General features: G+C 44.1%; 1 protein-coding gene across 1 annotated transcript; it reads right to left on the reverse strand.

Annotated features, from left to right (window-relative positions):
• Positions 1 to 39,980: 39,980 nt before the first annotated feature.
• Positions 39,981 to 94,085, reverse strand: LOC8053524. The gene is made up of 7 exons (XM_029991985.4): positions 93,751 to 94,085; positions 65,891 to 65,965; positions 49,989 to 50,204; positions 48,269 to 48,559; positions 45,769 to 45,853; positions 41,978 to 42,012; positions 39,981 to 40,150 (listed from the first exon to the last, which is right to left on the reverse strand). The coding sequence occupies exons 1-7, from the start codon at positions 93,971 to 93,973 to the stop codon at positions 40,041 to 40,043; spliced, it is 1,035 nt and encodes a 344-aa protein (XP_029847845.3). The 5' UTR covers positions 93,974 to 94,085; the 3' UTR covers positions 39,981 to 40,040.
• Between the last annotated feature and the right edge of the window lie 50,094 nt (positions 94,086 to 144,179).

The following is a 144,179-nucleotide window of genomic DNA, read 5'->3' on the forward strand; positions in this document are numbered from 1 at the left end:
ATAACATTGAGGGGGAAGGGGGGGGGGGGGGGAGTGGAACAGAAACAGGCTTTACAATATTCAGTTGACCTTGGACGTGCTGGCGACGTTGCCATACCTACAGTCCCGCCATCTCTCGCAGGCGGCCTAAAAGAGCGCGCTGCACCTCGAGCCTCTCAGCGGCAAGGATGCAAAAGAAACATTTTGTGCAGCTTAGCTGAACAAATGACACGACCTTCGTGGGACAATTTTTCGGCGTTCCCCCGTCTCCTTTTGTGTTTTCTGTGAACACTCCCAGAGCGCGGGGGAAAACGACCCGTCAACATAGTTCCGCACAGGGATGAATGGGTCCTTCCTCTCTGTCTATACCCTGACAACCGCTGAAGCCGTGACAGAAGGAGCCGCCTGAACCGATGATGGCGGATCAGTTAGAGGGAATCAGATGAGCAACGCGCTTTCTTCTGTTGTGTCTTGGGAATTGTTCACGGGCTTTTTCTTCCCTTTCCGAATGTTCTTTCGTTGGATTGAGGACATGTGAACAACACTACATTTGAACTAAGTGGTTCCCTCTCGAGAGCGAGAAAAAAGCCACTGTGCAGTCACGGACGAGGACACCAGTATGAAAAAGAATCCTTTAGAGAAATTTGAATTCGTAGTAAACATCAGGCGCGATTTTTGCAACCTAAAGAAAGTTCAAAGAGATCTGTGCCCCGCCCACATCCATGCTGTGTAGGCGGGAATGATTGTGAAGGAGCAAAGGAACTTATTCCTGCCAGAGGATGTCAACAAACTTTTTGCCTCTGCGGAAATCTGCAAGTTTCTTTGAACTATTTTGAACTGCACAACTATGCTGACCCCCACTGAGCCCTTCGTCATTTATTCCATGGTAGAAGCGATGGCCAAGAGATGAAATATATATTTTTTATCTTGTTTGATGTGTTTTGCCTGGAACCGAGTGCAACCCGATTAATCGATGGGATTTTCTTTTAAATCTTGCACACCTTCATTAAAGTTGATAACATTAGATACAGAAAAACTATTGTGATGGAAACGACACGATCGGATGTTGTCAACATGCTCTACAACTTTTATATTGAGCGGCTTGTGCACAAATTAATATATAAAAGTGAGGTAATTAATATTTGTTAATTTGCCAGTTTGGCATATCGCAAAAGAATATTAGAACTTCCTCAATAGGGCTGCGAGCAATACTGTGTTGGCTCACACACTCAGTGCGCGCCTGTTTTTGTGGTACTCTGTATACATTTACTAGCCTGTGATTTTCACAGTGTTGAAAGTATAGCACTCATAGATTTTCTGTACATACCTGGAGTTTCCACGTGAAGGACCTTGTTGCTGTCAACATCCAGCATAGTGTAGGTGCCGTACTTGGCACTGTGACCAGGCGAATCCGCCCTCCCATCACCGGCGATCGTCAGCTGCTTTCCTGCAGCAGCTGTGAACAGGTCCAGCTGATGCTTGTTCCACACCTGGTTTTGAAAGACAGAGCATTCCTAAAATGTAAACGGGGCTTCACTCAAATGTAACTGGGCTCGGGAGGAAGATAAACAGATTCAGGTCCCCTCTTCTGCTATCTACTGTTACGCCTGAATAAATTAGTTTTAATAGTGCAAGGGTCCGGTCTGTCCAGAGCCCAAAGTGCACACAGAGGAAGAGGTCGATCCTCGAGTTTTCTATTACACCTGCGTGAGAAAACCCGACTTTCTACGGCAGATAGTTCCTGGGCCCACTTGTTTCGGGCCAATAAGTTGAAAGAGCACGAGAAGGACAGTGGCAAGGAGCCTTCTGCATGTTGGGCTTTAGCCTCAAAGTACCTTTTCAATTGCAGGATGGAGAAACGCCTTCTGGATCGTGAAGAAGGTCCTGTAGGTGAAGCAGGCTATCCCCATACCAGTCAGCATCCTCAAGGTCTTTTTGATGCAGCAGCCAGTAAACAAAGCTGAAGCATCCATGAGGATGTTGCCAACCGGCTTTCGCCTGATGACCGGCTGGCTACACCAGTTATCCACGTGGCCATTCTTGCAAACGGTGGAAACCTGGAGACAGCAGCCTTGAACACTCTTGTCCATGTGAATGATAGAGGCAGCACAGGTTTGGCACGTGTCGAGCTGCACATCAAGGCAGGATTCAAAGACGATGAATTTCCTCTCTTCCACCAGGGATGGCGCTTGCTTCTCAGGCCTGCGATAGAAAAATAACGATCATCTAAACAACTGAACTATTCATTATGGATGATCCCATAAACCCCCGCTTAACAGAACCTTCACACAAACCTCTCAAAGCTGTCTTCCGATGGAGAATAGTCAGGGTCGGCGTCTTGTCTTTGCTGCTCGCCCGAGGAATCGAGGTCCCATGGATCCGAGGAATGCAAGGGGGAGGAAGCCCACAACAGTGTCCCAGAAACCTCTGTCTGGACAGTCCGGGTCCTTGACGGTGGCTTGATGCATACTTGGATTGCTACCCCCTGTTGGAAAATTTCGATGATGGAAAAATGTCGGAAAAGGCTCATACAAGCGTAACCGTAATATGAGACATCCTATACAAGCGAATCGGCGGATCCAGTATAGTGGATTAGAGCGAAACGATACAGGTAGGCGGAACCATACAAGCGGGTCGTATTATGGGACATCCTATACCAGCGTAGTGGAATAGGGCGGAAACATGTGGAACCATACATGCATAACGTAATATGGGACAACCTATACCAGCCAAAAGGCGATACCAGCACGGTGGAGCAATATGGCTCGAACATGCTGGTTTCGCCTTTTCACTGTTGTACAGGGCGATTTAGTTTTAAGCTTTACATATATGTTTAGAAAGGTCGTGAAAGCTAAATCAATGCGGTTGGTCCAAGCGAGTTATACGGCCAGGCGTACGTAGTGTAGGGACCTAATCGTAACGATCAGTCAGATAATTAAATACAATTTGTTAATTAACTTTTTAATTAGTGAAAATGAAAATATGGTTTCAATTAGAAACTTGCTGAGTCATTGAAAACCACAAAATCAACTCTTTTTAGAAGGATATAATTAGGGTTCGGGGTTTTCGGTTTAAACCGATAAAAACCGATAAAAGTACGCCGAATCCATTTTCGGAAATTCGGTTTTAACCGAAAAAGGTCAGTTTTTAGGTTCGGAATTTTTTATTAAAACCGATAAGAGTATGTCGAGTCAATTTTCTAAAATTCAGTTTTAACCGGAAAAGGTCACTTTGACCTTCCAGTCGTACCGCAGAGCCGTGGCGAAAACGTAGAACGACAGTGTCTATCGAAACGTGTCCGAATGTATGGGATACACGGATGCCATCACGACGTTTTGGTTTAATGTGCGCACCATCGATCGGAACTTGAAGTCTGAAATGCTTCATAACTTTGCCATGTACGAGCATGTTTTCAAACTCGTTTTAAGGAAGACTGATTTTATGCAAGCTCTGCATGCTGTGTTGAGCTTCACAAAGTCGCGCCGTGTCTCTTTTGGTGGTCAAAATTGGTTGATTGGCCGATTTTGGCTCAGGCAGCGCTTCCTCTCCTCAGCCTGCCAGTGTCCAGTATTAGTGTTGAGAGGGCATTCTCGAAGCTCAGGGCCATATAGCAACAGGAAAGAAAGAGTGCGGATCAACCAGGAGAACCTCGGAATGTACATCTGGGTGTACCATTATAAGATACCGCAATCCCGATGTACAGAAGGTGAAGTTCTATGTTTTTCGGGCATAGGCTTCATATCTGACTTCTTCGTGCTTCTCAGGTTTTTCCTTGTTTCTTTTAGAGCTGCACACATTTGCCAAATAAAGTGCTCCTTTCTTTTTCAATGTACCTATGCCATTATTCTTTGAGTGATCACAAGTATCAGAGCTACAAGGATCATCCGATCCGGTGTCCGTTGGTGTTTATTTTATATTCACCGAAAAAAGCCGATAAACTTTTGTGGGCATAAATATACGCCGAAAAACACCGAAAATTGAATTTTAAAATAAACACCGAAAAAAGTACGCCGAATTTTGAAAAAATAGAAACCGAAAACGCAGAACCCTAGATATAATGCAGGGGTAGCCTTTTACGCGTTCTGTAAAAACGCTTTATTTGGACGAGTTTCTAGGTTTCAGTTTCTTATCAGAGCTCATCTCTGCGCCCAAGGTCCTGTTCCCCCCTTAGACATGCAACTCACGTGCACAGACCGCGTAAATGTAGCTTTTACGGCTTTTTTAAAAATATCTGAAAAACATACAAATACACACTCTCTAGAATGTCCCCGAATACGATACGATTGTATGGTTCCTTTCCCGCTTGCATTGTTCAAGAAAGACTTGTGGACATCCAGCGTTTCATTGGAATGCTGGATGTCAGCGAGTCTCTACATCAGTGAGTGGTTTCAAACAAGCATAATGTTTGCACACCAGAAAGCTCTTATCCGAGGCTCACCAGGAGCACTAAGAGCAGAGGCAAAATGTCGTGACGTGGTAAAATTGGTTGCAGGTATTTATCTTTAGAAGACCTGCATGCAGCAAAGCTTAACTTTGCTCAAAAGAAGATAATTAAAAATTCAATACTGAACAATGGTGTCCCTTGAGCTGTAAGGCCAAACTCCCACTCTTGCCACTCAGGAGTTCCTAACTTGTGCGTAGAGGATCAGCACAACCCAGATTTGTGCTGCAAGCGCACCTGCAATATAAAAGTTGAATAAACATGAGATGAAATATGAGACGTTTACAATTCTCTGTAATGTGAAATTAGAGCACAGATCTTGAACAGGAGGATGGGAGGGTATGACCCCCCACCCCCTAACCCTCCTACTCTTCTGCTCCCTCCTATTTAGCGGGAAATTTCCCTGAATATAGCGGGAAAATTTGCCCACTAAATTTAGCGGGTTAAGTTTTCCACTAAATTTGCGCGGAAATTGATGTCACATGACCTCAAGACAAGTGCAGTTTTTCTGCTAAAAGTAGCGGGGAAAATGACGTCGCACGACCGTGTCATGTAATCCATAAAAAATTTAGTTTCTCAGCTAGACTTAGCGGAAATATTAACATCACATGACCGCAACATTAATTCAATTTCCTGCCAAGTTTAGTTGGGCGGTTACGCCGACAGCGACGCCGCAAAGTGCGGAAACGGGTGCTAAGAGCTGCGCTAAAAAAACTAAATGCGTCAGGTGAAATTAAGTGAAAATTAGACATCAGAAAAAGAAAAGAGAATCTAAGATCAGGTTCTCAGATCCTTCCTCTTGTCCGTTCTCAAATGATTTGATTTCAAGAAATGTTTATATCTTTATTCATACCCAAAGAACCCCTCCCAGTTTCAGCATGAATGCAATAAATCAATGCAGACTAGACCTTGTAAACTATAATGCACATGAAAATGAATGTTCGCCACATAGTCATGTATGAGTCAGTGGCTCAGATCTCTAAATACATTTGTATTGAGAAACATTCTTGAATAAAACTTCTGGGCTTTGAATTAGACAGTTTGTACTTCCATAAGGAACACTGTATGGCACTGATTTTTTTTGCGACACATCAGAAACAGCACAGCAGTGTCATCCTTGCCTACCTAACAAGAATTTGTATTTTTTTTTTTTAGCATGGCATGTGCTATTCTAATGCTTATACACCCTCCTTTAACAAAATTTCCTTTGTAGAGCTTTCTATTGGTTCTTATTTAACTCGCACGACAGATTCGGTACCTTGAATTCTCACTCGGCATCAACAGTTTTATATATTAATGTAATAGGGAAAGACAAGATGTATGGTCTTGAGTACGGCTCAACAAGCACAGATGTTGAGAAAAGTACTGAAGAAAACTCAAACGTCAAAATAAAAATAAGCTGGAATGTGGATACATTTAAGGACACGGTCATAAATACAGTAGCAGATTCAATGTGAAGAATACGTGTTAGACGCACACTCAAAGAAACCTGTTGCATCTATATTCATTCAAATTACTTCGCAGAACCCAGCGCTGCAGTCTCGGGTGCGAGTTCGCTGAATGAGTCCACTGAAAATGAGTGCAGACGGAAAAAGCAGTTTGATCTGCGAAAATGAGCATTACATAGGCAAGTGACAGGGCATTATTACTGTTACAGTGCCGAATGTTTCAAACTGCCAGTCGCATCATTCTGCGAGTTCCATCCGTATATTACAGGGTTTGGCTCTCTCGAATGCTTGGCGAGAAAAATTATGAACTGGAAATGTCTAGCTTAGTTCTAGAAAAACTTCTTCCAGAATCCTAACTCAGCATCGTAAAGAATATAAAAAGTTTCTAGAGAGAAGGTTAGTGCAGGAGTTGAATAAACTAAATACTTAGTTTTGCGAAACCATCTTGCCGTAGTAAACATATAAAGTTCCCCTAGGTAGAGCTAGTCATTACGGATGATTGTGCCCATTGCATACCATAAAAATTTAATTTGCGACCTACAATATCTACAGACTCAACCAACTCTGAATAAGTGGAACACTTGGCACTAAAGATTGGTCTCACCATGACTGTCTGCAAACATCCACATAATAATTTCCATAAACCTATGCATTTCAAGAAAATATTTCGAGCGAGCTGTTTAAACTGCCATAACACTTTTTAACACTAATAGAGAGCCTGTAGTGGGCCACAACTTCAGCAGTTTTTACTTCATTGTGAAGGGCAGTAACAAATATGTGAACCTTAAAACTAGGCCTGCACTGAATTGCTTTCTTAAGTTGAACGTGCTATGCTCGGTTCAATATATTATCTTTGCAGAGCTGACAATGTGCAAGTTCCCATTTTTTTATATTTCAAATCTCCCGACTGCTGGGTGGGGTAGGTACATAAGATTGATGACACCAACGTAACACAATGATTATTTTAAGAATTTGTTTGGGTATAGCACTAGTGAAGCCATCTGCGGGAAGTTATTTCTGTGAGTCCGTCGAACCTACATCCGTGGGCTTTAAGTTCACATGTGAATCATGTCTGCAGACGCCTTTTTGTAATTGGAACTCCATCCAAAACGAGATTTGAATGTTTTTTGCATTTTAGGCTTAGCAGCGCTTTTGCTGTTTCACTTCAAGAATAGGTAAGAATGCTTATTTCGAGTAGCATACCTAACACTTCGTGGCATGAGGACTCCCTTGTCGTGATGCTAATCGAAAGTCACAAGCAGGGAGATACTGTGATGCTCTTGTTGCTGGGATTACCTCCCCCATGGTCCTGGCTGGACCACAGAAGAAGATTGAGTCCAAGCTTGTGGCCACTAGGATCCCCAGATCTTGAGGCAACCAAGTAGCTGGAAATAAAAACAAATCACAATCAAGTACTTGGCAGAGCTACATTAGAATGGCTAGCATATTCTTTCGTGATCAGCACATAGATCCTTTTGCTTTTATACTTTGTACTTGTACCTATTAAAAAACTGCTCCTTCACAGCCAGAGTCATAGACACAGCCCAGGACAAGGCCACACAGGCCTTGAAATGATGGGTACTGAATTAAGGCGAATGATCAAATGCATTCATTTAACCCTCTTTCACTCCAACCTGGGAGATTTCTGTCAAATATTCACATTTAACTCTAAAGACTATAAAAAAACTACTATTGCAAAGCAGAGCCGTATAGTGGGAGAGTTTAGCCAGTGGGTGTGGTGACAAAAGTGGCGGAAAGGAGGAAAGGGAGGACAGCGCCGAAGGAGGGAGAGAGAAGGCAGCATAAAGGAGACGACAGCTATTTTGACGCAACGCTGTTGGCGCGGAGCACTGTTGAGGCTATGTGTCGTCTGCTACTGGCTTAATTCATTTTTGCCTTTATAAAACTTTGCGTTTAAACATGGAGAAACTTCTTTCTTTAGGTTTCTAAGCCACCGAGGTATAACACTATATTATTTTATTGCCAGAGCCTGCCAAATAAAAGCAAAGGGCAGGTGTCTGGATAGAAAGAGTTTAGTTGGCGCACCAAGAGGCTAACCAATAAAAATGAGTACCACTCTGCGCAAAATGCCTAAAAAGCGTGCATCTCTACTTGACACTAACAGCGGCATACACTATCTATTTTACTGACTAAAGGGTACTAGATCATTATTTTCAGCTAATTGTCAAACTAGATATTCTTGCCAACTTGCCTTTTAGGAAAATTTTTAAATTTACAAGAACTATTAAGACAACGGCTAAAAAAAAGCAATGGCAAAACCAACAATCGAATTCGCCTGCTCTCCAGTAGCACGACATCTATAGAAGGCAGACCTGCAGAATGAGCAAGCAGTCTAAAAAAGAGTATGTCCCATGTATAATTTGTTTCCATGCTGCAAAGCAAGTGCTGGAAAGAGGTTTCACGACATTAACAAAATTTCTTGCAATCAGTTGAGAACAAGTTAGAGCAGTGAACTTGTCCTTGCCCTTGGCATAACGTCTTAGTGTTGCCCATGGAAACTCAAATAAATTTGTAAATAAAAACAAAAAAGACTAACCTTTATAAAAAAATCTAACTTTCGCAAAGAAAAGTTATCTTGAACAAACTATGCGGGATACAGTTGTACAGCATCCATTTCTGTGCTGAACCAATTTTGAGGCAAATCTGCGACAATGAAAAGAAAACGCCCGAGTACATTAGGGAAAGACAGAAAGGATGCATACCTACAAGAAAAAAATTTAGAACGACCACGGGCAGGAACCTCTGGTGAGGCTCTCGGAGTGACTCCCTGCAATGGGCCTGCGCAGACCAGAGAACAAGATCGGTCAGAGCTTGCAGCCATAAGGTGCTTCATACCATGAAGTTCCAGAAGTAGCTGCAATTGGAAGCAAAGTGCATTTCATTTCTCTGCACAATGGAGAGTTTAATAGCTAGTATGCATTCATAAGGTGATACAGTCACGAATGCAGATTTTTCAATGCAGCACTATATCACCAAATTGTTAACCGTGCCGGGCAACACTAAAAAACGAGAGCATTATTCCAAACTATCTCAGATTAAAGTTAACCACGGCAGAAGCTGCAAGCCATGTGACCTTCAAGTTGGACGCCATGGTACGTCGAGCTTATAATCATGTGTCACACTGTTTTTGCTGCAATGGCTTGTAGTGTCAAAAGTGGTCCAGCTTAAAGAGATGCAAAGTATAGACGTTTGTGAGTGGGGCCCTGACCTAGTCTTGAGCTACATTGCGAGGAAGGACGTTTCAACCGGGATGTTTGCTGCCTGTATCCACACAACCAGCTTGTGGACAGCGATTGCTCGAGCGGAGTACATGTCCTCGACAGTGCCATTATTTGACAAGCAGTTTTATGAATGTTAAACATGACTGACTTACAGAGAGACTGCATCTCAACGACTAATGACTTGGGATACCTAACTGAATACTGATATATTAACTGAATGCAAAACAAATTACCTGGCAGGCATTAAATTTATCAACAAGGTGGGTCGACTCCGCATTAAGTTGGAGTCGATGCGTCAGGCACGTAGCCAGGATTTTGTTTCAGGGGGGGCCCACTCATAACAAAATGCTGTATGAGGGGGAGGGGGGAGAGGAGGACCCATGCAAAATGGAAGATATTGGGGGGGGGGGGGGGGCGGGGGGCCGGGCCTCATAAGCCTCCCCCTGGCTACGTGCCTGCGATGCGTAATAGGACAATACAGACAAAGATATGCCTTACAATTCCTTTTGCACCCCCAAAATGATGTGTTTTTGAAGGTAAGATACCCAATGTTCTTGATTCAGAAAGTGCCTCAGCTGTACAGATGCATATGCAGTAAGGGCACTCGCCAAGCCTATTATCCTCAGCTCTGTGCAGGTTAAGCTAAGTTAGAGTATAGAGGTACACGCTCACTGACAGCATGAGGAAGGCAGGGAGAAGTCTCCGTTGTTCCACCACCAGCCCGTCTGCTACCTTCGATGACGTTTCAGCGCCTCATGAGCCTGGAGCGAGCACATCTGTCCAAAGTGGGGTGAAAAGCACAAGCACGTGCTGGAGGACGCCCAGCCATTCTCTTTTTGTCATCGGCTATTCTACATATTTTAGTATGACATATTTTTAAGTCAGAAAAAGTATTGCAAATATGCAGTCCAACTTTGACCATAATACAGAAGTCTGATGAAGATAACAGTTGCCATTCACCATTTTCCAAATAAGTGGTCCCATGTATTGGAACATCTAGACATGTGGTGCGTGAGTGGGTTCAGGACTGAGATGCTAGAAAACGAAGCGCTCACAAGGCTTGTCTGGCCCTTCCAACCATGCGGGTACATTCATCGCAAATCCCCGATTTTTAGACAAAATGATTTAGAATGAGCAAATCTTGTCTACGCCCGAGGTAGAACATTGAATTGTGATTCCCCCATACTGTGCCAACCATCCTTCAACCTGCGGTACCACCTGCAAATGAACTATGTTGCGCTGCGGCACGCGTCCATGCTGCCTGCTTCAGGGAAAACCACTGCTCGTGTTGAAGACGACATCCCACGGTGTACAGGCAACAATGTTTAACGAACTAAAACAAAATTGATATCATTCAATAGACACAGATAGGCTCACAAAGTGTCGACACCATGATTGTTGTTGTTGGTTTTACTCTTGCATACGAACAAAAGTGACTTCCGCTTTCCTCCGATGTACAGTAAAACCCCCTTATCTTCGTGGCCCCTATTTCTTCTCGAATCGGTCACAGAGCACATAATCGCAGCCACTGAATTCTGCAAAATTAAAGGCCGCGAAAATTAAAGGTTCGCCAACATTAAAGAGTTTACTGTTCTTCCGTGTGTCACATGATGTTAACATTTCAAGGAGGCTGAAGGTATTGGTTTAAGAAAAAATTGACCTATAAAAAAAATGCCCTTCTCCAGGTTAGGCACGCAAAGTTCTTTTGCACTACCTATAAGGTGGCAAGTTTGTTTCGGCAGAGCTTTTGGTTAAACGGAGTAACAAAAGTAGCTATACTTGGAGTCAACTGTTTTGTGCTGCATTATAAAGCTAGAGTAAATTCCACTGTGCTTCTGCACAGCACTGTTTGTTGCGAGAGCATATGTGGTTTAGTGTTGCATCCCATTTGCATGATCTAGAGAAACTAGCGTAGCAGAGTTGGAGCACTAAAAAAAAAAAAAAAAACACAGCCGACTGTGGAAACATTGAGAGATGCACACATGCGAACTGTGTATTTCTTAAAAGTGGATTCGAGCAAAGGTAAAGACAATATGTATACTTACGGCGGCCATACTTGCCTTTCCCAAGCACGACCACTTTTCCCTCAGTAGCACCATCCAGTAAGCAACAGCAACACGCCCATGAGACGCCGCCGACTCATGGATTGAATGACGACCCGCCTGAGGTCTTCGAAGGAGATGCGGAACACTGCTTTAGGCCAGATGTGGTATCTGGAGGGGGCAGGGACTAAAAGTAAAAATTAACAAATTTATCTGAAGCGCTACATTCCTATAGCATAAACTCTAGGATAGCAGTATCTTTTTTTTTTGAGGTCAGTGATGCATTTTAATTAAACACAAATGGTTGGTTTATATGATGAGCCAGCAGCCCCTATTTTCCTTAAGTGTAACGGAGTGTCTAACGTTACGTCCGACGGAACCCGAAATAAAAATTAAAGTTACGCCCAACGTAACTGTCAAGCATTCGACGTAAACCAAAATAAAAATTAAAGTTACCGTATTTACTCGAAAATAGGTCGAACCCTATTTACTGGGTCCATAGAGAATAAAAAAAAATAATTCAAATATAGGTCGACTTTTTTTTTTTTTTTAAGAACAGGGGAAATTTTGGGCAAGAGAAAGAAACAAATCTTCATTTACATCACTCTCGGCTAAATCACGGGGCGATGCCAAAAACTTCATCACCGTCAGAACTTCTGGACATGTCATCGTCGTCCGAAGCTTCTTCAGCTGGGTAGACATCCTCGCATATTCGCAGCAATACTTCACTGACACCGTTGTAAAATGACGACAGGAAACGAAAGAAGGTGCGAAGCGACGGAAGACAAACTACAAAGACGCAAGCAAAGCCGCCGTGTCGCCATGAGCAACACGCGTTCCTCTCCTTCCCCGTTGCCCAGCAAGGGGAACGCTAGAGGCGCGATGTCGAAATCCGACGCCCGAGGAGCGGCACGGGCCACCGCGGGCGGCGAGCCATTTCGGTTACCAGAAGCTTTTTGAAACAAGAAGCGGCGCGGCTCTACGGCAACGCCGGCTCGGTGATTCGATCGATAGCTTCATGCCTCCAGTAGGGTCGCAAAATTTGGTCGCGAATGCAGGTGTCAAAATTCTTTAGTCACAACTTCCGAAAAAAAAAGAAAAAAAAAAAAAAAAAAAGGTCGACTTATATTTGAATAAACACGGCTGCGCGACGATACAGACATTATGAAAGCGATTGGTGCGAGCGACCAAGGCGATGAGCGACGTTTTCTAGAAGCCTAAGAACCGAGCGGCGCAAGCAGCGGGAGTGAGAAATCTTCGTCGCTCGGCGCCGGCACTCGTAGCTTCTCGCCGTCGCTCGTCTCGTTGATCGCGATATTGCTTACATGCCGTTCAGAAAGGCGCTCTAAGTGCTTAACATTGCATTGGGACCAGCCTCGCATCCAACCGTAACCAGTCTTGACTTTCTTTAAAGCCGCACAGGTAGAAGTTAACATCGTACATACATCGTTTTCAAGCATGGCTCCTCGTTCATTGCTCGATTTACTCCTCGTTCATTGCTCGATTTACATTTGCGGTAAATGACAAATCGCAATGAAGCACAATTATTCTAGCTCAAAATTGTCACGAACACTTGGCACGCATGCTTACACTGTAGCGCACCAAACGTAATTTAAAAGTAGAACGAACACGGGACGAGATTCGCTTACCGTTTCACGGAGACAGACGCCTTCGGATCCCAGGCCTAAAGAACTCGGAAGTCGCCGGCGGTCCGGAGATCGGACGAGGCGAGCCGACCGCGCTGACCCAGGCCGACCACACCTGGTTGAACTATGAGAGGCGCCGTCAAGTTTAGAACCAGAGACGCAGTAGAAACGGACCGCAAAACATCTGTGCCGTAACCGTAAACGAGCCAACGAACCACATCGCCCTATCTACGCCATTGTTCGCCATCTCCGCGACGACCGGAAGTGGAAGCCGCGAAGTTAGAAAAGCCGCGGCAGCGGAAGCACCGAAGCCACTGGGCGGAAGCCTTAAGTTTTGGTTTCGGTTTTCTCCAACGCCGGCTACGGTCGCTACGGTTGCGGGCTGGTGAGTTTGTGGCTGGTTGCGAGGACGCGAGGGGCCACGAAAAGACGCCGAGTTTGCCGAGTACGAGCAACGGGCCGTTTGCCGCTGTCGACCGGCGATGCGGTATCCGCGGCTTGGTGTTACGATCGGTTTCTTGCCGTGCACGTTAACTCAAAGCTCGAAGTTCCGCAGTTCCGTTCCGGCACCAGCCGCACCACGTTTTCCGGTGCATCGCACGTGGAGTCCTTTCGACGCATTCAGTGAAAGTAAAGATCGTGTCCGCTATCTTCGGTGCTGTGGAAGAAGTTGCGAGACGGAAGAAGCATCAAAACCAAGGCGTTTAGGACTCCAGGCCGGGCCGCCGGTTCACTCTGAACGAGACGCGACGTGTGTGCGCACGCTTTGAGGAAGCCTCCGCGTTTCGCCGCGCCAGACCTCGCCGATCGCGACCGGACCAACCGGACCCCGAGTCCGAGAGGCTCTTGCGCAGCCAGGAACGGCACCGAAGTAGGAGCTGCTCGTTCTGCGCTACCATGCAGTGCTCTACAGTGCTCGGAGCTCTCGGTGTCATTCGTGCTTGCACTGAAGCCATTGTGACCCCTTCGGACGCGCAAGTCATACTTCGCAAAGGTTTGGACGGGGCCGCCCTCACCGAGCAGCTCCGCTATTTTGCGCTTACTTATGATCGCAACAAAAGCTTGCGTTTGTTCTCGGGAAAAAAAAAATTGCGGGACCGCTCTCCGCGCCGCCGACGAGGTTGGCCGCCGCCATGTTCTCAGCTGTTCACTCGCTCCCGCAGCGAGCGCCTTGCGATTATCCTTCCCGTTCCAAAATGCGATGCGCTTTGCGCATTATGCCGTTTACATGACCATATATTGAATGCGGCAACTGGATTCAATGCGACTAAGTCGCATTCATGTAAACGCGGCTTATGTTCTTTTTCGACATACATGGTGTATGTACGATACCGGTGGTGAACGATGGACGTTTTGGTTGGAAGATGGCGGTCGTCTTTCTGCATGTATGATTTAGTTATAACGGTGGTCCTGTGACGTAAACTTTTTTGTTGGAAAGATGGCGGTCGCCTACGTCATCGGACGCAAAATCATACCAGCCACACGGAATCATATTGGCAAGCAAACTGGCTGCCAGTATAGACAGACCCGGAGCCATAGCGGTGCCGGTATCTCCAGTTATGCAGAACGCCAAACCAAACTAGCTGCATCCATAATACCAAGAAATTATGTTGGTGTCATACCAGAATTGTAAAAGCGGCAGGTTTGTTTCTTGTACGTTTTTCCAATAGGGGAACAGTGTGTGGCTTTAGAAACATGCCATTTTTCAATACAATGAACAAGCATCCACACGTGAAGGCAGAAGGTGGCTTCTCCCTTCCCTTCCTGCAAATGCCACACAAGAATACACCTGTACCCCCAACCCACTTTCTTCTCAATATAAAAGTCTTGGTCTGGCCCTACCTTCACAGCATTGAGCAAAGCGTCCCATCAAAGAACTGTATCTGTAGCCTTTTCCAGTATATAAAAAAAAACCTGGCTCCAAGTTCCATGCACAAGCTGCTATCTTATGACACCAGTTCATTCTCTATATCAGTAGTTCCTAGACTTTTGGACATCACGTGCCGCCTGACCCACTTAGAGGCTACTCGGAGACCACAACTGAGCACAATATGAAATATGGCTATCTCTGCATGAACATGACCATAGTGCATCGGATTGAGAGGAGACAACTGTGCTTGGAAGGAGAATGGAGGGGTGGGCACATAATGTTGGTTGATGCTGGCTCTGATCTGCTATGGTTGCATCCATGTAACCCCAGCATAAGATTATAAAGCTAACACAGAGAAAGGCACATGTATAGGGCATAAAAGAAAATAATATATTAACAGCTGCCCAGATTACGTATTATGTATTTCATATGGATTGAAACTTATTATGATTCTTTTCTTTGAACTAATGCAATAAAGCAGCACAAAAGCCTACAGACCTTGTAAAACATTGATGGACCTTTCTAAATAAGTCTGCCACTGAGTGACTGCATTCTCCCACAGTGGTGGTCAAACTAAAAAGACACTTCACTGAGGCGCAGGGATAGTTGAGGAAATATAAAAGTGTGGTAAACCAGTAATACTTCTCTGGTGAACACCAGGAACCTTATGAATCCAGTTTGGGAAGAGTTGCACTAACAAATGTTCAGAAGTGAAATTCTAATTATATTAATGTATAATTATATATCACCAATATTAAAAAGTGAAATTTGGGCCATGCCAACATATTCATTTCAGTGAAAGACCACACTTGCATTTCTTTGCAAGCCTGCTGTCTGCGTCGTTGCACACTTTTTCTTGCAGCGCCTGGATGCTGCGTGCAGAGTGGGTGTACCTGCACTTGTTACCCTTTGGGTTGCTAAAGAGAGTCCGGAAAAAGCATAGAAGGAAACGATGGAGTCACATGAATTATCTTGAAAATATTTAAGTGATGTCAAAGATGGCAACCAGTTAGGCAATCTGGATATGCGTTTGATAATTAAATCCAAGGTGGGCTACAGTATCCTGCCTTGGATGGCCTGGTTCTCTACTGCCTTGCAGTAGAGCAGTAGTTTGGTGCGTGTGCGTACCTGTGGGCATGCTGGGGCTGCCTGTTTGTACCAAGGTGGTTGGGGATGCAGCAAGAGCGAGGAGCCAGCTGGAGGATGCACCCTGGGTCACTATGGACATGGATAGACGAGCAAATAAAGGAAATAAATGAGTCGTATGGAAGCACCAGGAGCAATGGATGCGATGAGATGCTCTTGGTGGTTCTGTGCAAGGCAGGCCACACCACTTAGCGGAGAACCAGTTTGGTGCATGTGCGTACCTGGGGGGGTGCTGGGGCTGCCCTGGGTGGTTGAGGATGCCGCAGAATCAATCACACCGCTCAGAGACGCGCTTGTCATTGCTATGAAAAAACGGGGAAAAAAAAAAACGAATGAGTCAGATGGAAGCACCAGGAGCAACGGACGCGATGAGATGCTCTTGGTGGTTCTGTACAGGGCAGGCTACACCGCTTTGTAGAGAACCAGTTTGGTGCGTGTGCGTACCTGCGAAGGTCCTGGGGCTGCCCTGGGTGGTTGAGGATGCCGCAGAATCAATCACACCGCTCAGAGATGCGCTTATCATCGCTATGAAAAGATGGAAAATAAAAGAAAACGAATGAGTCACATGGAAGCACCAGGAGCAACGGACGCAATGAGATGCTCTTGGTGGTTCTGTACAAGGCAGGCTACACCGCTTTGTGGAGAACCAGTTCGGTGCGTGGGCGTACCTGTGGGGGTCCTGGGGCTGCCCTGGGTGGTCGTGGATGCCGCAGAATCAACCACACTGCTCAGGGACGTGCTTCGGGTCGCTGAAGACGGCCGAAAGAGGACAGAGAATAAGACTGACTAAATAAGTAATGCTCCTAGTAATGAATCATGTGCCTACTATATTGGAGCAGCTGTTACGACCCACCTATGCTGACGCGAAAGAAATGAGAGTTAGGATTAACATACCTGAGCACACAGATGGTTCTGCCTCTTCGTGTTCAGTCTCCCAACATGTGTCAGTGACTCCAACCGATGGTTGGTGGCATCAAGTAGAGGTGCTTGATTCTAGGAAGGAATAACACAATGTTAGGTCATCTGACAAATGAAAACTGCAAAGACCCGCTGAACTTTATGCTACAGCCCCCTTTACGGCAGGAGCCGCATATGGCCCTTCATTCTGAGTGGTTGGCAGAGTGTAATCATGCGACCGTCTGTCCGTAGCCTTTGACCTTTGACCTCCTTTCTACCTGACCCCCTCCCCCTCGCTGGCCTCTCTTTCATATCAACTCATCCTCGTCCCATCTCCCTTTTGTGCCCCTTTCTCCCTTTGCTTTCCTCTCTTCCTCGAATGATTGCATGTTCGTGGATTTTGACCTTTGGTATCGACCTTGGACCTTTGGCTGCTTCTCATTGTCATCTCCCCCATTCCCCTCTAGTCCTTCCTCTTTCCTCTCCCCTTTATCTTCTCCTTCCTCTCTCCTGCATCTCCTCTTATTCCCCGCCCGTCTCCCCTCCATCTTACTCTTCTTTCACGCTTCCCCAGCCACCTCATCCTCAGTCCCCTCTTCCTTCCGTCCCCCCTTCCCCCTCCTCCTTTCTCCCTTGCGTGATCGTGTGTTCATGGCGTTCGACCTTCATACTGGACCTTTTCCTCCCTCCATCCTCCTCCCCACGCTTCCCTCTCATCCGTCCCCCTATCCACCTCCTCTGCCTGAGATGACGGCTACCGCCGGTCAGCTCACTTGCACTATGTTGCAATGAGCCGTCACTTTTTTTCGTGTGCCGCCTCAGTACGGTATATGCGCGCATTCGTACGTAGTCCATAGGCTCATATTCAATTCCAGTTATGGCATGTTTCATATGTCGCTTGCCACTATTTTGTACAAGATGGTTCGTGTTTGAATTGCAAACACGGAAATCTTTTATGTAGAACATGCTCACTTACCACTTTGCGTCGCTTTTCGAGCGGTTCGCTCAGCGGGTTGGCTTTCCGCTTTTTTGAGAAGATGCTCGGAGCAGCCCCTGATTTCAGTCTTACGCTCCTTGTGGGCAGACCGACGCTCTTCAGCGCCCTGGGCCTTCTTTCGTAGTCGTCATCACAGAAGTGATCGGAGCAGAGGCGATCATTAGGGTTCGGAACCCATGTGGGAAACGAGGGACGCGCGAGGCGGGTCCACACAGCACGGAGTTTCTCGTCGGCCGGAAACTTGCGCATCGGCAGCTCGCGACGTGACAAGCTGTTGCCACAACCCTCTGCCACACAATAGCGCGGCATCGCGGCGTTAAAACCAGGCTAACGACCGGCCGTGCCAGAAGCGTGCTCACGTCGCGTCGTGCAGGGAGCCGCAACGAGAACGAGCTCACTGTGGCCAACTACGCTTGGGCTTTCTCCGCCAAGGCTTTGCAAACGCGTTCAGGCCTAGGCGAATTCTGCCGGCACGCCGTATTGCCGCAGAACGGCGCTGATAATTTGGCACAAGTGATGTCACGAGAACTTCCCCCCATCCACCAGATGAGAATTCGAAATCGTTTAATTATGTTTAAAATTACTTCTCCTCTGTTTTACAGCGCGATATTTATATTTCCGAGATGGTGCCTGTCCCTAGCCCATATTTATGCAACAAGATCGGCGCTAAAATTTCGTTTCACTACCCCTTTAAAAAACATGAACAGGTAAGCTGTATTCAATGTTCTCGTAATCGTAAATTCTACCAAATTTTTCCTTCTTAGTTTAGGTTAATGTTTTGTTATTTTTGATTCATTGTACATAGCGGTTTTGCCAGTTTTCGCGTTTGACACACTTAAATGCGTTATTAACGTTGCTATTACGGAAGTGGTGTTGCTTGAACTTCGCAGACTTTTTCACTCTTAAAGCAGCAGCCTCTTCACGATAATGTCAGTTGTCACCTATTCATTTATTTATTTACGGCCTAATCTACTTCAAACATTGAGTATTCAAAGCCTAAAACAAAACGTCCGTGCACCGAATATTCTGCAGGAAATTACGAAGCAAGCATTCTGCTGAAATAGGGTGATTTTTCTACTTACAGGGGTTTCCAGAAAGTGTCAGATTTAAAATTAAGCGCTCATGACTTTTCCGAAAAGGTAATTTCGCAGAAACCAATGCAGCATTACTTTTTCTTTTTTTTTTTGCGGTGCGTCGTTTTGGTTGGGATTCAATGACAAATAGCCTATAAGTAGAGCAGTCTTCTTGTAGCATCATATCTTATTGTTTTTTCACAGAGCTCATCTTCTCAAGCTTGAGAAATATGAGTCTATGGAAAAGAGGGAGGTGCAAACGTCTCGGTGAGCAAACTTCCTTGGATAAAGAGCTCGAAAGGCTGTCACCCTTGGAGTTCTCCGGAAAGCGACCTATCTCTCAGCAAAAGCGGGACCAACTGGTCACGACGTTTATTGTGGATGGCCAGCACGCATTCATTTTAGAAGAAAGCGCTCTTAAAGATGCTCTTTAATATCTCGGTTCAAGCAGGAAAACACCCGTTCAGCGAATGGTGGCCGATCGCTTTGACGCACGTTTCGAAGACATGAAACAGAAGCTTTCTCTGGAAAGGATCATCGTGGACCATGTGGGCGTTTTTTTAAACCTTTGGTTTGAAGAAACGCTAACATGGTCCACGCTGATCCTTCCCAGAGAAAGCATATGTTTCATGTCTTCGATTTAAAACCTTCGGTCAAGTTTTCCTCGATATGTTTTGTTTCATAGTGTAATATTGGATAGAGAGTGCGCCGTAAATAATATTTTTGAGAATTGATCGATTGTTACAGGAGCCCCATCGGTGTTGTTGCCTTGTGGTGGAAAACATGCAACCGTGAGAGAAAATAAGTTGCGCTTGCATTCCGGTGCGTAATCAGTCGCGCGAAGTACGACAAGCTGGTGGAGGTTCTATCTTCGGTGTTTAGAGTACAACATCCTAAGCAAAGTACCCTCTCTGGTTACGGACATTGGGTCAAACTCCGTAAAGGCAATCAGGTAAATATATTAAAGTTGATCGGCTGATATAAGAGAGGTATGCTATGCCATACTTTGTTTACACTGGTTTTCGTAGTTTGAAATCTTTTTTTCTATTTGAAGGTTTTTGGCGAAAATTATACCAACAAAACACTCGACAAAAGTGAGGTGCGACATTGAGAATTCGCATACATTCTTGACGCATTGTTGTTTATTTGTTTATTTGGACTTTTTGTCAAGACAGGGATTGCCATGGAGCTGGGGCAAAAAGCCGACAATAAAGTCGCCTGACTGGGCCCCTTGTACCAGGCTACACTTACTGCAGTCACAACATAAGCAGCAGGCGAACATGCAGCGAAAAGCAACAAAAACCTCTTGGCAATGTTCTCTTGGCAATTCTAGGACCTTTGAGGTCCTAGAATTGCCAAGAGAAAATTATAGAACAGCAACATAATTACAAATACATCGATATCTATGAGAAGAACAGAAAAATCAGCAAACTACAACAGGTGCAGGAAATACATTTTTGCTTGTTTTCTAAAGAACAACAGTAAGGACCTATTGTCAATGATTTCAACTAAGGCAGGGTAAAGGTTCGGGAGGTTAGGAACTTGCCAAGTTAATAATTGTGTACCGTAATTGGTTCGGTTATAATTATTTTTTTTAACTTTTTTGTCTAAAATTGTAATGTATATCAGTGTCCGTATGTGTAGTCAAAAATATTTCACGGTCACCATTTAGTTTTGAGAAAACAACTTGGGACAGTCATGCATCTACATCAATGTGCAGGGTGCACATTGAACTTTGTGGCGACCGCATATGCCGTTGCTGCTAAGCGTGACGCCCAGTACTCGCGAATTGCAAAATTTGTGTTTAGAAAGACTGCAACGCTATGAAGCAAGCAGGAGCAATCGAACGTCGCAGCTGACTTAATCAAGAGTCATTGCGGTGTGCGTCTTCAATGGCCCAACGCAACAAAATGGAACACCCTCCACGATTTCACTGAACACCCCATCAAGATGCCCGAGGAGAAAAAGCATCTGGATCGGCTGCTCTGCAACCAAAAACTGCAGGTATTTAAATTGTCCAGCAGAGTAGACGTTTTTGAAAAATATTGCAATGTAAATGACGCATCGTCACAAATCACCGATTTGTTGGGAACGAGTGTGATAAGGAAAGCGTATTGCTGGAATTACAATTTGTATTCAATTTGGAGGCTTACTTTGAAACACACAGACTAACCTACACATGTATTTATTTTTGGGCAGCAGCATGTGCTTTCCTGCCTTTGGTACTGTAGCACTGCGTCACTAGCCGATACCAAATCAGCCTTGTCATTGGCACGGCAGCTGCGCAGCTGGGGCATACTGTACCGGACGGTGAGTGCAATAAACGTTGTTGACCTCGCTACTTGCGTACGAGCCACATGCCGAGGAAGCAGGCATATTCAGTATGAACCTTGTGACAAATTCGGTCATGTCGAGAAATATTTGTAATTCCTTACAGTCTCTGGGCTCCGGAACAGCAAGGATGTCCTTCACTCGTGCTGAGTCTTAGCTCAGACCTTCAGTCGTCAAAATGTGGCCTAGGAACCTTCCTTGGTCATCCAGAAAACGAGATTTTTTTAGATTTAACTTGAGATCGTGTTTCTCGCAGCGTTCCAGCAAGTTCTTCAGGTTCGCGTCATGTTCTCGTATTGTGGGTCCCCAGACTAATATGTCGTCCATGACGACTGCTTCGTTCTTTAGTCCCTCTCGGACACCGTGCATTGCGCGCCGGAATACTTCTGGTGCCGTGGGAATTCCGAACGGCATGCCCTGAAATCTGTATCTGCCATAACGGGTGCTCATGCTACATGGTACAGTTGTCAGAACTTGCTTCTGACAACTTTATTTGCCAGAAGCCCGATGGCGCATCTAATGCCGAAAAAAAAAACTTGGAGCCGTGCGGATGCGGTGCTACATATTTTGGAGTCGGCATGGGATAATGTTCACGTAATAGACGTTTGTTAAGATCAGATGGGCCCAAGCGAATTCTGACCTTATCTTTTTTTACGACAACCACCATTGACTCGACCATTTCTTTGGTTCGCTTACCTTCTTGACTACTTGATCCGCTTCCATGCGGTCCAACTCTGTCTTGACTCTATCCTGGAGGGTCACAGGTATTCGTCTTGCTGCCTTGACGGTGCCCTCTGATCCTGGTTGTAACTTCATATCGTAGACCTCACTCTTCAGCTGGCCGATCCCTTTAAAACTGCTTCAAAAGGTCGTGCTGCATCGTACAGCTCTCCCGTGCTCACACCTGTAACGCGAGTAATCAGTCCGAGGCGTTCTGCTACACTGCCACTCAAGGTGAATGGAACCTCTTGGCGTAAAACGAAAAACCCAGCGTGGCATTTCGTCTTGATTACGTAGATCGAGGCAAATTCTTTCTGGTGCCTTTTCTGCATGACCGAAGAACGTGTTCATGGTGACGTTGCACTTTACTGTTGGCTTCGTCGTAACTTGGCCTAGTGTGGCCCTGAAGATGACGCAACAATCGGCTCCGGTATCTCTATTGCACTGAACGGGAATGCCTTCTAGCGTCAACGCAGCCGTTTATAGATCCTCGCGAGATACAGCACCGACAGTTAGTACTTCCAGGAAGTATGTGCCGTCATCGCTAGCCACAACCTCGTGTAGTTGCTGTACGGGGGCCCTTGTTCGCCCTGACTTGCAAACTTTCGCATAGTGATTAAGGCTTCCACACTTGTATTTCTTTCCGGCTGTGGGGCAAACCTTAGTTCTGCGCTTCGTAAAAACACACTTTTGGCACGATGATCAGATTTTTTGCACTAAGTGGATTTCTCTTTCGCGTTCCTTTGCTCCACTTTGTATTGTATTGCGTCGTCCTTCACCGTGTTCCCAGGCTCTGTATCTTTCCACTGCTTTGGTGTATGACGGGTTGTCGGAGATGAGCTTTTGCTGAGGTTTCTTGTCCCGAACGCCCATAATGACTCTACTTCTAAGTAGAGGGTATTCAAGATCCCCAAACTCGCAGTTGCTTGCCAAAATACGAACGTCAGTTAACCATTCGTTGAAAGGTTCCCCAACAGAAACTCGTAGTAGGTTAGGTTTGCAGCCGGCTTGTAGAAACTATCAAACTGCTCAATGATAGTCGCCATGTCTTTCTTGTCTCTCTTTTTGGTTCACAAACGTAAACGTACTGAACGATTTCCTCACATCTTCCCCGACGATCATTAACAGGGTCGCCGCCTGGACTTCTTTCGGTTGATGGCTGAGCAGGGTGGCCGTACAAAACAGTTTAAACTCACATTTCCAAGTGGCCCAGTTTCGCCACAGGTCTCCCAAAATGTTGAGGGCTTTCGGAGGCTGCAGCAGCATTTTACAAGGCAGCAAGATGGCCTGCTGCAAAGACGACGTCGCTCGGGTGGTGTGGCGGTAGCCTACTTTCCGTCGCTCGGTGTCTGCTTCATTTATCCGCGGCGCTCGGGCTTAACGGGTTGCCGCCTCGGCAGCACCATTACGCGAGCTGCTGAAAAAAGATATCTCTTGGGTTTGGACTGAGCGCCAACAAAGCAGTTTTAAAACGCTCAGGCACTCGCTCATCAAGGCGCCGGTACTTGCGTATTTTGAGTAAGAGAAACTAGTCACGTTGTCAGTGGATGCCGACTAAACCGGCGTCGGGGCGGTGATTATTCAGAACGAACATCCCATTGCCTACTCATCACGCTCCCTCGCCGAGACTCAACAAAAATACGCACAGATTGAAAAAGAGGCGCTCGGTATGGTACACGGATGCAGCAAGTTTAAAGATTATATTTTAGGGCGCTCATCGATAACTCTTGAATCAGATCATAAGCTGCTGGAATCAATATTCAGGAAATCCCTTTGTGACTGCCCCCTCCGCCTACAAAGAATGAGGCAAGTGCTTCAACGATACCCCGTTGACGTGCAGTACAAGGCAGAGAAGGAACTTTTTCTAGCGGACGCGTTGTCAAGGTTCCCAACCAAAACTGTGCTAAAAGAACGTGAGAGCACCTGCGCGGGTTGCCGCCTCGGCAGTAGCAACTCATCACCACGGCGGCTGCTGAATTGCTGCCGCGGCAACAACAACTTGTCACCACTGCGGCTGCTAAATCCACTGGCGGCCAGGTCAGGGAAGAAAACTCAACGGGAGCCCTACCATCACAAGACCCTCCAAACCAGGAGCTCAGGAGTATTTGAAGACATCTGCGGAGCCTTGTCAGGTACCCAAGACCAGAACTTTAAGCGCGCTCGTACAAGCGTAATATCTTTTATTGCGCCATTTTTTGTATACCTTTTTTCTTCTAGGTTAATTTTATTTGGTTTGAAAGAGGGAAGGTGTAGCACAGTGTCACTAGCTCATGCCGAATCAGCCTTGTCATGGGCACGGCAGCTGCTTCGTTAGGGCATGCTGTATATAAGGCCTCACGGTGCGTGCAATAAACGTTGTTGACCTCGCTACTTGAGTACGAGCCACAGGTACCACTGAAAGTTGAGGCTGAAAAACTTCACGTATATATAAAGAATTTGTACTTATTGTATCTTTCACGGCATTCCTTTTGATCAAGTGCATTGGGCAGATTAGAAACAAGTACTACGTCAGCGACCGCGTAGGACTTAGTTAAGCAGTAAAAACCTATCAAACTCGAATTTCATTCAAACGCTGAAGCACCGCTCTTGTATGACCCTTGTCGGTCGCGCACCAGATAAAAAAAGACACGGAAACAGCGCTGTGTCTGCGCTTTTCTTTATTTGGTTACTCGTCATTTGCGCTGTTTTAATTTTAAAATATATCATACCAAGTCGCCCAAGATTCAAATTTAGGAAAGTGTATTGTTTAGTTAGTTAGTCTCGCTATATCATAACTCTGCAAATATCAGCATTTTATTAGTATTTTGGATGTTTTCTTTTAGTTAAGAGAACAATGCCTTCCACCACTTTTCATCTCGCAAAAAACTGAAGAAGCCCCTCTCCCATGCACTGAACGTCCTCCGGAGACAGGAGAAAATATACATTGGTAATCTGCTTTCGATCCTCGCCATCCTTGAAGAACGAATCAAGCACAAGGCCATAAAAAGACACATATTGCGGTCCCCTCGCAAATTCTGTTCTTGCCGGCATTGAGAAGAGCTAAGTGATATCAGAATTTGTGTTTTAATATGTTGCCTGTCTTATAAATTGCCCGTAATTACAGGTTCGGACACCTGAAAGAAAAAAGGGAGCTGGTCATCTCCAGCTCCTTAATTCCAAAATTGAAGCTCTTATGGATTAGAGATGGTTCTATGCGTGACCAGGCATCCAACTACCTCAAAACAGAGCTAGCCTCGGTAACCCCAGCAGCCAGGTCACATGTTTCCGTCCCCTCAAAAAAAAAAAAGTCTTGTTATACGGGCAACAAACCATTCAACCCAAATCACAAGACGAACTGTCCCGGTACTTGATGGTGCCAGTCGACCGCCCGCTGTCGCAGGCGAAGAGCTTCGAGGGATTCCACCACCTTTTCCTCAAGCACAACACGGCAGTACCTTGAAGTGCTTCGGTGGAAAGGTTGTTTAGAGTTGCCAACGAAGTACTGACCAAAAACAAATCTGGCATGTCTTGCTGACAGCAACATCGAGAAGAAGATGTTGTTAAGTTCGAACACGGGACTTCGTTATATTAAAACGTGTGAGGCTGCTGTAAAACGCTCGTCGAATGTGGGGTGTACTTCTTCTATACACGAACTCAACTCTGTGACGTCACGGCGCGGTGGTGGCGCGTTGGTCGCACTTCCGGTCTGAGGCTGTGGGCAGAAGTCCCCATGCCAGACGGGTACTCCTGCGTTGTTTTGAAAGGAACCAGAACAAAACCCGCCTTCTCGTCAAAACGCCGCTGCTTGGGCCGTACCAAAAGTGTCGACAAAGGTTTGAAGGTCGGTTTTTACGTGCTCGGTCCGCCTGATAATCTGGATATATGCCGTGAAAAGGAAAAGCAGACGCCGTCGGAAAACTGTTGGACGCTCATGCGTTCTGTTGCCGTCGGACAACTGTTGGACAGCGTTCATGTTGGACGCTGTCTAACATGAAAGCCAAAAAACCGTCAAGTTGTGCGGACCAGCTGCGGACTACGTTCAGCGCGTCTTCAAGCTGAAGTGTTGTTGTCTGCTCTTTCAAACGTTTCTGCTTGTCGTCTGCTCTCTTATGCGACGCCGGCCCGTAGACCAAATGTTGGCCCGGTACTTGCCATAAGAAGTAAGTGCAGGTCTCAAAAGATTTAAATTGGAAGGTTGGTAAGCAGGCTTCATGTAAACAGCAGATACAAGGAGATGTTGATCATTGTTATCAGTGACGAACACCGACTTATTATGCCTAATTCACTTGGTCCGATTCAGCTTGCGATTTTCAGTATCAACGTCGACCATCTCATCTACGGTTCACGCTTTTGCAGCCCGAGCGGCGTCGCGACTGAAAATTGCGAGCGAAATCTCATCATGCGAATCAGGCTGTAGCGTACATACTGCGACGTCCACTCGGAATGAGTCGCCACATGTCAAATTATGCACGCGAAGTTTTGCGGTGTAAGGAGCCTCGGTAATTTCGCTGACGCCGATCAAGATAGTCAGACATTGCCAGGAAGACGTAGAATCAACAATTCGAACGCGAAAAAGGGCAGGGAGACTCACGCCGACGGCGACGACATCGCATTTCAATGGTTTGTTTATGGGCGACGGCGAGCTTCTTGGCTACACCCCCTTGCGCATGCGCGCCGCCTCTGGCGTCCGCTAGGGGCGCTCCGGTTTGTTTGTAAGCATGACTCAATTGGTGTATAAGGAACAATAAATTAACCCCAGTCTTCCTTGCTCGCTCAGAGTCTATATGGCTCGTCTGAATTAACTACCACAGACATGGATATGGTAAAACGCTGAGATTTCTAATGGTGAATATACCAACAAATCGAAGCTTGCTTCTGCTTGTTTCCTTCTAGACGTGTCCATCATGGCGTTCGAATTCGTATGTTACCACTTGGTGGGATAGATACAAAAAAGTGAAAGCCGTTTACAACTCCCTGTAACACCGAATTAGAGCGCAGCTCTTGAGGGGGAGGATGGAAGGGTACTAAGGGGAGGATATACCCCTCCTCCCTTCTCCTCAGCTCCTTATCGTCCTCCTCCCCCCATTCTTGAGCCTAACTAAGCTCCCCCACTAAATTTACCGGGAAGAGAAGGAAGGGAGGAGCCAGGGAGGGGGAAGAAGGGAGAGGTAGGGAATTTGAGCTAGGTGCGAGGGGAGGGAAGGAGTGATGGTGGGCTAGGGGAAGGGAGGCAGTTTGGGAGGAAAGCCTAGAAGAGGAAAGAGGGGAGTGAGACGAGGAGAGTAAATGTGTCCAATACGACATATGTTTCCCCTTTGAATTTAGTTCAGAAACTGAATTTTGGTACGTCTCGTGACGGCGATTTATTCCACCAGATTTCACGGGAAACTGAATTGCAGTGATCACTTGAGAATTTCCCAGTTCTATTTAACGGCGAAATAAACGTATAGGTCACCTGACGTTAGTTTTCCCGCTAAATTTAGAAATGAAACTGAATTGGTGTTTAGGTCAAAAGACGTGAACTTTCCCGCATAATTTAGTGAGTAAACTGAATTGTTCTATGCCTCACTTGACGTCGATCCCCACTTGGTTTACAGGCCACGTGACGTCGCTTTCCCCGCAGAATTTGAGTACGCGGTGGCGACGTTTCAAAAGCATTGCTAAATATACATCTGTTCTTCGTATATGATTGTGACAACCACCGCACGGCATGCCTTAGATCTGATTGCTTTTGTGTTGTGAAGCCGCGGCCGGAAATGTGTTATGCTTTTATGTATTAGTGTACACCCTTAGAAGAAAGGGTATCTTTATTCCTCCCTAAAGGGAGTACCGGTTTTGTAACCCATTTTCCTGCATAAACGGCGAAACGTTCGTTCCTAAGGCAGAGGAGCAAAGTTCCTCCTTCGCCTGCATCTCATCATGACGTCCCCGAATCGAGCAAATCATCTCAATAAAGCTTACCGAGGACACTACGTCTCTCGTACGGAACGAGAGGAGCAGCAAATAAGAGCTTAACACAAGCCTTCAGCGGATTGTGTTTATTTCCGAAACTAGTTTCCCCCCGCAGGCAAAGATTACTCCGTTTCTAACGCAGTTACTAAGTCTTTTCGTTGTCAGCACTGCAGTGCTGCGATGTTAAGCGGAGACAACCGATACCCAGTTACTTCGCGCGCTTTACGTCTTACCTTTGTTTTTCCTCGAGTCACAATTCCTTCGTCACCCGCACATCGCGGAGGAATGATAAACCAATTTCCGAAACCAAAAGCCGCTCTCAAAAGGACAAAGCCGCTGTTGCACGGTAACAAAAAATTCTGGCGTAGCGTGAAAGAAGGTTAAATTGCATGCCACCAGATGGCAGGGTCAAGCAGAGGAATTGCGAATAGCTAGGCTAGGTGGTGCTAAGTAACGCCCAATTCATATTCTACAAAAATGGTTTTATTTGCTTCCGCCACCCTTGTGCTTCGGAAACCTTTGTGATACACACATGTATAGTCACATTACGCATAATACAAGCATCAGCGGAACGTATACATTGAGCGCATACAGATACACGGCACATACAAACATCAATACAAGAGCACGCGAACCCCATCTTTACTTCCCAGCTCTACGTTTCCGTATTTTATGCAGTAGTTTTGAACGTACGGAATTTCTCGGTGACCACCTAAGAAATGAAAAATGTTTCACGCATGTTGATTTTTTTCCAGTAATGACACACCCGTGAGAGGATTTTTGACGGCGAAGGGAATGAATCTCTTAGTTAAAAGTAAACACACATGCCGTAAATATTTGAAAGCCAATAAATCAAACCACCCTAATACGGTTCTACGCCGTGCGTTTGTTTCCTTGCACGGCACGTCGTAGCCAGTATTTCTATTGTAGTGTTTGTTCTTCTAATTTTGTAGTACGTGTGTGACTGCTATTGTGCTATGTCGTCTTGAACTAATATCTGTAGAGAGGATATTCACTCAGCCTTTCTTTTCGTCATATTATCTTACTGTTCCGTCCTTTCCCCAGAGCGCCATCGCTCTCGGGGAGGAGAGAACCGACAGTCACATTGGCCACTGTACGATAGGAGCTACGGTCCAGACCTGCGTTCCGACATGATTATCCACACGTCGAACGATTGCACCTAACCCCTCAAGTGGCCTTAAAACCTTTAATTTAAAGTGGAATGTCAACCTGCGCCACCCCGCCACCCTTTGATCACGCCCCGACCAACGACATCAATGCCCGATAGCTCATCATGTTGTTTCACAACTGATACGCGAACGCACGGTTACATCGGCGATAATTGCAGCATTCTGCTCACAACGCAAAACACGGCCATCGCGATGTTGCTGCCATGCTGCTAACACGCAGATATACTGAACCATCTTGACTGCCGATTGGCACTCGTCGTCGCAAAAAAGAACCGAACTCAGCACAGAGGGTAGCTAGGCACCCGGCAGCCAGGCACCTGACAGCCAGGCACCCGACATCCAGGCACCCGACAGCCAGGCACCCTGCATCCAGGCACTCGACACATCAACAGTGGACACATCGTTCCGCGTGGTCCGCATGGTTTTGTGCAGGTTCCGCAATCGCGAGAGGGCCATCTTAGCCCAGTGTACGTAGCGTTGCTGGCTTTCCTCAGGAACTTCGCTGTTTCTAGCGGCTTCGTTTGCTTGTTTCAAGATATTAGTGGTAAAAACGTCAACGCGGCCGAAACGCTCTGCACCTTTGGACTGGCAGACGGAATTACGGGCGGCCCTCGCTGCCGCTGAAGCTCAATCAACTCAACAACGTTTATTAAACAACGTGGGCGACGAGCTCGAGAAACGAAACCAAAAGAATATGAGTCGGGCAAGCGGAAGCTTTTTCCCGTGTGCCTGGAGTAGGAGAAAAACGTCTCGTTCCTCCCTTCTCGTGGCCGCTTGGAGGCCCATCAGTAGAAGGGAGGAAAATGCACCGTTGGTACCTTTTTCCTCCATTTTTCTTAGAATGTGGTCGTTCTCACTATTCAACTGTCTGGAGACGTAGAACACAACCCTAGTCCCCATACGGGACTAGAAACCACGATGAGAAAGGTGCTTAGCGAACTAAAAACTCAGGGGATCTCTACCACCTGCACGATATTTCCCCGAAAAAGATCATGCAAGTTTTAGGCCTCGGTGAAGTACTGGATTTGGCTTGGGGGAACGAGGCAACACTGACCGGCTGGGCCGAAAGACGTGGTGGTTCTCCATAGTCAGGTGAATAAAAAACAGTTAAAGCTTTGTTTTCTAGAGGACTGCAGCCGGCGTAACCACCCGCTCTTTTACGGTGTTCCTAAAATACCTCTAGAAACTCATTCAAATCATAGTGATAAAGTATTCTACGGCATATCTGAGGCGTTTTTGGCACGACTGCCAACTCTGTGGAGCGCCTTCATCGACTTTATCGTAGTAAACCCATAGGCAGTCGCACAGTTCTCTTGAATGTTTATTTTTCATTTTTGAATTTAACAAATAAATACAAAATACAAAAAAATGCTCCAAGTTAAAAGAAAAATCATGAACCATTCACTCTGTGCAGCTGGACGACCAGCGAAGCTGTTCAGCACGTTACTCAGAGGTGACGCAAAAGTTTGAACAAAGGTACGAACACATTTATTGCCTTGATCGGCGGTTGTCGTAACGAAAGGTATGTCCACACATGTCGAGGACTACCGCCGCCCCGAGGAGCCAGAGTAAACTAGAGAAGCGCAACGGGACCACCACCTGCCGGAAGGAAATGAAACTACGCACGCAAGCGCTTGAAACGACGACAAAGAGACCACAGTGCGCTTTCCTCCTTCTCCTATTTCCCGCTAAATTTAGCGGGAACAATTCCCCGCAAATTAAGCGGGGAAATGTTTCTGCTAAATTTTGTGGAGAAATTTTTCCTCCCAATTTAGTGGAGAGCTTTTTCTGCTAAATTTGGCAGGGAAATTTCCTCCCCACCAAATTTGACGGAAAAATGTTGCAACTAATTTTGGCGGAAAATATTTTTTCCGCTAAATTTAAAGGGGAACTTGTCGCGCTAAATTTAGCGGGAAAATGTTTCCGCTAAACTTAGCGGGAAGTTAGTCCACTAAGTTTGGCGTGAACATTGTTTCTGCTATATTTAGCGGGGCAAATGAAGTTTTTGTTGACGTACACCAAAAATACAGAGAACCCTAGGTACAAACAGCTTCGCTCTAAAAGCCACCCTCATTTATATAACTAATATTGGCCGTGCCACGTCCGAGAAACGGAAGAAACACTAGGACAGCGCGGAAGACCTCAGGCAGGTGGGTTGTCGGTTAAACTAGTGTATGATACTTAACCTAAATATAACGAATGTCTTATACTAGAGTGTCAAAACCTATATTAAAGACGAATGCTGCACCAAGTAGCGACAGCGGCCCCTAAAAAAGTCATATTCTTACGAACTGTGCGGGTTACTCCTAGGCCCCTCCCTCTGGATGACATAAACTGCAGAACTATGGTAAACACGATCAATCAGATAGAGCACATCATTCTTGCCTGTGAGCCAGATTTTCTTGTAATGACAAAAATATGGCTTCAAAAGGCTCTTCTAGCTTCTGAAATAACTCCCCCGAAATATAACATAGTTAGGAAAGGTAAGGGAGCGCGCGGTGGAGGCTTGGCTTGGAGTCTTTAAAATAACAAACTTTTCGCTTCTTGATAACACAATAACCAAAACTGTGCTGATCAAAATATGCTCATCAATTGGTTCTGGTAAACTAAGGGATATTTACCGCCCCCATATCACTGACATCTCATTTCTTAAAGTACTAACACTACCTTATGTAAATCAGTGGTGTCAATGACAAAAGACTGCCTGACCTTTTAGTTGTGGTAGACTTCAAGCTCCTGCACGTCGACTGGGTTAGCATTCGTTCCACAGCAGCTAACTGCATTCACTCTGATCTAATTGCGGACATCGCTTTCTGCAATAACCTTCTACAACTAGTCAAATAACCCACGCTTATTCAAGCAGCCACGAGGATGACCCTCGACGTCGTATTTCAATATTTGTCGCTGCGAACATTAGTCGCCACGATGAGCCGTGTCAAGCGACCACTGGCATGTCTGATCACTTAAATGGTAAGTGTTGAGATAAACGTTCCCCCTCCCCAGCACAGCCAAGCTAAAATAACAACAATATATATATATTTTTAGAGCGACGCTGTTTAAGGGGAGGGTTCCGTATATTTTTCGTGAGCTTCAACAAAATCTTACTTTTCCCCGCTAAAGTTAGAGGAAACATTTCCCCGCAAAAATTAGTGGAAAAACTTTGGCGCTATATTTATCAGAAAAAATTCTCCACTAAGTTTAGCGGAAACATCTTCCCGCTAATTTAGCGGAAACATTTCTACGCTACGTTTAGCATAAAACTTTTCACACTAAATTTGGTGTGAAAACTTCCCCGCAAAACTACCAAAAGCATTTTTCGGCAAAACTTAGCGGGGAAATTCCTCGCCAAATTTAGCAGAAAATTTTCCGCACCATATTTGGTTGGAAAAAAATTTCCCACAAAATTTAGCGGAAAAATTTCCCCGACAAATTAAGCGGGAAATTTAGCGGGAAGGAGGAGGAGGGAAGCGCACCGTCCTCTCAATGTAGTCGTTCCAAGCGCTTGCGTGCCTAGTTTCCTTTCATTCCGGCGGGTGGCGGTCCGCTCGCGCGCGTCCAGTTTCCTCCGACTCTTCGCGGCGGCGATAGCTCTCGACATGTGTGTGTGTCCCTCTCGTCACAATGACCAACGTTCGAATAAATCAATGTGTTCGTACCATTTGTTCACAATACTGTGTCACGTCTGTGTCATGTGCTATACAGCTTTGCTGCTCATCCACCATCACAGAAGGGAATGACTCATGGCGGTTTTTAAAGCGGATTACGGTAGCATACATTATTATCGAGATGAACGTTTAATTTCCTTCGAGACCCTCAACTCGCACTACGCAGGTGATGTTAACATCCTCTTATCCTTTTTTCAAAAACCAATGCACAAATGTTCGGATCGTTTTGTGCCTCGTAGATTAAGCTAAGCACAGGAAAGTAACTTGTGGATCAACGTAGAAATAATGCCCCCCAAAAAAATAATAAATCGAAGCCACAATAAACGAAACTGTAATACGGAGAGGCTGCTGCAGTTACGATCAAAAATAAAGTTCGTCTAAAGGAAGCCAAGCACTAGAACTTCGTTTACAAAATCTGATCCCTCAAAATTTTGGAGGCTCCTTTTTTCGCGCCAACAGAGGGCGACAAGACTGCGCGGAGACGACAACTTGACTGTCAACCCAACAGAGGTTGCTTCCTGTTTCAATCGTTATTTCAGCTCAGTTTTCACCCACGATAGGAGCGCCTCAGCCTATGCATCTATTCTTGTCTCTCTACCACCAATGTGGTAGAGAGACAAGGCTGGCATACTTTCACGCCTACTTCCGCTGGATACTAAAGAACCGTGCTGCCCAGACGGCATTCTGAATGCGCTTTTATTACGGTATGTAGGTTGGCGCTCCAATTTTGCGAGAACCACGTGTTCCCTGCATCCCTATATAGGCCTAGCTCAGGCAGGCCGTGGGTGCCGCCGTTTCGGGGCGTGCAACCTGGAAGCGAGAGGAGGATAGCACGCCCCTGTGGACGGCTCTCCCTTGCCCTTCTCAGGTGCCATGCCACTTGCACACACTACGGGAACATTCCTACTTGGACGTGTCCGCCCCAGAACCTACTTCCGAAAACCCGTGAGCATTCATTACCGCCGGCTATATAGGCCGGGCCTAAAGAACAGCCGGGGGATCTCGACGGGGGAGGCTCTGCTCGACGGAGCCCGGCTTTCTTGTCATGACCCTCTCCTTACCCTGATCCTACCAACAGAAGTAGCGCGGGCTCCGAATGGGGATACTGCCAATATAGGCAGTGACAATACTTCGGACTTTATCGAGGGTCAAGGGTGTTATCACTTCAGCCAATAACACACGTCATTCTACAGATCCACAGATATACCTGTATGTTTACGTGGTATCCCCGAAGGGGGAGCCCAGAGGTTTCTTTTACGTAAATTCTACCGACTTCATAAATGACGACGTTTTTCAAGACGAATGGAAAGTAGCCAAGATTGTGGCTATCTACAAAGCCGGTGACTCGCTGTTCGTATTCAGCATTAGGACTATTTCCTACTACCTTCGAGCAGCAAATTACTTAAGCAGTTTGTATTCAAACACGTTCCCACTTTTTTTGAAAAATCAATCGTTTCTGGCTCCCACCAACGTGGCTTTCGACGTCGACTTACAACTGTCACTCAGCCGACGAAAATATTGCCTGGAATCGCGAAAGTTCTGATTGCCAGCGGCATGACGATGGAGTGTTCATGTACTTATTTTGAAACCTTGGATAGTGTGAAGTGCCCCAATTTTATGAAAAAAATATGGATTATTCTAAATAAGAATTAACAACCTAACCAAGTGGTTAAGAATTATATATTGTAAATCGCTGTCGAAATGTATTCGTTAGAAAGGCTGCCTCCGATAGCGTATCAGTTGTATTGGGTGCTCACCAGGGGTCTGTCCTGGGGTCATTTTTATTCCTTATGTATATGAACGACTTGGGTAGTCTTGTTGAAGAGAAAATACAAATGTTTGCGGGCGATTGCATCTTCTTCTGCCAAAAAAAGAGAACAGAAAAGTTTTACCTCAATAATTCCTTGCAGGATTTCTCGAACTGGTGCTTAAACTAAGCGAGTATGTCAATATGACCTTTTCTAAGAAAAGGAATCGGTTCACTGTTTCCAACACCGTAAAAGACCAATCTCTCGAATGCGAGTCCGACATTAAATACCTTGACGTAAATAGAGAGTTTTAAAGAACCGGAACAAAATACGATCGATAAACAAAAACGATCGATACCTTGGATCGGGCGTGTGGACCGATCGTGTGCCCTGAAACGGCTTTGGGGGAACCGTATTTACAGACGATAGCAGACGATCGGTACAGGTCGCGCCCCCTGGCAACGGAAACCTGCATCCGCTTCATCGAGAAAAGACAAACTTGCGTGTGTTTGTACAAATCGCAGAAACTCGAGTAAATAAAGATTACACCATAAATATATAGAGAACCTAAAATATTGTATACCTACTTATAGTTCGTCTCGTTTTTTTACTGGAATGAATGCGCACCACGGCGTGTCGCCCCTAGCACAGCGAAGTTCTGAAATGTTTGTCTGCTAAAAAAGCAGACGATCTTTCTGACAACAATGGCGCTCGATCTTTTTGACCATGACTTGGAGTTGGCTATATTCAGCGAAAACAATTTAGAAAAAGTGATTTTGTACGACTGCCTGCGCACTAGGTGTGGCGTGATCCTCTTCTGAACTTCCCGCTTTCTATACGCGAGGCACGCACGCGCGTGCCGTGGTGCCCGTGACTTGTGGAGGGGCACGAGGGAATAAGCTTTCGTTTTGGTTTTCTGTGACACGGAGTGAGTCGCATTTCTTTCGGGGGCCACCGAGCACCGATACACTAAGAGAAGGCGCTTGTTGGCGGCAAGGCATAGGACGTTCAACTTGGCGTAGCTTTTGAGTAAACAAAAAAGTTGTGATACCAGGAATGATGTGCGGATACCATGAATGATGTGCCAGCGTATTTTGAGTTTTTTTTTTTTCTTTCAGTTTACCAGATTTATATACTTGGGGAATAAAATAATGCCTCGACCGTACATGGTAGCTTGTTTTCTAATAAATCATGCGTTCTCAGGGGGCAAGCTTTGGTGTATTACAACAAGCAAATATGATGTTTACACCAACCACGTCCTGATATGCAGAAACGTTGCCGAAAGCAAACTCGATTTAGCACAAGAACAGGCTTGCGCGCGCTTATCATCAAGATTTGAAGTCGTCTGCTAGCGATCCTGTCTCTTTCCCTCGAGGCCCAATGCAGGATCGAGTATTAAGAAAGCTATGGAAAAATAAAACTAGAAATATTAAATCTCGAAGAAAATACAAAAATAACCAAAATATACACAGTTTCTCAAGTTGATGCGGTCATTTTTCTTGCACAAAGTTAATTCAATTCCATTTTCAATTCAATTTACAATTTAATTCAATTTTTATTTTCAGATCAAGTCATACAAAATAAAGAGCTGGCCCACAAAAGCAGCATTACGCTCGTATGTGGGGCCAGGCGACCAACTAGAATACATGTTGTTACAAAAAAAAAAGAAAAAAATGAAAGGAACACAAAATTAGAAACACAAATAAATACAAAGAGGAACACTTTAGAGCATGAAATATAGGTGTTTATAGCCAAATCTACTCACGCAACCATGAAATAAAAGTACGAAATATCTTCAATGGTTAGGCTACGATATCTACAGCTCAGATGCCTGACACCAACTCCTTAGTTTTCTTTTTAGTACCCTAGTGGATTCTATATTCATAAGAGACTCTGGGAGTTCGCTAATTAAGGAAGGAATATTTCTGTTTTTCTTTCCATACAGTGTGTATATTTTTGGAATGACGTATCTTTCAGTACGTCTCAAATCTCTATTTTTATTTACGAGGAGGTCAATCCGTTCCTTGGGTCCTCGCAACCAGAAGTTCTTTTTCAACGCTGCGTCATTCTAAAGTTCTGGAGCGAAAAAGGAGTAGCGCCTAGCACCTCCCGAAGTAGAAAGGTGTTGTCTACTGCTGTAAAACGCTTGTGAGGAGGAGGCGGAGGGACGGAGGTAGATGCGTCGCTCATTTTTCTCTTTTACGGTACAGATAGCAGACGATCACGGTCGTACGCCCGCGTACCGATCGTTGTGCCGTGTACGGTATGACCACGAAGAAAATATAAAGGAAAACCTGTAACTTTACTGCTGTGCACTTATTAAAACTATCACGCAATATTCAAAGGGCTCGTTTTATAGGATATATGTGATTAGCATTTGTACAGAAATTTTTTAATTCATGCAACATTTTTAAAATAAAAAGGATCCAGAGCCTTGAGGCAGAAGGCTGTTGCTCACTCTGTTGCCACTACAGATAATCCTAAGTCATAACAGCAGCTGTAAAAAACGGGCGATAAGTGCTCAAAATGCACATCCAATGTTTGCATAAAAAAACAAGCAAAAAAACTTATAATATGAAAAAAAAATTAAAAAAAGCGGTCCGGGCCAGCGGGATTCGAACTCTCCACTACCGGTCCTTTACGAGCTCGAGAAATCGGCGCTCCAATCCACTGAGCTACCGAGCAGACGATTGGGCTGCGCTGAATACCAAATTATTTCTATTGAAAAAGTCCTATTGCGTTTTGTTTTTGATTCTTTTTCTTTTTTGCTGACTCAAACTTTATGGGCTTGCTGTCACAGATGGCTCTCCTGCCAGGCACTGCCACGATTTATTTTATTCATGTTTGCAGCCACGGCACGCTCTCTCCGCCAGCGAAATCGCCGTTTTGCTAACCAAGCGAGGCTGTCCATGTCGGCCATTGGTCGTGCCGGTCGTGCCGGTCGTGCCGGTCGTGCCTTACGGTTCCACCAGCGCATTACGGTAAGATCGCAGAAAACAGGCGCATGCGCAGTTCGTACCGGAGGGCCCATCGTACCGTATCGGATGTGCAAAAACGGTTCCCTAAAACTCTCTAATATTTCAACACACCTACGGTGGAACATTCATGTATATACAATTGTACGCAAAACCGAAGGTGAACTCTGCTTCCTAAAAGGCGACCTTAAGCAATGTACCAGTACAACTAAGCTGATCGCATACAAATTCGTGATTCGCCCATACTTTAGTACGCATTAGCTGTTTGCAACCCTCCTACGCAATCAAATATGAACAAACTTGAAAATTGTTCAAAGGAAAACACTACGTCTCATTATAATAAATATCACATCCTTGATTCTGTGTCCCCTCTCTGTTGGACACATTAAAATGAAGGTCAAGTTGAAAAGAAAGGCCCCACCACAATGGGATGGTTTCCTTCTTTTCGTTATTAAACAATGCTTTAAACATTCACAGAGTTAAATACTTGAAACTGAAATTGTTCCGCGTAGTTAGAGGCGTTTACAGTAGGTGGTTGATTCCCTTCTTAAATATGATACAGAGTATTTTAAGCGATAACTCTACCCGATCTCCATTGATGATTTCACCAAGCTTCCGCAAGAGGCCATGAACTGCGACGACATTGATATGGTTTCAAAATGTTTCCAAAATTTGAGAGCGAGGCTCTTAGGCGCCCGTTTCCGGCTTGAGTGGCGTCGGCGTCGGCGGAACCGCAAAATCACGTGACCCCCCGAGGTCACGTGACACCCAGGCCACGTGACCTCCCCCCGAAGTCACGCGACTCCCAGGCCACGTGACCTCCATCTGAGGTCACGTGGCCCCCCAGGTCACGTGACCCCCTGGTCACGTGAACCCCCCTTCGCGCCTTCCCCCCTCCTGAAGAGCTGCGCTCTAATTCGGCGTTACAGAGAGTTGTCAACGGGTTTCAATTTTTTATTTCGAATAATTATTCTTTCTCACGTACTTTTATGCAACCGCCATTTGTCTCAGGAAACATATAAGTGCTTTGTACTGCAATTCCATCTTTCGAAGTTTGTTTCCAAGTGAATTAAATATTTTTTTTACAAATCTAAATTAAAATATTTTCCCGTGTGCATTGGTCTTATGTACCATCCGCACATGCCATGACTTTTAAACTTGAATGGCTTTCAAATTTGAACCAGCAATATGTCTAAAATATAATACTAATAAAAACCATTTGCCGAAAACCTACGGACGGTCGGAAGGTCAGACGGTTGAACAATATGTTGGGAATGGGGCTTCCATTAAAAATCGGTTTATGCTCTAAAAACACGTCAATTTTGTAACATGCCTACAATGGTTTAATATGCTTAATATATTCGACGATTTTTTTAAATCAGGATTCATTAGATTTGATTGGCACTTATGTGTCTTTCTGACCGCATGTGAAGTTCCTTGTAATAAAATTTATTTTGTAACCAAAGTCACGGTTTCAATTTCTTCATTTGGTTGTATTCAGCCAGTCTGACAAATTCAAGAGAGGAATGGGATTATAATGATGATGCGACAACGATTATGGTGATTATTTAATGATTTTGTCCTGCCACCAGTCAGCGATGATAGGCGATTTATTTTAACGGACTTATAAAGTGCATGGAATTAAGGAATATTTTAAAAGACGTGACACCCTCATTTAGGCGTCTAGCATGATACTATTTGATATGTATATACTTCTAAAAAAACTATATCTCCTTGGTGCCAGTAGAGAAAGTTAACAGTGGTGCTAGCATATAATATCTATATATATTGTGCTACAGAAATGTGAGCGGGGACCATTAGAAACATTGTAATATTAGAACCATCACGTCGTCAATTTAACTCTAAAAAATAAAATAGATACAAACTATTTCCTATTGGAAGACTTAGTGCTTTTAAAAGGCATAATTAATTTCATTGTATTGCTAAAATGATATATTCCAACCTTGTGCGTCGTTTGTGAAGACTTTTGAAAGAGAAAGCTCAGCATATTCGTTGGATAAAATTAGACGAACGCTAATTGGCAGATAAAAAAATTAATACACTTGAATGTTTGATGCTCTCATAAAAAACGCTTTTCAAAATGCAGTGCCATCTGATGGCTGATATAGCCGTTTATTTTGTCGTACTTATGGCGGTAAAGAACTTGTATTTTATAGGCCACCGTCACTTTCGAAAATCCACGGCAGTCGAAGAATGGTTCACTTTGCAGTTCTTTCTCGACCACTTCCAGTTTTGGTGGTGGTAAAGATGCACTCACTCAGAACAAAACTTGAACCAACATTGACGCATCGATAGAAATCTATACATCAAAGAGCTTTAGATTCATTTGTGTGGCGCCCACATGTTGAATCGATCCAAATGAGAAGTGAGCTCTTACGGAGCTCTTGTGTTTGATTCCTGCGTCGCACGATACTTACCCCTCGAATATATAGGCTTCGCATTATCCTCTAAGAAACATCTTCAATGTTTTGCGTCATCAGTCACTAGATGGCCGCCATTAAAATCGCACGAATGCTACCCCTCGCATGAATTTCGGAACAAACTACTTGCTTGATTATTTCTAGAAACATTTCCAGTGTTGTCTTTATTTGAGAAGGTATGACAAATTAACGATGGACTTAAGATATACTTGGACCTTTTATTGACATCCAGGTCTTGTTAAATCCGGAATTATCGTATTACAGATTCTTCCCAATTCGGAAGCTACTGATGTTTCGTTGATAAACCAATGTCTCGGGACTGTGTTTTTTATTTTCTTTTGATAAATTATTCATGTTTTGCACACAACCTGAAAGAAACAAAAATATTGGTTGTAGAAACAGTAAACGTTTGGGGAATTGTCACACAAAAAGGTTCAACAGATCGTAGTTTGAATATTAAAGTGGCACCAACGATGGAATAATGTCAGTTATAAATAAAAAATACGAGATATTTTGGTTGAAAGTCACTAATAGAAGACGCTAAAAGTGCTGACCTCAACTAGAGTAGCATTTAGCTTCTCAATTAGACCAGAAATATTGAATGCATCGCATTTATAGGGGCAGTCCCTAGTAATTTCCAGATCCTCGTCCGTCCATCCAGCGTAGCCTCGGTGAAGCGGAAACGGCGAGGCAAATAGAGAGGAAAGGGGTGAGTTAAATGCCAGATATTTTACTGGATGTACATCGGACTGCGTGAAAATATGATGGGCTTGGCGCTGACAAAATTTGCATAGTTGGAACAACTAGAGACGCGCAAACATGGGGTTTTCCCCTTTGAGTTGAAAGAGGGTGTGCCACCATCCAGTGCGGAAGCTTGTTGGCACAGCGGCAAGAGCCGTCTCTGCTGTGTTGTCAAATCCGGTATGCCGGTGGGCCGTCAGCCATCCTCTTCCTTGGCGCAGCGCGTCAGCGCGAGAGCGTGGACTTTTCGATACGCATGCGTCGGAGCGCTGACACTGCTGAGGGAGGATTTGGTGCTGCAGGCACTAAGTTCGGTGCAGATGAGAGGAGTAAAATATGCATTATTTTGGTTACGCATTTCCAACAACTTTACTAGGGAGATTACATTCCACACCGGTGATTTGCATTAAACATCGGGCCTACAGCTCCAAATCTTCCCCTAGTAGCGTGGGCATTCCACATCCGAGAGAACGCAAGCACATCGCACAGTCCACGCTGTCGCGCTTTCTCGCGACGCTGCGGGAGAGGGCAGCCGCCGGCACCTCGACATAACGGATTTGCCAAAAAAGGAGACACGGCTGTTGTTGCTGTCTCGTCGGGCTTCCATTACAATCGATGGCGGCAGCACCCCCTCCCAATTCAAAATAGAAAACCCTAAGGCTTCGGCGCATCCAGCCTTTCCGACTACGCAAAGCCAGTCCGCGCAAAAGCCATTGGATGTTCGCACCGTGCGACATATTTCCAAGCATTCTATGTGAATGAGCCGCTTTGATGTGAAAAAAAAAAAAAAAAAAACCTCAAGCGAGGAGGCGAAAAAAAGGCGAGGAGGTGAAAAACAAGCGAAAAGCTTATGTACATGCGTCTGCTAGGAATATGTTTCCATATGCCCCTTACAGTTCCACACTTTTCCTAATTAAGGCATCTGACATGATGACTTAAAAATGATGCGCATGAATCTAGAGCCTCTTTGAAACCCTTCACAAAAATCTGTAGTTAAATTCTTTAAAATTTTCGTTGAACATTTTCTGGAATCGTATTGAATTTCTTTTTAAATTTTTTTGGTGTTTTTTAGACTGCGTTTTGACAACTTATTTAACTCCTAGTTAAAATTGGCCACTTAAGTTTTTTTCGAATTCCTTCTTACATGCATTTTTTTAAATTTCTTCTTACATATATTTTTTTTACTTCCTTCTTGCATAAATTTTGTTGAATTCCTTTTGACGGAACCGCGATTAACGTTTAAAAAACACTCAATTTTTTATTATATTTTTTAGTTTTGTTAGGAAATAGTGTCCTTTTTGGTATATGCACTTCCCACAAATAAGCATTGTAAACAAACACAAACATCATGAAGCACTCAACACCAGAATAACAGACCTGTTGACAGCACCAGAGCCTTATATAGCCTACATATTGAAGGTAATCATTTGGCCGGCGACCACCTCAGCACTTACTAAGTTTCCAAGTCTCCGATCTCCTTCTCGAAAGTCTGTCAAAGGGAAGACAGTGTTTCGAAGTTCGTGGACTCTATCTCTTACTAAAACTCGTTGGTACAACTAATACAAATTCCGCGTAGTCGCTAAAACATCCACAAAAACGCCTCATAGAGCAAATCTTATCGCTTCTCTGCATAGCACCACTCAAAACGAAGCCAGTCAAGGCGGTTGCTTCACTTTAAGATAGTTATTTTGCTCCTCTGTACTGGTTGAATAGGGTCAATAATGTCACGATAGTCATTTACAAAGTGAGAACGGCAGGGCTTGCTTTTCGAACGGCTGGCCTCCAGCACGCGCCCCATGCCTTCCGTCGTGCTTTGACTGCGCAGTCGAGCTCGAGGGGCGCGAGACGTCGAAGAGTTGTCAAGGATAGAAGACCCGCGCTGGAGTCAGGAGAACGGAAGCTTCTCCCTACGGTTCTCAACTTGTCAGAGACTATTGAGAAACTTAGTGACTTTTGACATTTAGTCAAGATGTATCATGTTCAGTAAAACGTCAGCAGAAAGTCTGTAGCTTTTTTATAGAGACTGGCCGCAGAAAGTCAACAGAATAATTGAAACAGGAAGTAAATAGAACGTCTGCAGTATTTCTGATAACACTTTCAACAGGAAGTCAACAGAAAAAGAACCAACGTAGAGTTAACAGAAACTCAATAGCTTTTCTTTTTACTCAAACAGAAGAAAATCATAAAAAGGTTTCAACACAACATCAATAAACTTTCTGTTGACGATGTCAACAGGAATTCAGTCAAAAAAAGTAATCAGAGTCAACAAGAAGTCAACACATTTTCAATAAAAAGTAAAAAAAAAACATCCGTCATGCCGGATCCCGCACACGACCGCAGACAAAATAAAACAATAAAAAACATATTTTTATAAAATATTATAAAGAAATAATGTAAATAAGTTTTATTTTTATTTTTTAGAAAATAGCCTGCAAAAAAACGTCGTTACAACTTATTTTTGATTTTTTTATAAATAATTCTACAAAACAAAGTCTATTGTTTTTCCTTTTGAAAATGCTGAGAAAATAACCTACAGAAAAACGTCTTTACAACATCTTTTTATATTTTTTTATAAATAAGTCTACAAAAAAGTTCAATATTTTCTTTTGGAAGCTTTTTGACAATAATCAAAACGAAGTGCGTTTATAAAGGAATTCAGTAGGATCGCGGAAAGTCAATAAGAAGTCTAAAAACAATTTAAAAATAATGTTGAGACCTGTTTTCGTAAGGGACACACCAAAGAAAAAGAGCAGCTTTAGATATATATTTGTTTCATAGATATTTTATGTAACACAATTTCTTTTGCGAACTAATATTTTCTCCGTGTATAGGATTGGGGGTCCAGTAACTCTTGCACAACAAGGCTAACATTTCTGCCAATCATTTTAGGATTTGTATGCTTTTAGTCACTTAACGCTATAAGTAGCAGGCGAAATTCTACAGATTTGGTATGCTGGTCCTCCATTGAGGTGATAGTTATAGAAGGGCGTCGTTTTTCCTCAAATTGGATCAGTACGGAACGACCCGTTTTAGGTGAGAAACAAGGAGTGCCTCAAATCGGTTCACATGGCTCTCATTCCCCGAGTTTTTACGACCGTCTTGGCAGACGTAAGAAGCTTAAGAAAGATCACCGCCTTGTCTCCCAGAGCCTAGGTGGTGCATTTTACTCCACGTAAAAAACAGTGCTTCTGGGAGCACAGCATGGATGTTTCGTGAATTCTAATGAGCGGATACCCATAGACGTGCGTAAGAACGCTGGCCTTGGACAGCTCCAGTGTTCATAGACGTCGTTACTATTACTCCCGTTAAATCGCGTTCATGTACTCTGTTAATACGTTTTACATGAGCCAAGCTTTTATTAAGGTTAAACTGATGGTTTCTGAATGATATTTGTTACGTAACGCTCGAAATAAATTCAATTCACAATTCAAGTACAGCCAAAGTGGTGCATGATGACATGCGCTTGAGTTAAAAATGGGGAGTGTCCTCGTAGCTACTGCAAATCAAATGCAACCTGCACATTCGGATGTGGGTTGCGCAACGAGTACAAAATTAGGACCCATTGACAGCGATCGAATAGAGCGTCCGCGGCAAAATAAATAAAGTTGAGTAGGCTACTCTAGAGGGCCGCAATATCCAGCTCCTTAATTGCATGTTTCTTAATGTTCATAATCTTAATGCTAAACGGCTGTCCAGAAGCATACACGATATTTTCTTATTATAGAAAGTATGCTGTTATTCAAAAACGTGGAGAGTAGCAGTGTATGTGAGCAGTGGTACATTTGAAGGAAAGCACAACTAAAATAGGAATGAGACATTATTGAAGCAAAGTTAGTTTTGCTTCGCCCGCGCCTTTTGGAAGTGTAACAGTTTAAGGTAGGGTTTTTTTAACGCCTATATTTGAAAAAAATATATATATAAAAGTAGAAGCCACCGAGGGTGAAACAAACTTGGAAGGTTTAATTTAACATGTATAAGTTATTATGTATAACTCTTACATGTTGAATTAAACCTTCCAAGTTTGTTTGACCCTCGGTGGCTTCTACTTTTATATATATATATATATATATATTAATGTCCCGACACTGCTAGATTATATACCAATTTTTTTGCGGTAGTGTTGCTTCTATCATAGAGCGCAGCTCTTAGGGGCCCGTTCCCGGCTTGAGCGGCGTCGCCGTCGCCGTCGCCGTCGCCGTCGCCATCGGCGTAACCAAGGTCACCCCAAGGTCACGCGACCCCCAAGGTCATCCCAAGGTCACGCGTCCCCTAAGGTCACCGCAAGGTCACGTGACCCCCAAGGTGTGACCCCCCAAGGTCACGTGACCCCCCTGAAGTCACGTGACACGCCCCCCCCGAGGTCACGTGACCACCCCCAGGGTCACGTGACCTCCCCGATGACGTCATCATCACTGATGACGTCACCGGCATCTGCATCGTCATCGTCATCATCACTGATGACGTCATCAGTGACGTCACTGATTACCTCACCGGCATCCGCATCGTCATCATCATCATCGCTGATGACGTCATCAATGACGTCACTGATGACGTCACCGGGATCCGCATCGTCATCGTCATCATCGCTGATGACGTCATCAGTGACGTCACTGATTACCTCACCGGCATCCGCATCGTCATCGTCATCATCGCTGATGACGTCATCAGTGACGTCACTGATTACCTCACCGTCATCCGCATCGTCATCATCGCTGATGACGTCATCAGTGACGTCACTGATTACCTCACCGGCATCCGCATCGTCATCGTCATCATCGCTGATAACGTCATCAGTGACGTCACTGATGACGTCACCGGTATCCGCATCGTCATCATCATCATCACGAATGACGTCATCAGTGACGTCACTAATGACGTCACCGGCATCCGCATCGTCATCGTCATCGTCGCTGATGACGTCATCGGAGTCCGTATCGTCATCGTCACTGATGATGTCATCAGTGACGTCACTGATGACATCATCGGCATCGTCACGTGACCCCCCCAGGTCACTTCACCCCCCAAGTACCCTTCCCTCCTCCTCCTCCCCAAGAGCTGCGCTCTAATTCGGTGTTACAGGGAGTTGTAAACGGCTTTCACTTTTTTACTCTATATTCTGTGATGCAATTTCGGGACAGCGTTTCTGGGCGGAGATACGTTTGAACGTATTTGCAAGATATGTAATGATAATGAAAACTTTAATTTAAACTATGTGTTTAAATGTAAAACTGCGTTATCTGATTACCGTAATTTGTAGCTGCTGGCCACAATCAGTGCTGTCACAACGATCGAGCATAGGAGGGCCCCAAAGAAAACAACCATAGGAGAAACTGAAATAAAACGTAAAATTCATTAGTTTCTGTAACTGTTAAAAGTCGAGCAGCATAAATATTGATAAATCTGCTCATCAATGACAGGTCCCGCATAAATATAATAGAACACGCGCATTTCAAGTGTATTGGAAATTGTGAAAACGGACGTGCTGTACTATAATTAATTGTGCAAAGCGATAGCGGTCATGACATGATTACAGTGAGACCGAGAAGATATTATAAAGTAAAATTGTGAAATATTGATGCATATTATGTTTTCTTTAATAAAGTGTTAAATTTAATTTAACCTATATGAGAGGTTTCTACATTTCAACTTTTCGTCAAATGTTTGTACGCAGTTCCAAAAATATAATTTCACTGGACTTGAAAGTCCCATCGATCTTTAAAGCGACTTTAATTTATAGCTTCTTGCTACTTTATTTTATCCTCACTCGGAACCCTAAGGTAGTTGCGGGTCGGAAAACGGCAATATTAAAAAAAAAACAAGCAAAAATCCTTTTCATTTTAAATTTAATAGTGTTTTACTAGTCCTAAATGCCATTTTATCGATAAAAGATAGGTGCCGATGATGATAGCGAAATTATTCAAATACGCATTTGAAGAACTCAAGGAGAGACGGAACTGTACACACTTGAGCCATTTTCGTTCGCGGCGTTCTTATCAATGGGCCGTAACCCGCCATCAAATTTAGTTTAAGAAGTAAGCCTTGGCATTTTCTCTCCATTGCAGTTTTCTGTAGCTTAATTTTGTTGCTAAAATATTAACAAAACTTTCTTTTGGGGCACCTTCACAGTTTGCGCACAATCATCTCGTTTTATTCGTACGATTGCCTACCATAACAAAATTTGGCATGCATATGGTTTAAGATATTTAGAATGCAACTATGTATGTTTTACTAGAGTGCATATTTTTTATATATATTCAAAAACGGTGTTTTTGGAATTTTCAATTATGTTCAAATGAAATCTGTCTCGCAGACATTATGTTTGTCCTTCGATGCACTGAGCCGTTAAAAAAAAAGAATATTAACGTATTTTACTAGGCTTTTTAAAGTGTTATTGTTAAACTACAGGTGTCTGCAATACCATGCAATTTTCTGCATGTGTATTCCATCCACAACATAAGAAAGCAACCTAGATCGTAACTAACATCAAATTTATAAAAAAATGAGATCAGGACTTTAAACTTAATTTCATACTCAGTTATCTTAAATAATATAAAAATGCTTTTTTCCTTGCACATTTTCTATTGAGAGGAATTGATTTTTGAATATTGATGGTCAGTAAACAAAATATTAGATGCTGCTGCGTAAACAAACATGAGAACCAAATTGAATTTTACTTTTATCATTGTTTAAAAATCCTGCACTTTTCGGTTCTGCCCTGGAAGCCGAAGAACAGCAAGTGTGCAGACAAGCTGGTCAAGTAGCAGTACTATCATTTATCCATCGGACAAGAAAAACTAAATGACAAGAATTGTCTTGTGTGGTGTTTTTTAATCTTTAAATGTCCCAGTTTAGATTATGAACTCTACACTGGTATGCCACACAGTCTTAGAGACGAATTGAATAAACCTGCAGAAAACGTACTTGAAAGTTTTAAACACAAATATTATTTTGTTTACGATTAGGATGGGCTTTGTCTGGACATACCAGCAAGAGTATCATGACTTAAATTTGTTTGATCACTTTCTTCTCGTTTTTTCTCGAGTTAGTGTCGTTCCATGCCCACTTGGGGAAAATGATATGACACAGTTCGACATTTCTTTTTTTTCAATTTTATGTCGGGTAGTTATTTCTTGCAGGCGTTTTTAATTCCCTTAGCCGTTTAACTTTTATATTGTTATTTCTCATCCATCCGGAAGCTAGAAAGAAAATATGAGGATTAATAGTTCTTGAGTTACGTGATATCTTTGATTGAATGATATATTTTGGTTAGCATTATCAGACGTGCATATAGCGGCAGCCCGGGTCAACACATCTGAAGCTATATTTAAAAGAATCCATTCTACTTATTACTTTCTATTTTACCTGCAACTTTGTGTCCACATCCGATAACCAGGGAACTACGCGTACTGGCTCCTCACTACATTACGTTTTTGCAGCACCAAAGTATGCCTCGTAATTACTGAAAAATTCTCCATCAAGAAGAAAATGACTATCCCCATCTAGAATCCCCGCTACCGGGAGTTAAATATTGGTATAAAAATGCCCCAATACCACTTCCCGCGTTTGTCATTGGTCCTCTGGGTTATATTTAGAACGTGTCGGGAAAAAAATGTTTGGCAAGTACGCATTTTGAGCCATTGTGGAATCAAAACAGTGCACCGTTTGACGCAGTTTTTTTGTGCGCCCTGCGACGCTATATATATATATATAGTTCGTTCAATCAGGAAAGAAAGAAGAGACATTACCCCCTCGTTTATCCGTGATAAGTTCTTCAGCACCTGGCTCGATACTCGTGCCGTTGTGTTCTGCAGGGGTAGTTGTCATTTGATGTATATCCTCCGGGTCGTTCGATAGAGCATTTGTTGGAGAAGTTCCTTTATCCGATTGGTCTACACGACCCGCTGCCTCGCTGGGTGCAGGAGAAATTGTTGTTGATTCGATTGCTGGTTTTCCGCTGGTACTGAACGGCCGACGTGCTTCCTTCCCGGTTGATGATGGTATACTGGAACTTGTTGCTTCTGGATGTTCAGTATCTTCTGGATAAGAAGATGCCGCGGAAGTACTTTAATTAATGTTAACCCCCACTCTAACTTAAAAGCATAAAGCAGTGAACACATCATCGCTAAAAGTGAGCGAAGCGTGGCACTTGTCAGTAGGGGCGCCACGGGCACACCTCGTGGCTTTAAATGTATCAATCAGATACGAGGTACGCGGCACCGCGCGGAAGTGACGTAGGGACGCCAGCACCGGTTGCTATGGATGCTGGCGTATGCTGCCGCGCGGCGGTTGTTTTCATCGCTTATATCTCCCTTGGTTAAGAGCAGACGGGAGGACGAATTCGCCATGAACAAGGTAATGCATTGTCTATACAAAGCCTGCTGAATTTGTTTGCAGAATACAAAGTTTCGTTCTTTCCTGAAACGTTTTGCCAATGTATCCTACTAAATTTTATTTACCCGTACCCTTCATTAATTTTGAAAAGCGTGGAATTTATTGTAAGAAACCTTAGGCTAATTTGTATGCTATAAACATCAATAAAATAATGAGCCAAAGTGACAGTTCCCAGACAATGTGATACACATTTCTCAGAACAGCAATAGAAGAATTTCTTAGCAATAAAATTATCATATAAACAAGAACTACAAAATTTGAGGATGAGAGCTTAACATTGAACGAGCGATGTAAAATAAATTAATTTTGTGCCTTAAGTATAGCAAATTCAAACGCAGTTTATTGAAAGGTTTTGTTGCGCTAATTCCATTTAAGTAATTCATATATTTTATAAACTCAAAGGTGTATGCAAATAAATGTGTATTATGACCAAAATCATTTTTGCGCATATGATTCCTCGACCGAAAATGACTACCATCATCTTGAGCTTCGCCCATCTCTAAACTATAATTAAGATTACATCGGGTAGTAGAAATGAGGCTGCACACTAATAGGGTCACCTCTAGTAGCATATTATACATAAATATACTCGGCAGTCATGATGAGGAATTCAAATTGATATAAAAATAACTTCATTAGAAAAGTTTTGAATATATAAATCAGGACATAAAATCTTGCACAAATATTAAGTCAATGGAATTATATCAAGGTCTTGTCGTGTAAACTCGGTGCTATGATAAGATACCACAATGCTGTCATCTGGCTTTTGTCAGGTAACAGCCTACTGCCATCAGTTGCAGAGCGATAAATATAAGACAATAACATATTTTGCTAATTGATTTGACGCTTTTCGATATACCAGTCTATTTTTGTTACAACCTTTTTACTTTGTAAGAGTGTAACAGTCATACCTTTCTATCAGTTATTTGTCTTAACAGCGTCGCAATGTGTATGGGTTTAATGAAGAATTGGTTCTTACACTTCACTTAATTCGTCGTTAACCCTTCAACACCTGTGTTACATCCTGGTCAGTTGACACAGGTGGAACCGGCGTAGTTTGTTCAATCGGCTTACCTGTCGTGGCACTCCGAGATTCTGTAGTAGTTGGCGACTGCTTCGTTGTTTCTATAGTTGCTAGTGGAGTAGAAGGTGATGGGCCGATGACTGTTATTGGACCACTTGGTTGCGTTTCGCTGAAACTTGCTTGCTGAGATATTTCCGTTGTAGTTGTTGACGGTGTATTCGAACTTCCTGGTTGAGAATCCTCAGTAGTAACTTCATCATCATTGGCTGAAAATTATGCGCGAATATTAGCGCTCGTCATTACTTGGATGCATAATAATAGGAGGAAAGAAACAGTCGTCAATTAAAAATTACGAATACTTATATGAATAAATCGATTCCTGTCGTTTAGGAAAATAGAATTGAGATCTTGCCGCGAACCTTTTTCGATAAATTATATACTATTCAATGTATCCATTTTCTGAACAGCCTTTAAAACAATGATTTGCTTGCTGAATATAAAAACCTAACTTAGGTGGTATGATTTTTACTAATATACAGGGTGTTTCAGTGAAGGCTTTCAAGTTTCCATAGCAATAGGGTGGTTGAGAACGAAAAATAAAACGGTGAACAAACTGGCAGCGATAGCGGACGTCAAAGATTACGAAAAGAAAAAGGAAACGTACGATTTTATTATATAAATAACTAGAATGTACCACTTACCTTTTTAATACATATAAATTTCCAACTATAATTTTTTTTTATCATTATCAAGAGCCTCTGAATCAAGTCGTTTTAGAAGGCCACTGATTAAGACGATCATGTGGAAGTGTAGGTGCTTACAATTGAAAGAATAAAAACACGAAGGACGAGGGCAAAACAACACTTTCATTTAGCAACGAGATCTGATTATGTAAACAAAAATTCGCGCCGTGCCCGACATCATTCTGATAAGGGGGCGTTAGAGTGAGGGAGAAAAATGGCAAGGAAACCGGAAAAAAAAGATGGGTGAACGGACAGGGCTTGGGCGCAGGATTCACGACTGTTCACTTTCTACGGGGATTTAAAGGTCTGGTTGAAACACGCATGTAAAAAAAAAAAATTACGTAAAAAAAAAGAATTAAGCCAGTATTGACGGCGCGAGACGCGATTTAGTCGGCAGTCACCTCCTTTCCACTTGTGTTCTCTTTAGGCATTTCGGCGCCTGGAGAAGAGGTGGATCGACTTCGCCTTCACGACCGAGATGCTCATTCCGGAATGAGCCATGACGTCATGAACTTCGCGCACAGTATTTCAAGTAAATCTCTCGCCGTCAATATTGCTCTAAACATTTTTTCGCGTAATTTTGTTTTACACGTGAGTCCCAAGCAGTTTGTTAAAAAAAAAGAAAAACATTTTTTTTTTTATATTAGTGCAACAGTCGAGTTTGGAGTGTTTGCCTGCGGTGTTGCAGGATTATTTTAAGCGTTTTGAATCGGGGTTTTAAAGTCGTCATTGATATTTGGAGTCGGTGAACCGTTTCTTTCACTCATGCTGCAGGAAATGGCGAACTCTCGCGTTGATTCGTACATATTCCTTTTTTCTCCTTGGGTACATATTTCAGCTGTTTTTTAGTGTGCCGTTTCCAGGTATTTCCGTCGTTCGTGCGAGACTTGTATCTTCGGTTTCCTAGAACTCGGAAGACGACACCTTTCAACCATTTCTTGCCGTTCCTATAGTATCTTGCCCACATCTGGTCGTCCTGATCTAGGTGTCATTCTCTTGATTTACGCTAGGCGTGTTTCTCTGCTTGTTTTGATTACACAACATCGGTTATTTATGATCTAAGGTCGACCCTTGTGCAACATATTTCTGTCATAATTTTTGCTGGTGTTGAGCTAGTTGTCGGATACGGGGTCGCCCAGTATTCCACGAAGTATTATGCCTCTACTATGGCCAGCCCCGACTTCAAGCTTGCGGTCACAGACGTTTTGAGTGTTCCCAAGAAGTTTTCTACTGCACCGTTCCTTGTGGGATGGTTCGGAGATGAGAATGACCGTTGCACTCCGTTTTTTTTTCATGAATTCCCGGGAATTGCTTAATCTGAATCGTGGGCCATTGTCTGTCACAATCATTTTTGGCAGTCCATACCTTGTAAAGAGGGTTAGAAACACTCTTATAATGGCTTCCAAAATCGTCGAGGTTATGGGCGCTACCTTGGTCCATTTCAAGTATGCATCAATGATCAGCAAGGCATTTCTTCTACGAAAGGGTCGTCCGTCGTCTGCGTGCAGGCGTGGCCATCTTTATTTCTGGGTATTCCCACGGGTGCATGGGAACTTTGATTGCCTCGTTGCTCACTTTCTGGCAAGGTCGAGAAATTCGGGCCATCGTTTTGATGTCAAGACTCAAAAGCGGTCATCACACGAAGTGTCGTGCCAGTCCCTTCATCTTTGTCATCCCCGCATGACCTTGATGCAGTTCGCTGAAAACGTGTTTCCGGTACTTCGAAGGTACAAAGACGCGTAGTCCCTCTATTAAGCACTCTATCTCTACGGTTACCCCAGTTCAGGGACGGAAGTTACGCTTGAGGTCACCGGAATTTAATTCTTTCAGCCATTCTTCTATGGCGAGTCTAAAGGCCTTAGCGAGCATAGTGTCTCTTCGTGTCTCGCTGCTGGTCCGCTTTTGTGTCAGTGGGAGTACTTGAAAATTATCTAGATGGAGACATATGATTTCGTCTATCATTGAAATCGAATTTTGTGTCGATTTAAATCTGGAGAGGTTTGTTGCAAATCTCCACAGTTACTGTGAGGGGTTTTCGATAACGTTCGATAACGTGAGTCGATAAAAAAAAACGTTTTTGTCTCTTCTGTTCTGTGTGTGGCAGCATTTGTGAAATTTGATTTATCCTTCCTGCTTGGGTCTTGTTGATCTCGCTTCCAGTTACGGCAGGCCATTTGGAAGTATCCTCTTCATCCGCGCATTTTACAAGTCTTGTTCCTTGCAAAGCAGTTTTCAGCGTGATGATTGCTTCAACATGATTAAATACAGCGAACAACATTAGGAAACTGTTGAAGAAAACAGAAGACGCTGAAACTCAAAACTCAATATATCTTCCAAAGAGAAGAAGAACGAAAGTCACACAGAATATACAGGCACGTGCTAATGACTAGCGAAATTGGGTGCGCGAGGCGAGAGCTTTAGACCTTTAACACTTTAAAAGGATTTATGTTTTTGTGATAAAGCCACTGACGGCTGACTCTCGAAGCGCTCCCCCAAATCCTGTGTAATAAACGCCTCATTAATTTTTTCTGGTAGCTTTTCCTTATATCTACCTATAATATTAGTGTTAACCATAGTTGGACAACATGAACGATTTGGACAGTGTAAAGGCAAGTGACCACCTACGTTCGATCTAAGGGATAGGTAATGTTCACGAAGCCTGTCGTCAATACACTGTCCAGCCACTCCGACATAAGTTCTACCACATGACAACGGGATGATGTACACCACGCACGAGGTACAGGGCATTACGTTGAGACATGTTTTTTTGTTATGCACTTGTGTCGGTATGCGTTTTTTATGCCGAGATGAACCTTCAACAAATATGAGCCATGTTTTTTGGAGGGGGAAGGGGGGGGGGCAGAAAAAACAACCGGTACGCCATACCGTTGAGCTACATGTTTTAGGTTATGCGATACCTTGTGTAAGTACGGTACCACTACCACCCGTTTTTTTTTTCTCAACATCGTGCCAGGGGCTTGCTCCTCCATTTACTTTTTTTAACCAAGATAGGCAGCACTTCACTTAACACCGGCCAGGGAAACCCCGAAGACCGGAGTCTTTGAATTTGGGCCTTACAGCTGGCCTTAATGCAATGAAAACACGACTTTTTTAGAGTAAAGCCAAAACATGAACGTGCAAGAGAACTATCTACTCTGGAAAGAAACATATCCCAGTCCTAAGTGACATCTTTTTTGACAGAGTTGATTGTTCTATTGCACAAGTCCTAAGCCCTGCCGTGACAAAGGTGTGTAGATATGTTGACAACTTCTTGCTTCTACTTGAGAATCGTGTGGAACAAGGTCTAGTTAGTGGTGTTATGGACATTTTTGGCAAGTGCAGCTTTGGTCTCAGGTACACCTATGAAGAGCCTAGGGAAGGCGTCTTGCAATTTCTGGACCTTACCTTACGCTTCTGCACATTCGAAATTGGTAAAGAGGCGTATCGCACTTTCATGTCCTGGCTCTGCTCTAAAAAACTGCTGTTTTTATTGTATTAAGTACAGCTTTATTGTCCAAATTCAAAGACTAAGATTTTCCGGGTTTCCCTGGCCAGGGCAACCCGGAAGACCGGGTGAAAAAGGCAAGCGATGGAAAACAAAACAAAACCGTGTGTTAGTAGAGTGGACCACTATCGTGTGATTGGCAGAGGGGCTCTCCGGCCCCGTCCGACGGCGGGTTAAAGATCAATATATCTAACTTTGGAGCAGGAATGCGGGACCCGTAGAACGTCACCATTGACGTCTCCATCGACATCATTGTTGACGTCACCACTCTTTCCCAGATTTTCCCGGAGAGACGTTTTGTAGGTTGGTTTTGACCGCGCTTAAGTATAAAGCGGGTTGTTAACGATGTGGCGTAGCTCTCAGGTAAACAGTATTATGGCGAGAAAGACGGCGGAGCCACTGACCAGTACGGTGGCGCAAAGCTAGTCCCCTACTCTGAAAGCCACTAAACCTCGGATGCAGAAAAAACAAAGCTGAAGGGGGCAGAAAATGTGGGTGGTAGGGAGCTCTAATGTGTCTAGGTACACAGCGGGAATCGCCAGCAAGTTAACGGGAGGTGGAAGTAAGTAAATGGGAGCCCGGCTAGGCAAAGGGATGAGGGAGGCGATGAACACAGCAGTAGAAATGTTGAATGTTTATAGGAAGGAGGAAGCCTTGCGGTGGTACACGAGGGATGGAATGACGTCGTTGGTAGAAGGGCAAGGGACCTGGCCACAGACATCGAGGAGGGCGTGAAGCAGTTGAGGGTAATAACATTCCGGATGGTGTGCATTGTAACGAGCACCTTGCCGGAGGTCAGGGGCTGAGGACTAGGTACAGGGAATACGTAGTAGATAGAGGAGGCTAACAGGACTAAACAGAGACAGCTCTAAGAACTAATATGAAGGAATAAAGGTGGACAGAGGGGTATATCTGAAAAGTCGGATCCTTCTTCTCCCCCCCCCCCCCCCCTCTCCGCCGACTCGGCGTCCACTATGAGGAACTGACGGGGATGCGGGTGGGGCGGACGATGGGCTCTAGAGCAAGGGCTTTTCTAGAAGCCGGCAGAGCCCTCGGGCGGCTGAGGGTTCAAAGGAAAATAGGCAGGGCGGGAGGAAGCCTCACAGAAGAGGGAAAAAGAAGCAGGTCAATATAGGATGTATAAGCCCGCAGAGAGTCAGGAATATCATAAAATGGGAAACGATTGCGGAACAATTAAATTGTGAACATCTTTTATGGGTAGAGACGCTTCTTAGAAATATGGATGAATCACCCTAGTTTGCAGGATAATTTTTTAGTATGATGCAATCTATGTGAAGAGGAACGGAAATAAGGCGGATTGGGAATGCCAGTGAAATGACAAAGCTGGGAAAGTATAAGGGAACGCTGCAGAGAACACATATGGTTAAAAGGTGATATCAGACTTATACACGCACATAGGCTTTGTTTGTCTAAAAACAGAGATTTATTCAAGAGAGGAAGATGCACACCATTTGACGTGTATTTCAAAAGATGCTGGAGAGTATGGCACGAATCAGAAACTAGTTATCTTAGGAGACATGAATGCACACTTCCAAGACCTAAGACGGATAAACAAATTCAATTGGGAGGATGCTACAGAAAGTTTACGATGCTCTTGATATAGCGCTGTTAACGCCAAAGTAAAATACGACGGAAAATTAACTTTGTAGAGAAACAAATGGCACTGAACAATTGATTACAGTTTTGTGTCTACCAAAATAAATAACAAAACAGGACATATGGAAAAAATAAGGAAGGCACAAAAAGCTTAGCAAGTGATCATAAGCGACATAAAATAAAGTTCGACACAGCAGAACCAGAAACACAACTTCTGTAACGAGATAGCAAATCGACCCTAAATTACGCCGCACTACAGAAAAATATTAGAACGAATTGAGGCCATAATATCCAGACAAATGGAGAAAAGAAAGAAATGTGATGATCTAGTAAGCACTTTTAAAAGAGTGTTAGTAGAGAAGTTAAAAATAATACAGAGAGGAGGGAGGAGAAGGAAACACACACCGAAATTCTGGTGGGACAGCGAAGTTAAGGCGGCCATAGTTGGGCGACGATGGGCGAAGAAAAAGCGGGACGCACCCGATGAGGTAGCATCAAAATGGGATGCATTTCAGAAAAGTAAAAAGAGAGGCATTTGCTCTAATCTAGGCCAGCAATGCTAGAGCTGGAGTGCAATAGATGATGGTGGTAAATAAAAATGATAGGAATGCAGCAAAGGGGTTGGGGGGGGGGGGAGGGGTACATTACTGCACAGGAGAGAAAACAGAAGGGTTTCCTTGTTCATTGACTACATACGATGGGATAAGTGTAGAAGTCAAGGAGGCAAAATAACTTTTTAGCACAACAATCGAGGCAACATTCCCAGAAGTTGAACAGAATGAGATTGAACAGAACACAGGCAACAGCACGGCACAAGAGGTGAGCACTAACGAGAGAACTGAGATTACCACAAGGGAATGGGACAGAGCAAAAAGTAGAGTAGCGGCTGGGGGAACGGCGACAAGCCCAGTTGGCAAACGAATGAGTCTATACTCGGCGACAACTTTTCTTGGCAATGCAGTGGAAGGTACGTCCCGCGTCCCCTCTCCCATTTTGAGTGCACGCAGGCTCTCCTCCTCTCCCCGGAAATGGGGGAGAAAGAAAGCCTGCGTACACTCAAAATGAGAGAGGGGACGTGGGACGTACCTTCCACTGCATTGCCAAGAAAAGTTGTCGCGGAGTATAGTCAAGACGCTAGGAACAAAAAACAAACGAACATAAAGTTGCGGCAAGAAATTGATTAAATAATATTGGGGGAAGAGGTACCCATTGATTGCAAACTGAGCAGAATGAGACTTCTTATAAAGGAATGAAAATGTGGATAGCGCAACATCCTACCGACCAATGATAGCAACTTTGGTCCTGCCGCGGCTATCGATGCAGGTAGTAAAAAAATAAGAGATAGAAAATATTTTAGGGGTTTTAGGTGAGCTACAGAACGGGTTCCAAGGAGATCCAAGATTTTATAACTTATTTATCATCGCTCAATGTATAGATGTGGCACGAATGAGTAAACCACAGTTAGGGATACTATTTCTAGAGGTTAGAAAGGCGTACTACAATGTGAGTCAAGAAAACCTCTGGGTAAAGTACAGCATGGAGAGAATGATTTAGCTGTACATCTTATTAGGCATTCACAAGAGGAGTACTGTAAAACAAGGTTGTTATAGCATGGAAAGGAGAAATAACAAAACCGGTAGAAATAAAAAGGGACTCAGGCAGGGATGTCAACTATCGCCTCTGCTTTTTATATTATACCTGAGGAGAAAGAAAAGAAATTAGAGCAGTGCAACCTAGGTTTTGACGTGTCATATTTGAAGAGAGGGGAAAAAGGAAACCAAGTTTTACCAATAATGTTCTACGTAGACAACATTGAACTATTAGCAGATAAGCGGGATAGGTTACAGGAGCTGATTATGAGCTGTGGAGAGGAAGGAGACTTTCTGGGCCAGAAATTTCTTATTGAGAAGTCGGAAATAAAGGATGAACTGCATTTAAGCGATTTAAAGAGCGACCAGACGAGCGACGGCGACAACGACGAGAATGGGCGACGAGCGATGGAGATATCTGACGTCGCTCGTCGCGTCGCTCGGTTTTTAGATTTCTAGAACACGTCGGCTCGTCGTCTTGGTCCCTTGCTCCCGTCGCTTTCGTGCGGGTGGCCCCGTCGTGCGTCTGACTTAGCGATAGCAAAGCGGGTCGCCGTCGCTTCTGTATTCGATCACCAAATCGCTTACATGCGGTTTATACATAATGATTTATAACGATGAAAATGGAGACCCACTGAAAATTAAAGATGTTTTAACGGAACACGCATCGAAGTATAATTACATGGGTATATGGCTGACTGAGGCCAAATAATACTTAGAAAAAGAGGAAAACAGGAACAAAATACGCTAAAGAAAAGAAAAAGGAATGCAGCAATTATAAAGCACAGGGCACCTTAGAATTGCAATAGATATCAAGTTGTTAGAGGAATATGGAAAGGAGTCATGGTGTCGGGGGTGTATTTTGGCAATGCAGTATTATGTGTGAAGTCACCCGGCAGAGGAGCGTGTGTAGTCTGATACTGGGGGCGCATGGTAATACACCGAATGAAGGGGTGGAGGAGGAATTGAGTGGGCATCTTTAAAGGTGAGATATGGAATAAGTACGTTAAAGTTTGACCAAAAACTAGACACAATCGGGGATGCACGATGGGCAAGAAAGCTATATAAGCAACGATATATGAAAGGTCTGAAGACTAAATAAACAAAATGAACATGAAAACGAAATTCATACACCATCAGTGAAGCGCTGGGACACAGCAGACTACCTCAGTGGAATTGGAAGTAAAAGAAGCAAAGAGAAAATGTGGGAAGAAAAAATGCAAGAAATATTTGCGTTTACTTTGTATAGGGGACGAAAACAGGAAATAAGGAAGGAACTTTGGGATGATAATTCACGGTGTAGCTCGTTGCTATTTGTTGGTAGAAGAGAAGTACTGAGGAGTATGATATCTACGATAAAGTATGAGAAAATGGATAGTTTATGTGCAATATGCCAAGGGGAAGACGAGACAATATAACATGCGGTGTTGAAGTGCAGTGTTTCCACACGCCCTCCCGGAGGGAGCGACGGATTTTGCCAGCGCTGTTGTTTTGCCAACGATGATGGAAGAATGGATGATAAGCGTAATTTATAAGAAAGAGCAGATTAGAAGACTGGTGAAAATTATCTAGAAAGAATTGGGTGTTGTAAAACGAACTAATACACCTGGGAACAGGCGGGACAGAGGAAAATTGGGACATTCTATATAGTGACTCTGCCCAAAGTTTAAACCCTCTCTCCCAGTGGGCCTGGTAATGAAGTAACGACTAGTAGGTTTGACCAGAGAAAGAATTGCGACCATCAAGACGGGGTAAAGAGGCGAGGAGTGATGTTTCTAGCTTTTTGCCCGATCTTTCAAAGGTCATCATGGCGATATCACACATCGCCTGGTGATAGTTAAAAAACTCCAAAGGGGAAGAAACTTGGCTAAGAAGGGCAAAGGGAGAAATGATATTTTTGGTTTTTAATTTACATGCTTGGTGGCGCAAGCTACCGCCCGTTATAAAGAGTACTGCAGTTAGCATTCATCCATCCATCAATCCGGCAATGCCTCCACTTCGCACTCGGCGCACAAAGCTTCGATTGCGGCGGCTGATCTTTTTCAAGAAAAGTCACGGTGGAGTCCTTGGGCATCGGCATTGCACTCACGCACGTGAGGTGCGTTAAACAAATCGTTCGCAACAAAATGGACATGTGGCCATTTGGTTACAAACGCTTTTGTTTCTTTTTTTTTCACAGCGCGTGAAAACGCGTTTCCTGGCATGATTTTTTGGCACGTCGTTATCCGCCATGTTTTCATATTTTTCCAGATGGCGCGCGCAGTCGGCATCGTGCACTACAAAAACTGGGATCACCCTAAATATAAGAATATTGATGCACCTAGACAAAGCAGTGGCGTAGCTCACTGGTAACGTGCCCGTTCCCTACGCAGTGATAGAAAGAGAGAAAGAGAGAGAGAGAAAAAATTTACTTATTAAACAACGCACTTTAAGTCTTAGGAATGTTCATGGCTCAGTATACCATAGACGTTTGATTTCCCATTTGCCCCGACGCTAGCCAGTCTGTCCAGGAAGTGGGATTGGGGTTAGGGAAGAAAGGGGTAGATAGGGTAACCGAGCGACCGAGCGAGAGATACAGTAAAGGAGTGTGGGTGGGTTGGCATTGAGGGCACATGGAAATACACCAAATGAAGGAGCAGAGGGGGATATGGTTTGGGCATCTTTCGAGAGTAGAGAAGCGATCAGTAAAATAAATTTGGAACAATGACCAGCTAACATTGAGGAGACACGGTGGGCAGGGAAAGTGTACAAGTATATATATATATGAAAAGTCTAAACACCAAGTGAACAAACCGAGCCCGCAAGCTGCGTTCTAAGAATATTCAACGATATGGGGCCCATCAGAGCATGTCAGTAGAAAGGGGAGTAGAGGAACTAAAGTTGATGCTTGGGCAATTTAGTATGACATACTTAAAATATTAAGACAGCGCAAAAAGAAAGGACGGACTGTGTGAACGTGAACACAGACAGAGCGCTGACTCGGAACTAAATTTTATTCGATGCAACGTTGCAATATATGCACGCACAGTTGAGAAAAAAAGGAAGAAAATAAGCCTGCGAAAAGCACCAACACGAAGTATTGCCTCAAAAAAAGCACACAGAGGGCACGCGCTAAAACCAAGCTAATTAAGAGGCCAGAAAATTAATGTCTTTTGTTGAAAGGCCACAGAACGACTGCTGACACAGATGATACGCGATCTTTCTATTTCTAAAGCCTCCAGAATTTCGTGTGTCAGCTGCTCCCGGTAACGTTTAACAACCTCACACGATTGAAACTGAGGCTGGCATCTGCAGTCACGGCAATGTATGCCAAGGTGACCAGAAATTGTCGAAGACACGTTGTAAGCATGTTCCCTTACCCTGTCATTGAGACAGCGACCTGTCTGGCCAACATAACGCCTACCGCAACACACAGGGAGGGAATACACAACTCCCACAGAGCAAGTGACGTAACGATTGCGATGCTTCGTAGTGCAGGATGTCGCCTCCCTATCAGAGGGATTAACGGCTCTACACAGTCTTGAAAGCTTGTCAGGAGCGGTGAACAACACGTCCACATCACGCCTGCTCTGCAATAAGTTTGAGGTTATAAGCCACGCCGTGCATATACGGAATGACGGCGAAATTTCTTCTTCCCCGTCCTTTTCCACTGCTGGAAGCGATATCGCTGGTCACAGGCCAAGCTTTTGTTTCTTTGAGCAGTGCCCCAGCAACAGCTGTCAAAACGTGTGAGGGGAGCCCAGCGACAGTGAGGCGTTCAGTTTGCTTATCGAAGCTAGGTTGAACTCCTTGAGAAGTATCTGAGGTCAACCTTTGCAACTTGGGAGGGCAGTCTCTACTTGCAAACGTCAAGGAGTGTGTATTGGATCTTGCATCGCCCCTGTTCTTAGCGACTTGTTCTTATCAAGCCTCGAGCGCATCATTCTAGAACACCTAGAGGGTACCAATGTTGCATGGGTTTTCCGCTATGTAGACCACCTTCAGTCCTGTTGGAAACTGACGCCTTGTCCTTTCATACATCGATGACTCATATTTTAGGCATCTTTTTCTAACCTGTCTTTCGCCACTTCTCTTAACTCATGAAGTACCTGAAGCGGGATGTATAAGATTTTTGGATTTAACTTTACCAGCGTTTCCGGACCATGTACGCTGGGCTTATGAACGTCGGGCCGGCAAGCCTCTTCTGACCTTTGAGACCACGCATTAAAAAATGTAAAACGTGCAATCGCGAGGACTTGCTAAACACATGCTTGCGAAGGTCTTGATTTCAAAAAGTTCAACCTAACTCCGATAAGCAAACTGAACGCCTCACTGTCGCTGGGTTCCCCTCACACGTGCTGTCCGCTGTCACTGAGTTACTGCTCAATGAAACAAAATCTTGGCCTGTGACGAGCGATATCCCTTCCAGCAGTGGAAAAGGAAAGGAAACAAGAAAATTTGCCGAAATTCCGTAAATTCATGGCGTGGCCCATAACCTCAAACGTATTGCAGGCATATGTAATCTGGAGGTGTTGTTCAGCGCTCCTGACAAGCTTTCAAGATTGTGTAGAGCCGTTAATACCTCTGATAGGGGGGCGAGGGCCTGAACTACCAAGCATCGCAATCGTTACGTCACTTGCGCTGAGGGAGGTCCGTAATCCCTTCCTCTGTCTTGCGGCAGGCGTTGTTGGCCAGACAGGTCCCTGTCTCAATGACAGGCTAAGGGAACATGCTTACAACGTCCCTTCAACGATTTCTGGTCACCCTGGCTTACATTGACGCGACTGCAGATGCCAACCTCAGTTTCAACTGTGTGAGGTTGTTAAACGTCACCGGGACCAGCTGACACATGAATTCGGGAGGCTTCAAATAGAAAGATTTGTTGTTATGGTGTGTCAGCAGTCCTTCTGTTGCTTTATCAAGAAAAAAGATTAATTTTCTTTCCTCTTCATCTTGATTTTAGCGCGTGCCCTCTGTGTGTGTTTTTAGAGGCTATACTTGGTGTTTTGTGCTTTTTGTTATTTGTTTTTCAGCTGATTTTCTTCCTTTTTTGTTTTCAACTGTGCGTGTATATATTGCACCGTTGCGTCCAATAAAATTTACTTGCGAGTCACCGCTTTGTCTGTGTCCTCCTTGATGTAGTCCGTGTTTTTTTTGTTTTTTTTTTGCGCTGTTTTAATTTTTTTGAGTAAAGGAAACAAAGACGAAATTGTGGGAAGAGAGAATGCAGGGGAAATCAGCTTTAACAATATACAGGGCACAAAAACAAGAAATAAAGAAGGAACAGTTGTATGATAATTCATTGGGGAGCTCATTACTGTTTGAAGCTAGAACGGGGTTGCTAAGGACGAAAACATATAGGGCTAAATTCCAGAAAAGTGACACTCTTTGCAACATATGCAACCACGAAAGGGAAACTACAGAACACGTAATTTTAAGGTGCACTAGGCTTAGTTCCACCCTCTTGGGGGGGGGGGGGGGGGGTGACTGCAGATTTGGAGGGGGCACAGGGATTTAGAGACATGGATGGACGAATAGATAGGGAAAGTATTGCGGAAACTAAGAGGAGATTGGAAGATTGGTGAAAAAAAATCTATAGAAGGGTAAAAAAATACAGATAAAAATGATCAATGGAATCACTAAAAAGGGAGGTAAGGTGTTCTGTTAGAACAAAATTTACACAAATAAAAAAAAAAGAGATGACGAAATATTAGGCTAGGTGGCGCAAGCTGCCGCCCGTTATAAAGGGTATAGCCATCACCATCCATCCATCCATTTATCTAGCACCGTAGACGGCGATATTCTATATTGGCGTATAAGGAGGGAAAGTTAGGGCAGGACGGATGGGAGCAGCGTGGAAATTGTTAGATCCTGGCGGAAGTTAGAAGGGTATTTGATTGGATCGTTTTAAGTACATGAGTTTGCGTCACATTGAGTTTAGGATGGGGCCGAGGTAAGTGTTGCTGATTTACAGAGCTTTGATTTGAGATTTGATTGGGCGTTTGCTGAGTACAGGTTCATCGCTGGTTTGGAGGGGGGGGGGGTCTAAGCCAAGAAATCACAGGCGCCCGAATATGCAATTTGCGGGCGAGTTTGTAGACCAGCTCATTACCTGCAAGAAATGCATGACCTGGGACCCCAAAAATAGTGACCGAGGATGAATGAACTGTGCGTAGAGCCGCCTTGAGGTCTGCTCAAAGATCTGGGAAGCTTTTCGAGCTGCTGCAAGGCGCGAATGCCAGCATATTAGATATAAATCGTATAATCTAATGTGGGAGCTTGTTGGACAATATCTTGGATAGCATGTATGATAACAACTATTTCTATTGTGATGACATTTGGGGGACTTACATTTGGGCCGCTGGTGTAAACTTGGGGTATTAGGAATTCTGGTGTGTAGATTGCGCATGCCGCAATTCTCTTGGCCCCTGTCTTGGAGATAGATGAGATGGATGGCAACCTTGCGCCCTTATGGAATCATTCTCTGTGTCCAGAGGCGTTCGGTGAGGTACAGGGGCAATGTGCAGGATTGAGGGTAGGGTATGGGAAGGTATAAGTAAGGGAAGACCAATGGGAAATGTCCTGCCTGCTCCTGGTGGAGGTTCCCGACAGGCGGGCTGTTTGTCGATACCGATGTAGGCGAAGAAGAAATGTGGCGGTACAATTAATCCGTGCCGTAGAGTTTCTGGTTGGAGGTGGAAATAGAGAGATTCAGGGAGGCATGTATACGTACGCACAGGCAGTGGACCCAGAAAAAATCTCGCGGGCGGCGGCCGATCTTTTTCAAGGATAAGGCAACATCGACGACGGACACCCCTACGCCCTAATATGCCAACTACATCAAATACAAGGGACGTCATTACCAGTAGTGAGAAGAGCTCATGATAGTTATGGCTGTAATATTCAGTATGTTTGCGAGCACATTAGAATTGTCTTTTTAGCATGCGTAAAACAGTGAACGATTTTATTATAGTGCAGCTACCATATACACTAATGTCTCGTTATAATGGACCTTGTTAATATAGATACCCCGCTATATGAAAACAATTTTCGGGGACAACCCCGAAAAATACATACATTGTGACTCGTTATACACGAACTCCTCTCTGTTACGTCACGGCGCGGCGGTGGCGCGTCGGGCGCACTTCCGGTCTGGCGCTTTGGGCGGAAGCCGCCATGGGGCACGTGCATTCCTGTCTTACTTCGGAAGAAACCGAAACAAAACCTGCCTTGTCGTCAAAACGCCGCGACTGGGGCTTTACTTTAAGAGTCGGAAAAGGTTTGAAGGTCAGTTTTCATACGTTTTCTGCCTGCTGGGTTTGTCCGAGAACGTGAAGAGGGGCTTTTAAAAAGAAAAAAAACAGACGCCATGGGACCACGATTGCTTGGGCGGAAAGCACTTTGAATTGAATTCACGGATACTTGTGGTCGTCTAATTTATATTTTTTTGATCCAACATGAGCGCGGGAAAACAGTCAAGTTGTACGGACCACCTGCGGACTACGTTCAGTGTGCCATCAAGTTCAAACGGCCGCCTCGTCGTTCCAGCTGTTGTCTGCTGGCTCAAACGTTTCTGCTTGTCGTCTGCTCGTTCAAACGACAGCGGGCAGTAGACCAAACGTTGACCCGGTAATTGCGATAAGAAGTGCAGACCTCAAAAGTCGTTTAAGTTTGAAGGTTGCTTCGGGTAAGTAGGCTCGGTATAAACAGTAGGTATAAGGAGATGTTGATAATTGTTACCAGTGGCCATCACCGACTTGTTATGCCTGATTCACTCGGTCGGACTCTGCTTACTATTTTCAGTATCGACGTCGACATCTCAGCTACGGTTCAGGCTTTTGCAGCCCGAGCGACGTCAATACTTAAACTAGCTAGCAGAACCTCACCATGTGAATCAAGCTTTAACGTCATTTATGCGGCGTCCACACGGAATGATTCGCCGCATGTTGCATTTTTCACGCCAAGTTCTGCGGTGTAACGAGCATCGTTAATTTCGCTGTAGTCAGACATTGCCAGGAAGACGTAGAATCAACAATTCGAACACAAAAAAGGGCAGAGGGACTCACACCGACGCCGACAACGTCCCATTCCAATGGTTTGTTTATGGGCGACGGCGAGATTCTTGCCCACACCCCAATCGCGCAACCGCGGCGTCGGGGGCGTCCTCTAGGGGCGCTAAGGTTTGTTTGTAAACATGAGTTGGCGTATAAAGACAGCTCACAATATGGATGATTTTTTGGGAACGGAGGTGTCCATATTAACGGGACATCACTGTACTTTTGCTAAATAGTTGTGTGTGCAAGCGAAAATAAAGGCGGGCCGGGACTTTTGTACTTAATCAACATCACTACGAAAATAAAATCCGATATAGATAATGCAGTTGATTAGAATTGCTACATTTTTTGTTAAGAACCAAATCTGTGCTATTAGGTCCGTAGCGAAACATGATGAAGGCACATCATCTTATTTTTTTTACAAAAAAAAAAAAAAAAGAAACATTACACGGGCAGTTTTCTTACTCATGCATCTTCCCAAGTTGGCGTCGTAGTATTGGTTACCAGGGCAGCCTAGGACCCTTCTTGGTGTCCGTTTCTCTGTAAAAAATATAAAATAATGGGAGATAACGCTAATATCAACCATGATCATAGTATTTAACAGCGTAAAAGTTTTAGAAATGTACGCTTTACCGTAAAACAAATTACAAAAACAGCAGGAAAAGTGCATGTTAAAAGTGTGTACTTATAATATTAAAAAAAAGATTCCGTTTTTTTTTCTGTAGAACCAAATACAATAATGTTGGAAAATGTGAATGCCGCTAGCGGCGTAATTATTGTAATCAGCAAAATAAAAATCTAGCTCTCTTTAATGAACGAAAAAAAAGCTTAGTAATGCCCTTATCGAATGACATTGGCTTGCAGTTCCTTTGTTATTTTATAATAACTCATCTGATTAGGGAAATAGTAGCGATCTGATCACAGAGGGCAATTATAATTTAGCAATTCAATAATATGTAGCCGTGTTCAGTTGTGCTACCTGGTCCAGAACGTTGTTTAGGGTGACAGCTTGAACGTATTCACGAATACACGCAAGATTGTGCCCAGAGGTATTTAGAGCCACTTTTCTCTCGTGTGTATATGTTCGAGCTGGCCCCAAGAAGAATTAAATAAAGCGTCCGATGACTCACAGATTAAAGAGAAAAATTCAAAAAAGAAAAGAGTATTCGCACATACAAAAAGGCTTGCAAAGGTTGTATAATGAATAGACTGCTATTGGAAACATTTCTAGCGTTGACTGTGGCAATCAAGGGACCACTTTAGCAAGCACGAATTACGGTAGAATATTGTAAAATATTATGAAGAGGCACGCTCACTCTATCTATATATTTTTTTTCTTTTGTGATTACATTCTTTCAGGATACGTTGTTGTGCTAGTTGGTTCAGAAGAGTGAAGCATCCAATATAGCGCAAAATGAGAAAAGGACGAGAAGTAAACGTGACAAGGGCTTGTACTGTTTACATCTTGTCCCTGTCTTTTTTCAGCTATTTTGTTTAACATTCCTTTACGCCCAACTAAAATAGACACATACTACACTTGTTACAGAATATTGTTCAACTTGAGCACTTCTGTGGTCCGACTGATGTTGTAAGTCCAAATATCTGCGAGACAAGTTTGTATTTTTAACGTCTGCAAACATATTAAGGGTTATAATGAGTCTGCATTCCCCTTAATTTGTCAAAGCGAAACATTGATGGTGGGCATTTGCTTCATCGAAACACGTCTTTCTGTTGAATCAATACATATTGCAGGTAGCGTGTTGTTAATGCGAAATTGTTTCGTTATAATCATCCATTCCTATATAACTCTAGAGAACGGAAGAATTTCTCAAAATGTTGTACATGAAGAATGTCATACGTTGACAATATAATTAAAGAGTATCTAATATTTTTAATGTTCCGGGTATGGATGACGCATATCTATAATATTCATCATAATATTTTTTTAATTCCACAACCGCGGGCTATAAATTCTGTTCTGTTTACCAAATTCAGTCACGTGACGGAAAAAAAATCCAGGGCTGTGCAGGAAAGTCGGATCTACGGCAATCCGCGGAGGATGAACGCGCAACTTTGCTACAGTAGGTATGTACAGGAACTCTAATCGAGACTGCTCGCGACGACCCTGGTCTATTAAATCAACGTAATATTTTTTCACTCTACTTTTGGTTTAAAAATGAACGCGAGCAATAAAAAGAAAAGTTCATGTAAAAAACAAAAACAAAACGGGGTTGCATATCGACGGCGTTTTTGCTGCTGGCGGATTTGGTCTGCTTGTGGTCTGTATTCTTTCGCTAGTCGGATAAACCTTCGGAAGCTGCTCCCGACTCCATCTATCAATACGCGCAAGTTTTTTTTTGCCATTTTTTTACAGAACGGAAGCTTCGCTTTGTAATTCTACATAAAAGCGACCTGTGAAAATACACCCTGAACGAAAAGTTTAGATCGCTACGCGTAGGCGCCAATTTAAACGGCCTATATTAGATCAAGCCTGGTTATTTCATACACCCTATATATACGTATACTATAAAATAAGCACAGGTCACAGACATCAGGTCGTGTGACGACAAATTTCCCGTTAAGCTCAGGCCACGTGACGTCAGGTTACGAATATCAATTCCCACTCCAAATTTAGCGGGGAAATAAATTGATGTATAGGTCTTTTGATGTTATGCCAGGTGACGTCATTTTCCCGCTGATTCTAGAGAAGAAACAGAATTGATATATAGGTTTCGTAAGGTTAGGTCACGCGACATCAATGTTCGAATTAAATTTACAGGAAATACCGAATTGCTGTTTAGGCCGTGTGCCATCAATTTCCAAACTAAATGTAATAGGCTATGTACAAACGAAGGGAACGAAAGAGGAAAAAAGTAGGAATTACGGGGGTTCTGCTAAAAAATGAAAAAGTTTGCAAACCTCTGTAACGCGATATTAGAGCGCAGCTCCTGAGGACAAGGGGCTATGCCCCTCCTCCTCCTCCGTACCTTCCCCTCCTCTCCTCTTCCTCTGCAACTCGTCCTCCCCTCTTCTTATCTTTCTCCCCTACTTTCCTCTTTCTCCTTCCCTCCTCCTCTGCTCCTCGTTCCAGTCTCCCTCTCTCCCCTTCTACTCCTCCTCTCTCCTCCTCCTCCTCCGTACCGTACCTTCCGCTCCTCTTCCGCACGTGACGTCAATTTTCTCGCCAAATCTAGTGGAGTTACTGAATTCGTTCATATGTGGCGTGACGCCAAGTCATCTGAAGTCATTTTTTTTCGCTAAATTTAGCGGAAAATTGAATTGTTGTTGAGGTTACGTGACGTAAATCTTCCCGCTAGCGCGGTTAGGTCAAAACCGACCGCGACGCCAACCGCGACGCCGACCGCGACGCCGACTGGAACGCCGCGAAACCCGGAAACGCACGTCTAGGATATGCGCACTAAAGGCATATCGTGTTAGAAAAAACAGCGAAATTTGTGAGCTGAGGAGCCGCCAGAATAAGGCTTGTCGTTTGTACGACCGCTTAAATCTTAGGTAACGGGACGCTGTCAGATAGGCTTGTCATTACGCGGTATCCGCGCCCACTCCGGAAGCTGACGTGCTAACGTTGACTCCGAATGAAACGTATGTCGCTCTTTTGGATGTTAGTTTCGATGTATGTCTCCTCATGGCTTAAATTTGCCACAGAGTAGAGCTGGTCCGAATTTAGTTGTCTGAATTCCAGGAACAACTGTAGCCTATTGCGGAGATGGTCAACGGATCTCCAATACATATATTTCAGCCAAGGCGGTTAGATTGAAAAGTTGATGATTAGATTTTGGGCAAACTCTTCACTAAGATATTATATTAAAATTAAAACCAGACGTGCACCACGGTAAATTACAGTTTTCAAAAGGAATAACCTGTTTTTTGATGACTCAACTTAGGGGTTTCCACTCTTTTTGGCTAAACGGCCTGGTTAGGTTAAAAATGGGAGGGCATGAAAATTTCGGTTTAGTTGTACAGTGAAACATACTAATGAGACTGATACAACTAATAATGCCACAATGTACATAAGAACGCAACAAAATTTTAACATATTTACACACACATGAAGCTGGGAATTAAGACTGGTATAACTGGTGATGCCAATATTCAGTTATGGCGAGAGAAGCCCGCTGCGCTACAGTGTATTTCGTTCTTTCTGGTATCGCCTGTTGAGTATTAAAGGGCGTCGCGGTGCCGCTTTTATAGGCGAACATATTTTTGCGCCGGCAGTAGCGGGTCTGAATACTTCTGGCCGAATATGGGCCGCGGACCAGGGTTTCGAGACCCCTGACTTAATTTAAAACTGTGTACTCTTTAGTCAAATATACAAGTTTGTACTAAGAATGAGACAGCATAGGCCGTTTGTAGTTGAATCACGATGTATTAGAACTACTTTTATTTTCACTGTATTATTAATGCAATTCCCATGAATCGAGGTACCAAAAGTCACATTCCGCCGCACAAAACTTGAAACCTTTCGTGTCCTCATTGTGTGTCGTGATTGCTGTAAAAATTACGTCAGCACTAAATATTTACAGAATTGACTCACTAGCAATGCAATGAAACACACTCCATATAGAAAAATATTCATTTTCTTTCTAAGTTGCACCATCACATATTGACTAATATTGCTACAAGTATTACTCAACAGTTCCAAATAATTTCGATATTATCAAATTTAACTAGCAGTTTGTGCGTGTGTCCTTTGTTGACAATATTGGGAACTAACCTACTGCAGTGAAATATGTACGGAACGTTTCTCAGATGGTTAGGATTGAAAATATTACGAACTCTTTCTTGGCCTCGCCATTCTGTCATCCCAGCAGGCAATTATGGCCCCCATTTTCGATAACCATACATAATTCTGAAAGATATTGTTTAACGTGATTTAACAAATAGTTTGAAAGAGTACGAACGCGATACCAAAAGACGATAAGAAGCCGTGATCACAATAACTCTCCCTCATACACTCCTTGGCGATTCTGTTACTTGCTACTTTTATTGGTAGTTTTTAACTGAAACTAGATACATTATTTAAGTAAGTGTAACGATAACTTCAATACCCTTTTTGAAAAGTAACTAAAAAGTATCGCAAAGATACAAAATATGTTTAAAAAAAAGACTTTTTTGAACACTACAGCGAGTTTGACCGCGTGCGGAGTTTGGGCTCCACATTCGACGCTACAAAATACAAGAACTAAAAAAAAAAAAATTGTCGGAGAAAGGTGCCCAGCAGAGGGCAGACGTGTTTCTAGTTCTGTTTTCATTTTTCATTGCGCAGAGGAGCACATCTAGCATTTGCTTTATTTCAACATTTTTGTGCGTGGCTCTCTCGCCCCGTCTTCACCCTCTCGGACCACATCGAACGCCCCCGCCTCTTTAGCCAAGCGACAGAGCCACCTCGTAGAAATGCGCGACGCGTTCACAGGCCCAACCACATGGGACGTTTCTTTTACGTGCCTAGCCTGTGCCGAGGTCGGCGCGCGTCGCTCAAGATCACCCACAACAATGCGACACGCCTGTCGACGCCGAAATCTCGATGGGTCAGATATCAGCACAAAGCGCCAGGCCTGTCGCGCGGTGACGCTTACGCGGACGGAGCGCCCGACGGTGAACTGTTTAACCCCGAACGAGAGCCTCTTTCGTCAGTTTCGCATGCAGTCGTGGCGATATCTTCCTTTGCGGACGCAAGTCGCCGCCAGTAGACACTCTCTGACCGGGGCCACAGATGATGTTTCTACTATTCGACTTGCCCTTTTGGAAGGGCCGTGAACCCGTGATTCACTGTCGAGTCTTTTGTTCTACGTTACATCGAAGAAAATAAAAAGAAAAGTACAAAGCATTCCGAGATGACTTTGGGCTGCTTTGTTTACTCCTTTTTTTTACCTTGTTTCATTCTACGGACTTTTCTACTTCTTTCAGTTTCAAATGGTTTAACCTTCTGCACACCTCCCTATTATTGTAATGGGCGCGTCTGTTCATCGGTATCTCCCTCTTCAGTCATATAAGAAAGGAGAATACAATAGCTTTTAGGAGGAGGAGCAAGGGAGATAGAACATCGCAAAAATTAAGGAAAATAGTCGGATGGTAAGTAACCTTTATCGCTCAAACGAAGTGCTTTTATGGGTGACGAACGGCAGGTGTTACCGTGTCCCAGCTATGAACTGCACTTTGACCTTGTCGAATGTAGAGGCGATAACTCCACCCCTGGCTGCACAAACTGCAAATATACATATGGGTGTTTTCAGCTCAAATCGTGCAGGCCAAAAAGGGTCGAACTTTTAATTTCCCTGAAAGAAAAAAACTGTTATGGCGTCGTCTCTAAAAACGCAATAGCCCCAAACCGCAAGTTCGTCGGATTTCTTGTTCTCGACTTACGAATTTTCAGAGGCCGCGGCGAAAAGCAGTGTTTTTCACATCCGTCGTGGGTCGGATGTTTCGCTCGATCTCTCGCCGTGGATTTTCAGTCCACATTATATTATCTTTTTTTAAGCACTCTGCGAACACATTTAAAACGTCCTAATATCATGAAATACTTTTAGGCGTTATGCTTTTTTTCTGTAAAAAGGTCAAAACGCCCCCTCGGTTAATTATTTAAAAAAATTGACAATTAAATACTGGTGATCTACTTGGGTTACATCAATAATTTTTGTGTCTACGGAGAGCCCAAAACGCGCACCTTATATATATTATAAAATGAATGAGCTGTATAAAATATCTTTTGCGGGACGTTTACGTTAATGTTATGCGAAAACCAAAAAGTACTAAATTTGAAATCGATTTTCTCAAAAAATTTATTTTTTATCATTTTTATTTCTTTCTTAAAATGTAGATAAAATAGTTGTCTACGCGAAAATCAAGTCGAGAAAGTGTGTATTTTGTTTGTATGTTCTATATTTAAGCCTCAATATCGGAAAAATACGTCTTCGTTTTGCAAGACTTAAGTCAGACATAGCGACCCGTGCGTTTCTATGAATTGTGAAAAAGTTTTCTTGAATTTCTGCCCGCGTTTTGTAATCAATTATAAACGTATTTTGTGGTATTGAATAGTTATTTATGTTTTGATAAGAGCGGGAAACCACGAGAACCATGTCTAACCAAATCAGCAGCCCAAGTAGACCTTCAATATCCGAGAGGCACAGACGTTATATTGTTTTGATTTATAAACCTTTCACTGTAAACTAGCATGATTAGCTATTAGCTGTCATATTACTAAGACATAAAAAGTCACCACAAAATTGATATATTATATACAATTTTTTTCGAAACCATACGCTAGGGTTTGCTCACCGCACATCGCACAGATCACCAGGGAATATCCTTTCACTTTCGTAATACGCAAATGTGATGACACAGAAACGGTGCGAAACACACGGAGAGAGTATCACGAAGAGGGGTAGGAAATAAAAATAAATAGATAAGAATAAAATTGCTAAACTCCGATCTTAAGAAAAATTGCGTAAAACAAATAAAACATTTAGGTTCGAGCGGTGGCAAGGCGATAGGTCCACGCCTGGTGGAGAGTCAGACAAAGAAGTCAACGACACGTAAAAGTAAAGACAAAAATAATAAACACGGAAAAACTCAGTCGCACATGGCAAGAACAAAAACCAACTCCTCGGGGCATTCCCTAAACGGGACACAACCGAATGCGTGCGAACACGCTCTCTACAACACCGTCAGGCTGCTACGCCATGACGAAATAAACCAAACAACGAATCAATGCTGACAAACAGGTAGTTATAAAACATTAAAAAAAAAAGTGGGGGAAATTGCACTTCAGAAACAAATTTCAGCGCTGTGAAGAAACACTCACGAAATAAAAAAAAAAAGTCTTAACCGACCGACGCCGAGTTCAGTCGCACGACACTGAAGCCTGGCAGGATGACGCTGTCCAGATGATGCTCGAATCTGTTCTTCACTCTATTACGCACATCCGCGGCGGCTGTGCGGAACAAAGTGAAGAATATATTCTAGCAGCGATGCGCGAGAAGGTAACCGAGACGTAACATGCCTCGAGCTTCATATCGGAAGAGGAGCTTTCAAGGTAGTTACTGCAGTTACTCAAACTTTCTTTTTCCCCTTCCCTTTTTCAAAAGAGCACGTCAGCCGGCGCTAGCTTTTCATCTTGGGAGAAGGCCACTCTTCACAAACGGTTATAGTTGACAAGGAGGCTGACTTCGACCCAACTAGCCTCCGGGCGGAATAAACACATGTATATTTAGCAACACGTTCGTTTTTAATGTCAGGCTCCGGGCTTTGCTCTTTCCAAAAGAGATGAGTGGGCATGGCGGCACGACAGCAGTGCGCAACAACTCAATGATCACCATGTATTTTCAGCTCCTGCTTTCCTGCGTGCTGACTTCGGCCCGTGGAACGAGTTCTTGTTTTTTCGTGGGCCATACACCGCAGAAGAACACGTCATCATCGATACCAGGCACGTTCCTCGACACCGGTATGATGACACCGAGACACGCCGACGCCATGGATCAGCCCCTTTTCATCGATGCCTATCACTCGTCACCGTCATCGACTCTGGCTCACCCTGGTGGCCAGATGGCCTGTATTTATACGCCGCTACACAACTTTTTCGCCAGTGGGCATGGCGGCACGACAGCAGTGCGCAACAACTCAACGATCACCATGTATTTTCAGCTCCTGCTTTCCTGCGTGCTGACTTCGGCCCGTGGAACGAGTTCTTGTTTTTTTTTCGTGGGCCATACACCGCAGAAGAACACGTCATCATCGATACCAGGCACGTTCCTCGACACCGGTATGATGACACCGAGACACGCCGACGCCATGGATCAGCCCCTTTTCATCGATGCCTATCACTCGTCACCGTCATCGACTCTGGCTCACCCTGGTGGCCAGATGGCCTGTATTTATACGCCGCTACACAACTTTTTCGCCAGTGGGCATGGCGGCACGACAGCAGTGCGCAACAACTCAATGATCACCATGTATTTTCAGCTCCTGCTTTCCTGCGTGCTGACTTCGGCCCGTGGAACGAGTTCTTGTTTTTTTTTCGTGGGCCATACACCGCAGAAGAACACGTCATCATCGATACCAGGCACGTTCCTCGACACCGGTATGATGACACCGAGACACGCCGACGCCATGGATCAGCCCCTTTTCATCGATGCCTATCACTCGTCACCGTCATCGACTCTGGCTCACCCTGGTGGCCAGATGGCCTGTATTTATACGCCGCTACACAACTTTTTCGCCAGTGGGCATGGCGGCACGACAGCAGTGCGCAACAACTCAATGGTCACCATGTATTTTCAGCTCCTGCTTTCCTGCGTGCTGACTTCGGCCCGTGGAACGAGTTCTTGTTTTTTTTTCGTGGGCCATACACCGCAGAAGAACACGTCATCATCGATACCAGGCACGTTCCTCGACACCGGTATGATGACACCGAGACACGCCGACGCCATGGATCAGCCCCTTTTCATCGATGCCTATCACTCGTCACCGTCATCGACTCTGGCTCACCCTGGTGGCCAGATGGCCTGTATTTATACGCCGCTACACAACTTTTTCGCCAGTGGGCATGGCGGCACGACAGCAGTGCGCAACAACTCAACGATCACCATGTATTTTCAGCTCCTGCTTTCCTGCGTGCTGACTTCGGCCCGTGGAACGAGTTCTTGTTTTTTTTTCGTGGGCCATACGCCGCAGAAGAACACGTCATCATCGATACCAGGCACGTTCCTCGACACCGGTATGATGACACCGAGACACGCCGACGCCATGGATCAGCCCCTTTTCATCGATGCCTATCACTCGTCACCGTCATCGACTCTGGCTCACCCTGGTGGCCAGATGGCCTGTATTTATACGCCGCTACACAACTTTTTCGCCAGTGGGCATGGCGGCACGACAGCAGTGCGCAACAACTCAACGATCACCATGTATTTTCAGCGCCTGCTTTCCAGCGTGCTGACTTCGGCCCGTGGACCGAGTTCTTGTTTTTTTTTCGTGGGCCATACACCGCAGAAGAACACGTCATCATCGATACCAGGCACGTTCCTCGACACCGGTATGATGACACCGAGACACGCCGACGCCATGGATCAGCCCCTTTTCATCGATGCCTATCACTCGTCACCGTCATCGACTCTGGCTCACCCTGGTGGCCAGATGGCCTGTATTTATACGCCGCTACAACTTTTTCGCCAGTGGGCATGGCGGCACGACAGCAGTGCGCAACAACTCAACGATCACCATGTATTTTCAGCTCCTGCTTTCCTGCGTGCTGACTTCGGCCCGTGGAACGAGTTCTTGTTTTTTTTTTCGTGGGCCATACACCGCAGAAGAACACGTCATCATCGATACCAGGCACGTTCCTCGACACCGGTATGATGACACCGAGACACGCCGACGCCATGGATCAGCCCCTTTTCATCGATGCCTATCACTCGTCACCGTCATCGACTCTGGCTCACCCTGGTGGCCAGATGGCCTGTATTTATACGCCGCTACACAACTTTTTCGCCAGTGGGCATGGCGGCATGACAGCAGTGCGCAACAACTCAATGATCACCATGTATTTTCAGCTCCTGCTTTCCTGCGTGCTGACTTCGGCCCGTGGAACGAGTTCTTGTTTTTTTTCATGGGCCATACACCGCAGAAGAACACGTCATCATCGATACCAGGCACGTTCCTCGACACCGGTACGATGACACCGAGACACGCCGACGCCATGGATCAGCCCCTTTTCATCGATGCCTATCACTCGTCACCGTCATCGACTCTGGCTAACCCTGGTGGCCAGATGGCCTGTATTTAAACGCCGCTACACAACTTTTTCGCCAGTGGGCATGGCGGCACGACAGCAGTGCGCAACAACTCAATGATCACCATGTATTTTCAGCTCCTGCTTTCCTGCGTGCTGACTTCGGCCCGTGGAACGAGTTCTTGTTTTTTTTCGTGGGCCATACACCGCAGAAGAACACGTCATCATCGATACCAGGCACGTTCCTCGACACCGGTATGATGACACCGAGACACGCCGACGCCATGGATCAGCCCCTTTTCATCGATGCCTATCACTCGTCACCGTCATCGACTCTGGCTCACCCTGGTGGCCAGATGGCCTGTATTTATACGCCGCTACTCAACTTTTTCGCCAGTGGGCATGGTGGCACGACAGCAGTGCGCAACAACTCAATGATCACCATGTATTTTCAGGTGAGTAACAACGTGTCGTATTTCTGCAAACGAAGCGACGACATTTTTTTGTTCGTGCTGCCATGCCCCTGTGCCTGTTTGTCTATTGCGTACGAGTGTTTTTGCGTTTCGTTCCGCCTCCTTCTTTCGGGAGACGTTGAGTTAAACCCTGGTCCGGATGACCTAACTTTGCAAACTGTTCTTGATAAACTTAATGCAATGAACACATCCCTTCTTTCTGAAATCAGAAGTGTCCGCGCAGATCAGGAAACGGCGACCAAGTCCTTAGCTGAATTAAACTCGCGGGTCTCGGCAATTGAAGGCAATCTAAGCGATGTTAAAGCACTAAGGGACGACATCGCTTGTGTTAAAGAGACCGTGTCTAAAGCAACAACTAGCGTCGACCAGGTGCAGCTCCGCCTGGATGACGTAGAAGACCGCTTACGCCGAGAAAACCTTGTATTTCACGGCATTAGCGACGCACCAGAGGAGACCTGGTCTCAATCGGAAGAAAAGGTTATTTCTTTGTGCAGCGAAAAACTCGGAATTAACCTTGAACCTTTACATATTACCCGGGCTCACCGCATTGGCCGTTACAACCCCAACAAACAACGCCCTATAATTGTTATGTTTGCATTAGGTAAAGTACGGCAGCAGCTTTTCTCCTCCCGGCTTTCGTTGCGAGGAACGAACGTCTCGATAGCAGAAGACTTCTCGCAAAATACCCGAACGGCCCGCAGCAAATTAATCGAATATAGAAAGACACAGGCAGGTCCCTTTAGGATTTCCTTCAACAGGCTTCTATTGAATGGACGATGTTATATGTACGACCGGTCTAACGATACTGTTTTTGAATGCCCGCGATAGCAACAACCTAGTAAAAGCTTAACACAACCAGCTACTGGAATTACAGCACCATCAACATGTACCAATGCGAACGATGCCAATACATTGTCTTTTCTGTACACCAATATTAGAAGCCTAATACCGAAGCGTGACGACATAAATGAATTAATCGATGTTATGAACGTTGGTGTTATCGCACTAAGTGAGACCTGGCTCACGTCAGAAATAACTGATAATGAAATTTTCTTGAACTCAAGTCACCAATCTTCTTTTGTTATATTTCGCAGTGATCGGGTTTCAGGGAGAGGCGGTGGTGTCCTCCTCGCTGTAAAAAACAATCTTCATCCACGAAAAGTGAACGTTGTGTCTGATCTAGAGATTGTATTTGCTTCCATCAACTGTTCAAACAACATTGCCATTGTTGGGGTTTGTTATCGCCCACCTTCTTGCAACGCTTCTTTTGTTGAAAGGCTGCATGACGCACTGTGCGACGTGAGAACGCAGCACCCCTTATCGAAACTGGTTCTGGTGAGAGACTTCAACTACCCAGACATAGACTGGGGCGAAGATCTGCCGTCGGCAACGGCATCTCGAAATTAATCGAAACTTTTCTTAGATATGTGCCTAACGTTTAATCTAGAGCAACTCGTAACGCAGCCAACAAGGGTAACTGAATCATCATCTTCGATTCTAGACTTAGTCCTCACGTCGCACAGCGAAATAATAAACGATGTAAACATCATTAATGGCCTCAGCGATCACAAGTGCATACACTGCTCTTTGAACATTAAAAACAACGCAGCTGTTGAATCCTATCGAAAAATTAGAATATATGGAAAAGCAAACACTGACTTGATCAACCTCGGCCTGAAGTCTTTTATGGAGTCATGTATGCCCAACTTTTTTGATCGTTCTGTACAAGATGATTGGATGCTTTTTAAAGAAACGTTACTTTGTTTAATTGACCATCATATACAACTAATACAGTTTCGAGAGAACGAGTCAGCCCCTTGGTACACCCGAGAGCTTAAAACGCTCTGTAACCGGAAAAAGAGATTGTACCGACGTGCCCGACGTCTAGACGCAGATCAGGCTTGGTCTTGTTTCTCAGATGCTTTCGCACTGTACAAGTCGACTGTCGCGAAAGCTAAAACACAATTTTATCAGAGCGATCTTGCCGCTATTCTCAAAAGTAACCCTCAGAAATTTTGGAAGATAATAAACCCCCAGTATCGTAAACCGGTTTCATTGGTAAATGACAACGGAACTAATCCCTCTGATGATGATGCTGTTGAAAAGTTTTGCGATGCATTCTCCGCTGTGTTTAACAGTAGCGTCATCACATCTTTGCCAGATAATGTAACCATGTCGTTTCCACGAATGCATCCAATTACTTTCACGAAAAACGGCATTAGCAAGTTGATAGATGCACTTAAGATCTCATCGTCACCAGGGGCTGACGGCATAAACAGTAAAATGCTAAAGATTACTAAACCACTGTCAACTGTTTTTCTAACCTTTCTTTTTCAACAGTCCATAGATACTGGTGCTATTCCTGACGACTGGAGGGAAGGTAAGGTCGTTCCGGTCCACAAAGGCGGCGATGCGCACTCCCCTCTAAATTATCGACCCATATCATTAACTTCTGTTTGTTGTAAACTCATGGAACATGTCATTCATTCCCAAGTTATACATTTTCTAGAACAAAACAATTTCTTTTTTCCTAATCAACATGGCTTTAGAAAACATCGTTCTTGTGAAACACAGCTTGCCGCTTTCAGCCATGACATTCATATTTCCCTAGAAACCTCTCCTCAGGTTGATGCTATCTTTCTCGATTTTTCCAAAGCTTTTGATCGTGTTTCCCATAAACTCCTGCTAACAAAACTGTCCGCACTTTCCCTTGATTCTTCCGTTCTAGCATGGATTGAAAATTTTCTCTCTTACCGAACCCGGCATGTGCACATCAACAACTGCCGTTCCCGAAGCGCTCCTGTAACTCTGGCATACCGCAAGGATCTGTTCTTGGACCCCTGCTTTTTCTTGTATATATTAATGATCTCCCCCTTTCGTTGTCCTCTACGGTCCGCCTGTTTGCCGATGACTGCGTAATCTACAGGCCCATAGCTAACACAAATGATTCACTTAATCTGCAGACTGATCTTGACCGAATTAATGAATGGTGTTCAAAGTGGCAAATGCTCTTAAATGCTTCCAAATCTAAATCCCTCTCTTTTTTTCGAACCCGTCAACACCTTCAAGCTTTTTACTCTATTGGTAACCTCAATGTTGATGCCGTCTCAACTTACAAATATCTTGGCGTTCACTTCACTCACGACCTCTCCTGGAAGACTCATATTAACAACATCACTTCCGATTCAAACCGCACTCTTGGTTTTTTACGCCGCAATCTTCGTCTCGCGTCCTCATCTGTCAAACGCCTCGCATACGTCACATTAGTACGCCCAAAGTTAGAATATGCATCATCAGCCTGGGACCCTCATCTTAAATTCCTTACATCGGACATAGAATCACTTCAGAACCGTGCAGCTCGCTTTATAACGTCTCAGTACTCCAGGTTTGTCAGCGTAACTGAACTTAAACAAAACTTTTCTTTGGCTCCTTTAAGTTCACGCAGGCGTATTGCTAAACGTTGTCTTTTTCACAGGTTTTACTACGATGACCAGCTACATAGCTCATTCATCTTGCCACCTCATCGCATATCTCCTCGTGTTGATCACCCTGCAAAAGTTGGCCTTCTCTTTACCCGAAACACAGCATTCTTTAAATCTTTTTTCCCGGCGACATCTGTGGACTGGAACGGCCTGCCTGAAATCATCGTCTCCACCCAAGACATCGGCTCATTCCGCGAATTGTTATCATCACATCTCCTATAACCCCACTCCTTTATGTAATACCCTAACTCCAGGGTTCTTAAGGTATTTAAATAAATAAATAAATAACCCTTCGGTGCTATCGCATTTCCGCGGAGAGAGATAGAGCACGGCCGTTTCAAGGGATAGGGCGCTCGAAGCTTGGGCAAAAACGCGGTATCGTTTCACGCGTCCACGGATGGCCCCTCAGGTTTCGAAATTTCCCCACATCCCAACGAAAGCGGCCCATCTTCTTGTGTGCGTCTGCGGGATTTTTGCCCCCCGCCGCCGGTTTTAGCGCGCACGCGGCGTTGTTTTGGCCGGCAGGACTGTTGTTGACCGTCGATATTGTAAGGGCGTGATGTCATCGTCCTTTCAGGCAACAATTCCTTTGCTTTCCCTTGTGCAATACTCTGACTGACTGACTCCTCCAGGATGGCCATCACTGTTCGCCGCGTCAACGACACATTCGTGCTATTTCACTCCTCGTGACAGAGGGTGCGCTGCTCGCTTTACTGTCAAGGACCCTCCTATCTAATACCCTTGTTACACGGGCACGTTTAACTGCAGTTACGCTAAGCCACAGATAGCGCACAATACTTGCGGACAACATTCTGCGGCTATGCAGTCAAAGCTATGGGCGCACGTGCGCTTGAGCATCTTGAGCATCTATCGAAGCAGTGCGTGCGCGCTCTTCACTTCTTATGAAATAGCTGTCAGAGAGTATAGTGCGGTATCTGTGGTGCCGCGCAACAGCAGTTAAGCTGAGTTAACCGTGGTTAAGTGTGCCCGTGTAACAGGGGTATAAGACAACGAGTGCGAAAGGTCATGGTCATCTGCTGGTTTCGAAAGGGCGGGACGTTCATATAGGCCAATGAAGGCCCCGAATCCATACGAGGGCTGCCGATTTCTACACATTAAAAAATTACGGCGCCTGCTGGTCTGTTAAGAAGAGTTGCTTTCTCTTTTGAACTCCTCCAATGTAGCTAGCCGCCTACAATGAAATTTAAGTAATCAATAAATATAACAGGGTGGAACTACTGTATTTCATTTTTATGTGGGAACGTTGAAAAAAGGCAAAAATATTTCCAAGTTTGTGAAGGCGGCCGATTCGCAAGTCCATTTCTAGCCATAAAAACACGTTTTTTTACGATATTGATGCTTAAATATAGAACATACTAACAAAATACACACTTTCTCGACTTGCTTTTTGTGTAGTCAGCTATCACATCTACATTTTAATAAAAAAAAATAAAAAATGAAAAAAAAGCGTTTTTTGGAAAATCAATTTAAAAAATGGCACTTCTTGGTTTTCGCATAATAGTAACGTGAACGTCTGGCAAAGGACATTTTATACAGCCAAGTCATTTTATAATATATATAAATAGCGTGTTTGGGCTTTCCATGGTCATAAAAATATTAATGTAACCTAAGTAGATCGCAAGTATTTAATTGCCAAAAGTTCGTGAATAATTAACAGAGGGGGGCGTCGTTGACATTTTACAGAAAAAAAGCAAAACGGCTAAAAATATTTTATGGCATTAGAGCCTTTTAAATGTGTTCACAGAGTGCTTGAAAAAATATAATATAATGTGGACTAAAGTCCACGGCGGGAGATCGAGCGAAACATCCGACCCACGACGGATGTGAAAAACACTGCTTTCCGCCCCGGCCTCTTTTAAAATTCATAAGTCGAGAACAAAAAGTCCGACGAACTTGCGAATTGTGGCTACTGCGTTTTTAGAGACGACACTAGAACATATATTTTTTTCAGCGAAATTAAAATTCGACCTTTTTTGCCTGCACGATTTGATCGTGCAGGCAATCACCCATATATATATATATATATATATATATATATATATATATATATATATGCACACGGAGCCGGCTGCTCCAATTTTTCCCACCCGCACCTTCCTCGGGGTGGGTTTCGTCTTTAATTACTCGACACTACCGCTAGGCATGGAGACGGAACGAAAAGGGCTGAAACTTCGACAGCGCTCTCCAGCCTGAACCGCTATGCCAGCATTAGGAATATATATATTTTTCTATGCTTGAATATTTCACTGCTGTCCAGCCTACCCGTTGATTACCTCTTTGGCGTGGAAAGGGATGCGCATCAAAATGGGAAAAGTAAGTGATGATAACTTTAAAAAGAAGTTGCAGCTGCGTTACATTAATTAAAATTTTGATTACTCAGTCCATCCTGCATCGACGCAGCAAACGCTTTGATTCTACAAAGTCAAGCAACGGAAATAATAAATGTCTTAAAATGTGAAATGAGAGTCTTTTGAGAATTGGAAACAAATATAAATCGTAGTCATTGTGTATATCAATGTCTTCATAAGTACATAAAAAAATAAAAGAAAAGTATCTTGAAAGTGTTGTGTTCGAGCCGACAACAGCTACACCACCGAATAATAACTGGGTTTTATTCGGTGACGGCCATCAGCGACCGCTTGTAACTTACACATTTTTGGCAAACTATATATCACAGTAACTTATTACTCTTTAAAACTAACTTACCTAAGCTGGCCGGTATGGTTGTGGTATAGGCGTGTATTTAAAATGTATCCAGATCATCATACATTTCATATTCCAAAAGTTAACTACTGAAAGGCAATAGATGAATTGCTGCTCTACAAAAGGTATAAAAAGGCGATTCAAGGTATAATGACTCTCTCATCACTGAGCTCATAAGCGACAAGCTTCAGATCTGCGTCTAAATCTTAGAGAGAGCTATGCTCTGGCGATACATGTAAAAAACGCAATTCAATGACGTAAATTTTCAACACTTCAAACAATTCAGTCCACAGGTTAATAGGCAATCGATAGAACATCGGTTACTTGGGAATCTTTGAGAAACTACTTAAAGTAAAATTTATGCTGTGTCATCTTAAACTATGGCAAACGATTCGAAATTTTCAAATTTCTGTTCCCCAGTCCACAAAACTGAGAGGTGATAACTTTTAACTATCTATTTTAAACAAATATCGTCCCGCTAACCGTTTTTTTTTTTTTCATAATATATTTGTCTAAAATTTTTGTACAGCATTTTTGATAAATATTATGTCCTGCAAGTCGTCAGCGTATGAGACAGTCAGGCTTGACATAATTTTATCAATTTGTGTGCAACAACGCGCTGGATTATGCCTGCATTTTGGCATAGCTGGCTTTAATGTAAAACTAAGAATTCATAACAAAAAAGAAACGCAAGGACGAAACGTGAGGTTACATAGGACAAGTCGCACTCTCAACAAACATGTTGATAGACAACACTGAACCATTGTAAACAGCGCACTCGCAAGGAAAAATCATCCAGATGAAAAACACAAAGTTCAAATTAGACAACACTATTCATGACTAAGGCTTTCCTGATATATACTTGAAATTCATTACGTTTTTTTGGGGGGGATAAAAACAGAAGATAGCGACGTTTCTATAAGCGCTCCATCGGTGGCCCTTTATGATAAGGAGCACGCATATATCAGCAACGCCCTAGGCATACATTAATTTGCCTTGCTTTTTACTTTTTTTTTGTCTGGATGACGTTTTCTTGCGCATGAGCACTTTGCAATGTGTCGTCTAAAAGAATTTTAGTTAAAAGTACGGCTTTTTCTAGGCAGCATCTACACCTTGTGTCCTTCTATTTTCTTATGTAAAAACTTACTAAATAATAATCTTACCTAAAAATATTGAGGACGCTCGACTTATAAACAAAATCGTGTAAAGAAAAGCCTTGTTTATAAATGTTGGAAAGCTTTCATAGAATAATTTGACGATGCATGGAACTGGGGAATAGGAAAAAAAGTCATGGCTCAGTCGCTGATATGAGCCGAAAGTATCTACGATAAAGGCAAGCTTATCCAAAATTTGTATGTAATAATTTATACGTAATTTATATGTAATATTATATGTAATAATTAAGGAACTCGCACGAACTGAGCTCGCGTGTCTTAACCAATGTTTATTGCGATGCAACGATAACAGACTGCTGACCAGTTTCCTCTGTATTTTTTTAGGTACGGAGACGTACACTACCGGACACAAAACAAACATAAATAACACTTTAGCGTTTTTACTTGATCAACCCAACTTCACAATTTGAAAAAAAATTGTAGCTTTCTTAATGAGATTTATTCTCTTAATAAAAAATAAATGATTGAAATTAGTGCTTGTGGTAAGCGGCAAGTCTTGTGCAAAGTTACGTATTCTTGGTGACAACCCGTACATAAGCGTGCTTTGAAAGAAAGCACATTTAAATGCGTTGAGGTGCGGCCGATTGAGCTGATGTTACACTCGACTTTGCTGTTGACGGCAAGGAGATTTATAACAAATTTGTAAAAGAACAAGTGTTTTATTTTAGTTTTTTAATACAGCTCCCTTCAAGAAACTCACGTGTTTCGTACTCTAAGAAAATATGCCATTGAAAGGCTCTTGGACGCCCCAAGAACTCTTACAGGTCGTGAAGCACGGTTCCGCCTCAAGCACTATCGCCCCCCGGCGAACTAGAAATAGAACTGGGAGATGAAGAACTATTTCGCACCAAAAAACGAGGTTGAAATAATCACGTATAAGCTTTTTTACAAAGAAACCTTTTACGGGGTGCTCAAAATAACTTTTTAGGGTGAAAAATATGAACAGGCTGAAGAATCTCTAAGAGTCATTTCATGACCAGATTTTTTAGTGTGCAAAATTAGCAGCCTCGAGGCATTCTTCGTTCAAGAATGTATCTAAACATATTCTTATCTAAGCAGAAACGCACAAGTGTATTTGCATCCCTGAAAGGACAGTGAGCGTTCAGGCGAGACGGGTCTACTTAGTGATGATGTTTAAAACCCAAGCGTATTGAGGAAAAGATAGGAAACTTCCAAGTCGAGGAAAAAGACACAGAAGAGGACGTCTCAAACGCACTTAAATCGTTACTTTTTATCTCGCACTTTATATTACACCCATAGACACCCACAACTCCTCTCCTGGATATGCACTTAGCCCTATTGAAAATTCCATCAAGATACGTAATTTGGGACAATGACTGCCAGTCAGCAGCCTTGGTGGAACGTGATGGGCCATCAGACGACGTCTGACTGCCACTGCCAAGGGAATTTCATCAACAAGGGCAGCATTTATATAAGAGTAAAGCTATACGCACTCATAAATATCGCCAAATGCCTCGATAAAACAAAATGTTCGAGAGAAAAAAGAAAAAAAAAGGGCGACCACCGAGGATCGAACTCGCGACCACTTGCGTACAAATCGGACACCTTAAGCCCTATGCTATGCCATCTTTTTTTTTTCTTTAAACAGTTTATTTTTAGTTTGCAGAAATTTTTTAAAATGTTCAAGTACAAAAAGCATTCACCACACTATTTACAACATCCTAACATGAATGGTGAAGTATGAACACACGTGAGGTATGATACATGGTAGACATACAGGCAGTTCTCACTCATTCCAATCAGTACATAAAGAATGCACATCAGCGTCGTTGGCTTGTAAAGTTCAGCACGAACAAGTCACTGACACTTACAAAAAGTCATTTCAAAAGAGTCCCAAACAGTGATCTTTAACAACTATAGCACATATGTGAGCGATGGAAGAATTACTTTTAGGAAGGTTTCATTACAATGTTATTACAGCTGCTTCATTTGAATGAGAGTGTCTAGTAAAGGTGCCCACTCGGGGGTCCCTTCGGCGGGGGCATAAATACTCTTAATCTGCATGACAAGTTCAATGCAATATACATCCACGGTGTGGGCGTTTATGTCCGCGTGTCTAACAGCCATGCGGGATTTCCAAATACTGAAAAGCCCCAGAAGCACAAATAAGTCGTAAGGGACCAACTCATGTTTGTCAACTGGAAGAAAACGAATGTAATAGGGTGTGATACTCAGATCTTTTTTCAATGTCCTCTTTAAGATGTCCCAAAATAGTACGGCGTCCCAACAATCAATTAATGCATGCTCAACGCTTTCTGGTTGTTTACACAATAAAAAGTCAACCGACCATGGAACAAACATTCCTCTTTGTTTCATCCATACTTTCACAGGTATTGTTCCGGTGTGTAGTTTAAAAAAGAAAGTCTTTACTACAGGAGGGATATACATCTTTTTGACTCGACATAGTACATCCTGACCTGGGCCATCTGCGAACAATGCGCGATAGATAGGTACTGGAAAAAGTATGTCCAAGAGTGCCCGTGTAAGTTTTTTTCTGTTGACACTGGAAAGGTACTCCCGTGAAAATCGTGCAGATACAAAATTAAAAGAGTCGACGATGTCTTTCAGAAAACCTACGGCAACCATAGGTTTTAAATTCTCGGATGAAACCAAAAAGGATGGGAAGTGACAAGCCAATTTTGTCTGAATCATTGTACGAAGAAATGGCTGTTCCTAATCTCGGAGGAAGAAAAACCTCGACACAAGTTGTCGAACATACAAATGTGGTAAGCCAATCCCACCATCGGAAATACGCCGGAAGAGGTTGTCTCGCCTCATCAGTTCAGATGCGGACTTCCAAACAAATAAAGCACAAATCCTATGAATTTTTTGCAGGTTCTTCCTGGCACAATGCAGAACTTGCAACACATACATAATCTTAGCAATAAGAAAAATATTGCATGCAGTCGCTCTTGCAAAAATGGACAAATCTCGATTCGGCCATTTTGACACTCTCCGTTTCAAATCATTAGTGACTTCGCACCAGTACGATGTGCTATTACGATATTGGTGGAGTGGTACACCGAGATATTTACAAGGCGTATCACTCCACCGGACGCCTTCGTATTCGGTTGGCCGCGTTGCCCATGAGCCATGCCAAAACCCAGAGCATTTCTCCCAGTTCACTGCTGCACCAGTTTCATTGCAAAACACCTTGGTTAGAGGAAGCGCCTCGGTAATACTTTTTTGTCAGCGCAAAAAATGGCAATATCATCAGCGTAAGCTAAGACTTTTACCTCAACCTCCTTTAGGCTATAACCGCGAACGTTCTCGCTTTTAGCGATGCTCAAGCAGAAGGGTTCTAGCTATAAGGCAAACAATAGTGGTGATAGGGGGCACCCTTGTCGGACCGAAGACAGAACTGGGATGCTTGTCGTAAGATTATGGTTTATAATGAGTTTCGTTGTGCATCCCTTATAAGCCATTTTTACTCCATCAAAGATAACTTTACCTATTTTGACATGTGTCAGCACCTGCGAAAGAACTTCATGGCTGACGCGGTCAAATGCTTTTTGCCAGTCTATTTGGAGCATCGCAACCTGTTTTGTTTCGTCTGAGCAACATTCCAACACGCTTCTTGCGATATGAATATTTGCTTGTATACTTCTTCCTTTATGCCGCAGGTTTGGTGGCTACCAACTAGTTGGCTAATAACACTTTGAAGCCGACGTGTCAGTATTTTTGCGAATATCTTATAGTCAGTATTGCACAACGTGATCGGTCGATAGTTAGTAAAGTTCCGCAGTTTCACGGGGTCATCCGATTTGGGAATTAAAATGGTGTGAGTCTTCAGGAAGGATGGCGGCAGCAGTCCCACGGCGTACGCTTCTCGTAGCACACCCAGGAGCACTGTGCAACTACGACTTTTTAAACTTTTTGTAGAATTCCGATGAAATTCCATCTGGCCCTGGCGCTTTGTGATTGGGCAGCTCTTCTGCCGCTTTCTCAATTTCGCCGAGCGTGATTGGTCCTTCAAGCCATTCCGTTATGTCATCTTGCAACTGAGGAACATTCGCTATCAAACCGCATAGGCCTGTTGAGTTAGGTCGTAATACTTTACTCCCAAAGATTTCGGTGTAGTAAAGAACGAAGGCTTTTTGAATACTGCTAATGTCAGTTGTAATCTGATTATTAAACTTGATTTCGTAGATATCTTTTGCTAGTGCGTATTGTTTCTCAGAAGCCAACGCTCGTTTTGTAGGCTGCTCTCCGAAAAGAAATTTGTTCGTTGGAGAACGCACAACTGCACCTTCGTAACGCTCCCGATGTAAGAGCTCAATCTCTGACTTCAGGAATTGTATGTCCTTTAACCCAGTGCCAGGATTTTCACATTCTGCCTTGTGAAGCACGTGCAAGTCCCTATTCAATTGCCGTTCTTTAGCTCTCGCTTTTGACTTTATAGTAGTTGACCGTTCAATTGCGACTTGCTTGAGGTCCTCTTTAAAGTGCTCCCACCTTTCCAGTAGGCACTGTCTATTTGTTTCTGCATACTTTTCTAATAAGTCGTTTACGTGAGTAACAAAAAGTTCATCTTTGAGAAGATTCGCATTTAGCTTCCAGAGTTCCCATTTGAACTTGTTCGTCGACCGTGCTCTCTTTCCAAATGTCGCCGTTACTAAGCAGTGATCGGTAAAAAAGAAGGACTTCACGTTATACTCTTGAAAATTACTTATCAGGTCGCATGACACGTAGATCCTATCTAGCCGAGCATGCATGGATGCTTGGAAATGCGTGAACTGAAGCTGTCCCTTCCGTCCACTCATTTCCGTTACGTCGACCATGTTGCATTCATCGATCATATTGCTTAAAATGTTCGCGCTGTTGTCATTGGTATCTCTACGCACCGACCTATCTGTAACGTTGTATACACAATTTAAATCTCCAAGAAATACAACAATGCGGTCACATTCCAAGTACTGACGGAGATAGTTAAAGCAAACCTCTCTTTCTCTTGTCCTATTTGGAGCATAAATACAGATAACTCGCCAGGACAGATCTGACATAGTGAAATCACATACAATGAAACGACCTTGGTCATGAGAAATTACCGACAAATTAGTAAGCTTTAAGGATTTTTTTAGGAAGAGGAAGCATCCTGCTGACGTACCTACGGCATGACTGACACACACTTCGTTTCTCAAAAGAAATGGTTGTAAGGCTCGTTCAACTTGCTCATCTTCAGACATTATGGTTTCTTGAATTGCTAAAATATCTAGTTGTTCTTGAGCTAGCAACCGTTGCAACTGCTACTGTTTACGGCTAGAATTCAGTCCCCTAACATTTAGAGATGCAAAACAACAAGGTTCTTGCATTTCGCACATGCCTTAAAGTTATGGATACTATGTATGCGAGCTACCCGTAGAGGTTATTTTCCTTTCGTTTCCGAATTACTTGCCTTATGACCATGCTTTTGTAAGTTCGAATTGTCTGTCGTCGGGTTTCCTTCGTAGGCGTACCAGGCTTCCGTCACTGTTAGCTACTGTGAATTCTGTTGGTTGCGGTGCTTTGCATTGTAGCGTCCTTTCTTGGTGGTAACAAAATTCCACTTGGCCTCCTCTTCAAGATCTTTGTCTTCGGTCTCCAGGCTTTTTACGTTTTCAAGGGGTCTCTTGTTTGCCTGACTTGCGTCAGGCCTTTCTTCAACGATTTCTGGTGATTCTTCTTTTGTTTGTTGGTCTTCAAGGTCGCATTTTTCCTCAGTTTCAGATGCCCTTGGATCTGGAATACTCTTCACTTCAGCTGCCAGAGGCAGATTCTGTAGAGCAACGGTTTTCTCTTGACCAGCCACCACTTCTTTTTCTTTGGCGGGACATGCATTCCCACCTGTACATGGAGTGATGAGAGCTACAGGGGCAGTACTGGCTGCCGTACTCTCTGCCTCGTCAGCATCCATTAAGAGTTCATGCACCGGGTCGATTTCTTGGCGTCCAACGGCAGTGGCGTATGTCTTCATACAATCGTCTGACTCATGACCGAAGCGGTGACACTCCGAGCACAGCGGTACACGACAGTCACGACGTATATGTCCCGTGTGCTTGCATCGCGAGCACAAAGGCGCGCGCCCGGGAACCACAATCAAGGAGTTCGCTCCAAACAGCCGTAACTGGTGTGGTATACCGTCAATAGTCGTTCCCTCTTTGAGGTTGATCCGCATAAGTCTTGTCGCTGACTCAATGCCTTCAAAACCTTCCGCTTTCCAGGTTTCTCGTGCGACTTCTGTGACTTTGCCGTAATGTTCCATAGCCTTGCGTACCGCATCATTCGAGACGTGGAAAGGGATCCAGTGTATCTTGAGTCTGACCTCTGCGTTGCTCGGGTCAATGACAAGACAACGTCTGCCCTTGACCGTGAGCTCTTTGGCCGAGACTAACCTGTACGTGGCCGCTGATGACCGAGGGGTGACGATCCAGACGTGGTTCATCTGGTACGCTCCTATCGAAGCCACTTCCTTCAGGACGTTCAGGCGTTCCAGCTCTTGCTTGAAATCTTCAATACTGTACGGGCGGTTCTTGCTATCGCAGTGAAGAATGACGGTGTTCAGAGCAAGCGCTCCGCGCGGCAGTGATGGCAATACAACCTGGTACTCATCAGTGGGTGCAGAAACAGAAAATCCATGGCCTGCAAGGGCCGTTGTAGACACTCCTTCGGAGCTCATATTTGGTACGTCTTGCGTGACCAACTTCTTCTTCTCCTCCCCTATGCTATGCCATCGGTTAGGAAACTCGATTTGACCATTCGTTTTATACGAGATGCTTCGGCTGCAAATGCAGTTAAGCATTCAGCATGTTATGCAAAGCAGTCGCACATCACTCGCCGTACTTCAGTTCTACTCACCTGCCATGTAGAGTACTTTCGCGCCGTAGAACGATCCTTTTGTTCGCGCGTCTCCGGCCGAGTAGACCTGGTACATCTTGTCGTCTTCAACTACGCCGCTAAAATCCCTTACATCGTCGGAACTCGCAACAGGCTGGGTCTTGTTGAGTAGAAATTCTACTAAAACATAAGACATCGTAGAGCCCGGGCAGGATCGACAGGTTGGAGTAAACAGGCAGACAAAACGAGTTGAGAGCGATCGTTCATGAAAGCTCGGCGAAGCCTCTATGGGCGAAGCGAAGTCAGCGAATTGGCGTGTTCGGCGGGCTTCTGATCAAGGTTGTCGGTCGGCTGCGTGTCATATCTCTAACATCAGCGGTTTTATGGGCTCACGTCCCGAAATCGTTTTCTTGTGCATAGATTATTTTTCGTATCTATAGATTTGACAAAATAGTGGCATCCGAACGAACTTTACGTCCTTTCACCGTACGTCTGTCTGCACGTCGAAGCTTTCTGACGTACAGTCAGAGCCAATCGATGCACAATCAGAATCGCCATCAAGACATCTTGATGGCATTTCGCGGTGGCCGACTGCCACCAGGAAACCATCAGAAAGCCAACAAGTGGAGTCTTACTGGAGGTTGACTCTCGGTCAGAGTAACTTGTTGGCCAATCAGACATGCTTGCCGTACAGTCAGGCACAGTCAGCGGTCCAGTAGAAAACATTGACTGCGAAACAGGGTTACATTAATGGATTTTTCCTTCAGGAGTTCACGATGCACCAATTGAATTTATGGATACAAATGGAACAGCCACCGAGTGAGCTCTTTAGGCCCCGTCACACTAAGGCAACACGACGGCAAAAGCAACACAACATGTTGTCCAACACTCAAAACACTTGTGGCTCGCTCCACGTGTTTTCCGACAACCCTGCCACATCACGGCAACAACAGCACAGCATGAACGACAACGAAAATGTTGCCTCGTTATGACAACTTTCTTCAACAAAAACAGCAGCGACTTCTGTTGGACAGCGTGGATTGCTCTGATCGCTGTCTGAGCGAATTTCGTGCCGGCAACACGGCAACACAAATAGCTTCGATGGTAGAACTAGTATAAAGAGTTATTTTTTAAGAGCTTACTCAAATAAAAGCTTGGAAAACGTTATTTAAGAATACTTAAGGCTGGCGTGCAGTTAAAATAACTTGATGAATGCATTTACTGCGTAATTATAGAAAGCGATTGTTGAAATGGTCATAAGTACGATCGTGAACGTTGAGACTGCCTTAGAAATTAGAACTACCCTTAAACTACCTCACATTACTGCTAGTGAAACAAAAGAGCATGCCTACTCACCCGCTGATAAAGTATAGTAAACATAATCCAGAAAACCAACGATTTTTTTTTTAAACGAAGCATTTAAACAACCCCTCTGATCACGATTGTTGATACTTGAAACTTGGAAACAGCCACTACCCCGGACTTGAATTGATTAAAAAATTCCTACGACGTTTTGGGGAATGAAGCGATCGCATAGCAGGCGGTAGGCCAATGGACAGTGTTGAAAAATATTTATTCCAGCGATTGTTATGAAGCCCGATCGTGTTGGTGTCGCAATTTTTAAGCACCATCAATTCTGCTCAACGGAATGCTAAAAAAAGACGCTTTGGGGTATTGCCGGTGCTAACTGAAATCTACAGTTGAAATAAAAAGTGCATGAAAGAAACAACCGGACAGAAACAGTTAATACGGTGGCACAAATCCCGAACAAATATCAGCGATCTCACATTCCTCGGTTATGGCTGACTGCTTTGTCAAAAAATGAAGAATATTTTAATAAAATAACGGGTGGAAAATAATCTTCATGTCATGTTTTCTAATCACAGCCACCGTTTCATGTAGACCCGTTGTAATTTCTGGCCCTTCGAACGCAATAGCACTTTGTTGAGTCCTATTTCCGACGACGACGCGCCGCACACGAACGAAGGTAAAAAATTCAAAATGGCGGAGTGTTGCCCGTGTTCGCCCCGCAATCAGCGTGGGGTGACAGGATGGTCGGGTAACAAACCGGCCAACACGGTTTCCTGTGGACAACAACATGTTTCGCGACAATTGTTGTTGCCGCGATGTGACAGGGTCGTCGGAAACACGTTTTCCCTGTGTTGACGGACAGAGTTGTCCAACTGTTGCCTCAGTGTGGCAGGGCCTTTAGAGATGTCCGCAGTCATTGTCCAAACAATCATCACCAACTTTCCACCCAGACACATTCTTTGTGAAAAGGCTGCGACTGACTTTCCATCACATTGCGCAATGTGAAGAAAAGTGAGTCTCTCCGTAAAAGAGTCCCTGTCACATTTTGTTTTTTCACGATTGATCTTTCCAAAATTTTCGCCCCGGTCTTGGTTAATTCATCAAGATAGTCCAATCGGTGCATTGTGAATGAAGAGTATGCTCGGGAGAGAAGTTGTTGGTGTCCATCGGCGGTGCATAAGGAGCGAGAAAAAAACGATCTGGCTGCGTTCGAGACGTCTTATACTGTGCCTTTTTCTTCGACTTCAAACTTTCCTATTTTTCCCTCACCACGGACTCGCGTCTTAAACATCACGATTGTATTCCTGTAGCTTCTAGGGTACAAAAATATAGCTTGAATGACCTAAGAAGACTATATAAATATTTACCGCGTGGTTCGTGCGTCTATAAGTGCGAGGTATGCCCAGCTTTTAGTTAATGTCATAAGAGAAAATATAAATACAAACAACAATTCAAACTCTGTCTCGGCGTAGCTCAGTTCGCAGATACTAGAATTTAACGAGAGTGACCGATTTAATGACTCAGGAGATTGCTAGCATGTCAAAAATATTAAATAAAATCTACCAATTGAATTGCTTACCTCTTATGATGCGCTGGTTCTCTACTTGAGCTGGCTCATGTTTCATTGATCCCGAAGTTGAATAAAAAAAACTTTCTTCTTGCTGCGGTAAACTTTCTTGATGCACTTTACGCTCATTTCCTTTTCGAAATAATTGCCGTGCTGCATCATCACTGTTGAGCGCTGCTGATGTTATACACACTTGAGCGCAGAAACAGAATATGACTGGGACAACAAAGTGCATCTTTGGTTGCCTCTGAAGTGCCCCGTTCCCCGCTCCTTCAGACGTGGTTCGTGTATGTCAGAGAACTAGAAATGGCGCGTCCCATCTCTTTCCCGAGTGCTCGAGAATTATCGTTCGCTTCCAAAAGGTGCAACATTATCTTCTTCGATTGATAGTTCGATACGGGAGTTGCCACTACCTGGAACCTCTCATATCAGGAGAAACACGTGAAGCCTTGATATTGTGTCGACGTGCTTTACTGATTATTTTACCGTATTCTCACGCAGAAAGCGGAACTATTATGCCACCTGAGGCAATCTGTCCCAACACCGTATGGTATTAAGATTATAAAGTCCAGATTTGAATTCGTTTAAACTGGCACCTCAGATTCACGGGACGTAACCTATTGATTGCATGAAAAAGCAGCAACTTTTTCGCAACTGTCTGTTGAATTTTGTTAGAAACTACATAAGTTTTCCTCGGCCTTCGATTGTAAAAAACGCACGTACAATGCAAAAACTAACAGCAAAAACAGCTGAAGGCACTCTGAAAAAATATAATTTAAGACTTTTAACATATAAATTGAATATGGCGAAATTTTATATCCGAATTGGCTCTTTTTTAGAAGAAAAATTTAAAAACAAAAATCAAATGCACTTATTCGGAACAAAACTGACATCCCACAGCTCTATAACTTTAAGTGTCGAATAAAACGGCATTCTTTATTCCCCTAATTTACGTAAAATATATCCTCTTTCAAGTTATACATGATATGAGGATATCGAAAACGTCGTAAAATAAGGTTCCCTATTACGAGTCATCTTGCCACATTAAAATATAACTTTGCAGAGCTTATGTGAACTCCAATATAAATCAGAACGATAATTCATGAAACGGTTGAAATTCCAAAAAACTGCTACAAAAGGGGCCAATGAAAAAACGGTTAAAGTGCAGGCGAGCTGGTGTAAGTTATATATGATGATTGAAAACCTGAAACTTTGTTTTGAAAAACAGAAAATCGTGAAGTAGAAAGAAAAAGAGACAGACATTGTCTTGAGACGTTGTCTGTCGCTTTTTCTTTCTATTTCACAATTTTCTGTTTTTCAAAGCAGTCTCAGGGTTTCAATCATCATGTATAACAAAAACGGCGTTGGTAGATCTTCATAGTTCGGCAGGGTTCAACATTCTACTATAAAGTTTTATAGGCATATTCTACGACATCATTTTGAAAATATGTTAATTTGGTACAGTATAGGCTTAATTTGTAGGCATCATATTTAGCGAACAAAACAGTCCTGGGTAATTGCATGATAATACAGGTCATTTAACATTAGTTTAATATACATTTTATGCTAGACATTAGAGTTATGCTAGACAGATTTATTACGAATAAAATGCTCTAACATTCTAAAACTTTCTATTTGTTAAAAACTTAAAGTTAAAAGGAACATGCTAAAATATATCGAACTCTTAAAAGTCCTTTAAATTTTAAATTGAAGACTGATTTATTTGTTACTACCAAAGTAATTTATAAAATAATTGTAATTCCTAGTAATAATATATATTTTGATTCTCAAATACTTTGAGTGGTCTCAGTATGCTTTAAATAGCTGGAGGCTTTTCTTTTTAGATGTGTAGAATTGTTCATTTATGAAATAAACATGTTTATCTTAATTATCACATCACGCCTTAAATGACGCACGTGCTTTTAATTATAATTATTTTCTACTGGCAAGTGCACTCATGACACCTTGGAAATGAAGTGCTCAAAAATGTATCGTGTATAACTGCTGTGCCTAATAATTATTTTGATAGATTGTAAGGGTGTGCCTTCTGCAATACCATATTAGCAATGATACTTTCCGGTTAGTGATCTCAAGCAAGCATTACCGCTCTATCTACCAGACGAAAGCTCAGCCATTATTAATGTTAAAACGGCTGCTCATTTTCTTGTGGGGTCCTTCCCGCTTGATCAGCTGTCGCTGAGTTGATGCTGGTTTCGCCGAATACGGAGGCGTCCGGGGACAAAAAAAGCAAAAAAAAAAATCAATCTTCGTTGAATTCACTACGTCTGCAAGCTGAGCGATGAGTTTTCCAAACAAAAAAGCGCCGAAAAAATGCAGGGACACAGACGAAGGGAAACAGGACAAGGCGCATTGGCCTGTTTCCCTTCGTCTGTGCCCCTGTTTTTTTTCGGCGCTTTTTTGCTTGCAATGAACCAACTGGCCCATATCTCCACTTTACTGGAGTTTTCCAAAGTTTGAGGATAAGTACGCGAGGTAAATGAAGGTAAACGGTTTTTATTTTATTTAAGTTAATACTATTATTATAGTTTTGACTCGCCAGCAATGGTCTGCCGTCCAAGTTTGGAGAACAAACAAAAATAGACGAACTGCTTAAATTGCACTCTCTACACAATGTCCTCAATGATAGGAGTAACTCAGCTTTTTACCATTACACAGAACTCGAGGTGTTCGAAGCGACGTGCTCATCTGAGCTTTTTTGTATTGTTCACTATACTGTACAATGGTCTAATAAAGCAGATATTTAGGTGTCATAAAACCTCTCTTTCATTGACGCGTTGCTAGTGTATTAGCTTGGGTTGTTAAACACTCTGTTTTGTTGTTTACAAATTAACAAAAATGATTGCAAGTGGGCCGAAGCTGGATGGAATTTGTACTAAACATAGACTTCCATAAATTTATTTTTTATTTTCTACAGTGCAGAAAATTCAGCAACGTGGTGTTGTCTGCACGGGAGTGCTATGTCCTCGTAATAAGAATCAAGTGCTGAATTCTCGCTTCCCTTTAGCAATCACAGGTACCAGCAAGGGTCTAGATAGTATCTGCGGTTGAGTCTGCAGTTTTGATATGAAAATTCGAGTAGTTCAAATTTTAGTGAGCCGAAATGCAGTGACTTAATTTAATTCAGGAAAGTTGAACTGTAGACAGCTCACCAAACATCGCATTTAAGAAAAGAGCCGGAAGTTCGCATTAAACGAGGGTCTAACGCAAAATGAAAGGTAATATTTTACCTTCAGGTTTCTGGAACAGTGCCGACGTTTTTGAGGTCATATATCAGCTTATCTTTGAGCAGGTGAGGCGGCGGCATTCCGGATAAGAAAGCTGGGAATGGCTGTCGCTGTGATAAGGACGTCGGTGCTTGACTGAAATTCGGGGCATCGATATCAAGGTCTGTTTCGCAGAGAAATACCTTGTTGCAGAGGGAATCTTAGGGATAAATTTCTCGCGAGGGTTGTCGGTTGTTTCAAAGTCCCGCGCAATGTCATGTAACTGTAACGGCATGACCCTCTTAACCAATCAGGATTTTCGCGGCACGCCACCGACGCCGGCTTTTCTCGTCACGCCACCAACGTCGAATTTTCTGCAACACGAGCTTCTTAACGCTATCGCGTTAAAATAGGGCAGGCCGTTAAAAGCTTAAACAATGCTACCCCCCCCCCCCCTCCAAAAAAAAATGTTTCAAATATTGGAGCCAAATACCGCGTGCTCTGTAACCATGACTATAAAGCTCTGCCCCTTATGTTCACACATAAAACGCAGTGCTAATACATTTCTCCTTCAACCCCACAAAAGAGCAATAATCTCAATATTGATGCAGAACTTGGTATTAGAGAGGTGATGTAGCAGAGTTGAGATGTGTCAAATCCGTCGTCCGATATTACGTACCTAAGATGTCGCAAGTATGTTTCACAATGCTCCCGATTTCGGTGACTTAATCTCGTTGGAGATAAACATGCCCGATAGTGTGCGCAAATAACGTTGTCCAGGCGACTAGAATGCTTCGTACCACAAATCCGGTCTTTCATACGAGTAAGTTATTTCACTGGGGCAACAGACAGAATTCCACTCGGTGCAAGGCCGCTTCTATTAGCTGCTTGGAATTTTATGAAATCAGCGGAGCTGCGGCGATCTGCATTGCGGTAATAAACATTCTGAGGAGGATTATTCATACATTCAGCACTAAATACATTGTAAAATCCCAGATAAATACTGCGCTACGTTTAATTTAATGCTGCGCTGCGCTGTGCGTGTGACCTGTCTTGATGTTAAAAAAGCCAGAATGTTGCATTAAAAAACTGATCTAAAGTTACGGTACGGGTATTGAAGAGGCTAGTAGCCTTCAGTATAGTTTGGCTGTTACAAACACCAAAGTAAACGTCAGTAATTCATTCTAGACCAGTTAAGTGTTAAACTGACGCTCAGATCGAAATAAAATGTGAAATATAGGTTTCAACGAATATTAGTTTGATAAAGTGAACGTATTTAGGATACGTTCATTAAAAACAAACAAATATAGTATATATCAGTTCACAAGAATGAAAGAAATACAACATCTTAGTGATATTGATCACTGTGTTTTTACTAGCTTCCAGTGTTTGTGCCATCGTTTTTATATCTTATTTTATATTATAATTTGTCCCCAATTGAATATTTGTGCGCAAGAAAGTGATATTTTGGAGACACACAGTACCAAATATATGCCGTAGATATAATGTGTAAGGTTAGCGTGTTCTGCACCTTTTTTTAACAAGTTGCGATCGACACTTAGCATCACACCGGTGTACGGGCCTGTGTCACTATTGCGGAGCGCATGTTAAAGACCCCAGGCTAGCAGTTGTACTGATAAATTTCTCATCTACAGCTAAAACACCAGACACGGCCATTAAGGCTGTTTAAAGTTCAACAGTATATTCATACATAAAACACAATCGAACAACAACACAATCATACATACAACAGAACATAACACAATAGGTATTAAGATAGCAGACTGCGCGATTTTTTGTGTCCCCAAAAAAATCTTTTGTTTTGAAGTGTTTACAAGCAGTTTAACTTCACCCCTACCTCAATGCATACACCCTCGTCATTCTCTACCACGAGCAACAAAGTTGAATGTGGTTACGAGCTCAAACTTGACTTCGATGGCTTTCTTCCGTCTAGCTGTGTCAACCCTAACGCCGGATCTTCGAAACCGAGAATTACGAGGCCTAGGGGCCGACGCATGAATTATTTCGCGCACAATTGCCAAGCTGTTTTCCCGTCTTCTCACTTCCACGCTGGAGCCTCACAGGACAGCTGACTTGATACTAACGAGCGAACTGCGAAATGGTGTCACCTCGATAATATCGCTGACGTATGGACCCTGGAGCCTAACGCCGTATTCGATGGCGATGACCCCGCGGAGCTGCGAGTTCAGTATCACCAGGGCAGCTAACTGCCGGCCCCGGCATTCGGACGACGTCAAGGGAGACAGTCACAGATGTACCAATACCACCCTTAAGGCAGCTGGCGCATCGTCCCGTGTACTTGTTGCATCGGCAGCTGGATGATGGGGCTCGACCAAACACGTCGCTGCTAACGGTGATCAACGGAGACCTCGGTTAGGCTTCGTCAAGGGTAGGGCGTTTTGGGAACCTACCGACGGCGCAGGTGGATACCACTCAAGCAAAAAGGAGCCAGCTCAAGAGCCGCACCAGGTACACTCCTCAGGGCCAATCGGCGCAGTGGCTGTCCTGAGTGACGTGCGACGCGGCCGGCCCCTCCGCATATCACGACCTGCGGTGGCCTCTTCGCCTCGGGACACGCGCTGCGCAGCGAGTGTCGCGCAGTGAGCGCGTGGATTATCTTGTGGCGCCGGTGCCCATAACCACTGCCTGTTCCACACAGGCGTGAAGCCAGCTAGTCGACTGCGTCTTTGTTTTTAGATGCCATTTTTTTTTTTTTTTTATTTATTGGTTAGTGTCTTTTACGGCCCTATAACCAGCTGTCCGACCTCGTTTTGTTTGACTTTAGATTTAAAGAAATTATAAAACGATTTTGAAATCGAATTTTATCCACAGCACGTCCTAAAATCTGTGAAAACAAAAACCAAAACACATATATAGAGAACCACAAAATTTTTCGCTTTAGAACATTAAAACAAAAAGCGGACTCCTTTATACCGCCTTTACATCGAAAGATCTCTGCCCTCTCACTACGGTACAACCGCGCTGACAAGCCACGTAAGCCAAATCCACGTCGCCTGTTAGATAAGAGCCTACCTCACGACCACCGCTATCAGAAACAATAAATAGCCGGCGAATGTTTCTTAAGCGTTTTGTTAAGCAATGTTCTGATCTACATTTGTTGAATAATTAGCGATGTGACAGAAATTGCCAAATGTTATAATGCTCGGGGCGATGCGCGCTCTGTCATGTGGTAAACGAAGCAAAAGAAAGATAAGACTACGCCTGCGCTGTTCCACAGTTCCCGCTCTCTGCTAAAGAATACATGGTGTCGGTGGTGATGGGGTGATCGTTGACATGGTCGGCATAACAGAAGCTCATCGTTCCGCGTAGAGCGGTATTGTTGACTAAATTCTCGTCGCGTTTCACGATGATAACCCTACACGTCCCATAGTTTGGGTCAGCTTTCTGTGACAATCTGCAGAGAGGAGGAAAGCGCGTGTACAGCGGTTGGTGCACCCTCTCCCCTAGCATTGACTTCTTTGCCACAGAAAACTGACCGTCAGTATTGGCGACGTGCGCGATTGAAAGCGTCGCTATGGTTGGCCATCCACGATTGGCCGAATGCTAACTATGACGTCAGGAAAGGAATTCTCATCGACGGAAATAAGAGGAATGTAAGAACTGCAATCTGACGGTGTTGGCAGTGTTGGCATCAGAGCGCTATGATTTCAGTCTTCCACCAGGCTCATTAAAAACACCATTGAACTTGTTGTTCGCAAGGTAATGACGCCACGAGAGGGAACCCTATGAGGGCGCACCAGAACATCTCGCCGCTAATAGAAGGGAATATTAATCTGCTCGTGCGGCGATGTTGTGGCGCAACCCTCAAGACAGCAGAAACTCTCGCGCCGTCGTCTTTGTTTACTTCAACTACAGAGGTGCTTTGTTAGCATTTGTGTCCTCGAGCATCGCCCGGATTTCTTATTCTGCGCATTTCAAGCGTGTGTTTTAGTTCAAGATATTACTGGTGCGTAGTGTATTTAAAAGCGTGGGTATGGAGGATGCGAATTTGGACGCGTTTTCCACACCCGGGAAAAGTGATTAGTGTTGGCATTCCTGAATGACCGCAATGTTTTATGTGATCGCGAAATTATATTTATACGCTGCGATATCTCTGCTATAATTACCTTGTTTTTTGTAATCGTAGAAAACGCGTGCGGCGAGATTAGTACTATCGGTAGAGTCGTGATTCAAAGTCGTTATCGTCAAAGACGGCGTACTGCATTTTTTCTTTTCTTTTTTCCTTCACTCTGCCCTGCGAGTCCATCCTGCCAAATAAAAGTCATTAAAGCTTGGCTGGCGGCGGTAGAGAAGCGGCTATCGTGCAGACAACCGGCTGCACTTCGTACAGGTGTATGGGACCAGCCCCATGCTGTTGCTCTAGCGCAAGATAACTAATTGCATTTTACTGAGCTGCGGTGTTTCCATGGCTATCGCGGTGATGAGAGTCGCCGATTCGGAAAATATGTCAGTGTCATAGGCGCCATAAGCGCAGTAAAAACATGTGATAAAAACTACGGGCATACCGCCAGCTCGCCGCTAAGGCTCCCATTCTGCTACGGCCGACATAACTTCCGGTTCCGGTGCCAGGCACGTCACGACCGTCACAACTACGCCACGGCTTGTTTCGCGGTGAGTTAGAGAGAAAGAAAAACTTGATATTTCAATAATTGTCGGCGTAGAAGTTAATAAAGTGAAACGAAAACGGATGCCTGTTTGGCGTTCAGTGAACACTGAAGGTTCAATCTAAAAAAATTATTTGGCAAAGGTAATGTCTTTTTGTGGTTCCTCGAATGAATGTTTAATGCGTTAGCATTAGTAGCCTGGTACATGCGCTGACCATGGACTGGTAGGAGAACACGTGTTCAAAGTTCATAACACCGCCACGGGATGGCGCTGTAGCCCCACGTAACACCTAGCAACCGAAGATCGCCTTGACGTCCCTTTTCGCCAATTTCGGCGCCGCGCAGTGGGAAATGACGGGTGTATCACTGGGGTGTGTGTCGACCCACCACGCCATCCCCGTTCACGCCGCTTCGCGATGACAGTCTGCGGACGGCTCATTAAAAAATATAAATCGACCCTGTCTCAATACTTTGTAATGGGCCCGCCCCTCCGGCGGCCCAAGTACGTCCTTGACCCGCTGTCGCTCATTGCACCTCGGTTGCTAGGTGTAAAGCAGAGTTGCGGCCGTTGCTTGAAAATGCAATGGCCTGAAATGTAATGGACCAGCGTTACAAATTGCTTCAATGAAAAGTAATGAATTACTGTACTCGTTCCGTTACAATTTACTTTCACGTTACTTTTCCCGTACACCGTATCAAGAAAAACAGAAACAAACAGTTTTTGATGTTCTCAAAAAAGTTCCACAACCTTATTTTCATTTCGTAGTCCTTGTAGAGATAAAATATTCTAAATAAGAGAAAGAATCTTGCTGCACTCCTTTAAACTGTAAGCTGACAAGGCAGCAAAAGCTGCAACTTCACCCGCCATCCCGCTAGCTTACGGCGGCCGTAAATAGGGAGTTTTCGTAGACCGTGTTTCTTCCTCCGCTAAGCCCTCCGCAACGAAGCAGCCGCTACTGCGCCGGCGCGGCGATGGCCTTGACTGTAGAGTTCCGGCTAGCGTAGCTGGTTGCGGAGAGCGTTGCGGGACAGCGGAAACGATCTACGAAAACTCCCTAATAATATCCGGAATTACGCAAACAAAGTTAGCGGATTTCATGCCCTGTAGCAGCGTCTGCCTCCAGTAGGAGATTCAGAGGTAAGGAACCGATCTACGAAAGCGTCGGCGTTTTTCAACCGTGCCTCAAGAGTATACTAGAATAAAGTAGCGCACATCAAAGACAAAGAGAAGTAACATCTACCTCTTCGTGCGAGGCTAACTCGTTCGTTACGCAAGCTGTGAACTCGGGAATCGAGGAGACACAGACCCGTGTTCGATGTCTTGGAGGTGGCTTTAAGTATATATAGACCTTTTCTGCTTACTTTCGCCCTCGACCGCCAAGTAGGCATATCCGGTATGGGCGACGAAAAAATATTAAAAGGTTTCAACTTGCAAATAGTAAAAAAATAGAGGGGAGAGAAAACGAGAATGGATGACGTTTACGCTTTTCTCCTAAATGCATTCTATTTTCGTGGCGATGGCAAAATAATGTTTTCGCCCATACTGGAAGTGACGACAATTCAAAATGGCCGCGCCCTTGAAGAAAGGGTCTATAGCGATCGTACCGTTAGGCTCCTCGTTCCGGGTACGTGCGACGTACCTTTCGACTTCTCGTTCTGGAAACGTTTAACGTACCTTTAGACTCCGCTTACCGGATACTTTCGACGTACCTTTAGACACAACGTTTGTAATTTCGGAGCATTTCCCGAATGTAAACACCCGCACCCCCCCCCCCCCCCCCCCCCTCTCCTTGAACATTGCAGGTGTGAAAAAAAGGAACGCTTAGAATGAACTCATTACGGTAGCAATGAGAAATAAAGATGGAATGAAAATTGTCAGTGATGTCTCAGTAAAGCACGCTATGACCCGCTGTGATGCCGCCACGGGCATCGGCAAGCGACCGCGTGCGTGGCCGAGTGTATCCTGCGCTCGACTGTCGCGCGGAAGTTGTAGGTTGGATTCCAGTCAGCGGACTGTCCTTTTAATTGTTCTTTCAACTTGGCGTTCTCGTAGGTTCAAGGACATTCTCGTCTGATCAAGTTCCGATTGTTCTACGCACCGAAAGTTCTACGCCGAATGTTCCAGAAACACACGATGGTACAAAAGGGACTCCTCATGGCGAGCGGAGTCAGTTTCGCCCCACAAGTTCGCCTCACAAGTTCGCCTCGTTAAACGTTCAGTTTCTCCCGTTATTCACCGCCTTATCATTTGTCATTCGTGACAATACGACCCTTCCCCATCGCGGCTACATCAGACGCATAGTTGCTTTGATACTTGGCATAGTTATTTTCATGAGGCCACTGTAGATTACGTTCAGTCGCACAAACCTTGGGTGGCTTTGACGAACCTGACTTCTGGCATGGATATGCTAGACATTTGAAATAAAACTGTTATTATTATTATTATTATTATTATAAATCTTATTATTATTATTATTATTATTATTATTATTATTAAAGCACCACCGGAAAAAAAAAAAGTTTTTATCCAGAGTATGTGCAGCTGCTTTACAGTTAAGAAAACACCTAATTGAAAATCCCGGCTACAGTTCGCAGCTATGGTAGCGAACCTAATAGATGTATGTGTGAAGCACCACGCAGCTATAAATAAAACATTGGCAAACTTTATTACAAAACGCTTCTGGGCTCGAGCTGGTGTGCAGTTTTTTCTTTACGCAATTTTTCTCAGTGAGGAAGAGGCGGGGCTTTTGTACTTTATATTGAAGAGTGTTGTGCCACAGAAAAATAGTGGAGGAATATGTATTAGTTGAATTAGACGATGAATATTACAATTGAAAACTGGTCTTTAGTGGTGTACCATGTTTGAATTACCAGGCTGAGTAAATTTAAATTACTTTGGAGGTATAATTTCAAGTAACAATTAACATGTCAACTGGTATTCTTAGACATTTATTTCCACGAACAGTCTTTCGCTGAGTACCAAACCCAGCAAAAATTATGTCGCATATTATAATTCGATTAGACTCTCGTGCTTTATTCGAAATGATTATCAAACGACCAAACGGCCTCGGGCAAACTGGAAGATATTTTTTTTTCTGCACCGCATAGAGCAATAAAGAACGGCAACAACAGGTATTCCTGAAGCGTTACTAGTGAAAAAAAGGCCCGAGGGTCGGCGACTAAAGAGGTCAAAGATAGGGAACGTTACAAATGAAAAAAAGCTTTGAAAACTTTAGTGGAAGAGATAATAAACATCTACTTTGCCTTTATAAAGCATTCTTGCTTCCACAAACTTAGAGCTCTTTTTTTTTGGTTTACTTCAGTGTTGTGCTTCATATGTATGCAGGTTGACTTCTGATAAAAATAGATGCAGGGTGTCCACTTTTAATCGGACCAGATTTATTAAGAGAAGTCGCAAAACGTATACTAATGCGGCCTAGGCGGTTGAGCTATGCGGCTGTCACGAATGATGTGGATATTATGAGAAGAGGAAGAGATGACAGAGTAGCGCACGGGAATGAGCGCGCGAGGAGGACGGCCACAACGGTCAGGCCAGCGACCGGCCACCACGACTGGGCGCTTGGGACACGCTCAAACCCAGGACTGGAAAGATAGGTCACAAGCTGCGAGGACGCCGTCTTATCTATCCTCCAAGTCGACCGATTCCTGGAATCGAGTCGTCGGCGCGCTGCGGAACTTGTGTTTGGTCAAGGATCGAGAGGAAACCAGGAACGTCGCCACTCCGATACTCCCCTACGGCGCACCTTACGCTTACATCATCACTTCACCAGGACGAAACCTCACAATCCTCAGACTGACTATGACGCACAATGGCCTCAAATCCTTGGACTGACCTTGAATCAACAAAACCTGAATACTCTTTGAAAAGTTGTTAGTATGTCTAGTTTATTGCATTATTATAGATATATATAATTAGTAATTTTCTTTTATTTTAGTAAAATGTTCGGCCTTCAAGCTCTAGTTTTTTTTTCTTAAGGCTATTCTTTATCGTTTTGAACCATTCCGTAACAACGGCCAGGGGTACATAATATAGAGCGCATGTTGTTACGGAAAGTTGGACACAAAACGAATATTTGTGAATTCACTTTTAATTAGTAAAGATACATATGATTTGGATTCAAAACTTGTTCGTCATCGAGGGTCATTAAATATGGTATTAGTAGACAAGAGTTTGATCGTGCTTCGTGCTTCTGGGTCCAAAAATGCACTCAAACTAGGCATGCTCGTGCCGCTATTCAGCTTCGCATACTCCTCGTATTTTCACCGCCAGCCTTGCACATGCCGCACCTGGCAACTCCACCGCACCCCACCGCTGCGCACGAGCCCCAAGGCATTCCAAAATTGACTGACTTAAGTATTTTAGATTACGTTCAGCAAGTTTCTAGATTAAACCACATGCCAATTTTTCTCAATTAAAGAGGTAATTAAGAATTTGTTTCTAATTAATCGATTCATCTTGACGACTAGCCACTATATTATGTCCCAGTGGGAGTATGTCTCACCTGCATGGACTGCATAAATGTGCCTTTTACGGCTTTAGAAAAAAATTAAACTGTTCGCTTCAAAATCGAACACCTTTTTCATATATAAGGGGAAAATTGTTCTCACCAACGAAGAGGCCTCTATCTTGAAGAACATAATAGACGCCTATGAGTGGCCCGGTGAGGTTGATTTTGGCAGGAACCTCTGCTCTCATCCTGCGCTCAGTTCTCACTGTTAAAGAATCATCTTCGTATGAAAAGTAGGTCCCACTGACTAGTTAAATATTGAAGAAGAAAATTGTTTCGTTTTATTATTCGATAAATTGTCGAAAAATAGGACGTTAAAGAATTAATATGTGAAGTGAACTGTAGTAAAAAGCTCGACATTTTTGCCTTAAATATAAACAAGCTAAATCTACTCGATATTTTTTGCGCACGACAGTGTAGTACATTGTGCGCCCAATGAAGTGATCATCTGGCTCATTTCTTACTAACCATAGAAAAATGACATTTGTTAAATTACTTAAACGTCAGGTTTCATGTATCTCGTCGTGAAAAGCGTAGCTCTTCTTTAAATAACGGCAACTAATTCTGCGAGCACATTATTGGAAAGTTGATTTAGCAGACGTTTAACGAGTAGTAAATCTTGGAAGGCGAATATAATACAATAAAAAAGCATGAAAAACATTTTTAATGTACACGTTTCCTTATGGTTATTGTGTTCACTAGATAATCTTTTCTTTTAAATACACTATAGAAATATCGTCAGTATTTACATCACGATTACTTATGAGGGAGCCTAAAAGGTGATCCTGAGTATATCTCAGGTAGTCAATTATTTCTAAAATAGAAAAATAAAAGTTTTTTTTTGCCTTGCGTAAGTCTCTCAAAGCGCTGTTTCGTCATCTGCGAAGCATCGTCTTCCTTGACCATAACAGACTTGTCGTTCTGAGTTTCTTGATAAACTTGGTATAGCGTCTTAAGTCTATTTGAATTCGATATACACAATCTCTGGGCAGTGATAGATTTATCGTTTGTGCATACGGGAGTGGTAAAACTCGGTGCACATAAGCACGTAAGAAGATATACGACCTGGATTGGTGCTCTTCCGTTAAGCCTGAGCCACATGACAGCTGGCTGACAGAATTCGTTTCCTTCCCTGGTTCAGGACGACGGCGCTTTATATAAGCGGTGGTACTTTGGAAAGGGCGGCTTTTGCCGTGCGGAGGGTGATAGATTGTGCGAAAAGGGCAAACGATGATTATACTGCGCTTTTAGCGCTCCTGATAAAACTTCAAAGAAATTGTTTCACCCAGGTTCACACAAGCATTCCTGCCGACTCTGACCGATTTTATTAAAGGGGGGTCAGCATGAACATTATACAAACACAAAGAGAGGAAACGAACATACCAATCAATAGAATAAAAAAGTTAGTTAACGGATATGAATAAAGCCTAATAAAATAACATTTGATTGTCGTTGGTGTGTGTTTGTTCACTCTCGTAGTGTTTGTCTAATGTTCAAGTTAATTTCTCTGTACCAAATACATCTAACAAATAGCCCTATATAAACGACCAATTTGTTTTATAAAGTAGGTCAATGAACAAACGATAGAAAGTTAACTTCTCAATCTAAAATATGTCTTAAAGAAAGATTGATATTGTTTGTGTCTCTCACTTCCCAGTCTTTTGATCTCTAGCCATCGCTGTAAATGGTGGCGCCGAAGGAGAATAATCAGAAACTAAAATAAGACAAAGGCATGAGGGTTTGTGAATAATGAGGCTAGCGAATTAATTTATAAAGTCGCTATCTGTTTTATGGTGCAGTTCTAAAGTAACGGTTATTGTTTCAGCGTACCTCTGAAAAACAGTTTATCTCTGCTAGAGTGAAACGCGAAAATCAGTACTCAGAAAGTGAATATATTAACAACCTAAATTGATTCTGAGAGAAAAAAAAAAGCTACGACTGCAGTTTGCTTTCCAATATTTTTACTCAAAGGTTGAGTGGTTTTGGGCTTGGTCGAATACTGCATTTGAAACTGTGAACCAGACACTCCAATATGAATGCCCCGAAGAAAGGACGCATTAAACTTCTTCAAACATATACCGCGGTCTCTCATGGTGCACTACTGTAATTTTGGATGAATGTAGCTAATGCAATAATTTTCAATACTGCTGAAAATACAACAAAAATAAAAAAAATATAAAAAATAATAGATAAGCGGTGAGTGAAGACATTTATCTTATTCTAGTCCTTTCTTATGTTGCCAAGAAATGCATCAATGAAACGAAGCCAGCTTTTTTTAAAATAAAAATGACTGCCTAAAATTTTTGTTTCTAGCATTTCTTGATCAAACCAATATTGTTTTAATATAATTTAAATGTAATTGAAAAACAGTCATTGGCTGCCCCTTTAGTAGTGCCAACTAATCATTCAAAAATAATTAGTGTTTATTCACTTGAAAGTCCACAGTTCTTACCAAAGCGGGGTACCGCGCCAAATACCGTGCACACACCCCAAAGTGTAAAATGAGTCTAATTACATTCGTTCGCTATTTACATAGCATTGCATTTGAATCTTTGAATCTCATTTTTAGGTAAAACAATTCGTCATGCCACACCTTTCAAGAAAATTATAGCTTTGTTACTTGTGTGACCTTTGTTCTGTACTCATGTCGAATGAATAAAATGCAACGTTCTGAAATAAAATCTGGCATTTCCACTTGTGTATACAAGTGGAAATGCCAGATTTTTTTATAGGTTTCTTGTTATAATTTACGCAGTAGGTTCAATGAAACGTCGTAACACTCCCACTCCTTGTGCGTGTGAAGAATATACCGACTAAAGTCATACTGGACATCTACAAGCGATGCATGGGGAGGGTGAAATACTTCTCCCCTCCGCCCCATCAGTTGCCTTAGTGCGCTTTCGGACTCATTGGTTTTACAGGCTATATTTGTGAAAAAGCTAACGGTGATGTACATTGTAAAAGACCTAATCGTGATGTACCTAATGGTACATCACGATTAGCCGAAGAAACGTGCAGATAAAGGGAACGATTTTAAAATGTTTCATTATATTTGCGACGTTCCAGTGCCTTCATTTTCATTTATGTCGTCAAGATATACTGTTTTATTACTTTTCAGCACACTTGTATGCGAGTCCACGTTTTGTTAATATACGTTTTTTGCTAAAAAGTGAGGAGACTGCTGACATTTGTTATAGTGTGTGTTCAGAGAAGGACGGTCATGGCGGTGTCATGCCTATTTTTTGTTTTCAATTTAATTTTTATATGAGGTAGCGAAGCCTGTTCATAAAACGGGACGGACCATACTTTTGCAAGATACTTCATAGCATTCGTGAGAAAAATCGCATTGTAGTGGATGTTGAGAAAACGATTTTCCCAACTGCCCGATGACTCGACTTTGAAGACCGGAGGAATAAAGAATGCAGCTTTCTACACAATCAAACGTTTTTACCTTTAATTCAGACATACTTTTCTGCCGTAATTATTTAGAGTTAACTTATATGAGCATATATTTCAAGCAAAATAAAATGTCTATCTTGGCTTCTGGAGCAAATCTTACATAATGAGGCATCTTTCGGCAAACATTTTAGTCGCTTTAAATTTATTTGATAAAGTTGCCACTTTTTGTGTCGATTTTTTCATGCCTTGGTAACTTTTAATAAATTAGTTAGCGTTCAACTGCTGAAAAGTTTTTCTGCATTGCGCCCCGAAATTTCATCAAAATCGAAAAAGTCAAACTTTTGCGAGTTTTCTGCGGCAATTAAAAAAAAACAACAAAAAACATTCTCAATTTTCCTTAAATTTGACCCGATGGGCCCTTGATGATTGGTAATTAAAAACATGCAAAGACATGTTCCATTATTTTGGTTTAAAACAAAAAAAAAAATCTGTAATCAGTTTGTGGTCACAACAATTACCGCTGGGGCTTTTCTCTTTAAAGGACTAGTGGTACACGAGCGACGCATGCCGCAGTATCCGTACTTGGTGATATTATTGTCCAGGCGTCATGAAGCACTATAAAAATAGTACGTGAACTTGGTATCATCGCTGATGTGGCTGATATTGCCAAGAAAAACTGAACGTTGCGACGCGTACGATCCTTATTAGAGTGTTATACTTGGCTGGTTAGATGTTCATTGTGCTATCATTTAAAGTTAATACTTTAATATTACTACCTGGCTGACAAAAAATTTTGATTCGTATTTCTAGGCACCGTTCAAAAACTTGCTGACAAAATAGTTTGATTCGTTTCTTTAGGCATCGCTTAAACAAGCGACATTGCGGAAACTTCTGCCTCGACCGATGGAGCGCGTGACTAGGGCGGAACGAAAACAATGTATTTTTCGAAAAACAATGACGAATGAGTCGAATGAGTTGAAATCAAGCTTGATTTAGAGGACATTTAGGAAGCGTAAGCGGTTCACTTTCGGAAGCAAAAGCTAAGTGTGTGCTCTGGCGCTCCTCAAGTCGCTCCAACAGGATCTCCTGCGACGCCTCATCCGCTATCAGAAAAGTCATGATCTCCCAGGTAGCAAGCCAGAGGAATCCCCAACTTAGGCAAAGGCCTGGGAAACATAAGGGCCTAACTTTGGCGCAGTTAGGTTTTTGCACCATGGCACTCATCAGTGCCAAAGTACTGTGCCTAACTATAGCCTTAGTTGGGCGATCCTAGGGCATGCCAAAGTTTGGCTCTTTTCTGGTACGCCAGAGGAGTGCCAAAGTTGGTGCCACACTTGAGCCATAACTGCCATAGTAAATCCTAATCTGGGAATTCGGGTCATGCCAAGGTTTGGCGTTTCTCTGGTCCACCAAAGGAGCGCCAACGTTGGTGCCATACTTCAGCCATAACTGCCAGAGCAACGCCTAATTTCGGTATTTGGGACGTGCCAAAGTTTGGCTTTTCTCTGGTCCGCCAGAGGAGCGCCAAAGTTGGTGCCATACTTCAGCCATAACTGCCATAGTAAATCCTAATCTGGGAATTCGGGGCATGCCAAGGTTTGGCGTTTCTCTGGTCCGCCAGAGGAGCGCCAAAGTTGGTGCCATACATGAGCCATAAGTGCCATAGTAAATCATAATCTGGGAATTCGGGGCATGCCAAAATTTGGCTTTTCTCTGGCCCACCAGAGGAGCGCCAAAGTTGGTGCCATACTTCAGCCATAACTGCCAGAGCAACGCCTAATTTGGGTATTTTTGACATGCCAAAGTTTGGCTTTTCTCTGGTCCGCCACGTGAGTGCCAAAGTAGTGCCATACTTGAGCCATAACTGCCGAAGTAAATCTTAATTTGGCGATTCAGGGCATACCGAAGTGTGGCTCTTCTCTGGCTACTCACTGACCCACTGGAGTGCCAAAAGGGGCAAATAAAGCCAAGTGGCCTGCCCAAGTTTGGAATATCTCTGGTCTGTCACAGACGTGCTCTTTCACGCGCCCCAGAAGAGAATTAAATTCAATAAGCGTTGGAAACATGATGGTCAGATGTCATCACCTCCGTTCCCTAGCAGCACGGCAATACTTTGCAGTATCGTGAGCGTATAGGCCAAAATTCGGTTCTAATATCACTCAAACGTCCAGTTTTGCACCACCGTTTGATTTCCGGCAAGCATTGCCTTACAGGCGTTTTGCCCCGGCCTAGCGTTCGCGCAAAATTCTCCGAATACTCTACGATGTGTCTGCTCCGTATTGGCCGAATGTTGTGCAAGTATGTGTACGTTGCTTAACATTTGTTGCACATTCAGTCACATATACGGACAAACAAAATTTTTTCGATCGCTCCCAGAAGTTTATTCAACCACTATCATTACACACAGTGTATTCTCGACATATTTACGACGGCCACACTTCTCTGTAAAACAAAAAGCAAATTAAAAAAAAAACAGAACTAACACTGTCCTGATGCCAAGCAAAACTCATCACACAAAAAACCGCGGAGATTGAGAGGAAAGCAGGACTACTATCAGAAGCATGCTTTCAGTGTACTTACTAATAAAAGAGCGATATCATGTAGTCCTTGATAGATGCATAATCCAACTCAGGCACCCCACAAACACACTTGAGAAAGGAGGTTGCGCACATTCAACTGGCGTCTCGTCGTCGGCGAGGAGCAGTTTTTGTCAAAGCGTGTCCAACAAACACATCATAAAAATTCCACGAACTCCGGTGAAAAAAGTGCCTGTTACCAAAAAATTGGCATGGACGTATTCCAGCCGTTTACGACGAAAAAACACGGCCACGTTTGCAACGCACGAAAGCAACATAACACTGAAGAGCGCATTTCGAAAACCGGACCTACGTGGCCCGCCTTTTTGTTTAACTAGGCAAACGGCGAAAACAACAGTCCCAGAGATCCCATCAGCGTGACAGAGATAATCACGCGACAAATTTTCCTCCAAACGTTTTTGTCCTACGCGTCCTACATAGAGAGGTCACGCGTTTCGCTCCACCGTTTTGATTTGCTTCAAGTGGGTGTCGCGGTCGCTGACAGCCACACGAAGACAAAACAGCAGGGGCCCTAAACTCGTCAAACACAAAGTTTGGGCCGAAGTTGACGGAGTGCACCGATTGGACATTCACGACGATGACTTCGCATTTCTGTCGCCGACGTCCAATCGGCGCGCCCCGCGAACTTCCGGCTCCAACTTTGTGGTTGACGAGTTTAGGGCCCCAGGTGGGGAGGATTTGCAAAAGGCGAGGTCGAAGGGGCATCAGCAACGCAGCTAAGCTCTCTCTGCATTTTCGACGCTTTAGAGTAAACAAAAAAAAGAAACGAAAACAACTTATAAAAAGAAAAAAAACAGAAACTCTGCTGTACAGCCAAAGCTACAGGGAGAGAGTGTACCCCGACCTTTTCAACAGTAGGGAAATAAGGGACGGGGGAATCCCAGCCCTTCTCTGGAATGAAATGGTACGGAATGAAAGGAAAGGCCGCTTCTGCCGGTGACCTTGTCGCCTTGCGTAGTCTGTCAGCGTTCGGCTTTCATTGTGGACCTCAGAAAGATCATGTTTTGCGGGCTTGTCGCCATCCGATAGGCCTCAATTATTTCTCTCCCGACTCGCTCGCAGTGGCGTCCCATGGCTTTTGTGCCGGTGAAATTAGGAGCGCAGCCGAGACATTTTCTCCAGTGAATGACGATCGGGTGCTGAGAAGCAGCTATTTCGGCGTCCATTTAATGTTTTCGGAGTCGGTCGCCGAGGCATCGCCCCGTTTGCCCGATGTGCCTGGCCCCGCAGGACAGGGGGATCGCGTACACTTCCTCCGCTTCCCCTCCTTCCCCCAAGATGTTTCTTTCCCATACTCCCACGGAGCGGGCGGGCTTTGAGCATGAAGCCGAAAATAAATGTTAATGAAGTTGAAAGATTGTCCTGTCTGTATCGTCCCTTTTGTGTCTCCACTTTCTAAATGTTTAAAAAGTACCAAGACGCTAAAATAGTACAAGTTCCGGGACTTCATTTTAATTTCCCAAGTGTGATGCGGGAGCGGCGCCACGGAGCCCCGGTCGTTTCCGCTCCTTGTTATCGCTAGGATTTGACAGTGCTCAATCACAATGCAAGACACGCACAGAGCCACGCTCGCTTTCGCAATGCGCCACCTAATAATAATATATGTTGAGGAGAAGTGCGCACATCAGTCTCGCGCAGCGCTAGCTCGATGGCAGCACTTTCTGTAAAGGCGCATTCACAGCGGGGATGTAAGCAGTCGCGCGGTGCGACTAAATCGCATCACAAAAAAATAATAATAATAATAATTAGATGGTTACTCTGGCGTGCGCGATGAGCGACTCCAACGTCTTCGTTGGCAAGTCGCTTGTCAAAAACTTTCGCTCCGAACACCGTTGATTGGCTCAGCCTCTACGCGACTAGATCGCGTCGCAAAAAGTCGGTCGGGTCAACTAAATTAGATCAAGTGGCCAGCTAAATAAATCTTGATTCCTATTTAATTAAGATGAAGACCACCCGCGTACATCAAATACCTCATCAGCCGAACTCCAAGGCAGTATGCCTAGTTCTGGCACTTGTTAGCCAACTTTGGCCCGTAGGTGCCAGAGGACAGCCGAACTATTGGGAAGCGAAGCCTAACTTTGGCACTTGTTTGGCGACTTGGGCTCAAAGATGCCAGATGTCAACCGAACTACAAGGTAGTAAGCCTAAGTCTGGCACATCTGTGGTGATTTTGGCCTGAAGGTGCCAGATGACAGCCGAACTATCAAGAAGTGAAGCCTGACTTTGGCATTAGTTTGGCGATTTTGGCCCAAAAATGCCAAATATCTATCGAACTACCGGGCAGTAAGCCTAACTCTGGCATTTGTTTGGTGATTTAGGCCCGAAGATGCCAGATGACAGCCGAACTACCAGGCAGTGAAGCCTATGTTTGGCATTTTTTTGGCGAATTAGGGCCAAAATACCCAGACTGTTGCCAAGGGAGGTGAGGTTTATCTCTACTTTGGCTTCTTCGGGCTTTTCAATGCCCCAAACTTCCAGACAAAAGCCAAGTTTTGGCCCAGAACTCGGTGTTACCTTGGCTGTGACTGGGTCGAGGGGGGCAAGAGAGTTATCGATTTGGGGAGATATTTTCAAAAAAATAATTTGAGAGGGTCATAGTGTAGAAAACATTGCAGATGTTTAGTTGCAATTAGAACGCTCTTGGTGAGAATCAGCGAGCGCCGCCACTGAGTGCCATAAGCCGTCACACGCGCACAGGTTCGTGGTTCGCTATAAACAGAAGAGGAAGAAAGATCTGCTGACCAAACAACCGGCCTCCACCGCGGTGAGGTCTTGCCAATAAAAAGGACGTGACACAAGTTTTTAAACAATGTGAGTTTAATTAAAACGATGTTTAATTAGAAAGAAATAATATAATCTGGTTCACAAGTATCGAAACGTAGCAATAAATAGTCGTAGCACTTTACCCAGCAGGTCCGCGGGCGGCAAAATGCAAAATATTTCTAGCAAAGACAGAAAAAAATAACACTGGACAATTGAAAGTTGAACTCCTAAAATTCTGAATTACTACCAACCAAATTGCAATGCTAAGGAGATAGCGGGTGGAGAGAGTGTCTAATCCGTGACTGTCCGCGACTTACGGCCCCTTCCCTTGCATTGTTCGAAGGGGGTGGTACCGGTGGATTCCACGGTGGGCTAGTGGGCAGCACATCAGCCCCCCCCCACACGCACGCACGCACGCACGCACGCACGCACGCGCGCAAGCACGCACGCACACACAAACGCACGCGCGCGCACTCAAGCACACAGGCACGCACGTACGCACGCACGTACGCACGTACGTACGCACGCACGCACGCAAGCACACATGCACGCACTCACACACGCACGCACACACGCACGCACGCACACACGCCCACACGCACACACACACAAACGCACGCGCGCGCACGCAAGCACACAGGCACGTACGTACGCACGCACGTACGCACGCACGTACACGCACACACACTTCCTGCGAAGGCTTCCCCATCAGAGAGCTGGCCCGCCACCGTCGCTTTTCCCAGGCTTGATCCGCTATTTCGCAGTTTGAATCTCGCGGCTCCAAGTCCAGAGCAGACTTCGTGTTCACACCGGCCGCATTTCGTGCGAGACGAAAGGAGCGTGGTTAAAAGCGAAATTTGTCAAACCAGGGGCCCTAATCTTGACACTTGGCGAAAAAGTCGGCGAGAAAACCGGCGGCTATGATTGGCCGGCGCCAAGATCAAGTCGGCGTTAACCAATCACGGCCGCCAGATTTCTCGACAACTTTTCTGCCAAGTGTCCAGATTAGGGCCCCAGGTGCAGGAAGGCCTCCGAACCGTATTTCCCGCAGGGTCTTGTTTATATTGGATGGCATAGGAATTCGGAAACTGTAATGTACGCCTGGGTCGGTCTCCGGGTAATTTGGCGAGAGGGGTGGGGTCTCTAATATATCGGAGCGCAGCCGGATTTGGTGACACAAGCAATCTTGTAGAAAACGTCCAGGAAACTCTGAGGCTTCTTTTACTCAGGGTCCGCGCCAAGTACAAGGAATTCTCCTGATCTGATTAATTATATTTCCTCACGTGAGGCGACTGGATTCTAGGCACCCTCTGAGCGTCCTTCCCCACCAGTTTTTTTTGTGTTTTCGAAATGCCTCAAGCTCGCCATCCACAAAGTAGAGCAAGTAGACGTTTTTATTTTCCCTTCCAGTGCCTCTACAAACCCACTCGTACCTTGTATGGTGTCAGTGGCAGGCGCCCGCAAATTTTGCAGGGTGGCTTGGTGTTTTGCTAGTACCCTACTCCGTAGAATGCATTCTTGCCTTGCCCTGTTGCCGAAAAGATCACTTCGTCGTCTGGAGCTCACTGCACTGCAACTCGTGAATTGGGTACCGGTTCTTAAAATGAGCGGGCGCTTCATCGTTGACGTAAGGCGAGAGTAGATTGATGCGTTGTCTTCAAGGTGTGCCTCAATTTTTGATAAGGCCAAGCCCCTCCCCCCTCCCCCCTCCATTCTCTGTGTTTGCTCTTCCGTGGGGAAGGGCTGTTGCGCCACCGCACGAAGAATGACTTTGGTGTTTGCTTAATATCGCCACATGCCGGGCCGGTTATGTTGACACCGAACAGGGATGCCGCCGGTGTCGCGTATTGCCGCCGCGAGTCAGTGAAATACGATCGCCTTTGCGCCCGCGGGTGTAACCTTCGGCCTCACTTTCTGCCATAAGGGGGGGGGGTGGGGGGGTTGAGGGGATTGTTACTTATTTAATGGCAAGTATGCATGCCTAAGAATGCCATAATATACTACCGACTTATCCTTCCTTTCACCTCGCCCTCCATCGGTCGGGCCAAAAGTTTCCGTAACACCGCTCGGTCCTAGCGGTGCCTAGAACGACGAATCAAATTATTTTGTCAGTCGAGTACTGATATTACATGAGTAATTTGAAAAGGTAACACGATGAGCATCTAACCAGCCAAGTATAACACACTATTAAGGACCGGATTCGCTGTAAAGTTCAGTGTACATTGAAGATACCAGCCACATCAGCGATAAAAACGTTCACGGCGCTACCTGCTCACGTGTTCACATGTTATTTTAGAGTGCTTCATGGCACCTTGGCATTAATATGAGCAAGTACGGATACTGTGACATACGTCGCTCCTGTACCACTAGTCGTTAAGACAAAGACGCCCTTGCGGTAACTAATCCAACACCGACCTGGTTAGACATTGATTTTTTCCCTTTTTAAAACAGAATAATGCAACATGTCTTTGCAGATTTGTAATTACCGGTCATGTAATTACCGGTCGCGTAAAATTAAAAAAAAATCGAGAATAATTTTCTTTTTAATTGCCGCACAAAAATCGCAAAATTTTGACTTTTTTTTTAATTTTGACAAAATTTTTGGGCGCGGTGCAGAAACCACTTTCAACAGTACAACGCTAATTAATGTGTTAAAAGTCCGCAAAGCATAAAACACTCGACATAAAAAAGTTTCAGCTTTATAATAGAAATTTAAAGCGACTTAAAAATTCGCCGAAGATGCCTCATTATGCAAGATTTGCTCCAGAAGCCAAGTTTGTCATTTTATTTCGCTTGAGATGTATGCGCATATCACTTAACTTTAAGTAATTCTGGCAGAAAAACAAGCGTCCATTAACCTTAAAAAATTAGACGGTGTAGAAATTTGTAATCTGTATTCCAACGGCCGTCAAAGTTGCGTCATCACGCAGTTGGGAAAAACGTTTTTTCATTCCTTTCGAATGCGATCTTTCTTTCACAGATACAATAAAATATCTTGCAAAAGTAAGGTCTGTGCTATTGTGTGAACATAATTCGCTACCTCACATAAAAATGTAATTGAAAACACAAAATAGGCATGACACCACCATGACCATCCTTATCTGAACACAGACTATAGCAGGTTCCCATAGTGAGTAGCTGAGTCTCGTGGAACAAAAATAGTTTCTAAAGTTTTAACGTAATAAAGTGGCTTTACCGCTCTATGGCACGATATGTATTTAATATGTCCCTTCCACAGAAGGCGTTATCTACTAGCTGCTGCGACACTTATTCGAGCCAGTCGTTTCTGTGGGCGCGTACCATGAGCATGTATGAAAACGAGGGCGGTATCAGGTTTTGGCGACGACCTGGATCTAATTACACGTTTCATGGTCGAGAAATGACGATCGCCTTTGTATCATGCTGAAATCTTGAGCTGAGTCTAATATAGCCATTTAGTATGGAGGCAGCTCAGTTGCGTAAAAGTGTTTGAAAAGGAAGTTTCGAAGAAAAAAGCGGGACACAAATGCATTGAAGTCTTATCTCAGTATTAGGATTATGACGTGTCCTTCGTTTCTTTGGCTGTGTCTTTAATTATACCACTAACACAAAAATAGAATAAATTTAACCAACATTATTATTGAATTTGAAGCCCTGACAAACAAAATGGATGAGTAAAATATTGCAAACGTCATATAGGCATTCTGCTTTTGATGCATTTACTTTTCACCTATGCATGAAAATGTTTATTAGAATAAGCTCCACCTGTAACTTATAATTCTTTAAACTACAATTTAGTAAATTTTAAGAACTACGGAAGGTGTAAAGTGCACACACAGAAAGCACGTTTATTACATCTCATAGCGTGCGAAGTTGTGCATTTCAATTACGAAACCGTTGGTTTTATTCGTTTTTTATCCAAAGCTAAATTGTCGAATAATATATTTAAGACCACTTTCTCTTTTAGATCTATGTTTAAAAGAAGGACATACAAATAATTCATACAAATTCTACATCAATCTCTTTGTGCTCGCGTCCCTGCATCATATGCTTGGTGTTTGGAGGCAGCATCTGGGGTTTCATGAATCTTATTTTATCTGCCAGTACATTGTTCTTTTTTTATTTCAAGAATGATGCCGGATCATTTTTGAGGGCCAAGGCATGTAAGTATATGTATGCAACGTTAGAGCGGGTTTTGTACATAGCTTCAAAATACATATTTTTGAAGGAAATGAGAAGTAACACTTGGCAATGATTAAACAATTGGAATCGAAAATTTGTCTAAGGCACTGACGAACGAATCGAAAATGGCGCTTCCTTCAATGCTATTAGGCAAGCTATTGCAGTCTCAGAAAATCTAGAAAAAAAATAAAACTTTAAAATATGTTTTCTACATGAAACTCGAGAAAATTTCCATCCTTCTGCCGTGTGTCCTTAGTGAAATTGTACAAGATAATCCTCAAACTTCATTGCGATCCTTGAATTTCAAACGTTTCACTTTTCTGCTGGCCGATGACTGGGTTAATCCAGATAATGCATAAAAGGGTGCCACAGACGTATGCATGCCCCATGCATTATAAATATACCAAAGTGCCTTTTTTGGATTCCTTCCAGATTCTCAATAAACGACTGAGGATATGGTCCCACAAAATATCCGTGCATTACAATAACAGGAGAATCAAAGAGGTGTACGCCACTAGCTTGGTTTCAGGAGTGTAATGTCGCATAATCCTTCGTAAAATACACAGTTCTTGGGACGCATTTGGTATAACATTCCCGTAGTGAACGGATCAACTTAAGTTATATGTGATGGTAACACACAAACACTTGTAAGAAGTAAGATATTCTAAGGTTACTGAGTTGATAGAATAGCAAAACAAAGGGGGATACTTCTTTAGTGTTACTGTCATTTGCGCGGATTTTTTAATGTTCAATTATATCTGCCCCGCTTGACACCAGGGAAACACTGTTCGTAGTTTACCGTTTAAACTTTTCTGTTCGGAAATAAATGATGCTTCTGAAAACAAATCAAAGTCATCATCGAAAATAGCGCACTGCAACTCTGACTTATCCACCCTAAAATTGTTGATAAGCACACACAAAAAAAGACCGAGTACGGATACCTGAAGTACTCTTGGAAGTACTGGCAATTTCATAGACTCCGCGTTACCAAGAGACACATACTGTTGTCGGTATGTAAGATATGAATCAACCCATCGGAAAAAGTAATCGTTATCGGGTATGTGTTTAAGTTTATAGAGGAGCTTCGAATGCGGTACCCTATCGAAAGCTTTCGTAAAGTCCAAGAAGATATCGGCCACTTGGCCATCGTTATCCACTATAGCAGCGAATTTGTAGAACATATGAAGGAGCCGAGAGACCGTTGAGTAACCACGTCGGAAGCCGTGCAAATTTTTTACCAAAACGTTGTTCAGATTCTAAGGAAGTTACAGTGTGCTTAAAAAGAAAATCTTTGAGAACCTTGCTGGTTGCGGTCAGCAGCGACACAGTTCTGAAAGTAAGAACACACTTTTCTCCTCCTCTTCAATAAATAGGCACGACTTTAGCTACTTTCCACTTTTTGCGGCACTTCGACAGTTTTTAAGCTGCTAGGTATGTCTTATAATGAAATTTCGCACTCCATTCGGCATACCTACGAAGGAATGCGTTAGGAATCCCGTCCGGGCCGCATGACTTTTTTAACGTCCAGTCGGAGAAGGCTATAAAAAATACCACTTACTGTCCCTACTAAGTTGCTAATCATACAATGGTTCTGGGTAAAATGCGGAATTATAGAGTTATCCATGCATAGACAGCAGAACAATAAACGGTTCATCTCACTTGCGATACTCGGCTCATCGGTGAGCGAATGCCCGTTGTAGCCAAGTTTCTCGATAGGTAATTATGTTTTACTCAAATGCGCACAAACGTTTTTGGAGTTTCCCCTAAAAACTTTTCCCCTTTCGACATTGTAAAAATGATACCTATATGTTAGCACGAGTTCATGTAGTTATTAGCGAAAGGAAGGAAGCGTACTTTTTATAGCTGGGTTTTATCTTTTCAATACAATATATCTTACGTTTTAAATGTAAAATGTGCGGTGTAATCCATGGGATTTGCTCCTTTTTCAGTGCAAAAGCATTAACTGCCCCATGGAGCGCAGCCGGCGTTCTCTGTTACCCCGAAAAAAGGCCCCTAGTCACTTTGGCTAAGTGTAACGGCACCTAAATACCTATCGTCTCAACGAAACGTCACCTAAATGTATGTCATCAATCACACGCGTTCAGAAATAAAACACAAAGAAAAGCACAGCAGCGCAGGTGATTCCTCACAGAAACCAGCGGAAGCGATTAAAGTAAAAAAAAAAAAAAAAAAGACTCGCCTCAGAAATAAAACACCAACAAAAGCAGAGCAACGCAGATGCAGCGTCAGGCACTCCTGGCGCCGCGCCGAGCTTCGTAGTCACGCCGCTGCCTCACCCAGCGGTGCAGCAGTCACCAACGAGCCAGGACGGTCCGCGGGGCGCACCGCCGCAGACCGTTATTATTATTATTATTTTTTTTTTCGTTGGTGCTCCTTTTCTTTTTAGTGCCCTACACTATTTGTAACTACAGTCTTGGTCTGTCCGTCCCGACGCTCTGCTTCGCCTTTCCTTAATACGGACGTACACCTGTGTGTGTGTGTGTGTGTGTGTGCGCGCGCGCGCCGATGAGTTCCGTTTCTTTTATTTAGTGCTCCGACTGATCTGCTGGCCCCGCGGCTAACTCCGTTGTTCGTCCTGCAGGAGCAATGACAATTTTGTGTGTGTTTTTCTTCTCTTCTTTTATTTTTACATACTGTGTGTCAATATGCGAGCTCGCCCTTTGATTCTTGCTGGATCTGGTCCCACAAGCCCTTGCCGGCTTTGCCTAGGTCCGAAGCTGAACTTGGTAATTCTTCTCTCATGAATAAGTAATATTAATATTATTATTATTATTATTATTATTATTATTATTATTATTATTATTATTATTATTATTATTATTATTATTATTATTATTATTATTATTATTGTTATTATTATTGCTATTATTATTATAGGAACAATTCGGAGAGACATGCTCCACGCTTCAGAGGGTCCTTCCACGACCAGTGACAAGTGATGCCTGACGTAGATTTATTCTATCAAAACGTCCGCGGCTTACGCACAAAAGCCGATTACTTTTTTTCTAACGTTACAGTGTCTAATTACTCTATCTTTTGTCTAACAGAAACTTGGTTATATCTTAACGTCGGGTCGTCTGATTACTTTCCGCATGGTTTTGTTGTGTACCGGCGCGACCGTGACTTGTCTCAAGGAACTGGAGCGGGAGGCGGTGCGTTTGTTGATCGCGGTCGACAGACGTTACAGCTCGAGGAGGCGTCAAGATTTAGAAAACTTTCCTGAGAGCTTGTTCGTCGAAATTGAGTATGCAAAGAAAGAACGTATTTTTATTGGCCTGTTCTATCTCCCCCCATAAACGCCGCCTGATGATTTTCAGCGTTGTCTCTTTGGCTTAGAACAACTCAACGAGTTACAAGGGTGCAATATTATTATTCTGGGGGACTTTAACGCCCCCGGCATCAACTGGACTGATCCAAACGTTTCTGACTGACGACTTTTATTGTAAGCAAAAATGCAACCATCTTTTAGACTTCTCTTCTTTTTTGGATCTGAAGCAGCTCAACAATGTTCTTAATAAGCAAGGTGATGCTTTAGATTTATGTTTTTCATATACGGAAAGTGTACGTGTGACTCGGAGTGAAATGTCAATGGTTCCTGGGGATATCTACAGCCCCGCGTTTGATGTAGCTATCTCTATTTTTAATTATCCAACTCACAGTCACTCTGATGCCTCTCTGCCGCAAGCGTCGTATAACTTCTCGGCAGGGGACTACATCGGAATGTACCACCACCTCTCGGCTGTTGACTGGTCATATATTTTTCAATCCACTGATGTCAATGAGCAAGTTTTTCTGTTCACGAGGATTGAACAGGAGGCTACGGATACCTACATCCCGCTGAGAGCTCAGAATAGATCTTCTTTTCCTAGCGGGTTTTCTCGTGAATTAAGGATGCCGTTAAAAAGAAAAACTTATTTCATAAAAAGTTTAAGAAAAGGGGTTTCCTGAGTCGGAAGCAGAATTCAAGAGTTGTTGAAAACAGTGTAAGAAGCTTTTAAAGCGCGATCGCAAAACCTACCATGCTCAAGTAGAATCGGATTTGGTTAAAAATCGGAAGAAATTCTGGAGATACGCTAGATCGCAATGTGGATGTGGAAAGAATATTAGGTCCGACACTCCTTTGGACATCGGGCGAGATAGGAGGGGCGTGGCCGAGTTGTTTGCTGATTATTTTAGCTCAGTTTACAAGGATAGTATACGGACTCCACATGCACCGCGGCGCTCAATCCGTCTGAGTTCAGCGAAATGGTGAATAGCATTCATGTCGACGAACAATGTGTCGAGCTTTGTATTAAGAAAATGAAAGGCACATTATCTTCTGGTCATGACGGAATACCCACAGCAATTGTCAAATATTTTCATCAACTGTTCACACCCATACCAACCACAATATTTAATAATTAACTATTTAAAGTCTGGAATATTCCCCATAATCTGGAAAACCGCTGTTGTGGTTCCGGTCTTGAAGTCGGGAAATAATGGTGATGTTCTTAACCACCGGCCTATTTCCCTTCTTTCTTCATTTTCTAAGCTTTTTGAAACGGTAGTTCATAAATTCCTGTCTTTTAAGTTTCGCAACATAATAATTCATAATCAACACGGCTTCATCTCTGGCAGATCAACAATCACTAATCTTGTAACTTTTATGTTACAAGGGGTCAGCTAGGCGTTATTTACTTTGACCTGAGTAAGGCTTTTGATTTTGTTAATCATATGATGCTATTGTCCAAGCTTTCAACCTACGGTGTGTGTGGCTCATTATTTGAGTGGCTGAAGAGTTATTTCTGTAACAGAAACGCATACGTACGTGTCAACAATTCGTCATTTTCGTTGTACAAGACATGCTCTGGTGTTCCTCAGGGATCGGTCCTAGGTCCCCTTTTGTTTTCCATTTTTGTAAATCATGTTTCCCGTGTTATTTCAAATTCTATGTTTCTTCAATACGCAGATGATATAAAAATCTACAAGGAAATAGTGACGCCACAGGATTGTACTAAGGTTCAGGAAAACGCATGTTCCTTTTTCCAGTGGTGCTTAAATAACGATCTTTGTTTAAACCGTTCTAAAACAAAGGTCATGACTTTTTCTGGTCAGACGCATAATACCTCTTGTTTATATAATATCCACGGCAAAATTTTGTCTCGTGTCGATGAAATGAAATATCTCGGTGTCACTTTTGACACAAGTTCGAGGTTTGATGGCCATGTAACCAGGGTGGTCATCTCGTCTCTCCGCACTTTGGGTACGGCATGTCGTGTTACGAAGGAGTTTGAAAACGAACCTGCATTTCTCACATTGTACTGTTCATTAGTAAGATCACAGCTGGAGTACGCCTCAGTTGTGTGGAATGGAATTTTCCAAACCAATTCTGTGGGGATTGAGCGAGTTCAAAAGAAGTTCATTTCTATCATGAAGCATCGCTATCTTAAAGAGGATGTACCAGGTAAGAATTATGAAGATGCGCTAAAACTTTTTAAATTTCTTTGCCTGCACCGGCGTCGGGAGAAAGCTGATTTGTTGTTTCTGTTTAAGGTCACGCACGGCCTAATTGATTCCCCATACCTCTTGTCTCAAGTAAGTCTTAGAGTTCCATGCGTACGTACACGTCTTCAATCATCTTTTTATACCTCTCGAGCTTTTAATCAGCTAGTCCCAATCCTCAGGTTGGCTGAATGTTATAATTGTCACTCGGAAGTACTTGATATATTTGACTCGTGCTATTCGGCCTTCAATCAATATGTTGTTAACGTGTTCATGCTTGAGCAGGAGTGAAAGGTGCTGAATATCCGACTGTGTGAAATTTATTGTTTTTTCAATATGTGTGCGTTGAAGATGTCTCGCTACTTCGCATTAGCTTTTCCCACTTTAACTTTCCTTCGAACAGCAGAATTCCTATCTTTATTACCCTTCTGCATTTGTTGGGTCTTGTATAAAATTGTGTTTCTTGTGTTTTTGTTAATTTGTAGTTATAAGTGTGCCAGCACCAAAACCGCGAGGTTGTTCCTGGGCATTCTAATAAAGATTGATTGATTGATTGATTAATTGATTGATTCCAGAAAAAACTTAGAAAATCGCTTCGCCTTCGCCTGTCTCCCGATGAGTCTATCTAAAAATGTATAACATTTTTGTTTGTGTTTTTTTTGCGTTTTGTATTTTGTTTTCTGAAACGCCCTTATTGGATTTCATTTGACAGTTTTCTTTTTGTCGTCACTATACTCCGTTTCACCTTCAGTCCGAGCGCAGCGGATGCTAGGAGCCATCCTAGCCAATCCAGCGTGGAGAGAGTGTCATGCTACCTTGAGCTCACTGTGTCGCTCTGCCCAACCAGCAGGTCACGCGATTCTCTCCCGGCGCTGATCGGCTGGGATAGCTTGTGGCGTCCACTGCGCTCAGACTGAAGGTGGAACGGAGTATAGTAATGTCACTAGGTATATGTCTTTTGATTGGTGCATCTTGCGTATTGTCCACAGGTGATTGATAAAAATAATGCTTTTATTTATGGTTACTTTTAATGACACAAATAGGGTGCCGTCCTCAATGTGGTGTATTTTTGATAAACTCAATTTTGCTTGTGTCAAATTCTGCGTCATATTTGTAGTTCTGTTTTGTTTTCATGGCTCTCTTTGTGACTGTTCTCACGCACTGAGAATGTCAATCTTCACCTGGACGTACCATGCATCGTGCAGCTTTTCAAGGAACGATTCTGTGATTTTTTTCTAGTGAAATAACCTGACTTACTTTTTATTTTTCTTGAATTTTATATATTATTGTGGTTTCAAAGCCTAAGCTGCAACTGGAACTATTGCTAATTCTGGTTAAGTTCACAAATTTTTATGTTTTTCCTTTTCCTTTCTTCTTTAGTGATAATTATTTTGATATCTTTGCAACCTCGGTTTAGTCACACAAGCCCTTGAAGGCTTTTACGAACCTGCGTTGTTTTGTGGATATTCTCCTGCATCACAAATAAATTATGAATTTGTTATTTATATTATTATTTTATTCTACAATTACTCGTGCACTACCTACCTAGTATTATGCTTATAAATGTATCTTATTTCCGCAAAGTTGTGCATAATTTTTTTTTTATCCACCAGTGTACCAGCACCAAGACCTCAGGGTTGTTCCTGGGCACTGTATAATAAAGATTGATTGAGTGATTTATTATCATTAAAATATTATTGCTGTTTGTTATGATTGTTGTTAAAATTTTTCTGCACTGCTACGAGAAATTTTAAATTAGAATACGTAAACATGTTTGTTGTATAGGTCGGTACCATCTTTTATAAATATGCCTAGCTTCCCAGAAATTATTGTGCATCGTTTTCACTTCATTTACTCCACAAGCTGTTAAAATGCTATTTTTATATTTGAGGATTAATATTTTAACTGTAATCAGTTGGTTTCGCGTTTTTGTATGAATTAGTCCCACTAAGTAAAATATCTATGAAATGACCAGCTCTCCACCGCGCCCTAAAGGCTATTTTACTTAACAGCCAACAATCATTTAATAGGTCATGTATTCATTTTAAGCGCACCAGCTATGAAAGGTTTTAGGAATGTATGGTATCATATCAGAGAAAAATTAATATTATCGCGTGGACCTTTTCTACACACCGTCATTGTACCCCTTGCCATTAACATCTTTTAATCCCACAAGCTAAGATCTTTCTATCGGCCCTTGAACGGTTTTGTATGTTTAATCTATAAATACCTCGACACCGGTGCATTCGAGTGCATTATTAAGGATAACGTAGGGTTACCGCACCCATACGATTTCTTTCTTTCACTATAGCAACCATGTGATAGCTGGCCTGATAAGATTGCCACATGGTGAAACATTTCACGTGTAACTTATCTGACGCGAGGAAAGGCATTCGGGTTGCTCCTATAGTGAGAAATTGCCGTCTCCATTTTGCGATCAAGGAAAGGAATAGCAATGTTCATTTTGGATATATAGGAGTGGAACGTGCGTTATATCTCAGTTTTTAGCGATTTTTTATCCCTGTCATATTGTTTGGACGCTAAAGAGGAGGACGGTCGGGTACGCAAAAACGTGCGGGAAGTGCCTTTAGTGAAGAGTTGGTCGACTGTAGTGTCAACTAGTCGACGGCAGTAGCGTGCGTTATGGCCCGGTGTGTGGCAGTGATACCAGATGGGATTTTGGTTCGCCAGATTTCAGTTCGGCGATGTAGGCCATAAGGCTGGGAAGGTTGAAGCGTTTGTTGAACAGCAGGCCTATTGCGGCAAATGTATGAGCTTTGGTGCGCTGAGCAGACAAGTGGAGGCGCCGATTTTAGCGCTCAGGCAAGCGGTGGTTGGTGGGGTGACCTATGGCAAACTAGATTTCATGTTGGACAACCTTGTGCATACATTTCGCCTTTGGTGCTTCCTGGGCGCTTGCAACAGCTGATGTAAATTGAGTTAGGTAGGGGCATAGTTCATTGCGAATAACAGTTCGGATCAATGTAGCAATGTCGGTACTGGAGGTGGTGGCAAGACACACCTTGGGAAGGCGATCAAATGTGTCTTGGAGATTCGGCAGCTCTGCAGCTTTTCATACTTTTTGAATTCCTGAATAAGTTGCTTGTCTGTTGGTGGCGAGTTTGGAGCAAAATGGTTGAATAGTTTCTGCGAAAATACTTTAAAATTTGCCGGATGCGGTTCTCTTCTGGTATTTCAGGATTAATTCTGGAACATAGCTGTAGTACATCCTCGAATTAATAAGTAGACAATTCAATTTGTGCCTGATAGCGGCTGGCTGAGTTTCAAAACTTTCGTCGGAGATAGATCCTTTTTTGAAGAATAGCGTGTCTCTGGCCATTATGAACAATCTCTAAGCGGGCGCCGACGACGGTAGTCGAGTGTTTTAAAATGGACGACCATTTTTTTTATATAACCGGAAAGCTCTAGAAAACCGAGAAGTCTGCCCTCTCGCTCTGTGTCTAACACTGAAACTCGTCAGCCACAGGTCGACGGGCTTCTGACCACCTGATGTTCAAAACATTGTCGTCTGGGTCTTGAACTTCCAAGGTTAGCTCGATTTCGTCGCGTTCTTGTTTGGGAATTGAGTCATTATAGAGGCACTGAACCAGTTTCCAGTTTTTTGCCTCCAGTTCCTTGTCTGCTAGCCATTTCAGCTTGAACCTCAAATGTGTAGTGGTCTTAATAATGTTGTTGAGACCTTGAAGTCGTTTCGGGAACCTGAAAGAATTTGTTTGATGATCGTTATGGAAGACACACACGCAAGGTGATTGCTCTCGCTGGCATATAGCATATGATGCCCGGCCTACTTCCTACAGCACACCGATTCGCTTTGGTTTTAAATCTATACCGTTTTGAGCGTGTACAGGAACAGACAGACTATTCAATACGGTAACTTCGGGATACAAGCAAAGAGTATTTTGTTACAAAATATTGGTAAAGGATCGCTTTAATTACTCGTTACTTTTCAAAAATATGAGAATACAGTAACTGGGGCAATACGAGCAGAACATTCAATAGCACAAAGAGAGCAAGCTCAACAAAATAGAAAACATCAGGAAGGGGAGACTAGTCAAAAATAAAATACGATTTTTTTCTGTGACCGGTCATTCGAACCACTCGAAAGTTTGCCGGATGCGGTAAGACAACGCCGAGTAGGCTCTCTGTCGCCTTCCACCGTATTTTTCTTCTTCCCTCGGGCAGGAGAAAGCTCTTCGTGATTATTTGTTTTTGTCTTTCACACCGTTTCACCCCTTCCAATTTCAACGTCCCCCGCCAGCTCCACAGACATCAAACGCGGGTCCGTAGCCCCTTGATTCGCGGAGACACAACTCACATAACAGACGATGTAGCCTCGCGCGAGAGGGCCAAATTCTCTTTGCCTTTGACGTCAGCTACTGTATTGTAGCACGCTCATGAGGCACGGCTGAAAAGCGCTCGAAACGAGACTAAAGACCGGTTCACAAATACAGCGGAGCGCTCAGTTAGCGCTTCATGAGCGCTGGAAGCAGCGCTCATGTGGCACCGACTTGCGGATTGTGAGTGATGTAGAGCTCGGTTAGCGCTTCAGAAGCGCTCCAGTAGGCGCTCAGTTAGTGTTTCAGAAGAACCTCAGTGGGCGCTTGGATAGCGCTTCAGCAGCGCATTGTAAGCGCTCTCACGCTCCGTGTGCCATGCTCGCTGCTACGGAACAGCGCGTGCACGGTAATTTCGTTTTTGTTGTTTTTCATTTGGTATTGAAAGAAGTAGAAATAAAAGTGCCGCTCTCTATATATAACCTCTTTTCCGAAATATATTGTCACTTTTGTGTTGTCGCACCTATTTACGCGTGCGAAGATGATTTTTGTTTTTAATTTTTAGTTGTAAATTATTATTTTGAAGCCACATAGGTAGATTTTACAGATAACTATATCAACGCTAAACGGACATGTCTAATGCAGATAAAAATGGCTAGATAACCTAGTGTCCAATACGTAAAGCGGATATTGGGGTTATTAACTGGTAAACTTAAATTTCACGAATATTTTTTTTTCTTCTTTTTTTTTTTACTTTTCAATGGTTCGTGGAGGGGTTGGGAGTTTCTGGGGAAACCTATAACTCGAAGGTAACATGTCCGTAATACCGGATTTTCTAAGCCACAATGCGGGGAAAAGCGCGAGGCACAACTTGGATACGAGAGCTGCATCGGCGTTCATATGGGGTATTCGCGTACTATCACTGATTGCACACGACTCCTAGCCAAAACTTTACGGAGAACGCATGCCCGATCTGTCATCTTTGCTTGCCTCCGATACGTGACGTTGTTATCGGGCGGCGTTTGGCAAACATTTCCAACTACTATATTGCTTCCCGTCAGTCACTTCACGTATGAGAAAGATTCTTTGGCATGCCTTCGATAAGAGACGGATCGTCTAAGTTTCTGCGTTTTATCTCAAATTCAAGAGACGTTGCAATCGACCCAGCAATATTTTTGTTGCATATATTAAGAATAAATAACTGGCAGCTGAAGGACAATTGAAGCGTTTGTTATCTTCTTGTTTGTTGCAGTCTCGGTTTTCGCGAAGATTACAGATATTCTACATTTTGCTTGAAAACATTGCAACTTCTTAGTAGGGTTATTCGAGGGGAATTACATCCAACTGGGTAAGTTATCTATATGAGTGATCATCTAGCCGTAAAGAATGAAGTTTAAAGAAAGAGAGGGAGTGAAAAAATAAATGCAGGTATGGAAAGATTGGGATCCTTAAGAATTTAAGAAAGCTTAGCGGCACACGGTGTGAATTGTCTTCTTTAGACAAACGTTTCCGCTCTCCAACATCGGGCATTTGAAATTGATAAATTATCACTTCTCTAAACAGAGCCCATTGAAAGCAACGTGATTTTATTTCATTACGTTTCATTTAAAATAAGCTAAATTTGCCCCAGCATAATATTTAATAATATATATTTTTTTATGACAGTTAAACTTTCACATTTGAACGACGGATACCTTTCTATTGGACGTGTCCAGTGGATGGTGCAATCTAAAGAGACCCAGAAACATCTGCGCATGATTATAAAAAAAACCTCAAATATTCAGCGAATATGCCTCGAGGCGGCGAAGTTTACATAGTTAAATTTCAAGGCGCACTTCTCATGCTGTAAAAACATAAAGCCAATCAGCTAAAGTAAACGGCAAGCTTTTTTGAGAGAAGCGAGTTAGCTATAAATGGAACTTGTTGCGCCATCTCCCGATAGGCAGAGCAAGCAAGCAACAGAGTGCGACGTCTGCTCGGTGTGCCTATCAGAAGGTGGCGCCAAAGGTTACATTTATATTCAGCTTCAGGTCGTCTGGGAATATCGGTCGACTAGGTCGTTTTCAATTACGCTGGCCGTTGACTTTAAAAAGTTTTTGGTATAATTGTTTACAGGAAAGTAACTACGTCTTGAAATTTCAAGAGCTACAGTACACATTTAGTGAAAGTTTGAGTTTTCTATGTACAGGGCCAAATTTGTTTGGCTTGTTATACAGTGTGAGATTCAATGGGTGCACCTCATAGAAGTGTCCAGCTCTTGCACCGGACATAACACATTTCTACGTTTCTATTGACTTCTGCTCCTAGAATTTACCCGACCTCGCTCACTTACCTCCCTTCTCATGTAGCATAAGGTTCTAGTTTTTTTTTCTCAGTTGCTCCATCAGCAGCTACGTTTTATTCTGTCACCTTAACTCCGAGATGATTTGAGGTTGTTAATTTCGAAGAGGGTGTTGTTGATTGACCCTTCTTCAGTTTAGTGCATGAACTGTTTAAATTTTCGATCAGGTCATTGAAGGTGCCCCCTAATCTGTGAATTTTCATGTCTTAATATTTTGATTTACACAAACTTGGTCCACAGTCTGTTTCAGTGGGCGAATCAAATGGAGTGTGTGTCTTTACGTGATCCCTAGCTGAAAACGATCAGCTGTGCTTATGGTAGAACTGTTGTCACTCATTGTTGTTGCAAGAATATTTGTAGTCATGTTAGCAGCTTCTTTAGCCTAATTTAGTATACTTTCCGCAGGTATTTTTTTTTCCCGAAGAGGCTAAAACGTCTGCTCCTAATGAGTCTGTTGTGCGTTCCAGCGTCAATTTGCTTTTTTCCTGAAGAGCGTTGCATACTGCTGACGACTTGCTTTACTGTTGCATGGTATGCTTTTTCTCCGAAAGTAGTCAACGATTTGGATAATCTGATGGGTTCAACAGATGCTGATAATTCAGTTACACCTTTGTTATTTTGTCTTGTGAGTTCTTGATATTTATATCTGAGAGTGTTTGCTCCAAATTTCGACGCAAATCAATGGATAAGGTCGCCATTAGGTGTTGGCGTCGAATAAATGTTTAACCCGATTAATTGCCACAATTTAATTTATGAAACAATCGATTAATCTGCATCAGTTATTTCTATATTTAAACATTAAAAAATACGTTGTTAATTTTTTTCTTTCGCTTAATATCTAATAAACTCTATAAAATACAACTTGAGTTATGAATCCATCTTAAATTGGAGTTAAGAACAGTGCAAAGGCAGTCGCACTCACAGATTATTATTTCAGCAGCATGAGGTAAAGAGGTTCGTCGATATTCTGCGGCAAGAGTAACCTCATTTAATCGTTCACAATACGCAACTTTCAGCAATGGTGGTACAGCGGTGTGAGAATCGCGCTTCGTATAAACAATTTCAAGCATGGCGCCCCGATTGGTGGTCCATGAGCGCTAGCACTTACAGCTTGCGCGTGAAAATAGCTTTTGCGAGCTTGAAAGTGCACGGGCTTGTCCGAGCGAGGAGAGATATGGCTGTGGCCAGTCGTTTATGCTACGTTGTCAAAGCTAGCTTAGCATTCACGTGCTCCAACTTTGACAAAGCTAGTTGCGCGAGCGTATTCAAGTGACGCGCAAAAGACACAGTCACCTGCTCTCGCAGAAGTGCGCGATGGCTGCACAGTAGAAGTACAGTGGAATCAATGAGGTAGAGGGGCTTAGAGCGATAAACCGGGGTTCGGTCTGCACTCGAAAGTGACCCCCATGTGGCCGCTGCCATTGTACGCAAAGTTGACCACTCGTCACGTGACCAACCCAAATACGTGACGTCACAAGAAAGATGGCAGCGCCCAGGTAGCGGCTGGTTCCAGCTGGGCCGGAGCTTGTCGGATGCTTTGTTCGTCGTCGTTCGTGTCGGCGAGTTGATTTCAGGTGCGAAAGCAGTCAGATCAGGCCGGTCGAAAGCAACTTCAGGGTTCAGCGTGGTGTCTGCCGTAGGTATCAGGTGAAAATAGGGAGGAACGGTGTGCATTTCGCTGGTGACCGACGTGGATATTGCCACGAACGAGACAATCGGCCCAATGTTGCTCGGACCTCGGATTGGGATACGGCAAGTAAATTTTAAGGCGGCGTTTTTGTGCTCTCGTTGACCATCGGAATCTTCGATGTCTGCAGTGGAGCGTGTGCAATATATTTGAATACATAGCGGCGAAAATTGCGCGAGTCGTGCTTGGCAGTGTGGAATCGTGGTGCCGCTTCGTTCAAATGACCTAAGGCTCACTTTGGTTGTAAGGCGCACCGGAGAGCTGCCTTCAAGCTTGTAGTTCCTGTGCCGTGCTTTAGATGATGCTGTGCTGCTTCCTAAATTGTTCTGGCGCAGACGTGCGATTTCACGGAGCACAGGCGTTGCAGTTGGTATTGATTCCACTAGTTTGTCGCACGTTTCGTCGACACAAGTTTCATCAACACTCGGTACGCGAATTGCAAGCTGTATGGACATTTAATTGCGCGTGTTACCTACCCAGTCCACCCGTTCACGCCGCTTTGCGACGACAGTCTGCAGCGACTCATTACCAGAAAAGTGGTTCCACATCTATTTGAGTTCAACTCGTCCACGGCAGTCGCCAAGCCCTGAAGCAGAGGATTTATTCGGACACAATGCCACTAAAGATATGCAGCTTCTTTAGTGGTCAGGATAGGCTCTCTTCTGTCTGTTCTGTTATATTGTCACGGATGCTTGTTCCAGTCCTATTATCTATCAATATTTACTATTCTGGAAAGATCCAGGCCATCTCAGCTGTCATCGTATGTTCTGGTGGATGTGCTGCGCACTTTGCCCATAGCCCTTCACTCTGTGTAGACCCTGGCGGCTCCTCAGCCGAGTTGCCCGATGAAAAGACACGGGTGGCAGATTGTCCCGCGTTTTCAGACCCCAGCGAGCTGTGAACCAGCTCCTATTTCGAGCCCGACAGAAAAACCGCAAGACGAGCGAGTACCACAAGGACAAACCTCGGAAATACACCACGAAGAACCTGAAATTCGAGCCAGTCGCTGCTACTAGCAAGAACCAGCGGAATTCTGTCTTTTGCCAGAAAAACAGAAACTGACTAAGCCAACAATGACAAACCTGTACCAGCAAACAGCGTCCGCTCCCACCATCGTTTCTATGCCCGTCGCACGTCGCCCTCCGACGCCATTACACGCAAGGTGTATGAAGACGTCGAGTGCTGGATTGATTAACATGACCGTGTCGCTTGCCACAGTGGATGGACAGACAACCAGCTCCTGCAGAACCTATACTTCTTGTGGAAGAAACCGCCAGGCACTGGTTTGTGAACCACGAATCCTCCTTAACGTCGTGGGAAGTTTGCAAGATCAAGCTGAAGTGCACTTTCATCAGCCAACATTGACGAAAGAGAGCGGAATTCCTGATTCTGTCCAGGACATGGCCCCAACGAGTGCGTCACCGCCTTCGCAGAGGATGTTTTGCGCCTGATCGAGCACCCATGCCCACCCTGATGCTACAGAAGGCAAGAAGCTAAGAATCCCATGTCCCTCATGTGAGGGACAACACCTTCGGCAGCCTTGTCCGCAACCCCACGACAACAGTCGAAGGATTCATATTCCCGAAGCTTCCAACATTGAATGTACACTGCAGGCCCGAGCCTGTCCCTGTCAACAACTTCCCGGCTTCTCGACACTCAAGTCGTCCAGCTGCAACCTCGACGCCAACCCCCAGGCATCCGCGACATCATCCACAACGGTATCCGGGAGAAGAAAAGGAAGCTAGATCCTGCCATCAATTGCCCGGCTTTTATTTTGATTGCTGAGATTGTTTCGGAACAAGTTCGACAGGCATTTTAACTGGAGACTTCTTCGAGCGGAGCGGCATCTGACGAACCGAGGGCGCCTTATGCCACAAAGTCGCAACGACGACCACCGGCTACCTGTTACTATTCAATGCCATTTCAACGAGACAACCCAACACCGAAGCATTCCCGACATCGTGAAGGTCTGCGCTGAACAAAGTACAGCGGGGGAAACGGAGGTGCTGCGAATGGCCGACCAAAAACCACTCTGCTACCACTGCATGAGGCCAACCACGTCTACAGGAGGGGCCTATACCAATCAATTATGAATTGGCCTGCAAGGGTTCGTGCCGAACGACCCTCGACCACGTCTCGACGAGCGTCCGCGAAAGATTGAGAATTATCTTCGGCGGTCTTTATCCCTGGTGCCGACATTACCCCGAACCTCGGAATCCCCTCCATCTGGACGGGAGGCAAGCACAACGAAGCAGGGGAGCTGCAATGCAAAGACAGTTGATTTGGTGTCCGTTGTCGTCCAAGGACAATACCTAACAATTTGCTGTCACTAATTATCTTTGTCCACGCCACGAAGCACACAATTTCCGCTGAGTGACTTGAAGGAATAGAATGGTTGGTTGCTCTCAAAAGCGGACTGCAAGCATCACCAAACTTCATTTTGCCACACGAGACTTACACAAGTTGCTGTGGTTGCAGGATGCAGAAGAAATAGCTATTACAAAATGAAAGTGAAATGGCTTGAATAGCAAACAAACCTTGTTGCCAGCCATCAAGACAACGGTACAGCAAAAGGCACAGCCACGTAAGCAATACATGCCCGAGCTTGCTGCATTGATGCAGAAAACCAGGACAATTCGCGGATTAGAAGCCAGCCCTGCAGCTTCAGTGCATCAGATGTCAGTGGCGGCACATGACGTATGATTACAAGACGGCATCAGTCGGTCAAAGTTGCCACCCGACCAAACTAAACGCCGACGTGCCAGGAGCGTCATCCGCCAACAAGGTTCACAGGTACTACGACTGAACGCCTGACACGAGACTGTCACAGAAAGAACTTGTTATGGAACGATTTACTAAGAATCCATAATTATGTAGTGTAGAGGAAATAAACATATTTGATACACTAACCAGATAAACATATTTCGGCTTGCCTTTACGCCTTGAGAGTCTATACACAAAGAATTGTGTTCACTGCACGCGCAGGTCCTTTTGAGGACACCCGCATCTCTGACCCTTCAATATCAATTAATGGGACATACCAGAATGGCAGACTTGCTGCATGGGGCTGCACTCGTTCCACCTCTCCTGAAGATGTGGTGCATCCAAAAACCAACTCCAGTGATGTGAAAATGTCATCTATTAATTTATTTCCTCCAGGGGCCTTCGTAGGCATTGCAAAGAGGATACTTAGAACTACAGACATGATAATAACATTAAAGCACACTGCTGTAACTTGTAAATTGCGAAAACAAACACACTTCTGAGCATATAGTTTAATAGTATGTGTTGATGCATTGTTATATAGCAGGACACTTCCTGAACGTATGACACAATATACCCTTTGCAGAACCCCATCAGCAACACAACTGTCACCATTTTTCTCGGTGTAAAGCACACTAATGGACCCCAGTTCACGTCGAACGCCAGTGCAGCATTCGAGCCCAATAGGCGCTGAGCCGAATTCACAGGGATGGCGGATATAACATTCTTTTCGAACAAATGCCCAAAGTATGAAAGCCGGGGGTAATAGAGTAGTAGCTACTCTAATACGTTTCATCTGAATTTGGCAGACGGCAAAGGCCTACAGTCTCGGTGAGCCAATATGCACGTTGGAGAGAGGCACATGACAACATATTATCAAAGTGCTCGTCTGCACAGATTTATCACAGACCTCGCTCCGTCTTTCTGATTGGCTCGAGGGGGCTGTGGCGGTTTCCCTTTTCCAAGTTGCGGTGATGCGAAGTATAGGCATCTCACACTTTTGAAAGAAGTTTATTGAAGAGACCGAAAGGAATGGTAGTCAACATTTTTCAACAAGACTGCTCTCCAGGCAAGAGATGAACACAAATATGAATCATCTTATCCATTTAATTAGAACAATTAAATAATTGACCGACTAATACACTTTCACTTTTGATGGAAAAAAGTATTGCTGCAATAAATCCTACGAAAGAGAAAAATGTGCAGTTAATCTGTGCATACACCAAAAACAGTTGTTCTTATAGCAAGTCGAATAGCTTTGAAGCAGGTGCCTGCAGCGATTTATTCATTGTCACACTCTATAAAACGTCATCCTCGTAGCTGAAAATAAGTGTACACTTCGCACTCATGAAAAAAAAAAGAAAAGCGAACGAATGTAGAATCGTCGATTAGCACAAAAGGTTAAAGATCGCAGGAGCTTCCTCGCTAAAAGTTGCTATGGTTATGCGGTGACGCAGGGCAAAAACAACTTCCCCTCGGCCCCAACGCGCCTTTCGCTTTCATTCTCAGACATTCCAACGCTCAAAAAAAGCTAGAAAAATGCGAATATTTTATACCTGAACTTGTATCGTAAAATTGTTGATAAGTGCAGAACGTAAAGATCGCAGGAGCTTCTTTGCTAAAAGTTGCTGTGGTTATGTAGTTACCTAGGGCTGAAACAAATTCCCCTAGGCCCTACATCCCACGCATACATTTCGCGTCGATTCTCAGCGTTCAGACAAAGCTAGGAGAATGCGAAATTTTTATGCTAAAAGCACTCAAAGTTCTATCGATCCTCGAACACATCCCGGAATCCGAGCACCGGTACGGCGACGCCGCTGATGCTGCCTCACAGGTGTTAATATCCTGATGATCCAGAGCGATCTTGTGCAAAGCGGGTATAAAGTCTTATTACTTTACACATTATACCTGCGTCAGCGATCACGAAGAAGCCCGAAGTCGCCGGAAAGCAGCTGCACATCACGGCTACCGCGCAACGAACAAACTCGCATCCGCCAGCTCTGGGCGCTGCCAACTAACCTGTGACGTCACGGCTCTTGGGAGGTCACGTGACGAGTGGTCCCATTTGCGTAAAACATGGCGGCCACCGGGGGGGTGCCACTTCCGAACTTCCGGTTTATCACTCTAAGCCCCTCTACCTAGTTGAGTGTACTAGAATACTTGGATAGTGTTGGGACCGGAACGGCTCGGCAACGGGGGCTCATGAGGACGCATGTATTGACAGTTTGTGACGGCGCTGTAGTTGAGTTAGCATGAAAAAATGCGAAGCCCGCCACGTTTGGCGGAAAATGCGTTTAAAGTCCAGGACGTTATTGCTTTTTTTCACTTTGAGTGCTGCGCTCGTCGCGCCGCAACAGATCGTTGGGAAAGGAATCTGCAAAGAACGGACAAGCCATTGAAAAAACGGTTAAAATGCAGGCGAGCTGGTGGATATTTACCATGATGGAACTTAACCCAAGACTGGGGTAGAAACAGAAACTTAAAAGTAGAAGGGACAGAGACGTTCTCTTCTTCACTTGTCTCTGTCCCTTCTACTTTTAAGTTTCTGTTTCTACCCCAGTCTCGGGTTAAGTTCCATCATGGTAAAAAGCCATTGAAGAAACGAGCGCTGTCTGCGAGCTGCATTTCGAGCCCCGCTTCATCCTTTGAAAGTACGTCCACATCATCGGCGGGAAGGAAGTGAGGATTCCTCGCGGACACCCCGCGTTTACGCCAGACGCAGTGCCGACTCTGCTGCCAAGTGCACCCCAGGACCTGAGTGGTGACCCTTCCGCAGGACGAGAGAAAAGGAAGTGGAAGGCAAGTCCACCAGAGCTCATCGTTGCAAAGCGTTCGGAGCTCGCTCGGGAAACTGACCCGTTGTCCCCAGTGGTGAACAGCGAAGCTCCTGTCGCGATCCCGCAAGTCATTCATCGCGACACACTAGGCTCCATGAATGCGCCAACTTCCTACTGGGGTGGTCACAAGTAACTCGACTTCGACGGTGTTACTTATTTGGAGACTGCCCTTAAGCCGATGTCTAACAAGATCAGCATCAAAAGGGCGGTGTTAATTTGTTTCCACAACTTAGCGGATGTGGTATGCCAAGTTTACCTCAAGAAGACTGCGTGGTATGCCAAGCACACCTCGAGACGACTACGTCACTTCTACGTATCATTATCATCACGCTGTTTCTGAATCAAGCAAAGAAAGGGAAACTGTTAAATATGAATGTCGCGAACTTTGTTGCCTTTTCGCGAGCTGTCGAAATTGTGTTAACCTTTAATAATGACTCCCCTTAAGACTGCAGTTGCAACATGACCAATTAAACCGTTAATGAACAAGTTAACTTACAGATTTTGGATAATTATTAAACATTGCAACGGTTATTCGCCTATTTATTGACCACCGTGCCCTACAGATATAAGTAAAGACGCCATCCACGTATCTGCCAGCTCCTTTTTTGGAAAACCTGGGAAGTTCTGTAAAGAATAAAGCAAGAAATAGAAAAAAATTACAGCAGTTTACAACTAACTCCCTGTAACGCCGGATTAGAGCGCAGCTCTTGAGGTGAAGGATGGAAGGGTACTGAGGGACAGGACGGAAGGGTACTGAGGAATAGGCGACTCCCTGAGGTCATGTGACCTCAGGGGGTCACTAAACCTGAGGGGAATAACGTGACCTCAGGGGGATCACGTGACCTGAGGGGGGTCACGTGACCTGAGGGGGGTCACGTGACCTCGAGGGGTAGCCCTCATGACCCTCGTGAGGGTAACCCTCGCGAGGGTAAGCCTCGTGACCCTCGTGAGGGTGACCCTAGTAACCTTGTGAGGGTAACTCTCGAGACCCTCATGAGGGTAACTCTCGTGACCCTTGTGAGACTAACTCTCATGACCCTCGTGGGGGTAACTCTCATGACCCTCGTGACCCTAGTGAGGGTAACTCTCATGACCCTCATGACCCTCGTGAAGGTAACCCTTTCGAGGGTACCTAACCCCCGTAACCCTCGTGAGGGTTACGAGGGTTACTCTCACGAGGGTTACGAGGGTAACCTGTCGTGCTCCTCGTAAGGGTAACCCTTGTGAGAGTAACCCTCGTGAGATTAACCCTCGTAACCCTCACGAGGTTACGAGGGTTACGCGCGGTTACGCCGCTCAAACCGTAAACGGGCGGCTAAGAGCTGCGCTCTAAAATGAAAGCCGTTTACAACTCCCTGTAACGCCGGATTAGAGCGCAGATGTTGAGGAGGAGGAGGGAAGGGTACTGAGGGATAGGATGGTAGGGTACTGAGGGATAGGTGACTCCCTGTTACTTCACGAGGGTCACGAGGGTACCCTCACGGGTGTCATGAAGGTTATCCCCCCGAGGTCAGGTGACCTCAGTGGGTTGCGTGACCTCAGAGGGTCGCACTCACGAGGGCCACCTTACGACGGTCATGAGGGTTACCCCCTGAGGTCACGTGACCCCCCTGAGGTCACGTGACCCCTGATGTCACGTCACCCCCTGAGGTCACGTGACCTCATAAGAGTGACCCTCATGACCCTCGTGAGGGTAACCCTCGTGACTCTCGTGAGGTGAGGGTAATTCTAGTGAGGGTAAATATCGTGATTCTAATTTGGGTAAACTAAGTAACCCTTGTGAGGGTAACTCTCACAACCCTCGTGACCCTCGTGAGGGGAACCCTGGTGACCCTCGTGAGGGTAACCCTTTTGAGGGTAACTAACCCTCGTAACCGTCGTGATGGTTACGAGGATTACCAGGGTTACTCTCACGAGGGTTACGAGGGTAGCCCTCGTGATCCTCGTGAGGGTAACCCTCATGAGAGTAACCCTCGTAACCCTCGTGAAAGTAACTCTCGTAACCCTCACGACGGTTACGAGGGTTACGCGCGGTTACGCCGACGTCGACGCCACTCAAGCCTGAAACGCGCCCCTAAAGGGTTGTTCATACTCCGTCATAACGCCAACGAGCGCACGCGCTCGTTGACGCTCCTCGACGCTGTCTGCGAACGGTGTCTCTATACTACGACGTCAAGTTGAACGCCGCGCCGCATTGAGCAGCTCGATGCTCGACCTCGTAACTTGCGACAGACTTGGATATGCTGTGCGTTTGACGTTGGACGTCGGCGCCGCCGACGAAGACTATCCCAGAAGCCCTCGCGCGAATGCCTCATTCGGGAATCCTGTTGGCGGGATCGTCGGGGTCGTCGGGGCCGGTAAGAGTGTGCGAGATGCTGGTTTCTGGGATCCTTAGCGGGCGGCCAGCGGGTTGCCGATCGCTAAAGCAACATTGGGCCGTGACGTCCGTATCGTTCTCTTTTTTTCCTCCGGTCCGGGCGTTGCGCGGAGTGCGCTTCTTTGAGCCGCTGCTACAGCTACTTCGGCTTGTGATTGGCGTGTTTAGCCATAGCTTTTATCTGTAGCCCGTGTAGCTTCGGTGTAGCCTTTTGATTATTTGCTAGTGAGGACTTTAAGACTCGTTTTAGCCAGCAACTCGGTGCGCCCAAGACTGCCCAGCTGTTCCTCGAAAAATGCCGAGTGCAACTTGCAGTGCTGTGGGCTGCTCAAACAACCCGCTGCGCAACACGGAGCTGTTTTTTCACAAGTGTCCGACGTACCAGGTATTGGGGAAGGTGTGGGTGAACGCTGTTCGACGAGTGGACTTTGGACTTCGGCTTTCACGTGCCCGAGGAAAAAAGAACAAAAAACAGTCGTTTACAGCCCAGCACACGTGTGCTTGGTCGCCGCGGCTTGCGCCGGAGAGACTCAAACCTTCGTGTATGGGACTGACCCGCAGCGCGAAAGCGAGAGGGCCCCCCGTACTGTACGTCACTGGCAGCGCGGCGTAAGGCAACGCCGCTTCATCCACGGAGGCCAGATGACAATTTAGGCCTAGCGACGAGTACGGAAGACCACACACACGCCGATAGTTCAACCGAACGAGTTCACTTGTTTTCCAGTCGCTTGCTTTTGGGTATTCAAGCGACGAGTACGGCATAGCGCACACACGGTCGTGACCGCCGAGTGCGGCACCGTACGAGTTCACGGGTTTTCCAGTCGCTAGCTTTTGGGTATACGCACTAACTCTTGCTACATATGCTCGATAACTACCACGTATACAGGATTAAAATAAAATCAGCTTACCTCTTATCTTTAGACGGCTAGCGCAACAGAGGTAGGTGGCGCCCGGCCTGCGTACTCGTTGAACGAGAACGATCCTGACGTCACGTTCACATAGCGGCTAATTTCCAGTGTTGCCGGGGCCTCGAGCGGCGAGTTTCGGTTTTGTTGGCCGCGCCCCAAACAAAACTTTCAGGCGTCGATATCTTTAAAACTACGCATAAAACGAGAAAAAAATTACACCTTGCAATTCAGGGGCGCTGACTGTACTAAAAACAGTCATAATCCCAAAATCGAAAGTATGAACCGGAGTTGCCCTTTAACGCTCGCGTGCTCGAGTGGGCGATTGTGTGCGTGGGTGTGGTCCGCTCCAAAGATGCGCTACCCTCAATTTTTGATAGGCCTAACGACCTAACGAGCCGGTGGTGGTGGGCCGTGGTGTTGGGGTGCCGGCAAAAGCTAGAAGCTCGATGACGCGCCAGACGTAGCGTTAATTAGAATTAAGAATGACCTAATGTGTGTGCTATTTATAATAATATGCCAGTCACACTCACCGGCAGTCGATCCCGATCAAAAAAGCGTCGTCGAATGTCCGGGAACGGCGGTCGCGGAAACCTCTGAACTATTTAGCGGGCCAGAAATTTTCAATTGGGCTGTCCCAGCTTGTAAATTGTCTCACTTTCTAAACGATAGTAGCGATACGTGATGACAATTAGACTGAATTCTGTATTGTTTGTATAGGCTTTGTGAAGTGCGTTACAATTTCGAACGCGTACATTGCGTAATTTAGGCATTGTCCGCTGTCTTCGGTGTCCGTTTGTTAATTCAGCGTGAGTCTACTAAAACTAAACATACCGGCTACTTATCAGAAAGTGTTTTCAGTGGGATATGGAGAGCATAGATTTCATCGAAGCATTCCGGCGAAATTGACGGAGTCGCTTGGCACGATTCCGGCGAACCTGCAAGCAACTAAATTCGGCAATTGTCTGGCTTTTTCTTTTATTTTTCGTTGAATTTGTGTGGCATTTACGAGAAAATAAATGCTGGTTTGCATTCGTTATCACCATCATTTGCTTGTTTTTTAACTGATAACCGCTACCGCGAATGGCGCAAGCTACCGCCCACAGATAACCCGTAGAGACGATGCGACTGTCACGGAGACGCGCATACGTAAAGTCGGGCAGTTCGCCTGAATGCGCTGGACCAGCGTCGGTCTGCGCTGGACTGTAAACACCATCGTTCGGGCGGTTCTCGGCGCAACGTAGTGGCCGACGAACGTCGGTCTGCGCCGGCGCGCGTTGCGTTCGTCGACGTTGGAGTATAAACAGCCCTTAAGAACTCCGCTCTAAAACACCTTATGTCTGCTAGGACCAGTACGACCACTGTGGAACCATGGGTTTTTCACTTCGAATACCCAGCTCAGGCGAGACTTACCTGGCTGTTAGAAAGCAGATCTCGGTTAGATGTATTGTTGTGGGCGTGTGAATTTCAGATGGTTTACCATCAAGAAGGCAATGCGCTGTACATTGTAACCATGTAGTTCAATGCCGTGTTGTAAACTATTACAACTTTTACCTTGCCTGATTTACGCATGCTGTTATTTCCTACTCTAAACGATGTGAAATAGTTGCTTGTTTTGTTCCTTGAATCTTATAAAGCATTACTTGTTCAGCCCACGTTGTCTCCGTTTTTTGGGGGGTCGGTGGCCGAGTGGACAAGCGCACACCACATCGGAGCACGTGGAGCGAAAGCGCGCGCTGCGGAACCCAGGGATCCTGGGCTAAATCCCCACCCATGTCCGTTTCGATCTAGATGAGCATTCTGCCTGCGTGCGGTTGTGTATCACTACTGTGTGGCGCAGGTTAAAGATCCCAGGCTCGCAGTCGTACTGCACTGGCTAAATTGCTAATCTACAGTGGGTAACAATGTCGCCATGTTCTGTCAGGCTAAAGCCCTGCTGTATAAACTAACGACTAATTTGTATTTTTATTCTCAGTTTTGAAACTTAAGTTCAATGTTAAAACGCGCGATAAAGATTGTCACGGCTTATAAGTTGTAAGCCATTTCTTACAAGCGAACGTCGGGCGGTCCTCGGATTTTCTCGGCAGACATGAAGAAATATAAGATTCTCCTCTTTGCGACCGTCGCTTGGGTGGTTTGTGGCATAAATGAACACATAAATGACTGACAAGTGAGGCGAGCTAATCAAAGTCAAGAAGAAGTGAAGGAAGACGGGCAGGAAAGAAGAGAGAGAAGTAAACCAGGGGTACCGTCGGCAAAGATCGAGAGGTATTCCTGTGCTTCTTGCACCCGTGAATGAGGAACAACGGTTGCAGAAGTAAACCAGAAGCACCGAAGTAAACCAGGCAGCAGCAGCGGCCATTTTACGATATCGCTTCACCAACAAAGGCGGCCTTCTGGTAGAAGTTGCTCAAG

The sequence above is a fragment of the Ixodes scapularis genome, unplaced genomic scaffold (assembly GCF_016920785.2).
Source record: "Ixodes scapularis isolate PalLabHiFi unplaced genomic scaffold, ASM1692078v2 PGA_scaffold0__279_contigs__length_252992795, whole genome shotgun sequence".
Classification (NCBI taxonomy): domain Eukaryota; kingdom Metazoa; phylum Arthropoda; class Arachnida; order Ixodida; family Ixodidae; genus Ixodes; species Ixodes scapularis.

Excerpts from the sequence above, each read along its gene's own strand:
- LOC8053524 (XM_029991985.4), bottom strand. The coding sequence starts at position 93,973 with ATGCACTTTGTTGTCCCAGTCATATTCTGTTTCTGCGCTCAAGTGTGT. Across the intron at positions 50,205-65,890 it reads CAACTTGGGAAGATGCATGA|CCAATGATGATGAAGTTACT; the intron begins GTAAGAAAACTG and ends CATAATTTTCAG. Across the intron at positions 40,151-41,977 it reads ATCGGAGACTTGGAAACTTA|GTTGTGTGCAAAACATGAAT; the intron begins GTAAGTGCTGAG and ends TGTTTCTTTCAG.